We start from the raw sequence: 144,179 nt of genomic DNA on the forward strand, positions 1-144,179 counted from the left end.
GTTAACTACTTCTATCAACATATGATACATTGGGATTGTTGGGAATATTGATGACACTTCATTTGAAGGTTTGGTTATAAACTCCTTATACATCATTAAATAGTTATTTTAGCATTAGTACAATTATTATGAATTAAAAACCTTCAAATAAAGTTTTAGAAGAATATTTCCTCAGATTTTGTGGGAAATGTTAAATCTAAACTAATTCTCAACAACATTTTACACATTTAAAACAGGTTAATGGTAAACGAAGATGTAACATTGGTTCATGAAGACCAGGCTGAGTTCACTGTGTAAGAAAATAGATTGATTTGTCTGAATATGATGTTCATGTGTTCATCAAGCACTGAACAATTTTGTGTGCATGAATCAAATTTGCACACAAATATCCTGTTCAAATCAAAGCAGTTAAAACAGATATATTGTTTGACCTCTTGCATAGTGATCCCTGCATGCTATTCAATCTGGTGTTGTGGTTTTTTTAATTACAAAATAATCAAACAATTTAAACCAAACATGAATCAAACTATTTAAATGAATTTAAATAGTGCTTTAAAAACTAGACAACCAAAAGAGTCTGAACATAAACCAGGAAAGGGAGAACACGGGTGATTGGTTGTTCCTACAACCTCGAACCTCTAACCCCCCCTGACCATTGGTGGAGAGGGATGTGGCAAGCCTGTGATAGGCTAAAACCAGTTGAATCTCAGTTCCTTCTTTCAGGGTAACCCTGGCAACGACGGGGTACCAGGGCAGCCGGGTCTGCCTGGGAGAACTGTAAGTAATAAGACAGAAGGGTTGGAGTCACTTCCATTCCAATTCAGACACATCGGAAAGTGATTTGAAAATCAAATTCCAGAATTGTGAAAAACAATATCAATGAATACCAATGACACTTTCTGATTCAATAATTGGAATTCATTAGCTGAATTGTCTAAATTGAAATGGATTTGACCCCAATCCATGCCAGACAGAGGAGGCGGGGCTAGATGAGTGCTGCAGCTTTGTGATTGGACGGTGCAAGGAGGGAGGAGCCTGGTTGGGTTGTAGGTCTGTGTTGTGAGTGGAGCACTCTGGCAGAAGTTCATTGAGGATCTCTAGACTTTGGACATAACTATACAGTAGACACACCACGACTTAGTGGCAGCTAGAACAATGAACGCACTCAGCTCAAAGACTTTTAGTGTTGAAATGCACTTTCTGCATTTCAGAAAGACTTTTACCATTGATTTGTGCCTCAAAAGCATGCACGTACACACACACACACACACACACATTGTTGGTGTAGTTTCATAAATGCAGTGTGTGAGTGTGTGAGTATGTGAGTGCAGCCATTAGTTTGAGTCGAAGAGCTTTGCTGTACTCTGTTGTTCAGCCTTGTTATGCTGAGTACAGTAAGAGCCTGTAGATCTGCTGTTGAGAGGACTGCACTATGAGGTCTATTTTCCATATAGCTGGCATCCAGCTCAGCCCCCTGCCACATACACACACACACACACACACACACACATACACCCTCCCCACAATAATCAATCTAGCCACAGTGGAAACTTGGCTTCACAAACTCACACACACACACACACACACACACACACACGCTCACATTATACACACTCACTAAGTGGTCCAGTCCTAACATCAGTAGACAGACATACTGACCCACCAGCTCCTCTCTAGCCCCATGGCCCTGCCTGCATGTTATATGTCAATGGATTTAAATGCCTAAAACAGACTATTAAAAAGTTTCATTCTTAGATAAATTCTTAATTCCCTCTTATCTTAATCTTAGCTAATTAAAACATATCCTTAAAACCACAAAACATTATTAGAAACATAATTTAACAGACGAGTTTGTTGAATACAAATTAATCCATTTAAAAAGGATAAAAGAACAATTTAGCAAAAGTAAAGGATATTTAAATAGGAGTATATTGAAAGTATAAAGTAAATATCATTGACATATAATGATTCTTCTCTCTGAGACATCCTGTTAATGCACACAGCCTGAGTTTAACAAACCTAATGAGCTGCATCATGCTAGCTCAAATGAGCTCTTCTGGCTAATAACAACCGTTTGAACAAAGCCAACAGATTTTGAAACCAGGCTAAGTGCAATTCACAGGTTCTCTCACTGTACGACGGGCCCCACTGCTCAAATGTGGCAGTATTGTACTGTGAGTGGGTTTCCTGGTGTGATTGGAGTGGTAAGAATGTTTCAGACCACCCATGCAGGTAAATCAATCAACTTTCAAACTCCCAACAATGATCCCAATAAATGCCTGGATTTGAATACCAACGTGTTTTGAAAGACTTGCAAAACCTTGTGATTTTGAATGTTTTGTGTCTCCTTGGGCAAATCTTAAATGGCACCCTATTCCCTCTAGTGGCCTATGTGACTCTGGCCAAAAGTAATACACTACACAGGGAATTGAGTGCTATTTGGGACTTCAGAATGGATCGTTCATTAAATTTGGACTGTACTGCAGTTCAACACCATTTGCACTGCATCCAATGTGCAGAGGTCAACTGTACTTATAAATTGTAATTGTATTTCAACATTTTACTGTAGAAGGATGAAGTTACCCCTAGATGCTGATCTAAGATCAGTTTTACATTGGCAGCTCCCTAGTGGTTAAGGCTAGGAGTTGTGTAGGATAAACTGATTTTTGATCAGTTTCCAAGGGCAACATCTACTTGGAGCCTTTTTCCCCCCTCCCTCTCCTTTACATTTTACTCTCCTCTCCCCCTCTCACCCCCCTGCCCTTCCTCAGCATCTGAGGCTGCCTCAGGATGAGGACCCCAGTCGAGGAGATGGAAAGGTAAGACAGGAGGTAGAGAGGTGCACTCTGGGAAATATAGTTCTCTAGTACTGCTCTTGGATTTATATGCATGAGCTCTACTGATGTGATTATACATAACACAAACATGCATGAACTGTGTCCATGCAGTGTACATTGAGCTCACACACTTCATGTCGTCAAAGTGTGTGTGTCCTCTGCTGCAGAAGGTGTGTGAGGACTGCTCCAAGGGCTTGCCAGGGGTACCAGGCATGGCGGGCACCAAGGGAGAGAAAGGAGACGAGGGCAAGACTGGCATAGGCAATGCTTCCGACGGCTGTGAGAGGGTGAGAGGCTGGGGGTGAGGGGTGTATTGGTGGAGGGCATGGGGGAGAGTAGTGAGGGGTGCATGGGTGAGGTGGTTAGGGGGGCAAATATATTGTTGGCTGGTCAGAATGAGACTGTAGAATCATGGAAATTCTAATTGATTCTTCTGGGTTCATTGTATTTATTTATTTATTTATTTCACCTTTATGTAACCAGGTAGGCCAGTTGAGAACAAGTTCTCATTTACAACTGTGACCTGGCCAAGATAAAGCAGTGCGACAAAAACAACAACACATGGGATAGACAAACGTACAGTCAAAAACACAATAAATCTACATGATTTACATGATTCTGCATTGATTCATGAATCATAAGAATCAATAACACTGTCAGTTTTGGTTCTGATTTTGACCCAACCTATCCGAAGCTTTGCCTAGGCAGAGTCATAGTTCTGACCTACGACCTCTTTGTGTTTGTTACAGTGTTTCCTAAACCAAAGGCTGCAGAGTGAGGAGGCTGCACAGGCACCTGTACGTCCACACAGTCTTTAACTATCGAACTCTCACACTCACAGTCACACACAACACGCACGCACATTCACACGCACGCGCGCACACCACACACACACTGATTCATAGATTTATTTATCTTCTTTTCTATGTAGACCACCACCAACGCCGATGGAGCTAATGGAGGCTGCTCCGGACCAGGAACACCAGGCCACCCAGGAACACCAGGAACACCAGGATCACCTGGAATAAGGGGAGAGACGGTAAGTGTGTGTGTGTGTGTGTGTGTGTGTGTGTGTGTGTGTGTGTGTGTGTGTGTGTGTGTGTGTGTGTGTGTGTGTGTGTGTGTGTGTGTGTGTGTGTGTGTGTGTGTGTGTTTGTTTGTGAGTGTGGTGAAATATAGCAAGTTGCGTGTTGAATCTCTAACAGGAAGTGCCTTTCTGCCTACATTTCCCAGGGTCCTCAGGGGCAAAGGGGACAGGCTGGAGTACCAGGAAATATGGTGAGCTCAAAACCAGAGATTTTAAGGCATTATAACACTTCATAAGGCTATATAGAGACATTATAAGCCAGCACAACAGAGTCAAAGCATGGTGTCTGTAAGGAGAACAGGGTGGTCTATCATAGCTAGAGGCAGGAGTTTTACCTGACCATACCGTACTAGATCAGGAAAAACTCCTGTCCCAAAGCAGACTTTCTGAGCTCTTGTTCTGTCTTGACTGGTTTCTTCTTCCTCTAATGACTCTCCTACTGACTTTGTGCTTTACTGAATTTTAATTGACCACAGATGTTCTTCTGTTTATACAGTGACTGTTACACTGGAATGGCAAAGTCTATTTGTGAAGCACCTCTCTTTCTGTGCTGCATGTACACTACCTAAAGGCTACATTTCTGTCACTAGTACTTATTCCATGTCATTTTTTGGGCCATGTTCAACTACTTGAAAATGTGTCTTTCTTCATTTTCTTGGAAGGAATCACCAAATTGAACATGACTATGTAGCCTATTTGCCGCCTTGCTTTCACCTATCCCACTGTGTTAGATCAGTGCATACTTCCTGGAAGGCTGCGTCTCTAGTGTTGGACCATGGCCATCATGTTTACGTGGCCTGTGTTTCTTATAAAGCTTCATCAGTGAAGGATCATGCAGATTAAAGCGACTTCATGTTGATACTTGAAATGTGAGGTCATAGACCACTCTAGTGGTAGGTCTTAGAACTACATAGACCTTGAATTAAATCAGGCTGCTTCCCAAATATCCAACCTTCTCTCAAAGTTTGCACTTCCCATCGTGGATTTACCAATTGTGGAAACTCCCTCCAGCCAATGATTACACCAATCCAACGCTTTTAAATCAATAACAGGAAGTGTGCACACTTTTGGAGAAGGGAGGAGAGTAGAGATAGATGTGTTGCGGCTAAACAGACAGAGTTGGCTTAGATTGTTGAAAGCCTGTAAACTATATTTAGTCTCAATGTTTATTGAAAACATACATAGATTTACACAAATTTGAACTTGTTGTCTCTCAAATACATTGTTAGTTGTTGGTTAGCAAGCTTGTGAATTTTAGCCATATTAGCATAGACGTGACATCAGTCAAAACACCTAAAAAAAAAAGACCGTATCATTAACAAGATACAACGAGCTGAAACGAGCCACCTACGATTCCCCACATGACAGCTTTACAACGAGCTGAAACGAGCCACCTACGATTCCCCACATGACAGCTTTACAACGAGCTGAAACGAGCCACCTACGATTCCCCACATGACAGCTTTACAACGAGCTGAAACGGCCACCTACGATTCCCCACATGACAGCTTTACAACGAGCTGAAACGAGCCACCTACGATTCCCCACATGGCAGCTTCACAACGAGCCACCTACGATTCCCCACATGGCAGCTTCACAACGAGCTACCTACGATTCCCCACATGGCAGCTTCACAACGAGCTACCTACGATTCCCCACATGGCAGCTTCACAACGAGCCACCTACGATTCCCCACATGGCAGCTTCACAACGAGCCACCTACGATTCCCCACATGGCAGCTTCACAACGAGCCACCTACGATTCCCCACATGGCAGCTTCACAACGAGCTACCTACGATTCCCCACATGGCAGCTTCACAACGAGCTACCTACGATTCCCCACATGGCAGCTTCACAACGAGCCACCTACGATTCCCCACATGGCAGCTTCACAACGAGCCACCAACGATTCCCCACATGGCAGCTTCTTGTCATTGTAGCTAGCTATCTGACCGTTCAGAATCCTAACACCACACGGCCTCATCGATGCACGCTTATCATTTTGGTGAAGTTGTCAGCCAACTCGTCTATACAGCCAATTTCCACCATATCCATGAGTATCCCTTCTGCCGATTGGAGTAGTACCGTAACAGGCTAAGGGTCAGTGTTGCTGTTTACAATGCTGAGCTTAGAACAGTTGATTTAGTTGCATCATTGCCTGTTTCTCTACAGGGTCCTCCTGGTTTTCCTGGTCCTCAAGGCTCATCTGGACTTACTGTGAGTTTACTACATTTATATACTGTACTATACTGTGTGTGTTTGTCTCTCCATATCTTTCTTCTGCTTTGAAACTGGAAGAGATGGAGAACTGTTCTGGAAACGAATAAATCCCAAACTGAAAAATCAAATACAAATGTTTAGAACATCTTGGTGCCCCAAAAAAGCAGTACATAAATGAAAGGTGAAAACAAAACACAATCATTTCGGCCTCAGGCCATCGTCAGTGTAAATTGTCAGCACACACAGCTGTCTTCTATTTCAAGTATAATTTCATACTTTGAAACTCCATCAACATTGTGCGCGAGTGTTGAATCTCTTTAAATCAGCAGGAGGGGCTGCTCATAGTGATTTGGCTCTTCCATCTCTCCAGCTCTTTAATGAAAGTTATTTCAGATGAGGAAACCATTCTATTGTCTCGCCAGTTGTTCAATTATTTCCCCTGTCTAAGAGATGGAGAGTGGTAGTGCCATGCAGAGAACCCGCCAAACCCCCCTTATATCATTCCATTGTTTTAGCGAATGGAAGTCAGTAATGGTTGAACGGTGCGAGCCCAGCATGGAATCCATTTTGAAACGTTAAGCAGCGTTAATTCCAGGTGTGTGTGTGTGTGTGTGTGTGTGTGCGCGCGCGCGCGCGCGTCTCTTCTGCACTCCGCTTTGTATAATTTTCTCTGATTGAATAGTAGCAGCTGAGAAACATTTTTCATCGTAATGAAACTCAGCTACATTGATAAGACATTGAACGGAATCAATAACAGGGATTTGAATAGCTTTACGCTGTCAGTAGTCTTGTATATTAGAGGGGAGAGAGAGAGAGAACAGATATGGAGACAGAGAGGGGTAAGGAAGATAGAAAAGGGGACAGAAAGTGAGAGAGAAGAAGGATAACTAGAGAGAGAGGGTAATGCAGAGAGCCGTCGTCTGAAATACATTGACTGCATTATGAAAATCACTCCATAATGAATGAGTCCTCTGGCTGGTTTGGGGAGAGGGTTGCTGACTCTGAGGGTATCAGTATGGTTTGGTCATGGAACTACATCGCCTGCATTGAATCCTCATAGAGAGAGCAGCAGGTCACAGAACAAGAGAGAAAGTCACATTTAGAAGTTCTCAGTGGAACACTGGAAATGGAAAGAAGACTTCACTGTCTCCCTCATACTGTATTGACTGGTCTTGTGTGTGTGTGTGTGTGTAGGCCAGGGTAATGCTTTCTACCTCTGCAGTGTTTGTAAGTCGGAATAGAGATTTAATTTAGTGTTCTACTTTTCCTCTCTCCCAGGGAATATGAGTATATGTAACTACATTGCTTAGATGATGATGATACAGATACTGTAGCTCTCATTCTGAACTTATAGTCCTCATTTCGCCTTTCTTTTGTGATCTGTTTCTTTTCTCATTTCTTCACTTCTGTCTTTGTTCCCTCTCCTCATCTTTCCTTCCCTCTCTAATCTTCTGTCCTCCCTCTTCACCTCTCCCTCGCTCCTCACCTCTCCCTCGCTCCGTCCCTCCTCTCCTCACCTTTCTCCCTCTCTCCGTCCCTCCTCTCCTCACCTTTCTCCCTCTCTCATCACCTTTCTCCCTCTCTCCGTCCATCCTCTCTCCTCTCCAGGGTCAGCAGGGTGAGAGAGGAACAGCAGGACCACCAGGTGTGAAGGGTGAAACGGTGAGTCATGGCTACCCTCATCAATACATGTTAGATCAAGTTTGATTAGATACATTATTTATGCATCTTTATGGTGTCTCTCAGGGCCCTCCAGGGACTAATGGATACCCAGGTTCTATGGGACCACCTGGGCTTCCTGTAAGATACATCAACTTCCTGTTTCGTCACATTTATATGAATATTAATGAACATATTGAACATATTGATTGACTGACTGACTGATTTATTGACAGGGCCTGAAGGGCGAGAGAGGGACACCAGGCAGTGCGGGAACGAAGGGAGAATCGGTAAACATGAACAAACACAGTCGTTAAACACTTTACATGTGATGGGGGTTTCACCTCATTTGGATAGTCTAAGAAACATATGGTGTTTTAACAGACTATCTGTAGCAGGTGACATATCAGATAGTGAGTAGATAACTATGCATTTATTGGCTTCTATTTTATTACTACAGTGAGTGTGAGATGGTGTCCTAACCCAGTCCTCTCTCCTACAGGGTCCACCAGGCAACCCAGGATACCAGGGAAAGGCTGGAGTAGCGGTCCGTAACCTCATCCCCTTTATCCCTCGCCCCTATAACTTATCATCCATAACCTCATCCCCTTTATTCCTCATCCCTATAACTTATCATCCATCCCTTTATCCCTCGCCCCTATAATTTATCATCCATAACATCATCCCATTTATCCTTCGCCCCTATAATTTATAATCCATAACCTCATCCCCTTTATTCCTCGCCCCTATAATTTATCATCAGTAACCTCATCCCCTTTATCCCTCGCCTCTATAACTTATCATCCATAACCTCATCCCCTTTATTCCTCATCCCTATAACTTATCATCCATCCCTTTATCCCTCGCCCCTATAACTTATCATCCATAACATCCTCCCATTTATCCTTCGCCCCTATAATTTATAATCCATAACCTCATCCCCTTTATTCCTCGCCCCTATAATTTATCATCAGTAACCTCATCCCCTTTATCCCTCGCCCCTATAACTTATCATCCATAACCTCATCCCCTTTATTCCTCATCAGTATAACTTATCATCCATCCCTTTATCCCTCGCCCCTATAACTTATCATCCATAACATCATCCTATTTATCCTTCGCCCCTATAATTTATAATCCATAACCTCATCCCCTTTATTCCTCATCCCTATAACTTATCATCCATAACCTCATCCCCACTTCTTAATCCCTCATCCCTGTAATTTATCATCCATAACCTCATCCCCACATATTTATCCCTCGTCCCTATAACGTATCATCCATAAACTCATCCTTCACCCTCTTTACGGCTTGCACATAACCTCATCCATATCCCTGATCTTCATGACTTCATATCCTCTGGAGAATGTTCTGCTTTCAAGGTTTTGGTTGAAGTCTCTGTCCATGTTAAAATATTGCTGTCTGTTGGTCCAAAGGGACCCAAAGGAGAGGCTGGACTGGCAGGTTCCGATGGACCGAAGGGAGATCAGGTATAGTACAATGCAATATGCATTTTAAATATACATTTCAAATGGTGTGTTCAAAAAATATACTCTCAACACTCACACACACACACACACATACTGATGTGACCCCTCCACCTTTTTTAGGGCTCCCAAGGGCAACCAGGATTCCCAGGTACACCGGTGAGTAGAGTCAAGTCTACTTTATGACTCAGTTAGTTAAATATCTATTGGCATGTGACCGTAGCAACTGGAGGAAGGTTGTGGTCAACTGTTGTGTGGTCAACTAACAATGATGACTGTAAGGTACATTTGAACTTTGTAGGGCCCCCCTGGTCCCCCTGGGAAACAAGGAAGAGAAGGACCACCTGGACCCAAGGCTGACAAGGTAGACCAGCTTATCATACTACATTTTGTTCTGTTTCCTATATCTGTTTCTACTTAGTGATAGTGAGGATACTAGTAATGTGTATCTGTCTCTGTCTTTCTCTGTCTCTCTGTCTTTCTCTGTCTCTTCCTCTCTGTCTCTCTCTCTCTCTCTCTTTCAGGGTAATGATGGAGCACAAGGTCCGCAGGGCTCGTCTGGACCTCCAGGTTCTTCTGGGTCTCCTGGTTTGCAGGTGAGTGTTTCTGTGTGCATTATTACAATATATAGTGTGATTATTTTTTTCACGAACAATGAGTTTAACCTCTTGGGGCTAGGTGGGACGCTAGCGTGCCACCCGTGGTGCACTCCATCAACAGCAGGTGCATTTCAAGAGCGGCAAATTTGAATCCAAATAAATGTCAAAATTCAAATTTTTCAAAAATACAACTATGTTACACCATTTGAAAGATAAACATCTCCTTAATCTAACCACGTTTTACGATTTCAAAAAGGTTTTACGGCGAAAGCATAAATTTAGAGTATGTTAGGACAGTACATTTACAAGAGTTGTGTGTAATGTTTTGTCAAGTCAAAGACAGGGTCACCAAAACCATAAAACCAGCTAAAATGATACACTAACCTTTTACAATCTCCATCAGATGACACTCCTAGGACATTATGTTAGACAATGCATGCATTTTTAGTTCTATCAAGTTGATATTTATATCCAAAAACAGCGTTTTACTATGGCATTGATGTTGAGGAAATCGTTTCCCTCCAATAACCGGCAGTCAAGTCAGCGTCACAAATTAAATAATTAAAATTAGAAAACATTGGTAAAATATTATATTGTCATTTAAAGAATTATAGATTTACATCTTTTGAACGCAATCAACTTGCCAGATTTAAAAATAACCTTACTGGGAAATCACACTTTGCAATAATCTGAGCACTGTGCCCAGAAAAATACGCGTTGCGATACAGACTAGACGTCATGTTGGGGAGATCTAAAATCGAAAATACTATGTAAATAATCCATTACCTTTGATTCTCTTCATCAGATGTCACTTCCAGGTATCACAGGTCCATAACGAATGTAGTTTTGTTCAAAAAAGCTCATCATTTATGTCCAAAAATCTCCGTCTCGTTAGCACATGATGTAAGCCAGCCGGACTTCTCGTCATGAACGAGGGGAAAAAATATATTTCCGTTCGTTCAAACATGTCAAACGTTGTATAGCATAAATCATTAGGGCCTTTTTTAACCAGAACATGAATAATATTCAAGGTGGACGAATGCATAGTCTTTTATAACGTATTGGAACGAGGGTACCCAACATGAAGTAGCGCGCCAGGTGTCTAATGGGACATCACCGTTCCATGGCTCTTGTTCGGTCAGATCTCCCTCCAGAAGACTCAAAACACTTTGTAAAGGCTGGTGACATCTAGTGGAAGCAATAGGAAGTGCCAAAATATTCCTAAACCCCTGTGTTTTTCAATGGGATAGGTTTAAAGTCAATACAACACATCAGGTATCCACTTCCTGTCAGAAAATGTCTCAGGGTTTTGCCTGCCAAATGAGTTCTGTTATACTCACAGACACCATTCAAACAGTTTTGGAAACTTTAGAGTGTTTTCTATCCATATATAATAAGTATATGCATATTCTAGTTACTGGGTAGGATTAGTAACCAGATTAAATCGGGTAAATTTTTTTTATCCAGACGTGCAAATGCTGCCCCCTAGACCCAACAGGTTAAAGAATTCTCTTCCCTCTCTGCGTGTGTGTGTTGTGTGTGTGTGTGTGTGTGTGCCCCCCCAAAGGGACCTCCTGGATTTGAGGGATTGGACGGTAAAGATGGGAAACCAGGAATGAGGGTAAGAGGTAGTAGATATTATTGTTAGTTGATGTAAGTAGTTAAGTAGGATGACTTGAATTGACCTCTCCTCTCTATCCCACCTCCCCCTTCCTCTCTTTTCTCTCTCTCTCTCTCTCTCACTCTCACTCTCACTCTCTCAGGGTGAGCCAGGGATTCCAGGGACGGTAGGACCCAGAGGAATCCCGGTGAGTGCCCTTTCACCTTTACATGACCCCTACATACAGTTGAAGTCAGAAGTTTACATACACCTTAGCCAAATGCATTTAAACTTAGTTTTTCACAATTCCTGACATTTAATCCTTATAAAAATTCCTGTCTTATGTCAGTTAGGATCACCACTTTTATTTTAAGAATGTGAAATGTCAGAATAATAGTAGTAATTTATTTCAGCTTTTATTTCTTTCATCACATTCCCAGTGGGTCTGAAGTTTACATACACTCAATTAGTATTTGGTAGCATTGCCTTTAAATTGTTTAACTTGGGTCAAATGTTTTGGGTAGCCTTCCACAAGCTTCCCACAATAAGTTGGGTGAATTTTGGCCCATTCCTCCTGACAGAGCTGGTGCAACTGAGTCAAGTTTGTAGGCCTCCTTGCTCGCACACGCTTTTTCAGTTCTGCCCACAAATTTTCGATAGGATTGAGGTCAGGGCTTTGTGATGGCCACTCCAATACCTTTACTTTGTCGCCCTTAAGCCATTTTGCTACAACTTTGGAAGTATGCTTGGGGTCATTGTCCATTTGGAAGACCCATTTGCAATCAAGCTTTAACTTCCTGACTGATGTCTTGAGATGTTGCTTCACTATATCCACATAATTTTCCTACCTCATGATGCCAACTATTTTGTGAAGTGCACCAGTCCCTCCTGCAGCAAAGCACCCCCACAACATGATGCTGCACCCCCCCCCCCCCCCCGTGCTTCACGGTTGGAATGGTGTTCTTCGGCTTGCAAGCCTCCCCCTTTTTCCTCCAAACATAACGATGGTCATTATGGCCAAACAGTTCTATTTTTGTTTCATCAGACCAGAGGACATTTCTCCAAAAAGTACGATCTTTGTCCCCATGTGCAGTTGCAAACCGTATTCTGGCTTTTTTTATGGCGGTTTTGGAGCAGTGGCTTCTTCCTTCTTCCTTGCTGAGAGGCCTTTCAGGTTATGTCGATATAGGACTCATTTTACTGTGGATATAGATACTTTTGTACCTGTTTCCTCCAGCATCTTCACAGGGTCCTGTGCCCATAAAAAGCAGGACCTTGTCTCATATCCTTAGACAGACATCGCTGCTGTGACATCACACCACTTTCACGGTGTGCCCATACAAAGCAGGTTCCTTGTATCTGATCATCTATGATATTAAAATGTCTGTACTCACTACTGTAAGTCCCTCTAGATAAGAGTGTCAGCTAAATGACTCAAATGTAAATGTAGAAATCCATCAAACGTCTCCCACTGATCTCACCTCACATACCAGTATGCGTATGCATGTCCCTGGTCTTACTGTATGTGCCAATCAGCTGCCGATGTTATTGGTTTCTGCTCTGTTTTCCACAATGTTCTCTGTTTGGTATACTAGATAGACCTCATTACTTTTGCCTAGTTAAAAAGAAGGTGATCTAAACTGGCTCAGTTCAAAACAGCGTATAAGAGAAGCAGGCCTTTGTGTCAATCATTCTACGTTCTGTGATAACTCAGTGTTTCTGTGTGTGGGTGTTGACAGTGCAGGTGCTCAAATCAATGTGAGATTTCAAAGTGATCCATTTTGAAAGCTGTGTGTGAGATGTGATGTGTTGTTTTGAATGCTGTGTGTTGTGTTGAAAGCTGTGTGAAATGTGATGTGTGTTGTGTTGAAAGATGTGTGTGAGATGTGTTGAATGCTGTGTGTGAGATGTGTTGAATGCTGTGTGTGAGATGTGTTGAATGCTGTGTGTGAGATGTGTTGAATGCTGTGTGTGTGTTGTGTTGAATGCTGTGTGTGTGTTGTGTTGAATGCTGTGTGTGAGATGTGATGTGTGTGGTGTTGAAAGCTGTGAATGTGATGTGTTGTGTTGAAAGCTGTGATCGAGCGGAAGGCCCAAAAACTGTCAAAGACTCCAGCCACCCTAGTCATAGACTGTTCTCTCTGCTACCGCATGGCAAGTGGTACCGGAGCTCCAAGTCTAGGTCCAAGAGGCTTCTAAACAGCTTCTACCCCCAAGCCATAAGACTCCTGAACACCTAATCAAATGGCTACCTAGACTATTTGCATTGCCCCCCCCCCCCCCACCTCCTTTTACACCGCTGCTACTCTCTGTTGTTATCATCTATGCATAGTCACCTTAATAACTCTACCTTCATGTACATATTACCTCAACTAACCGGTTCCCCCAGCACACTGACTCTGTACCGGTAGCCCCCTGTATATAGTCTCGCTATTGTTATTTTACTGCTGCTCTTTAATTACTTGCTACTTTTATTTCTTATTCTTATTCGTATTTTTTAAACTGCATTGTTGGTTAGGGGCTTGTAAGTAAGCATTTCACTGTGTTGATTTGATTTGGATTTGATGTTGTGTTTATTGTTGATCTATCTGCACTCAGGGTTTCAAAGGGAAGCATGGACATGTTGGCTTCCCTGGACAGAAGGTGAGTCAACCACACACACCCTACTCTCTTCAGTGCGTCTGTTTGATGTCTGCTACCGTACAGTATACCAATACAGATTATTAGCCCGTTGTTATGGATGCTGGGTACTCCCTCACCCCTCTTTTCCCCCATGCTCTCTCTTCCTCTCCATCTTCCTCCTCTCTTCAGGGTGATGCTGGACCTGTAGGCCCACCGGGGACAGCTGGTAGACCAGGACTTGAAGTGAGTCAAACCAAACGTTTCATGCACCTGCTCAATTCATGTTGTTTGATGTTTGAATGATGTTCATATGAAATGAATGATGATGTTGTCACTATATGCCAATGAATTATGACTGTGTGTTGAGTCACATTGAAACGACCTTTAACTTTTTCAGGGTGATGCCGGAGCCCCAGGGCCTCAGGGTCGACCCGGTCCCCCAGGACAGCTTGTGAGTACATGACCTTTAACCTTTCACCTATATGACTCTTGGTTTATGTGGTTGTATAGAGTGTGTCTGTTAATAAGGTTTGTGTGTGTGAAAATGTAGCTACGGGGTTATGTTTTTTTGGTAGGGTTCTGCAGGAGCAGCGGGGCCCCCAGGACCGGCAGGCCCAGCAGGAGTGGTGAGAAGAAATATTATCATCATCAATATGTATTTTCTAATGTAGAAGGAACGGTTATCAAACCATTATCAAACCAGACGGTTATCAAACCATCTGCATCAAACCCTGGATTATCTGCATGATTAAATTCCGTGTTAGCGTTGTGTTATGTCAGAGTTATGTCTCAGGCAAGGTTAGTCATGACTCGTTCTCTGTTGTTTTTCTCTTCTCTCTCTCTCTCTCCCTCTTTCTCATTCTTTCCCTCTCTCTTTCTCTCTCCCTCATTCTCTCTTTCTCTCTCACTCATTCTCTCTTCCTCTTTCTTTCTCTTTCTCTCACTCATTCTCTCTCTCATCTCTCTCCCTCTCTTTCTCTCTCTCTCTCTTTCTCTCACTCTCTCTGTCTGTCTGTATCTCTCTCGCTCTCGCTCTCTATCTATCTTTCACTCTCTCTCTCACTCTCTAGGGTATAAAGGGGGAGAAAGGCCAGGCTGCAGACAGAGGGCTACCAGGGATGGTTGGCCCTGCTGGACCCCCCGGTCATCCAGGAATGATGGTCAGTACACACAATCCTATTGGTTTCAACAAGATACATATAGAAGATGATAGATATGCATTTCCTTGTTCCGTGTTGGTAGCATGGGGACGAGTTGAACCTTAATCACTGTTTTCTCTCCTTCTTCCTCGGTCTCTCAGGGAGAACCAGGCAGTGATGGAGCTGCGGGTAAAGACGTGAGTAACCCTTCTAATGTGGTGTTTGTCATGATGACAGAAACATGAATGTAGCTGTATTATATTTACAAACTTGTTCTCTCACTGATCATCTCCTGTTCTCAGGGATCACCTGGTCTGCCAGGAGACAATGGACAATGTGGTCAAAAGGTAAGCGTCACTGCTCTCCTGTGTGTGTGTGTGTGTGTGTGTGTGTGTGTGTGTGTGTGTGTGTGTGTGTGTGTGTGTGTGTGTGTGTGAGAGAGCGTGTGTGTGTGTTTGTCGGCAAAGACAAATTACCACCAGCAGCCACGCTATTAAACCACTGGTTACCTCAGATATGGCCTCCATAAAGGATTATGGGTAGTGTAGTCCAATGGCTGAGGGCTGTAGTGTTGGCAGGGTCGTGGTTGTGCACACACTCCGTTGGTTTTGGCTCATTCAGCAGACTCCCTAACCCAGACATGTATTATGCCCCAAATTGCATCCTATTCCCTATATAGTGCACTACTTTTGACCACAGAGCCCTGGGCCCCTTCATTTGACTGACCCCTTTTGGCATCATCCTCCATTTTCTACATTCACCTCAAATACCCTACTTTCCCTGGCAATACCTCATACTACATAGCCCTCTACACTAGATACAGTAGTTACCAATAGAGTTATTCTCTGTCCCCTGGATAATGCTATTAACTGCGGGCGCTACATGAGATGAGGCGATTTGTCATTGTGACAGGAAGGTATTGTCAGGGCTTTTAGCTGTAGTAGTACAAATTACAGAGGAGCTCTCCTCTCTTCTCCTTCTTCTCTCTCTTCTGTCATCGTTGGGGTCCAGTGTCCAGTGGTGATGTGTAAACATTAGCCCTTCATAAATGCCTGCTTTGTTCCACATCCATCACAGATGTCAGTCTGATGCTGTTTACAATATAGTGTGTAGGGTACTTACAGAGTGCATTTACTGACACAGGGAGGCTGTGGATGCCTCCCAAATGGCACCCTATTCCCTATGGGCCCTGGTCAAACTTAGTGCACAATATAGGGAATAGGGTGCCATTTGGGAGGAGGTAAGTGAGGAATACACTAAATACAGAGTAGGACTGTTACAATCTAAAGTAGACACTGTCCCCTTGTTGACTGGACTCTCCTTCAAGGGTCTGACAGGACTGTATAGGTTGAAACAGTTAGCAGTTGGATTGTTGAAGGAACATGGGTGTCAGTGTGCAGGAGTTTATTTATCTTTTCAACCTTCAATATTAAAATCTGTTGTCAGTGGTCCAACAGTGCTTCTCAGTGAATACCTCTCATCTCTTACCTCCCCCCTCTCTCTCTCTCTCTCTCTCTCTCTCTCTCTCTCTCTCTCTCTCTCTCTCTCTCTCTCTCTCAGGGTGAAGCAGGTACCCCAGGTCAGAGAGGCGCACCAGGGGAGCGAGGTCGCCCGGGACCCCCTGGCGGAGGTGGGTACTCCTCCAAGGCTGATGCCCCAATGATGGGCCAAGTGGGACCCAGGGGAGAGAGGGGCACCCCAGGCTCACCAGGCACTTCAGGTTCCCCCGGACCTCCAGGAATACCAGGCAACGATGTGAGACCTTAGTTACTGTGATGAATTGCATTGATTATGAATTGATTACTTTTCATGTTCTTGTTTGTTCCACAATGTTTGGTCAACAGACTAAAACTCAAAAGACCCAACACGGTTTTTAGCTATGAGAAGAGATGATTCATGTATTATTTGTGCAGTAGTTAGGTTCTCTTTCATACTGTATATCCTTCTATATCTCTCCACAGCCTGTGGTCAACTATGACAACATCAAGGACTTCATTCGCCAGCAGGTCATCAAGATCTTTGATGGTGAGAACCTCCTCTTCTTTTATTTTGTATTTATCACCCAGACACGGCAAAGATCTGTCTGTCCTTCCTAACTGAGCTGCATGAGAGAATGGGAACTTGTTTATTGATTAGGTTTATCATCTATGATTGTACTGTATCTTTCCCCCTACAGAGAGGATGGCCTACTTCATGTCTCGTATACCGCAGCCACAAGAGGAGTCATCTCCCGGTCGTCCTGGACCCCCAGGGAAGGATGGTAACCCAGGCAGAGATGGGACTCCAGGAGCCCCAGGTCAGCCAGGACAGATGGGTAGAGAGGGCCGCCATGGACCCTTGGGACCACAGGGTGAGTCTAGACACGTTTCATTCATGCTTTTGATTATTTTGTCATAAGGCTTAAATACCATGGTCATGATAAAGTCATAGGAGACCATAAACAGTTATGACAAGTGATGTCAACTTAGCGTAATTGACTTGACATAAAGGTTAGTTACTCTCTCAAGTAATGTCCTCTGTCGTGTCTGCAGGTCCACGAGGTCTAAAGGGAGAGAAAGGTGACAAGGGTGTAGGGGAGATGGGTGACAGTGGACCCCCAGGAGCACCAGGTAACACCAACTTCAGCCTGTCGAAATAATAATTTACATTTAATAAGTTATATATTTAAATTGCAACTGCTCTTTATAATGATTCATTTGTATCAAGTGCTTCAATGATGCCCTCTGTCCCTTCATCAATTATCTTACTCTCAGGTGTTCCAGGCCCCCCAGGTTATGGTAAGATGGGCCCCAGTGGCCCTGTGGGTCAGCAGGGGATCCCTGGAGTCTCAGGAACCCCTGGACAGCCGGGTCAGAAGGGCAGGGAGGGCCGGTGTAACCCCTCTGACTGTATGAGCCAACCAATAGAGTGGAACCCTAAGGGCCCTCCCATCAAGGGCCCCTACTAGAGAGAAAGTATTGGAGAGGAGGAGAGAGATTGAGAGATAGAAGAAACCAACCCAAAGACCAGAAGGGACTAGAGAAAGGAGAGGAGGGGAGAAGAGAGAACAGATCAAACAGAAGACCAGAGCTACCGTCCGATCAACAGAAATCATCCCAGGAGAACAAATGAATACTGAAGCACCAATAGTTGGTGTGGAGGACACATCCCTAATTCATCAAAGGGTTTGCCAGTTAGCTGTCCTCACCGCCTGTGTAGAAAATATATATGTGTAGGACCTTCCTCTAACTGAAGCCTTAGTACCGGCTGAAGTGGCTTCAATAAAGGAGATATTTGGACGCTGTGCTCTCCTCTCTTTCATATATTTTCCCAACTTTAGCTGCCAGCTCTTTCTATATGTTAGACATGTTTATTTTGACAATAACAGCAAGAGCATATCCAGCCTGAAAAATGACCTGCAAATTCTTCCTCATCTTCACTATCATCCTCATCTTCATTCTGATTATAAAATGTGCCCATTGGGAGTATTAGGCAGCTACCTTGTGATATTCTGCTTCGATCTAGCTTCTGTCTAGCCATAGAAACAACATTAATAGAACTGACATGGCACTCCCATTTCAAATTCCCATTCTCATCGTTCTATCTCTTTGTACATTTCGTTTGATTTCTATGCTTGAATATACTCCCTCATCACTTGAATGATACCTGATGCTTTAACAGATCTGTACGCTATATCCTCAAATCATGGCCTTATTAGAAGTTCTCACCTTCTCTTCCCTGTTTGCGTGAGAAGAACATAATGTACACCTCCCAAGAGTGCCTGTTTTGTACATATTTCTATTTATATGTAATAGCTTTTTATACCTTTTGGATTTGGCGTCAATATGGCTAACCATGTTTTCGCTATGGTCAACTGTCAGGAATCCACTACGAGTGTGGATTTTATAAGCTTTCAAAGTGGAGTTATTTGTTCATAAAAAATTGGAGAGAATTGGATTTCTATATGATGGTATAATTATACTTTGGAAGATATTTTCATGCTTGCCTTTGTATAAAGTACATGACATCATTTTCAAAACTGCCTCAACTGGCAAAACAATTTAATTTCTAGTTCTGTAGCAATTTATCAACAAGTCTCTTACATCATCAAGCTTATTTTTGATAACAGAGCAACTGTAAAGGGATCTTTTCTCGTCCAGCACACCACTGGTTACTGTAACTGAAATAACAGATCAACTGTAAAGGGATCATTTGCTCGTCAGGCACACCACTGGTTACTGTAACTGAAATAGGGTTGTAAAAATTCCCAGGGTTTTCAGAAATCCTTGTTTGGAAGAGGGCGGGGATAAGCAGAATATTCAGAATCCTCCAACCAGGATTAATGGAAAACCTGGGGATTTTGGGCAAGTTACCGTCATTTTGCCATGCTTAACGGAAATAGATGCTTTATGACCTCTAAGAGAAACAGGCAGAATTTTCATAGGAGAGGCTGTTTAGCATCTTCACCCAAACCTTCGCTGACATCACTGTGCCAATCAGCTTCTCCTCGTATCCATTACTGAGTACAACTTGTATGTCTCCTGCCTTGTATGTTGTGTTATTTTCAATGTTTGCAGTTTTACCTGTCATCTATACACTACAGGCCAGGGTGTCAGTAACCACTAGCTGTGTAAGGGATTTGTCACCATGTTAAGATTCATATGGATGTTCTGAGTTGTTATTGGAAGGGCCATGAGGTTTTCCTGATATTTTGACCTGTCCATAGTAGTTCCTGGTCAGGAAAACCTACTGACCCTAGTTATACTGAACAAAGCACCCCCATAGTTCTCCCCTCTTCAGTCCTAGCTTTCATAAACATCTTGTTGAAACGGCACCACTGTTCTCCTGCTACTCTCAGTGTATCTGTTGTGTGTTTTATGTTGGCATCACTTTTTATAAAGAGATTTTTTTTTTTATGAAAACCTTTCAGAAAAAGATAATAAAATGTTTTAAGCAGACGTGGTCTGGTCAGGATGTTGTTGTTGATTAACACACTTTACACATCAAAGTATAAAATGTGACTCCGTTTTACCATACTTACCATCGATGTCTTTTATTGGAATGCCTTTTCTTTGTTCTCTGAGTGAAAGCACACTAGGTACAAAACGTTAACTAGCGCTCCAATTAAATGATGTAGCTTTTCAAGTAAGCAGAGTGCTAGAGCGGCTTTTGTATGAACTCCAAGCCACCTGTAAGACTCATACTACTATGTGAATGAGTCCGAGTGGAGAACTTTTCAGGTAAGCCCTTCACAGAAGCTTAACTTCTGCAGCTTTGAGAGCATGACGTTGTATTACACACAGAAGGATAGGGCAGGATAAACTGCAGAGGATTCAGCAGAAATACAACTAAAGAAAGCCAGAAACTGAACTGGGTGTTTGGGGACACTCTAAATGGTATAGGCTTTATACCCAGAATACTTCGCCCTACAATAGTGAATGTCATTATCCTGTAGTCTAGGCAGTAAACTACATGCAGTTATGCAGCACTTAAATCTCACCTTTTCATATTTTCTTGGAAAACAGTTGGCAACCAATTTAAAGGGTGCATCACCAGCAATGACTAGACGAGTGTGGCACACAGACAGAGAAAGTCTAGACTCTATCCATTAACCCGTCTCTAAGCCCAATGGAATAAAGGCCATGTCATTTTTGTACAATCGTTTCTTTTCAGAGCTCCAACAGTTCCCACATGAGAGAGAAGAACATTCAGGTTTTTACAAAACGTTCTTCTTTATTGGTTTGGAATTGGTTGACCTGAACAACCAGGGAAAAAAATCTAACCTAAGTCTTTACAGATTAATCATATAAAGAACACCAAATAGAATCGCTTCTGTTAATGAAAAGAATCAGTCCTGTTTGTTGTTAGAATGTTGACATTGATTGACTCCATGGAAGTTAGTTGACAGTGGCATATAAATATTGATTTGTGTAACTGTTCTGTTTGGAAAAGCAGTCATTTGAACTTTTAAACTTTATTGCTGATTAGGTTCATTAACACAGGGGTTGTTTTGGTCGGTTCACATTCTAACCCATCCTCTTTTTTTTCTCTACATAAAATCAACACACATTTACAAAGATTTACAGCACTGAATTATGGGAGATAGATGGGAGTGCCCATCAGGATATGCTGTTGCCAGGCAACTACAGGAAGAGATCAAATCTACGGAAATCATTTGTTTCTAAATGAGGCGAAAGTAGACAGGGGTGGCACTGTACATGTGAGGCAAAAAAGGGGGTTTCACTATTTCACTCAAGCATACAGGTGACAGGTTTAGCAATACATCTTCCAAAGGTACGGTATGGAGTGTGGATTTTGATTTGAATATTTTATTGGTACCTTTGTGTACACTTGTACGGCACTTCTTGTTTGGTGGGGAGTGGAGGTGGGCATATGCTTGCATTATTTGCTTCAAAACATATATTTAAATATTAATATTTCAGATATAAATCAATACAATTTAAAGTGACCACGGTACAAAACAAAAACACCAATCATTGGACTCAAAGTATATCTCTGCTCCTCCCAGTCCAGGGGTTACGGCTGATGAGGACATCATCAATGATGTCACTGGATATGATATTCAGATGTCACTACGTCTCTCTCTCACTCTCTCTCCCTCTGTGGTGGGGGTGGGGCAGTTGGACGTGACAGACATTTACATCCGCCAATCCTTGACCAGAGATGATAAATTCAGAGGAATGTAATTGGCTGTGAGTGGCTGTCATCATGGTGATTTAAAGTGGGTGGGCGTGGTATGTGTTGCAAACAGAGTCTCTAAACAGTAGAACTGAAGGTCGTCAGTTTAGGGGTCAGGGGACAACACCACTCACGATCGTATTGCCCCCACTTCTCGCTCTCAATGGTATCCAATGAAGGAGAGTGGTCTCTCTCTTTCTATCTCCTCTATCCCTCCTCTCTCTCTTCTGTCTGTCTCTCTCTCTCCCTCCTGGTGTTGTGGGGCTCTTGATGGAGAGGTCATAGGTTAGACTCCGGGGCCCTTGACCCTGGCGGAGTCCTGTAGTCTGGGGGAGGTGTAGGCAGAGGCAGCTAGGCAGGCTGCAGCCTCACAGAACCCTGGAAGACCAGTGGGGCCCGCCTTACCGGGACGACCAGCCTCTCCTGCCGAGCCCTGGGGGCCTCGCTCGCCAGGCTTACCGTTTCGAGCCACACCGTCAATACCAGGAGGACCTGAGGAGGTAGAGGAGGAGAGAGAGGAAGAGATAGCCTTTTAATTTACTACATTCCTTTGAAGAGAGTTTAAGTTTTACACTGTAACCTCCTCAGGTAAGTTGGTACACCTTTTTAATAACTGGATAGGTGTGTAGAGGAAGGTCACTTCCTTCTAAGTGTGTGTGTGTGTGTGTGTGTGTGTGTGTGTGTGTGTGTGTGTGTGTGTGTGTGTGTGTGTGTGTGTGTGTGTGTGTGTGTGTGTGTGTGTGTGTGTGTGTGTGTGTTAGGAGAGTGCATGTGGTGCCTCACCTGGTATTCCAGGGGGTCCTGGCTGGCCAGGATGTGGTTTGCCAGAATTTCCTCGGTCTCCCTTTGCTCCTCTCTTTCCTGAACAAGAGAAAGATGGAGGGGTGGAGAGGGGTCAGTGATCTTTTCTAAGTTATATTACTTTTTGAGTGATCAGTGTCTCATTTTAACTGGAACGTCACCAATTTCAGTTTCTACCTTTCAGTCCGGTGTTGCCGATCTGTCCGGAGACTCCAAACATGCCAGGGATGCCACGGGCCCCGGTGAGGCCGTGTGGGCCCTGACCACCGGGAGCTCCTGGGGGTCCAGGAGGACCAGGGGGACCCATGACACCGGCTCCACCCAGTACGGCACGCTTAGCGCTCACCGCTACAGCCGCCAGACGCTCTGGATGAGGAGGACAGAGGATGTATATTAGCTATAGTACGTATACAGTCAATGTTTACCCAGATACGGTAGATTCAGTAGACCCAGCAGATTTATAATGTTGTGATCTCTTACCTTGCAGCATCTTCAGAACCACCTCAATGATGTGCTGGTCTGATGCATCCCGTCCCTGTAGAGGAGCAAGGAGAGGGAGAGAGAGAGGGAAAGATGGATGACAGGATGGCAAATGATGGATAGAGGAAAGGAAGGTAGAGGAGAGGAAAGAAAACATACCAACCAATCATCAATCAATAAGTCAGTCACTAGCATTCTCTAGTCAGTATAATCACACCACAATCTCACTAATCCCTTATTTTTTCCCCCGCTCGTTAGGACTCACTGCTGCCCCCACGATTCCTGGCATGCCTGGCAGTCCTCTCTCTCCGTTGAGGCCACGAGGCCCGGGCAGTCCTCCTGGTCCCTGGTCTCCTGGTTTACCTGAGTCTCCTGTTGGGCCGTTGAACCCTAGCTCTCCCCTCACTCCTTGCTGTGGAGGAAAGAGGAACAGATGAGATCCAAAGTGACAGCACTGTTTGATGCTAAGATAGCATTTGATTAGCATTGACTAGGTTCAACTAGTTTCAACTAACTTCGACTTACCTTTGACTAGCTTCAACTAGCTTCAACTAGTTCCAACTAGCTTTAACTGACATTGACTAGATTTGACAAGTAGCTTCGATTTGCTTCAACTAGTATTGAATAGTTTTGAATAGCTTCAACTAGCTTCGATTAGCTTCAACTAGTATTAACTTGTATTGAATATCTTCCACTAGCTTCGATTAGCTTCAACTAGCTTTGATTAGCTTTGACTATATTTGATTGGCTTCCATCTGCTATCGATGAGGTGTGATTGGATGTGACCCCAGTGATGTTCTTACCTGTCCTTTAGGTCCAGGCTCACCACCCAAACCCTGTCAGAGGACGAGAAAGAGAGAGACAGACATACAGACAGGTCAGTCCACTCCAGTCTGAAATGCTAACTGGGGCTCTACAGTTAGGAAGTTAGAATTTTCCCCTTAGATTCAATCATTCCTCTTCAAGAATATGAAGATATGATGCATTTTCTCCCCCATCTCATCGTGAAAAAGCCACTCACCTTCTCTCCTTTCTCCCCAGCCAAGCCTTCTACACCAGGATCCCCCTGAAAGATGAGAGAACGAGAAAGAACAAGTTAAATCAATTGATCATTGGCCAATGCCTATTGCTATAGCAGTCATTGTGGATACTTCAGCATGCGGCCACGCCATTGGTTTAAGTAACAGGCTTACTGCTACTCACAAAGTCTCCCTTCGCCCCAACTTTTCCTTGGAATCCCTGTGAAGACAGACATGTCCCACAGTAAATACATAATACATTATAATAAAGAGCAAATACAATATATTGATCTGGCCATGGATTGCAGGAGACACAGCGCACAGTAAGAAAGATGTCGTTTCATCTAAAGACATGGGAGATGATGACTCTAGTAGTATAATTTATATGGCTTAGGCTCTGTGCAAGAGAACGGCTGCAGGATTTGTGGTTCAACATTGCCACCACTGGGCCGTTTGGGTAACTGCATGATCACGTGTATGATTCGACTCAAATAAATCCCTATTGTGACTTCAATGTTCAACACAAACTAACACACGAATGCACTCGCACGGACACATACAAACAATATGTCTCGATACATACACCTCCGTAAACTTACAGATGCAAGAGCACACAAACGCATATATGTGTTTTACACACGTACACGTACAAACAAACACAAAACACACACCTTGTCCCCCTTAGTTCCTGAGATGCCTTGAGCCCCTGGAACACCCATGGGTCCTCTCATACCCTTGTTGCCCTGCAGAGACACAACAACACTTAGATTATATTCCTGCCGAGATGTGTGTCGACTTGTTGGTCAAGTAAAGACAACCACTGATTTAGACAAAACTGTATGTTTGTGCTGAGCTGTGCAGAAGTGACTTACCGCCTTGCCGACAATACCCTGTGGCCCTACAGCTCCCCTCTGGCCTCTGTCACCCTGAGGGAGAGAAGGGGAGAGGAGGAGAGAGAGAGGGATCAGAGAAAGACCAAGAAAGACAGAGAGAGAGAGAGAGAGAGAGAGAGAGAGAGAGAGAGAGAGAGAGAGAGAGAGAGAGAGAGAGAGAGAGTTATAGTGATGGTGACTTGTTGTAGTGATGGTGACTTGTTATAGTGATGGATTGTGGGAGAAGATACCTTAGGACCAGGAACACCCTCCATACCAGCTTCACCAGGAAGACCAGGTTCACCCTGACAAAGAAAGGAAGAGAGAGAGAGAGAGAGAGAGAGAGAGAGAGAGAGAGAGAGAGAGAGAGAAAGAAAAGGATGATTAGCACGTAGCGATTAGCACTTTTGTCTTATGAGCTCAACACAAACAGCCAGCCATTATGCTTGGCATGTAGACAGGCCTGGGCTCTAACTGGCTAACACAGCTAATGTTAACGCTAAGATGGATGGCTTTCCTGCATCTCTAACTACAGAAGGAGGAACAGTGGCCCCAGACAACACCTTCTCATTAGAGAGAGAGACAGAGAGAGAGCAAGAGAGAGAGAGAGAGAGAGAGAGAAAGAGAGCGAGAGAGTTAAGATCCTCATATCAGCAACAGCCACAATATAAATCTGCATTCTGGTGTGTGAAAAACAAACAAACAAACACATGAGCAAGTGAGGTGACCTACCTGAGGTCCTGGGGCACCAGACATTCCAACATGGCCTCTGGGACCAGGCTCTCCCTGAAGGGAAACAGAACAGGAAGTGGTTATCAGTTGAGGGAGTCTAAGCACATTAAATGTCCTTCCTCTTTTCTTTATTGTGGTGATGCAGAAGGACAATGAAAGGTGATGGTTGGTCATAGCCTTACCTTTCCTCCAGGTCCACCCTTGGTTCCGGGGCTGCCAGGCAAACCCTATCAGAGAGACAAGGTCAAAGAGAAGGTCAAAGGTCAAATAAAGGACTTCTAAGTGACCACTAATTCTATGTCTACTTTACAAGTGACTGTCTTCAAGCTTTTCAGTTGTGTTGGTGTCACAGCAGTGGCCAGACAGTGTGTGTGTGTGTGTGTGTGTGTGTGTGTGTGTGTGTGTGTGTGTGTGTGTGTGTGTGTGTGTGTGTGTGTGTGTGTGTGTGTGTGTGTGTGTGTGTGTGTGTGTGTGTGTGTGTGTGTGTGTGTGTGTGTGTGTGTGGCTACTGCCATCGCTGAGTAGATGATAATCAAAGTTTGCGACTGTGTTAAACTTTGATGGTGTGTATCATAGAACTCCCAAGCTCCATTACCTCTCTCTCTCTCTCACACACACACACACACACACACACACACACACACACACACACACACACACACACACACACACACACACACACACACACACACACACACACACACACACACACACACACACACACACACACAAACATTTGATTATGATGAATCACCCGACGGTGGAGAGATGCAGAAATTTCAAGGTGGTTTAAATTCCAAAAAGGCTCGAGTCTAAGGGTCAAGCTGGACGCTTGCCCAGAAAACACAGATAATTCCCAGCTCGTTTTTTTGTCTGTCTGTTTTTTCTGTTCTGTGCATGTGGGTGGTGACTTATGGAGGTGAGGAGACTCACCCTTTACCTGTTCTGGGTGACAATGAGGGGTTAGAGCTGGGTTTGTTTACATGGACTAACTGAGGTCAATCACTCTCTCTCTCTCTCTCTTTCCTTCTCACAATCATAACGATGGGCACACAAACACACACACATTAACACACACACAGCTGTTGGATACCAAACTTGCTACTCACTGCTGTTCCCTGGTGACCGGGACCACCAGGCCTCCCAGCCTGCCCTGGGGCACCCTGCAGAGAGAGGAAGAAGAGACTCATCATCATCATCATTATTATCATTATCATCATCACCATTATTAACATCACCATTATCCACATCACCTTTATCATCGCCATCATCACCATTATCATCATCACCATTATCATCATCACCATTTTCAACATGACCTTATCATCGTCATCATCACCATTATCGTCATCCCCATTACCATCACCGTCTTCATCATCACTATTATCATTGTCACCATTATCGTTATCCCCGCCATTATCGTCACCTCCATTATCATCATCATCACCACCATCATCATCACCACCCTTATCATCATCACCATTATCACCACCATTATGTCACCATTATCATCATCATTATTATTATGATCATCATTATCATCATCACCATATTCATCACCGCCACATCACCATTAATCCAAGTAAGATCCAGGGACAGCTACAGCTACAGCTACAGGTGCATAGATTACATCTACGCCAGGCCTTACCTTGATTCCAGGGATGCCAGGAGTGCCGTCCTTTCCATCAATACCAGGCAGACCCTGAAACACCAGACAGAAGTTACCTTAATACTGTACTGCTAACCATATCTCCAACACAGTTAATCGCTACGACACAGTAGACTGTGTTACATTGTAGTAATAGTAGATACCAGACTAGAATATTAAATAGACGGGTGAAGTCAGTGTGTTCACTCACGTTCTCTCCCTTCTTGCCAACGGCTCCCTGTGGGCCCTTGATACCTCGGCCACCCTGTAGAAAAGATTATTATCATAATCTTCATCAACATCATGTTCATTATCATCATCCTCATCCGTGTGAGTAAGTTAGACACTGATGAGAAGATGGATAGCTGGTAGATAAAACACTCACCAAATCTCCTTTCTTCCCAGCCTCTCCAGGTGGTCCCTGGGGTCCCTCCTCACCCTACCGGGGAGAGACAAACACTTCTGATCAGATTTATCAATTAAACCCATCAACTCATAATGGGAAATACCAGTTTCCAAGACCTAGATACTTACTGGGGGTCCAGGTTGGCCAACTGGTCCGTTGATGCCCTTGTAACCACGAGGTCCCTGCGAGATACAGGAAATGATAATGAGTCACTTCCTGCTCATTGGCATTTCAGGAAGTAGATTAATGGTCATTCATAGTAATAAATGGCTTGTATGTTTCGACTCTTATTTATATTTATGTATCTCCTTCAGTATCTATGTACATGCTAATGAGCACTAACATGCTAACCACTGTGATAAAAGGATAATTATCAGGTAGCGATTAGTACTTTTGACAAATATGAGATATACACAAACAGCCAGCCATTCTGCTTGGCAAGTAGCTGGGCCTGGGTGCTAACTTGGCTAACGCAGCTAATGCTAATATGGATGGCTCTCCTGGATCATTAACTATAGATGGAGGAACAGGGGCCCCAGACAACATCCAGAGAGAGAGAGAGAGTTTGGGATTCTCTCCATATGTCCCCATAGAAAGGGACCGATAGAATTTATTATGCAGATAGAAGCAAACAGGGGAAGGAGGAGAGGTGGAGGAGTGCAAAGTGTGGTGGATGGAGGGAGTGTGGTAAAGGAGGTAGAGAGGTGTGTTTTAACTTACCACCTCTCCCTTGGGGCCCATCATTCCAGGGTAACCCCTCAATCCCATAGGACCCTGACATGGAGAGAAAGAGAGTTGAAATAAAGGACATTGTGTCGATGTTGCATATGTAAAAGTGGCATCATATCTGTATTTCATTCTCACAACGTCTGGGCTCTGACCATATTGCTGTACTATAATGTGTTCATAACATTGTGTATCTATACATCACAGTGTTAGCTGTGCCACTAGAGATTCTGGGTTCGAGTCCAGGCTCTGTTGCAGCCAGTCGCGACCGGGAGACCTATGGGGCGGCGCACAATTGGCCCAGCGTCGTCTGGGTTAGGGGAGGGTTTGGCCGGCAGGGATGTCCTTGTCCCATCGCGCACTAGCGACTCCTGTGGCGGGCCGGGCGCAGTGCATGCTGACACGGTCGCCAGGTGTACGGTGTTTCCTCCGACACATTGGTGCGGCTGGCTTCCGGGTTGGATGTGCGTTGTATCAAGAAGCAGTGTGACTTGGTTGGGTTGTGTTTCGGAGGACGCATGGCTCTCGACCTTCGCCTCTCCTGAGTCCGTACGGGAGTTGTAGCGATGAGACAAGACTGTAACTACCAATTGGATACCACGAAATTGGGGAGAAAAAGGGGTGAAAAATATATATATAAAAAAAATAAACATTGTGTATGTAAGTTCAGTCATAGGTAGATGAAGGTCATTACCGGGGGTCCTGGGATTCCCTGTTCCCCAGAGACGCCGACCTCTCCCTTCGTACCCTGAGAGAGAGAGAGAGAGAGAGAGAGAGAGAGAGAGAGAGAGAGAGAGAGAGATAGAGAGAGAGAGAGGGAGAAGGAGAAGGAGAAGGAGAACGATAGAAATTAAAAGTGTGACAATAACATAACTCAAAGTGTTTCATGTATGTATTGGTGCCAGCTGATTATCTCTACCACATAACTCCTTAGTAAATAGAAGCAAACAGAAACCGGCCAGTAGAATGAAGTGTTCTCTGTGTGTGTTCATGTTAGTGCCTCTGACTCAGTCACTGAGCAGTGATCAGCAGTGCAGTGCCAGACTGAGACAGGCAGAGTGCAGATCAGGTGCTAAACCTTCCTACTCTGGAGAAGTGTCTCAGGTCCCACTGAGGGCTCATTAGCTCTGCTTAAAGCACCAGGCTGAGTAGGCCGCTCTAACTCCTACTCTCTTATCCACTCCACATGTACCTGGCTCTCAACCATCCCTTTCATCTGAGCTCGCTGCGTGCTGCCTGGCTGCCCGGGCCAGGCCTGACTAATCTCACCCAGATTAGTGCCAGTCATGTGCCTCAGGGGGCTTCATTAGCGCTAAACCTGCTCCTTCTACTGGTGTGTGTGTGTGTGTGTGTGTGTGTGTGTGTGTGTGTGTGTGTGTGTGTGTGTGTGTGTGTGTGTGTGTGTGTGTGTGTGTGTGTGTGTGTGTGTGTGTGTGTGTGTGTGTGTGTGTGTGTGTGTTTGTTACTGTGTGAAAAGACTGCTTTTTGCACCCCCAAATGATTGTAAGATATAAAGGACTACTCACCAGTTTCCCAATGCTACCAGGCTCTCCCAGCACACCAGCACGACCTTTGTGTCCCTAAAAGAGAATATTAAGTTAGTTTACTGTTATAACGTCCTTATCACAGTAATAGATGTCCATGCATACCCCACAAGACATGCCAAGTTCAGAACAGACTATTGGGGAGAAGCACAGTACTACATAGAGCCATGACTACATGGAACTCTATTCCACATCAGGTAACTGATGCAAGCAGTAGAATCAGATTTTAAAAAACAGATAAGAATACATCTTATGGAACAGTGGGGACTGTGAAGAGACACACGCAAAGGTACAGACACACACATACACACACAAAAGCTAGCACACGCACTCCTTGAAATATTGTTGTATGGTGATATTACATTTTGTATTGTTGATATGTAGTTGTGTAATAATGTTGTATTATGGACTGTTTTATCTTTTGTTTTATATGTAATGTTTGGACCCCAGGAAGAGTAGCTGCAGCCTTGGCAACAGCTAATGGGGATCCCTAATAAATACAAATAGATGTTTAAATCAATGAACTAGTTATTCAGCCAATAAATGACAGCGGCACTGACAGGAATACTGTACACAGAATACAGAATAACCTTATTTTGATTTTTGATGGGAAAATATCTTGTTTGTCTCCTGATGATGACTCACTTACCTTGACCCCCTGCAGTCCCTGGGGACCCTTAGGCCCTGCTGGACAGTTGATTGGACACTGTATAGAGAGAGAGAGAGAGAGAGAGAGAGAGAGAGAGAGAAAGAAAGAAAGAAAGAAAGAAAGAAAGAAAGAGGTGGTTAAGAGAGAGTTGGTTGAGAGAGAAAGAGAGGACGGAAGGTACACCAAAAGGGTCCATTTTTGCACCCAAAAAGGGTTCTACATGGAACCCAAAATGTTTTTTTCTAAGAGTCTATGGGGAGGAGGAAGAGTGAGGAGCACACCAAAGTCAAAAGTCTAAGTATAATTGAATCTCCTCGCCCGCCAAACGTGAACAAGGCAACACTACAGTATGAGGGAGCTGGTTATAGAGGAGCTGGTTCTAGGGGAGCTGGTTCTAGGGGAGCTGGTTATAGAGGAGCTGGTTCTAGAGGAGCTGGTTATAGGGGAGCTGGTTATAGGGGAGCTTGTTATAGGGAGCTGGTTATATGGGAGCTGGTTATAGGGGAGCTGGTTATAGGGGAGCTGGTTATAGGGGAGCTGGTTATAGGGGAGCTGGTTATAGAGGAGCTGGTTATAGGGGAGCTGGTTATAGGGGAGATGGTTATAGAGGAGCTGGTTATAGGGGAGCTGGTTATAGGGGAGATGGTTATAGGGGAGCTGGTTATAGGGGAGCTGGTTATAGAGGAGCTAGTTATAGGGGAGCTGGTTATAGCGGAGCTGGTTATAGAGGAGCTGGTTATAGAGGAGCTGGTTATAGGGGAGCTGGTAATAGGGGAGCTCTTTCGGTGTCAGATGAAAGGAGAGAGAGGGAGGGAAAGAGAGATCGACGGTTGGAGAGAGAGATAGTTTATGAGAGAAAGTGTGAATCTTCTGTGACAGGACCCCTCTCTAATGAGAGCGAGGGAAAAGGAGAAAAAAGTAGAGAGGAATTGATGAGGACTCTAGAGGACTCTAGTTCCTCCTGTCACTGGAGCTGACACTGCTACACCATCCCCTCCCCAATAACCAGCTCCCCTATAACCAGCTCCCCTATAACCAGCTCCTATAACCAGCTCCCCTATAACCAGCTCCCCTATGACCAGCTCACCTATAACCAGCTCCCCTATAACCAGCTCCCCTATAACCATCTCCCCTATAACCAGCTCCCCTATAACCAGCTCCCCTATAACCAGCTCCTCTATAACCAGCTCCTCTATAACCAGCTACCATATAACCAGCTCCTCTATAACCAGCTGCCCTACAACCAGCTCCCCTATATCCAGCTCCCCTATAACCAGCTCCTATAACCAGCTCCTCTATAACCAGCTCCCATATAACCAGCTCCTCTATAGCCATCTCCCCTATAACCAGCTCCCCTATAACCAGCTCCCCTATAACCAGCTCCTCTATAACCAGATCCCCTATAACAAACTCCCCTATAACCAAATCCCCTATAACAAGCTCCCCTATAACCAGCTCCCATATAACCAGCTCCTATATAACTATCTCCCCTATAACCAGCTCCCTTATAACCAGCTCCTCTATAACCAGCTCCCCTATAACCAGCTCCCCTATAACCAGCTCCTATATAACCAGCTCCCCTATAACCAGCTCCCATATAACCAGCTCCTATATAACCATCTCCCCTATAACCAGCTCCCCTATAACCAGCTCCTCTATAACCAGCTCCCCTATAACCAGCTCCCCTATAACCAGCTCCTATAAAACCAGCTCCCCTATAACCAGCTCCCCTATAACCAGCTCCCCTATAACCAGCTCCTCTATAACCAGCTCCCATATAACCAGCTCCCATATAACCAGCTCCTCTATAACCAGCTTCAATATAACCAGCTCCCCTATGACCAGCTTCTCTATAACCAGCTCCCCTATAACCAGCTCCTCTATAACCAGCTCCCCTATGACCAGCTCCTCTATAACCAGCTCCTCTATAACCATCTCCCATATAACCAGCTCCCCTATAACCATCTCCTCTATAACCAGCTCCCATATAACCAGCTCCCATATAACCAGCTCCTCTATAACCAGCTCCCCTATGACCAGCTCTCCTATAACCAGCTCCCATATAACCATCTCCCCTATAACCAGCTCCTCTATAACCAGCTCCCCTATAACCAGCTCCCATATAACCAGCTCCCATATAACCAGCTCCTCTATAACCAGCTCCCCTATGACCAGCTCCCCTATAACCAGCTCCCATATACCCAGCTCCTCTATAATCAGCTTCTCTATAACCAGCTCCTCTATAACCAGCTCCCCTATAACCAGCTCCTCTATAACCAGCTCCCATATAACCAGCTCCTCTATAATCAGCTCCTCTATACCAGCTCCCCTATAACCAGCTCCCATATAACCATCTCCCCTATAACCAGCTCCTCTATAACCAGCTCCCCTATAACCAGCTCCTCTATAACCAGCTCCTCTATAACCAGCTCCCATATAACCAGCTCCTCTATAATCAGCTCCTCTATAACCAGCTCCCCTATAACCAGCTCCCCTATAACCAGCTCCCTTATAACCAGCTCCTCTATAACCAGCTCCCATATAACCATCTCCCCTATAACCATCTCCTCTATAACCAGCTCCCCTATAACCAGCTCCTCTATAACCAGCTCCCCTATAACCAGCTCCCCTATAACCAGCTCCCCTATGACCAGCTCCTCTATAACCAGCTCCTCTATAACCAGATCCCCTATAACCAGCTCCTCTATAACCAGCTCCCCTATAACCAGCTCCTCTATAACCAGCTCCCCTATAACCAGCTCCTCTATAACCAGCTCCCCTTAGCAGCTCCTCTATAACCAGCTCCCATATAACCAGCTCCCATATAACCAGCTCCTCTATAACCAGCTCCAATATAACCAGCTCCCCTATGACCAGCTCCTCTATAACCAGCTCCCCTATAACCAGCTCCTCTATAACCAGCTCCCATATAACCAGCTCCCATATGACCAGCTCCTCTATAACCAGCTCCCCTATAACCAGCTCCCCTATGACCAGCTCCTCTATAACCAGCTCCTCTATAACCATCTCCCATATAACCATCTCCCCTATAACCATCTCCTCTATAACCAGCTCCCATATAACCAGCTCCCATATAACCAGCTCCTCTATAACCAGCTCCCCTATGACCAGCTCTCCTATAACCAGCTCCCATATAACCACCTCCCCTATAACCAGCTCCTCTATAACCAGCTCCCCTATAACCAGCTCCCATATAACCAGCTCCCATATAACCAGCTCCTCTATAACCAGCTCCCCTATGACCAGCTCCCCTATAACCAGCTCCCATATAACCAGCTCCTCTATAATCAGCTTCTCTATAACCAGCTCCTCTATAACCAGCTCCCCTATAACCAGCTCCTCTATAACCAGCTCCCATATAACCAGCTCCTCTATAATCAGCTCCTCTATACCAGCTCCCCTATAACCAGCTCCCATATAACCATCTCCCCTATAACCAGCTCCTCTATAACCAGCTCCCCTATAACCAGCTCCTCTATAACCAGCTCCTCTATAACCAGCTCCCATATAACCAGCTCCTCTATAATCAGCTCCTCTATAACCAGCTCCCCTATAACCAGCTCCCCTATAACCAGCTCCCCTATAACCAGCTCCTCTATAACCAGCTCCCATATAACCATCTCCCCTATAACCATCTCATCTATAACCAGCTCCCCTATAACCAGCTCCTCTATAACCAGCTCCCCTATAACCAGCTCCCCTATAACCAGCTCCCCTATGACCAGCTCCTCTATAACCAGCTCCTCTATAACCAGCTCCCCTATAACCAGCTCCTCTATAACCAGCTCCCCTATAACCAGCTCCTCTATAACCAGCTCCCCTATAACCAGCTCCTCTATAACCAGCTCCCCTTAGCAGCTCCCCTATAACCAGCTCCCCTATAACCAGCTCCCCTATAACCATCTCCTCTATAACCAGCTCCTCTATAACCAGCTCCCCTATAACCAGCTCCCATATAACCGCTCCTCTATAACCAGCTCCCCTATAACCAGCTCCTATATAACCATCTCCACTATAACCAGCTCCCCTATAACCATCTCCCTTATAACCAGCTCCTCTATAACCAGCTCCTCTATAACCAGCTCCCCTAGAACCAGCTCCTCTATAACCAGCTTCCCTATAACCAGCTCCCCTGTGACCAGCTCCTCTATAACCATCTCCCCTATAACCATCTCCTCTATAACCAGCTCCTCTATAACCAGCTCCCCTATAACCAGCTCCTCTATAATCAGCTCTCCTATAACCATCTCCTCTATAACCAGCTCCTCTATAACCAGCTCCCCTATAACCAGCTCCCATATAACCAGCTCCTATATAACCATCTCCCCTATAACCAGCTCCCCTATAACCATCTCCCTTATAACCAGCTCCTCTATAACCAGCTCCTCTATAACCAGCTCCCCTAGAACCAGCTCCTCTATAACCAGCTCCCCTATAACCAGCTCCCCTATGACCAGCTCCTCTATAACCAGCTCCCCTATAACCATATCCTCTATAACCAGCTCCTCTATAACCAGCTCCCCTATAACCAGCTCCTCTATAACCAGCTCCCCTATAACCAGCTCCCCTATGACCAGCTCCTCTATAACCAGCTCCCCTATAACCATCTCCTCTATAACCAGCTCCTCTATAACCAGCTCCCCTATAACCAGCTCCTCTATAATCAGCTCTCCTATAACCAGCTCCCCTATGTTGGGCACTCAGTATAGGACTTGGCTTAGGACTTGTACTTTTCTGTAGGGTTTAGTGCCACCAAACCAGAAAGCTCTCAGTCTATATACTGTATCAGAGGAAATACAAGCTATGACCAGATTGCCAGGAACTCTGTAATTGAGGATGGATCCTACATGCTTTGGGCTTGGAGTTTAGTAGAACAGATACAGTGGGGTAGAACAGATACAGTGGAGTAGAACAGATATAGTGGAGTAGAACAGATACAGTGGAGTAGAGCAGATACAGTGGGGTAGAACAGATACAGTGGAGTAGAACAGATACAGTGGAGTAGAACAGGTACAGTGGAGTAGAACAGATACAGTGGAGTAGAACAGATATAGTGGAGTAGAACAGATACAGTGGAGTAGAGCAGATACAGTGGAGTAGAGCAGATACAGTGGGGTAGAACAGATACAGTGGAGTAGAACAGATACAGTGGAGTAGAACAGGTACAGTGGAGTAGAACAGATACAGTGGAGTAGAACAGATACAGTGGAGTAGAGCAGATACAGTGGAGTAGAACAGGTACAGTGGAGTAGAACAGATACAGTGGAGTAGAACATATACAGTGGAGTAGAGCAGATACAGTGGAGTAGAACAGTTACATTGGAGTTGAACAGGTACAGTGGAGTAGAACAGATACAGTGGAGTAAAACAGATATAGTGGAGTAGAGCAGATACAGTGGGGTTGAACAGATACAGTGGGGTAGAACAGATACAGTGGAGTAGAACAGATACAGTGGAGTAGAGCAGATACAGTGGGGTTGAACAGATACAGTGGGGTAGAACAGATACAGTGGAGTACAACAGATACAGTGGAGTAGAACAGGTACAGTGGAGTAGAGCAGATACAGTGGGGTAGAACAGATACAGTGGGGTAGAACAGATTCAGTGGGGTAGAACAGATACAGTGGAGTACAGCAGATACCGTGGGGTAGAACAGATACAGTGGAGTAGAACAGATACAGTGGAGTAGAACAGATACAGTGGGGTAGAACAGATACAGTGGGGTAGAACAGATACAGTAGAGTAGAGCAGATACAGTGGAGTAGAGCAGATACAGTGGGGTAGAACAGATACAGTGGGGTAGAACAGATACAGTAGAGTAGAGCAGATACAGTGGAGTAGAGCAGGTACAGTGGAGTAGAACAGTTACATTGGAGTTGAACAGGTACAGTGGAGTAGAACAGATACAGTGGAGTAGAACAGATACAGTGGAGTAGAACAGATATAGTGGAGTAGAGCAGATACAGGTGGGTTGAACAGATACAGTGGGGTAGAACAGATACAGTGGAGTAGAACAGATACAGTGGAGTAGAGCAGATACAGTGGGGTTGAACAGATACAGTGGAGTAGAACAGATACAGTGGAGTAGAGCAGATACAGTGGGGTAGAACAGATACAGTGGAGTACAGCAGATACAGTGGGATTGAACAGATACAGTGGAGTAGAACAGATACAGTGGGGTAGAACAGATACAGTGGAGTAGAACAGATACAGTGGAGTAGAGCAGATACAGTGGGGTAGAACACATACAGTGGAGTAGAGCAGATACAGTGGGGTTGAACAGATACAGTGGAGTAGAACAGATACAGTGGAGTAGAGCAGATACAGTGGGGTAGAACACATACAGTGGAGTACAACAGATACAGTGGAGTAGAACAGATACAGTGGAGTACAGCAGATATAGTGGGGTAGAACAGATACAGTGGAGTAGAACAGATACAGTGGGGTAGAACAGATACAGTAGAGTAGAGCAGATACAGTGGAGTAGAGCAGGTACAGTGGAGTAGAACAGTTACATTGGAGTTGAACAGGTACAGTGGAGTAGAACAGGTACAGTGGAGTAGAACAGATACAGTGGGGTAGAACAGATACAGTGGAGTAGAGCAGATACAGTGGAGTAGAGCAGGTACAGTGGAGTAGAACAGTTACATTGGAGTTGAACAGGTACAGTGGAGTAGAACAGATACAGTGGGGTAGAACAGATACAGTGGAGTAGAGCAGATACAGTGGAGTAGAGCAGGTACAGTGGAGTAGAACAGTTACATTGGAGTTGAACAGGTACAGTGGAGTAGAACAGATACAGTGGAGTAGAACAGATACAAACAGAAAAGAGGAGGAGGTGTGGAGGGATCTTACCTGGAAGTCTGCGCTGCCCTCTTCTCCTCCCAAGAACTTCCCTGGAGGTCCCTAGAGAAAGAGAGAGTGACAACAATATATGTTTGTATAGAGAAATATGCAAAGAAGACGAAGACAGATGAGGTGAGCGAGAGAGAGAGAGAGAGAGAGAGAGAGAGTGAGAGAGAGAAAGAGAGAGAGAGAGAGAGAGAGAGAGAGAGAGAGAGAGAGAGAGAGAGAGAGAGAGAAAGAGGAAGACTAAGGAAATGTTTACAGTGCTGAGGCAGCTGTTCTGACTGTGTGTGTATACTTAGTTTCAGTACAACATGGCCCCCCTTAGCTGAGGTATGCAGGGAGCAGTGAGATGAGACAGGGGAGCCAGGTCTAATGGGACTTTATTTACTCTGCAACACCGGCAACTAAGACAAATAGACTCCCCATGGCTGGGAGCATCACTCTGTGAGGCTGCTCCCCACCTGAAATCACCCACTGTGTACATTGTAGAAGAACTGGGGAGCTAAGAGACACACACAGCTCTGTGTACAATTTTGCTTCATTGAGCTGCTCTGGGGAGTTTACTGGTACACTTACTGGTGAGAATGTACTGGGATTACTGGGTTATCTCTGGAACAATGGTTTCTTGCTTGTAACAAAACTTTTTTCTTTTGCGTTAAGTTATTGGTTTCTTACAAGTTGTATTTATTACTTATTACAGCCCACACCATCTTACTGGTTTCCTACAAGTTTTAAGTTACTGTTTTTTATTACTAGGTTGGTACTTGCTGGTTTGGCGGTTTGGTGGTAGGTGTGTACTTAGTGGATTTTACTTGTACTATATGTTTATTTACTGGTTTCTTGCTGGTTCTAGGTGTAAACTTACTGGTTTTCCTGGGGGTCCTGGAATTCCTGGAGGTCCAGGTGCTCCCAATATGCCCTGAGAGAAGAGGAAGCAAGAGGATGGTGGGAATGAAATGATGAAGATGAAGAGTAGCTAACAGATTCTGTAACGTATGTTATCTGACATAAGACAACAATGGTAAGGGTCTTACCTGAGATCCAGTCTGTCCAATTTTACCGGGAAGGCCGATTGGGCCCGGGGCTCCCTAAAGACAAAGAGGAAGAGAATCTTCATCCATTTGGCAGAAGAGGATACACTGCCAATGTAATTCAGTTCAGAATGTAATATGTAGTGTCTGACCAGTTCCAGAAGAGGATACACTGCCAATGTAATTCAGTTCAGAATGTAATATGTAGTGTCTGACTAGTTCCAGAAGAGGATACACTGCCAATGTAATTCAGTTCAGAATGTAATATGTAGTGTCTGACTAGTTCCAGAAGAGGATACACTGCCAATGTAATTCAGTTCAGAATGTAATATGTAGTGTCTGACTAGTTCCAGAAGAGGATACACTGCCAATGTAATTCAGTTCAGAATGTAATATGTAGTGTCTGACTAGTTATTTTTTTTGGAGGAAGTCTTTAATTATAGGGAGGGATATAATTAACAAATAGCTACTTACAGCCAGCCCAGGCAGTCCAGGTCCCTACAGAGAGAGAGAGAGAGAGAGAGAGAGAGAGAGAGAGAGAGAGAGAGAGGGGGGGGAAAGGGGAATGAGAGATTAGTTAAGTCTGTGATTAGATTAGTTAAGTCTTTGTAATCATATAATCACAAACAAATGTGCATAATAACTCATCTATGATTTGTTTCAACAATTATCGTATTTAAATTCAATTAAGAGCAGATGTGTCTACAGAGACAGAACACTAGACAGACAGTGTTCATCAATCTAACCCAGACGTAGAGAAAGCAATCAATGTGTGTTCAATGTTCAATGTGTCATAATAAGTAATGGAATTCATTTAATTCAATGCTTCATCCGAGCATATCACTAACTGACTCCACTCTGTCAATACAGTACAGTCTGTCTAGTAGTGTGTCAAATATAGCTACACAGCACCACCTAGTGTGCTTTACTGTAACTACATGTAGTATTCCTCAACCTGCCTTAACCACAGATCTAGGATCAGATTACCCTCACTCCAAAACATTAGAGGGATGAACAAATATCTGACCATGTATCAGAGGTCTTGGACCCACTGTACACGGCTGTTGGACGAGACTAGTTATAACATTGTAAATCAGTCAGCTGCTAACAGCTGTTATGCCTGTGTTATGTCGCCCCTATGACTAGGGTCTCCCCCATACCTCTGTAATCCTAGTTAGGTCATGTGGTCGGGTAAAACTCTGGGCCCTACTGATGATGGAGGGTTAGTTCCAGTGGATTTGTAGTGTTCAGGCTATATGTAGTCTGTACTGAACAGTGTTCAGGTTCTGTTGAGTCCGTTAGTACTTACAGTGGGTCCAGGTTCACCACCAGGCCCAGGCTGGCCCTGTAGAAAACAACAATAAACAACAACAACAACAACAACAACATGAGGGTTTATTCTCTCATAGTTTGCATCCAATGTAGACCCCCACCATGGTCCTTACCTTAGGTCCAGGGTTCCCGACAGGACCCCGATCTCCCTTTGCTCCAATCAAACCCTGGAGACGTAGAGAGATAGAGTGATGTGTTCAGTCAGTAAGGTCGGTGTGGATCACCAATAGAGTGTTATCATTGTTGTGGACTTCAATAATGAGGTTGTCGTAAATATAAGAATGGTTTGTATTCATTGTGTGCTCTAATAACACAGCACTGTAAGGTGACTTCTGTCTCTTCTAATGCTAAACTTTTATTGAACAGCCTGCTACTTTGTTCAGGACTCACCCCACAGTTCACAAACAAGTGCAGGGGCAGCACTTTGAAATTAATGTGTCAGATTGCACCTTAGTGCCTGCCAGAGCCTGGGGATTGTGACATATACTATACATGTGACCTGAATTCCCATTACAGCACTGAGACTATCAGTAGTCTGATTGGATTTGACACTTCCAGGTAATCAGCAGGAAAACTAGGATTGAGATTCCGGGCCGGATTACAGGGTAAATCCCTGTGGAATGTTTCTCAGCGTGTGACTGTGAGACCAGCAGAGTGTTTCCGTTACCTTATTTAGAGAGAAGCAGTTTCCTGAAAACAGACACCTTCATAACAACATAAAGCTCAGTCTAGCTAGGTTACAGTACATCAATGCATCAGGACATACAATGCTTTTCACTCCTACAGGTTTACACAAACACACACACGTTTTCTCCATTTTCTCTTTCTCACTCTCTTTCTCTCGCTCTCTTTCTCCCTCACAAATTCATCCATTTCTCTCTCTCTCTCTTTCTTTTTCCTTCACAAACTCATCAATTTTTTCTCTCTCTCTTTCTTTCTCTCGCTCTCTTTCTCCCTCACATTTTCTTTGTCTTGTTGTCAGTCTCTTACAGACACACTTAGCAGCTGATAGACAGGAGACTTACGTCAATGCCGTTCTCTCCTGGAGCTCCATCTGGACCAGGTTCACCTGGCTCCCCCTTCAAGCCCTGAGAACAGAGACACAGCCATAGTCAGGTATACACACACACACACATCAGAGATATTGTCAGTGTAAAGTGCACACACTCACACAAACACCATTGAACATGCATACAAACGCACGCACGCACGCACGCACGCACACACACACACACACACACACACACACACACACACACACACACACACACACACACACACACACACACACACACACACACACACACACACACACACACACATACAGTAACTTACTTGTGGGCCAGGAGGACCAGGAGGTCCTTTCTCCCCCTGGGAAGAGAGAGAGGAACAAGAAATAAAGACATGATATTAACAATTGGTATTGTATGTTCACTACTTTCCGAGATTGATGACATGGAAGTCAGTTTATGTAGATTACAAAGTCCTTGACATAGAAGTCCTTTATGACAGCCCCTTGTTGATCTGGAAGGATTGGTGAAACCTCCCCTGACCCAAACAGAAGACTATGGCTGTATCTCAATCTTGAACAGTGACTTCCTTACCTTATCTCCTTTCCTCAATCTGAACAGACTTTTCCTGTAAGTTCTGGACCAGTGAAAGATAATTCTTGGTAGGCACCCAAGTAACACTTTTTTATTACTCATTACTCCCACATTGATCAACTATTTACTAATCATAAGTAAAGTATTTTTGCAGTCCCTAATCTAAAGTGAGCGCTATTTAACCCTAACCTTTACATAACCCTAACCTAACCCTAAATGATGTGCAATTTTTTTGTAAATACCTTATAAATGGTTTATAACGGACCATTAAAATATAGTGTAACACACCCTCCATATTGCTTTCATCTAGCCAGTGTTTCAGATCAGGTATAAGAAAGATCAGATAAGGAGAGGACGCCACTTTAGACCACTGAGATGCATAGTATCTAGTAGTGACATCAACCTATTGCGTATACACGTATCCAGTTCCATACAGATCTGCAAGGGTCATTTTGTCACAGGTGGAGATGAGGGGGAAAGTGTTTTTTTTTAAGATCCAGCCATGATTGACAGCTCATGTTTGCTCCGCCCTCAATGTGGAGTGAGGGAACTTTCCAATCATGATAGGACTATTGCTGACACCTACCCTAGTCCACTCAGGTCTGCAAAGGAGAGTGAACAAGGGCAGATGAGAGGGAACAACCTTTTTGGAATGAAATGCAGCCGGCATCTACATTTGGACAGAATTGTGTTTCACCGCCCTCTTATTACAGCCCACCCTTTGGTGACACCACACATCATAGCAGATAAATATCTGACCCCAGAGCCCTCAAATGCTACTCCAAGTTCCAACCCACAAGAGGTGATCCATGTTCACATCAAACATCAACCTGCCAGTCCATAGCCTTCCATTAGTTAGATAGAGAATGAGCCGCTCTGTCCAAAACAGTGAGGGAATTGACATAATCCTAAACCATTATCTTTAACACTAGATCTACCTGGCTTTGGGGATGAAACAGCTCTTCAACTAATTGCATTGGATAAAAGCATGCCTAACTTGTAACATCAGAATCCCTTTGGATCATATAGGCCTCACCATTAGTTTCTTCCCTTGTCCACTCATGGTGTAATTCTGTATTCTCAACATGTTTTCAGAACATGGCTTTGTTTAGACTGAGAATACCTCAAAGGTATCACATTACCACGATATGATCCCAAACCTTTCCCTCGGGAAGGAGAGAAAGCCCCCAACTCAAAGACCTCTCTCGCTGCAGGAAACAGAGCTCTTTTGTGCTGCTGTGTTTTCATTCAGTCCGCCCTCTGGTGGTACAACCGCGGTACTACCTCAGATCGCTCCATTGGGTACAATGCCCGTCTTTGTGACAACCTGTTGGCTCAGGGCAAAGCGGAGGTAATACTCACATCAATGCCGTCGGACCCGGGGGTGCCAGAGGGCCCAGGCAGGCCGGGATTGCCCTGAGGTCCTGGAGGACCGCTCTGGAAAAAATGAAAACAAAATGGAGCGTTTAGAAGTGTGCAGAGGTTTTGTAGATAATTACCTGGCCTTAGAATGTATCACTTTTTGGTATTCATCCAATTGGATACATATTATTTTCATACTATAAAGAACATGTGAGATAACTGAAATGCAGTAAAACATTTCACACGTTTTGAGATTTTGTGTGTCATTTTATTGCAGGCCTTTTGATAATGGAGACATGACTAGTTTTGAACCAGGTGCTTTTTCAACCAATGTTTGGATAGTCCTAATTGATAAATGAGGCACAACAATGTCACATGAGACAATCACACATGATCAAGTGGGAATTAATAACTACAATTAAATGTTATATTTCATGTGAATACAATCCTAGAAACAAGACAAATGCATCATAAACTTGAAGTGAATGAATCACCTAGAAACATCACATTTTGATAAAGCATGTAAGGCCAATACAAATCCAATGCCACTGGTAGCCTACACTCTTCGAACCTAAAAGGGTTGTTCGGCTGTCCTCATAGGAGAACCCTTTGTGAACCCTATTTGGTTCCAGGTAGTACACCTTTTTGGTTCCATGTAGAACCCTTTCCACAGAGGTTCTACAAGGAACCGAAAAGGGTTCTACCTGGAACTAAAAAGGTTTCTACCTGGAGCCAAAAATGGTTCTCCCATGGGGACAGCTGAAGAACCCTGTTGGAATCCTTTTTTCTAAGACTGTATTTGGAATGATGTAAAAAAATGTAATAAAATTATCCAGAGCTCATGAGAAAAAATATGACTGATGAATGAGGTTATTTTTTTTCATATAGAAATTTAAAAAATCTCACATCCTGTAAGAAGTAAATTGCTTCCAAAATGGGTGTAAAACAAAAATATTTGTCACCAAGTAATTTAAGGTAGTAGGTAGGGGGAGGAAAGATGTTTACCAAGGCACTCCCCCCATCCCATCCCCTTCCTTTGGATATGCAGTTCCTTGAATCGATTTTTCAATCAGTCTCATCCAGTCACAACACAGAATTCTCATACTGTGTGGAGATGTATTCCAGAATTCTGCCAATCATTCAGAAAAAAGGTTGGGAATTCAATACAATGGTCTTGTTTGTTCAGACAGATCCACTGGTAACTTTCTGTTGGATATCACGTAGGTGTGATTTGGTGGAGGGCATCTTCAGGTCGGTCATTCTCTGTATGTATGTGTGTGTGTGTGTGTGTGTGTGTGTGTGTGTGTGTGTGTGTGTGTGTGTGTGTGTGTGTGTGTGTGTGTGTGTGTGTGTGTGTGTGTGTGTGTGTGTGTGTGTGTGTGTGTGTGTGTGTGTGTGTGTGTGTGTGTGTGTGTGTGTGTGTGTGTGTGTGTGTGTGTGTGTGTGTGTTTGAATAGGGGGCTTCGCAGTAAAGGCACATGGGTGTCTTGTATACACGGCCTGTGTGTGTGTGTGTGTGCGTGTGCGTGTGCGTGTGTGTGTGTGTGTGTGTGTGTGTGTGTGTGTGTGTGTGTGTGTGTGTGTGTGTGTGTGTGTGTGTGTGTGTGTGTGTGTGTGTGTGTGTGTGTGTGTGTGTGTGTGTGTGCGTCGGCGTGCTTGTGTGTGTCCAGACGAATTCCAGTGTAAGTGTCGCTCTCCCTTGATGACTCTGTCCTGAATCTCCTTTTTGACAAAAATGTGAATGGTTTTGTATCCCCTCCAACTGCTCTTCAGGAATAACCATCCATTTGAAAAAGGAGACCTTCTTCATCTGTATTCAGGTAGAAACGTCATCCACAGAATCAAGGAACATAGTCCATGGCAGGAAGATACAGTATATATGTATGTACAATGCCACATCACACAACACACACAAATACACACATTACACAACTGATCTTCATGCAGCTCTAGACTCATCATTACAACAATGTTATGACTATGATGAAACACTTAAGCCCTGAAACAAGATTGTGATCATTCACTCTTCTGAAACAACCCAATTCCAAAATGTATTTTTCTAAACACATCTAGCCAGTGTGACAACAAAACCATAGCAAGCACAGCGGTCCCCCCAGTAGTCCCCGTCTACCTTCACCACCAGTCCCTCTCTCCTGGGGACTTCAATCCCACCGTACCCCAGCCAAAAGCACCCCAGCCTGGGTACACCCCTAAGCTCCGCTGTCCACTCCACTCACCACTTGGGCCAGAGCCAGGCACAGAGTCTGCAGGACGACCCAGCTCTTCAACACAGCCGAGAGTCCAGTCATGATCCCTCTCTCCTATCCCTCTCTCTCTCCTCAGCACGAAATCCTCTCTTCTCTTGCTTTCTCCCGCTCTCCCCGTCTTCTCCTTCAAGCCGGGACAGAAACGGTAGGGAATCCAAAGGGGGATGGGGGCTATGTGCGCAGCCCCGAAAATTCCACCTAGTAAAAGTGGTGTAGAGGAATGGTTGGATGGAGGGAGAGATGGAATGAGAGAGAGGTGTAACGCAGCCCTACAGCCTGCCCCAGTGAACACAGGAGCTCCTGAAAGCCCCTCGCACACACACACATACATGGAGACACAAACACACACCAAGACACACACACACACTGAGAAACACTTGTACACACCGCTGCCTCATGAATAATGTATCCCCATAGACAGGTTCCCACAAGCTCATTGGACAAACAATGCTACTGCTCATGAATATGCACAAACACAGCCAGATTCCCACATGCTGATTGGACACAAATGCTATCTAGCTCCGCCCTGAGGAAGGGGAGTTCATGAGTGATTGAAACTTCAGTGGTATGCCCCAATCCTACAGTCAGTCGCCCCCTATCCCCTAGTTAGTTGTGTGGGTCTGACAAGATTGGATAGGTGTAAAGGTGTCTGCATGCATCCCATCCAAAACAGTTCGGAAGAGTTGCTGAATATATTATGATGACATTTTGTGATGTTTTTGTTGGTTTTGGTCTTCGTCAAGGGTTTTTTCCAAGGGTTCCGGTTTAGAAGTACAGTTTCTACTGCTCCTACAGTTTCGATTCGGGACTGACGCCCAGCCCAGAAAGACAATTTTCGTAGACGGCCACATAGAGAAGTCAGATTTGAAAATTCCTAATAAGACACTTCAGTCATCACCTTCGTGCACAAAACATCCATTGAATAATTCAAATAATTGTCGCTAAGGCAGATTATTTTCATCACAACATAACATTTTATATTCATCAAAATGTTTCTGGATGAGGTGTTGATGCACACTGAGTGCTAGTGCGCATGTGATGTTGGTCCATACAAATCAGATATAAACGGTCCATGAATTGGTGTATGCAAAAGTGAGTAGATTACCTTGAAAATAATGGTCGGACATCTTGGAACAAGTCTCCAGTTGATTTTATACCTAAGTGTTTTTTTAGGCTCTCCTTGCACGCAACATTTTTCCTCGAGGCAAGCCAAAGTTGGTAGCCGAAGTCTACGCCCCTTCGTTGGTGATTCGGCAAAAGTAGGGATTCTTCAATGAAGTATTTGTTGTCATTCAACAAGAGAAATACGGCACCAAACATGTTAGTTATATGTAGAATTGTGCGACTAAGATATCTTCAACAAAAACCACCTACTTTAGCCTTGTGACAACTTCCCTGCAGACCCCTTCACCAAACAGTATGACAAGTTCCTGAACTTATTCCACGCCAAAATCAAACAACATCTACTTCCAATGCCGAGTACTGCTGCTGACAACCTATCCTGGATGAACACCTTGGAAGGCCCAGGCTACACCACATGACTCTTTAACTTCACCCTCGCTACTGAGAACTTCATCACTGAGTTCATCCGCAAATCCAAATTATCCACCTGCTAACTTGACCCACTGCCCACCAGCCTTGTCAAAGCCTGCTTTCCATCTCTCCCCTCCTCACTGGCATAATCAACTCTTCCCTCACCTCTGGCATCGAACTCTCCACTCAAGATCACTGCTGTTATTCCTATCATTAAAGAGCTGAATGCTGTCCTGATGACCTGAACAATATGTGTCTCATCACAAACCTTCCTCTCCAAAATACTGGAGCGGGTTGTGGCCACTCAACTACAACACCATCTCAACTCCAATAACCTTCAGGAACCGTTCCAGTCTGGTTTCCCCTTCAAACACAGCACTGGTCAAAATCACAAGCAACTTCGTCCGTGCAGCTGACTCAGGGCTGCTATCCATCCTCATCCTCCTCGACCTGAGTGCAGCCTTCGATACCATCCAATCCTCATGGAACATCTGGCTGGTGTTGGTGTCACGGGTGTTGCACTCTCCTGATTTTCCTCCTACCTCACTGACCACCAACAGTTTGTGCAACTGAAAAATCACAGATCAGGGTGTGTGGCTTTCTCACAGGGTGTCCCCAGGGGTCAGTGTTGGGTCCACTCCTCTTCATCATATACCCCCTGGGAAAGATCATGCAACATTACAAAGTTCACTACCCCTGATATGCAGATGACACCCAGCTCTACCTCTCCACCAAACCCACCACTTCCCGCCCACCTCCCTTATCAGCTGCCTTCAAGATGTCCGGAGCTGGATGAGCATGAACCTCCTAAAACTCAACAGCAACAAAACAGAGATTATACTCATTAGCCTCAAATCCACTTTCTCCAAACAGCACAAACTCAGCACAACCGCATCACCATAGATGGTTTCCAAGTCCCTCTGTCAAAACAAGTCAAAAGCCTCGGTGGCATCCTGGACAGTACCCTCTCATTCGAACCCCACATAAAAACCATCACCAGGACAGACATTTTTTCACATCCGCAATATCTCCAGGTGCCGCCCCTCACTGTCACTCCAGCACCGAAACCCTCCCATTTGGACTATTGCAAAACTCTCCTCACTGGTATCCCTGCCAAACTCACCAATAGACTCCAAAGGTCCAGAACTCTGCTGATAGAATCCTAACCCGCACCAGATCAACTGAACACATCACACCAATCCCCATCAATCTACACTGGCTCCCTGTCAAGCTCCGTATTGACTTTAAGACACTCCTCCTCAGCTACAAAGCCCTACACAACCTGGTACCCACCTACCTCTCTGGAAAAAGAGAAATGCTTAGTAACAGGGACGTAAACAAATTTGTACCCAAAATTGTATTTCTGCTCATGAAACATGGGACCAACACGTTACATGTTGCGTTTATATTTTTGTTCAGTGAAGATAGAACCTTTTTTCTAAGAATGTAGGGAGGCAAGAAGATCATCAAGGACCTCAGCCACCCGAGTCACGCCCTGTTCACCCCGCTACCATCTAGAAGGCAGAGATTGAGAAACAGCTTCAATCTCCATGCCATCATACTGTTTTACACACTTTATATGTACAGTTGAAGTCGGAAGTTTACATACACTTAGGTTGGAGTCATTAAAACTTGTTTTCAACCACTCCACAAATTTCTTTTTAACAAACTATAGTTTTGGCAAGTTAGTTAGGACATCTACTTTGTGCAAGTAATTTTTCCAACAATTGTTTACAGAGAGATTATTTCACTTATAATTCACTGTATCACAATTCCAGTGGGTCAGAAGTTTACATACACTAAGTTGACGGTGCCTTTAAACAGCTTGGAAATTCCAGAAAATGATGTCATGGCTTTAGAAACTTCGGATGGGCTAATTGACATAATTTGAGTCAATTGGAAGTGTACCTGTGGATGTATTTCAAGGCCTACCTTCAAACTTAGTGCCTCTTTGATTGTCGTCATGGGAAAATCAAAAGAAATCAGCCAAGGCCTCAGAAAAAATGTTGTAGACCTCCACAAGTCTGGTTCACACTTGGGAGCTATTTCCAAACGCCTGAAGGTACCATGCTCATCTGTACAAACAATAGTACGCAAGTATAAACACCATGGGACCATGTAGCCGTCATACCGCTCAGGAAGGAGACGCGTTCTGTCTCCTAGAGATGAACATACTTTGGTGTGAAAAGTGCAAATCAATCCCAGAACAACAGCAAAGGATATTGTAAAGATGCTGGAGGAAACAGGTACAGTAAAACGAGTCCTATATCCACATTAAAACGAGTCCTATATAAACATAACCTGAAAGGCCTTTCAGCAAGGAAGAAGCCCTTGCTCCAAACCCGCCATAAAAAAGCCAGACTATGGTTTGCAACTGCATTTGGGGACAAAGATCGTACTTTTTGGAGAAATGTCCTCTGGTCTGATGAAACTGTTTGGCCATAATGACCATCGTTATGTTTGGAGGAAAAAGGGGGAGGCCTGCAAGCCGAAGAACACCATCCCAACCGTGAAGCACGGGGGTGGTAGCATCATGTTGTGGGGGTGCTTTGCTGCAGGAGGGACTGGTGCACCTCACAAAATAGATGGCATCATGAGGAGGAAAATTATGTGGATATATTGAAGCAACATCTCAAGACATCGGTCAGGAAGTTAAAGCTTGGTCGCAAATGAATCTTCCAAATGGGCAATGACCCCAAGCATACTTACAAAGTTGTGGCAAAATGGCTTAAGGGCGACAAAGTCAAGGTATTGGAGTGGCCATCACAAAGCCCTGACCTCAATCCTATAGATCATTTGTGGGCAGAACTGAAAAAGTGTGTGCGAGCAAGGAGGCCTACAAACCTGACTCAGTTACACCAGCTCTGTCAGGAGGAATGGGTGAAAATTCACCCAACTTATTGTGGGAAGCTTGTGGAAGGCTACCCGAACGTTTGACCCAAGTTTAACAATTTAAAGGAAATGCTACCAAATACTAATTGAGTGTATGTCAACTTCTGACCCACTGGGAATGTGATGAAAGAAATAAAAGCTGAAGTAAATCATTCTCTCTACTTTTATTCTGACATTTCCCATTCTTAAAATAAAGTGGTGATCCTAACTGACCCAAGACAGGGAGTTTTTACTAGGATTAAATGTCAGGAATTGTGAGAAAAACTGAGTTTAAATGTATTTGGCTAAAGTGTATGTAAATTTCCGACTTCAACCGTATATACTGTATTCTAGTCAAGGCTCATCCTATATAACTGCTGCTGTATACAACTTTTCTATTCATATACTGTCCACACTGTCTGTACATACCATATATATATATATATATATATACTGCTCAAAAAAATAAAGGGAACACTTAAACAACACATCCTAGATCTGAATGAAAGAAATAATCTTATTAAATACTTTTTTCTTTACATGGTTGAATGTGCTGACAACAAAATCACACAAAAATAATCAATGGAAATCCAATTTATCAACCCATGGAGGTCTGGATTTGGAGTCACACTCAAAATGAAAGTGGAAAACCACACTACAGGCTGATCCAACTTTGATGTAATGTCCTTAAAACAAGTCAAAATGAGGCTCAGTAGTGTGTGTGGCCTCCACGTGCCTGTATGACCTCCCTACAATGCCTGGGCATGCTCCTGATGAGGTGGCGGATGGTCTCCTGAGGGATCTCCTCCCAAACCTGGACTAAAGCATCCGCCAACTCCTGGACAATCTGTGGTGCAACGTGGCGTTGGTGGATGGAGCGAGACATGATGTCCCAGATGTGCTCAATTGGATTCAGGTCTGGGGAACGGGCGGGCCAGTCCATAGCATCAATGCCTTCCTCTTGCAGGAACTGCTGACACACTCCAGCCACATGAGGTCTAGCATTGTCTTGCATTAGGAGGAACCCAGGGCCAACCGCACCAGCATATAGTCTTTCAAGGGGTCTGAGGATCTCATCTCGGTACCTAATGGCAGTCAGGCTACCTCTGGCGAGCACATGGAGGGCTGTGCGGCCCCCCAAAGAAATGCCACCCCACACCATGACTGACCCACCGCCAAACCGGTCATGCTGGAGGATGTTGCAGGCAGCAGAACGTTCTCCACGGCATCTCCAGACTCTGTCACGTCTGTCACGTGCTCAGTGTGAACCTGCTTTCATCTGTGAAGAACACAGGGCGCCAGTGGCGAATTTGCCAATCTTGGTGTTCTCTGGCAAATGCCAAACGTCCTGCATGGTGTTGTGCTGTAAGCACAACCCCCACCTGTGGACGTCGGGCCCTCATACCACCCTCATGGAGTCTGTTTCTGACCGTTTGAGCAGACACATGCACATTTGTGGCCTGCTGGAGGTCATTTTGCAGGGCTCTGGCAGTGCTTCTCCTGCTCCTCCGTGCACAAAGGCGGAGGTAGCGGTCCTGCTGCTGGGTTGTTCCCCTCCGACGGCCTCCTCCACGTCTCCTGATGTACTGGCATGTCTCCTGGTAGCGCCTCCATGCTCTGGACACTACGCTGACAGACACAGCAAACCTTCTTGCCACAGCTCGCATTGATGTGCCATCCTGGATGAGCTGCACTACCTGAGCCACTTGTGTGGGTTGTAGACTCCGTCTCATGCTACCACTAGAGTGAAAGCACCGCCAGCATTCAAAAGTGACCAAAACATCAGTCAGGAAGCATAGGAACTGAGAAATGGTCTGTGGTCCCCACCTGCAGAACCACTCCTTTATTGGGGGTGTCTTGGTAATTGCCTATAATTTCCACCTGTTGTCTATTCCATTTGCACAACAGCATGTGAAATTTATTGTCAATCAGTGTTGCTTCCTAAGTGGACAGTTTGATTTCACAGAAGTGTGATTGACTTGGAGTTACATTGTGTTGTTTAAGTGTTCCCTTTATTTTTTGGAGCAGTGTATATATATACACTACCGTTCAAAAGTTTTGGGTCACTTACAAATAAATATTCTTGCTTTTGAAAGAAAAGCACATTATTCGTCCATTAAAATAACATCAAATTGATCAGAAATACAGTGTAGACATTGTTAATGTTGTAAATGACTATTGTAGCTGGAAACGGCTGATTTCCTGTGGAATATCTACGTAGGCGTACAGAGGCCCATTATCAGCAAACATCACTCCTGTGTTCCAATGGCACGTTGTGTTAGCTAATCCAAGTTTATAATTTTAAAAGGCTAATTGATCATTAGAAAACCCTTTTGCAATTATGTTAGCACAAAGTAAACATACTTTAAAGTACTACTTAAGTCGTTTTTTGGGGTATCTCAACTTTAATTTACTATTTATATTTTTGACAACTTTTACCTTTACTCCACTACATTCCTAAAGGAAATAATGTACTTTTTACTCCGTAATTTTTCCCTGACACCCAGAAGAACTCGTTACATTTTGAATGCTTAACAAGACAGGAGAATGGTCCAACTCACACAAGACCATGATGCTTGCCTACGGAGCCGTGAGGGGAATGGCACCTCCGTACCTTCAGGCTCTGATCAGTCCCTACACCCAAACGAGGGCACTGCGCTCATCCACCTCTGGCCTGCTGGCCCCCCCTACCTCTGAGGAAGCACAGTTCCCGCTCAGCCCAGTCAAAACTGTTCGCTGCTCTGGCACCCCTATGGTGGAACAAGCTCCCTCACGACGCCAGGACAGCGGAGTCAATCACCACCTTCCGGAGACACCTGAAACCCCACCTCTTTAAGGAATACCTAGGATAGGGTAAAGTAATCCTTCGAACCCCCCCCCCCCCCCCCCCCCCCTAAAAGATTTTGATGCACTATTGTAAAGTGGTTGTTCCACTGGATATCATAAAGTGAATGCACCAATTTGTAAGTCGCTCTGGATAAGAGCGTCTGCTAAATGACTTAAATGTAAATGTAAATGTAACATCCCTGGTCATCCCTACTGCCTCTGGTCTGGCAGACTCACTAAACACAAATGCTTAATTTGTAAATTATGTCTGAGTGTTGAAGTGTGCCTTGACTATCTGTAAAAAAAAATATACAAAAATGGTGGCGTTTGGATTGCATAATAGAAGTAATTTGAAATGATTTATACTTTTACTTTTGATACTTCAGTATATTTTTGCAATTACATCTAATTTTGATAATTAAGTATATTGAATACTTGTAGACTTTTACTGAAGTAGTATTTTACTGGGTGACTCACTTTTACTTGAGTCATTTTCTATTAATGTATCTTTACTCTTCCTCAAGTATGACAATTGGGTACTTTTTCCACCACTGCACTAATTTAACTCAAAGATGTTGTCTTCTTTACACTGAGAAAGGGAATGCTTGACAAAGGTATTGTAAAGATGACTCCAACTGTAATAGTTCCTGATTAAAAAATTTGACTGATAATCACATGAATTTCTTCTTCATTCATATGTTGCAGATATGCTATCACTTCTTACAGTTGACCTCCAGGAGGCGGTATGTTTCATGCTTTTGCATCTAGGTCTAGTCTGCTCTCTCTTGTGATGAAATGCTGCTCTCTGCTGGTCATTTCTAGTTCTTGCGGTTCATGTTCCAGAGTGGGTACTGAAGTTGCCAATGCATTCCTAATGGGGAGTAGTGCCTAATAGCCCTATCCAGTTGATGTCTATAACCATGGTACACAATTGTATTTTAAACAAGCATATTTTCTTTCCTCGCAAGAAAACTTAGAATTTAAAAAATACATTTCATAATCTGATGTAAACAAGAATTGATTTTTTAAAACAAGGTAATAATTTACGACCATTATGGATGAAACCCATTTGAGAGAGAGTAGTAAACATTTCAGAGAAAAGCAGCACCCATAATACGATAATATCACAAATGTACAGCTCAGGACAAATTTTTTATTTAAAGAAATAAAACAATTACATTAAGAAATGTGAGCAAGAATGCTCAGCAAAGACAATGCTTGATACAGTGGCTTGCGAAAGTATTCACCCCCTTGGCATTTTTGCTATTTTGTTGCCTTACAACCTGGAATTAAAGTACAACCTGGAATTAAAATATTTTAGGGGTTTGTATCATTTGATTTACACAACATGCCTACCACTTTGAAGATGCAAAATATTTTTTATTGTAAAATAAACAAGAAATAAGACAAAACAAAACTGGAGCATGCATAACTATTCACCCCCCCAAAGTCAATACTTTGTAGAGCCACCTTTTGCAGCAATTACAGCTGCAAGACTCTTGGGCTATGTCTCTATAAGCTTGGCACATCTAGCCACTGGGATTTTTGCCCATCCAAGGCAAAACTGCTCCAGCTCCTTCAAGTTGGATGGGTTCCGCTGGTGTACAGCAATCTTTAAGTCATACCACAGATTCTCAATTGGATTGAGGTCTGGGCTTTGACTAGGCCATTCCAAGACATTTAAATGTTTCCCCTTAAACCACTCGAGTGTTGCTTTACATGTATGCTTAGGGTCATTGTCCTGCTGGAATTTGAACCTCCGTGCCAGTCTCAAATCTCTGGAAGACAAACAGGTTTCCCTCAAGAATTTCCCTGTACTTAGCGCCATCTATCATTCCTTCAATTCTGATCAGTTTCCCAGTCCCTGCCGATGAAAAACATCCCCACAGCATGATGTTTCCACCACCATGCTTCACTGTGGGGATGATGTTCTCGGGTGATGAGAGCTGTTGGGTTTGCACCATACATAGCATTTTCCTTTATGGCCAAAAAGCTACATTTTAGTCCCGTCTGACCAGAGTACCATCTTCCATATGTTTGGAGAGTCTCCCCATGCCTTTTGGCGAACACTAAACATGTTTGCTTATTTTTTTCTTTAAGCAATGGCTTTTTTTATGGCCACTCTTCCGTAAAGCCCAACTCGGTGGAGTGTACGGCTTAAAGTGGTCCTATGGACAGATACTCCAATCTCCGCTGTGGAGCTTTGCAGCTCCTTCAGGGTTATCTTTGGTCTCTTTGTTGCCTCTCAGATTAATGCCCTCTTTGCCTGGTCCGTGACTATTGGTGGGCAGCCCTCTCTTGGCAGGTTTGTTGTGGTGCCATATTCTTAATTTTTTTAAAGAATGCATTTAATGGTGCTCTGTGGGATGTAAGATCTTATTTAGGGGCTTCATAGCAAAGGGGTGAATACATATGCACGCATCAATTTTTCATATTTTAAATATTTTTTATTTTTTATGTTAATTTCACTTTACCAATTTGAACTATGTTGTGTATGTCCATTACATGAAATCCCCCCCCAAAATAATTTAAATTACAGGTTTTCATGCAACAAAATAGGAAAAACTGCCCAGGGGGATGAATACTTTTGCAAGGCACTGTATCCCTTTCAAATGCATATTTTTGATTGAGTTCTTAACTTGAGATCCCTGCACTCAGATCCCTGCACTCAGATCCCTGCACTCAAAAGTTTTGCTGAGATTTCTCACACCAATATATGTATGATGCACAAGTTCATATTACACATCTATCTCAAGTTAGGATCAACCCTACGTGACTGAGAAAGATTCAGGCTTTTGCATTTAAACGGCTCTATTTTTACAATGTATCTGTTCAGAGTTTTCTGGTAAATTCCTCAACTGTAATTAAAAACACAACCACTTTCTTAGACAACAACATTTTCTAAAAGAGACATCAACATGGCAAGAATAAACTGAGTATACACATGTCTTAACACTAGAAAAAGTATAAAACATAAACAGGAAGACAAACTAATAAGAGTGGAGAATCCTCTCAATATGAGTCAGCCTCCTCCAAGATGTATGCTGTATGTTTGTTCGTGGTAGCATATGGTAGTGTATGGCAGTGTATCACAGGAGGCTGCTGAGGTGAGGAAGGCTCATAATAATGTCTTGAATGCGTATTGGAATGGCATCAAACACATGGAAACCATGTGTTTGATGTATTTGACACCATTCCAACTCTTCCACTCCAGCCATTACAACAAGCCCGTCCTCCCCATTTAAGGTGCCACTAACCTCCTGTGTATTGTGTGGTATTGTGTGGTGGTGTGTATGGTAGTTTGTGATAGCGTGTACGGTAGTGTGTGTGTGTGTATGGTAGTGTGTGATAGTGTGTGTGGTAGTGTGTGGTAGTGTGTATGGTAGTGTGTATGGTAATGTGTATTGTCATGTGCATGGTAGTGTGTGTGTGGTAATGTGTGGTAGTGTGTATGGTAGTGTGTGTGGTAGTGTGTATGGTAGTGTGTATGGTAGTGTGTGGCAGTGTGTATGGTAGTGTGTGTGGTAGTGTGTGTGTGTGTGTGGTAGTGTGTATGGTAGTGTGTGGCAGTGTGTATGGTAGTGTGTGTGGTAGTGTGTGTGGTAGTGTGTGTGGTAGTGTGTGTGTGTGTGGCAGTGTGTATGGTAGTGTGTGTGGTAGTGTGTGTGGTAGTGTGTATGGTAGTGTGTATGGTAATGTGTGTGTGGTAGTGTGTATTGTCATGTGCATGGTAGTGTGTGTGTGTGTGTGTGTGGTAATGTGTGGTAGTGTGTGTGGTAGTGTGTGTGGTAGTGTGTATGGTAGTGTGTGTGGTAGTGTGTATAGTAGTGTGTGTGTGTGTGGTAGTGTGTATGGTAGTGTGTGTGTGGTAGTGTGTATGGTAGTGTGTGTGGTAGTGTGAATAGTAGTGTGTGTGTGTGGTAGTGTGTGTGGTGGTGTACAGTAGAGTGTGTTGTAGTGTGTGTGGTAGTGTGTATGGTAGTGTATGGTAGTGTGTGTTGTAGTGTGTGTGGTAGTGTGTATGGTAGAGTATGGTAGTGTGGGTTGTAGTGTGTGTGGTAGTGTACAGTAGTGTGTGTTGTAGTGTGTGTGGTAGTGTGTATGGTAGTGTGTGTGGTAGTGTGTGTGGTAGTGTGTGTGGTAGTGTGTATGGTAGTGTGTATGGTAATGTGTGTGTGGTAGTGTGTATTGTCATGTGCATGGTAGTGTGTGTGTGTGTGTGTGGTAATGTGTGGTAGTGTGTATGGTAGTGTGTGTGGTAGTGTGTATGGTAGTGTGTGGCAGGGTGTATGGTAGTGTGTGTGGTAGTGTGTGTGTGTGTGGTAGTGTGTATGGTAGTGTGTGGCAGTGTGTATGGTAGTGTGTGTGGTAGTGTGTGTGGTAGTGTGTATGGTAGTGTGTGTGGCAGTGTGTATGGTAGTGTGTGGTAGTGTGTGTGGTAGTGTGTGTGGTAGTGTGTATGGTAGTTCGTATGGTAATGTGTGTGTGGTAGTGTGTATTGTCATGTGCATGGTAGTGTGTGTGTGTGTGTGTGTGTGTGTGTGTGTGTGTGTGTGTGTGTGTGTGTGTGTGTGTGTGTGTGTGTGTGTGTGTGTGTGTGTGTGTGTGTGTGTGTGGTAATGTGTGGTAGTGTGTGTGGTAGTGTGTGTGGTAGTGTGTATGGTAGTGTATGGTAGTGTGTGTGGTAGTGTGTATAGTAGTGTGTGTGTGTGGTAGTGTGTATGGTAGTGTGTGTGTGGTAGTGTGTATGGTAGTGTATGGTAGTGTGTGTGGTAGTGTGAATAGTAGTGTGTGTGTGTGTGTGGTAGTGTGTGTGGTGGTGTACAGTAGAGTGTGTTGTAGTGTGTGTGGTAGTGTGTATGGTAGTGTATGGTAATGTGTGTTGTAGTGTGTGTGGTAGTGTGTATGGTAGAGTATGGTAGTGTGGGTTGTAGTGTGTGTGGTAGTGTACAGTAGTGTGTGTTGTAGTGTGTGTGGTAGTGTGTATGGTAGTGTGTATGGTAGTGTGTGTGGTAGTGTGTGTGGTAGTGTGTATGGTAGTGTGTATGGTAATGTGTGTGTGGTAGTGTGTATTGTCATGTGCATGGTAGTGTGTGTGTGTGTGTGGTAATGTGTGGTAGTGTGTATGGTAGTGTGTGTGGTAGTGTGTATGGTAGTGTGTATGGTAGTGTGTGGCATTGTGTATGGTAGTGTGTGTGGTAGTGTGTGTGTGTGGTAGTGTGCATGGTAGTGTGTGGCAGTGTGTATGGTAGTGTGTGTGGTAGTGTGTGTGGTAGTGTGTGTGGTAGTGTGTGGTAGTGTGTATGGTAGTGTGTGTGGCAGTGTATATGGTAGTGTGTGGTAGTGTGTGTGGTAGTGTGTGTGGTAGTGTGTATGGTAATGTGTGTGTGGTAGTGTGTATTGTCATGTGCATGGTAGTGTGTGTGTGTGTGTGTGTGGTAATGTGTGGTAGTGTGTATGGTAGTGTGTGTGGTAGTGTGTATGGTAGTGTGTATGGTAGTGTGTGGCAGTGTGTATGGTAGTGTGTGTGGTAGTGTGTGTGTGTGGTAGTGTGTATGGTAGTGTGTGGCAGTGTGTATGGTAGTGTGTGTGGTAGTGTGTGTGGTAGTGTGTGTGGTAGTGTGTGGTAGTGTGTATGGTAGTGTGTGTGGCAGTGTGTATGGTAGTGTGTGGTAGTGTGTGTGGTAGTGTGTGTGGTAGTGTGTATGGTAGTGTGTATGGTAATGTGTGTGTGGTAGTGTGTATTGTCATGTGCATGGTAGTGTGTGTGTGTGTGTGTGTGGTAATGTGTGGCAGTGTGTATGGTAGTGTGTGTGGTAGTGTGTGTGTGGTAGTGTGTATGGTAATGTGTGGCAGTGTGTATGGTAGTGTGTGTGGTAGTGTGTGTGGTAGTGTGTGTGGTAGTGTGTGGTAGTGTGTATGGTAGTGTGTGTGGCAGTGTGTATGGTAATCTGTGTGGTAGTGTGTGGTAGTGTGTATGGTAGTGTGTATGGTAATGTGTGTGTGGTAGTGTGTATTGTCATGTGCATGGTAGTGTGTGTGTGTGTGTGGTAATGTGTGGTAGTGTGTGTGGTAGTGTGTGTGGTAGTGTGTATGGTAGTGTATGGTAGTGTGTGTGGTAGTGTGTATAGTAGTGTGTGTGTGTGTGGTAGTGTGTATGGTAGTGTGTGTGTGGTAGTGTGTATGGTAGTGTATGGTAGTGTGTGTGGTAGTGTGAATAGTAGTGTGTGTGTGTGTGTGGTAGTGTGTGTGGTGGTGTACAGTAGAGTGTGTTGTAGTGTGTGTGGTAGTGTATATGGTAGTGTATGGTAGTGTGTGTTGTAGTGTGTGTGGTAGTGTGTATGGTAGAGTATGGTAGTGTGGGTTGTAGTGTGTGTGGTAGTGTACAGTAGTGTGTGTTGTAGTGTGTGTGGTAGTGTGTATGGTAGTGTGTGTGGTAGTGTGTGTGGTAGTGTGTGTGGTAGTGTGTATGGTAGTGTGTATGGTAATGTGTGTGTGGTAGTGTGTATTGTCATGTGCATGGTAGTGTGTGTGTGTGTGTGTGGTAATGTGTGGTAGTGTGTATGGTAGTGTGTGTGGTAGTGTGTATGGTAGTGTGTATGGTAGTGTGTGGCAGTGTGTATGGTAGTGTGTGTGGTAGTGTGTGTGTGTGGTAGTGTGTATGGTAGTGTGTGGCAGTGTGTATGGTAGTGTGTGTGGTAGTGTGTGTGGTAGTTTGTGGTAGTGTGTATGGTAGTGTGTGTGGCAGTGTGTATGGTAGTGTGTGTTAGTGTGTGTGGTAGTGTGTATGGTAGTGTGTATGGTAATGTGTGTGTGGTAGTGTGTATTGTCATGTGCATGGTAGTGTGTGTGTGTGTGTGGTAATGTGTGGTAGTGTGTGTGGTAGTGTGTGTGGTAGTGTGTATAGTAGTGTGTGTGTGTGTGGTAGTGTGTATGGTAGTGTGTGTGTGGTAGTGTGTATGGTAGTGTATGGTAGTGTGTGTGGTAGTGTGAATAGTAGTGTGTGTGTGTGTGTGGTAGTGTGTGTGGTGGTGTACAGTAGAGTATGTTGTAGTGTGTGTGGTAGTGTGTATGGTAGTGTATGGTAGTGTGTGTTGTAGTGTGTGTGGTAGTGTGTATGGTAGAGTATGGTAGTGTGGGTTGTAGTGTGTGTGGTAGCGTACAGTAGTGTGTGTTGTAGTGTGTGTGGTAGTGTGTATGGTAGTGTATGGTAGTGTATGGTAGTGTGGGTTGTAGTGTGTGTGGTAGTGTACAGTAGAGTGTGCTGTATGTTTGTTTGTGTGTTAAGGTGTGTCCTTATGTGTGTCAGAAGAACATGTGTACCAGGAGTGGGAGTAAGGTAGTAGAGAATGACAGGTGTGTGTTAGAGAGGTGTGCATGTATAGGAAGGAAATGTGTGTGTGTGTGTGTGTGTGTGTGTGTGTGTGTGTGTGTGTGTGTGTGTGTGTGTGTGTGTGTGTGTGTGTGTGTGTGTGTGTGTGTGTGTGTGTGTGTGTGTGTGCGTGTACAGTATCATACGGTGTGTGTGCATGCCGTGTGTCTGTCTACGAAGTGGCATCCTTTAAGTAGGCTATCAGGTCCTCTCTCTCTTTCTTCTTCTTGATACCAGCAAAGATCATCTTGGTACCTGGGATGTACTTCTTAGGGTCCTCTAGATAGACCATTAGTGTCTTCTCCTCCCAGACTACACCTACAACAGATGAACAGAGAGAGAGAGAGAATGAGAGACAGTGAGAAACGTGGTTATGTAGGCATGTGTTTGTAATGAAGATGTGTACTTATATGTACAGCCAGTGTGTCAGTCAAATCAAATCAAATCAAATTGTATTGGTCACATACACATATTTCGCAGATGTTATTGCGGGTGTAGCATAATGGTTGTGTTCCTAGCTCCAACAGTGCAGTAGTATCTAACAATTCACAACAATACGCACATCTCAAAGTAAAGTCATGGAATTTAAAAATATATAAATATAAATAAAATATATAAATATTAGGACGAGCAATGTCGGAGTGAACTTGACTAGAATACAGTACATACATATTAATGAGTCAGTGTGTCAGTCCCCACAGTACGGCTTTCTGCGCAATTTTACTGTTCAGGTTTCAGTCCCCACAGTAAGGCTTAGTGTCCTATTTTACTGTTCAGATTTCAGTCCCCACAGTAAGGCTTAGTGTCCTATTTTACTGTTCAGATTTCAGTCCCCACAGTAAGGCTAACTGTCCTATTTTCCTGCTCAGGTTTCAGTTCCCACAGTAAGGCTTACTGTCCAATATTACTGTTCAGGTATCAAATGAAATCAAACTTTAGTTGTCACATCCGCCGAATACAACAGGTGTAGACCTTACTGTGAAATGCTTACTTGCTAGCCCTTAATAACCAACAATGCAGTTCAAGAAAGAGCTGTATCTGACAGTCTATCCTGCCTGTCCAGACATGTAGCTGTATCTGACAGTCTATCCTGCCTGTCCAGACATGTAGCTGTATCTGACAGTCTATCCTGCCTGTCCAGACATGTAGCTGTATCTGACAGTCTATCCTGCATGTCCAGACATGAAGCTGTATCTGACAGTATATCCTGCCTGTCCAAACATGAAGCTGTATCTGACAATCTATCCTGCCTGTCCAGACATGTAGCTGTATCTGACAATCTATCCTGCCTGTCCAGACATGTAGCTGTATCTGACAGTCTATCCTGCCTGTCCAAACATGAAGCTGTATCTGACAATCTATCCTGCCTGTCCAGACATGTAGCTGTATCTGACAGTCTATCCTGACTGTCTAGACATGTAGCTGTATCTGACAGTCTATCCTGCCTGTCCAGACATGTAACTCCATCTGACAGTCTATCCTGCATGTCCAGACATGTAACTCCATCTGAGTCTATCCTGCATGTTCAGACATGTAGCTCCATCTGACAGTATATCCTGCCTGTCCAGACATGTAGCTTAATCTGACAGTCTATCCTGGCTGTCCAGACATGTAGCTATATCTGACAGTCTATCCTGCCTGTCCAGACATGTAAATCCATCTGAGTCTATCCTGCCTGTTCAGACATGTAGCTCCATCTGACAGTCTATCATGCCTGTCCAGACATGCAGCTGTATCTGACAGTCTATCCTGCCTGTCCAGACATGTAGCTGTATCTGACAGTCTATCCTGCCTGTCCAGACATGTAGCTCCATCTGAGAGTCTATCCTGTCTGTCCAGACATGTAGCACCTTTTCTTAAAGTCTATCCTGCCTGTCCAGACATGTAGCTGTATCTGACAGTTTATCCTGCCTGTCCAGAAATGTAACTCCATCTGACAGTCTATCCTGCCTGTCCGGACATGTAGCTGTATCTGACAGTCTATCCTGCCTGTCCAGACATGAAGCTTAATCTGACAGTCTATCTGGCCTGTCCAGACATGTAGCTGTATCTGACAGTCTATCCTGCCTGTCCAGACATGTAGCTGAATCTGACAGTCTATCCTGCCTGTCCAGACATGTAGCTCCATCGGACAGTCTATCCTGCATGTCCAGACATGTAGCTCCATCTGACAGTCTATCCTGCCTGTCCAGACATGTAGCTTAATCTGACAGTCTATCCAAGCTGTACAGACATGTAGCTGTATCTGACAGTGTATCCTGCCTGTCCAGACATTTTACAACCATCTGACAGTCTATCCTGCCTGTCCAGACATTAATCTGTATCTGACAGTCTATCCTGCCTGTCCAGACATGTAGCTGTATCTGACAGTCTATCCTGCCTGTCCAGAAATGTAGCTGTATCTGACAGTCTATCCTGCCTGTCCAGACATGTAGCTGTATCTGACAGTCTGTCCTGCCAGTCCAGACATGAAGCTGTATCTGACAATCTATCCTGCTTGTCCAGACATGTATCTTAATTTAAAAGTCTATCCTGCCTGTCCAGACATGTAGCTGTATCTGACTGTCTATCCTGCCTGTCCAGACATGAAGCTGTATCTGACAGTCTATACTGCTTGTTCAGACATGTAGCTGAATCTGACAGTCTATCCTGCCTGTCCAAACATGAAGCTGTCCAGACATGTAACTCCATCTGAGTCTATCCTGCCTGTTCAGACATGTAGCTCCATCTGACATTCTATCCTGCCTGTCCAGATATGTAGCTGTATCTGACAGTCTATCTTGCCTGTCCAGACATGTAGCTATATCTGACAGTCTTTCCTTCCTGTCCAGACATGTAGCTTAATCTGACAGTCTATCCTGCCTGTCCAGACATGAAGCTTCATCGGACAGTCTATCCTGCCTGTCCAGACATGTAGCTCCATCTGAGAGTCTATCCTGCCTGTTCAGACATGTAGCTCCATCTGACATTCTATCCTGGCTCTCCAGACATGAAGCTTCTTCGGACAGTCTATCCTGCCTGTCCAGACATGTAGCTCCATCTGACAGTCTATCCTGCCTGTCCAGACATGTAGCTGTATCTGACAGTCTATCCTGGCTGTCAAGACATGTAGCTGTATCTGACAGTATATCCTGCCTGTCCAGACATGTAGCTGTATCTGACAGTCTATCCTGGCTCTCCAGAGATGTAACTGTATCTGAAATACTATCCTGCCTGTCCAGAAATGAAGCTGTATTTGACAGTCTATCCTGCTTGTCCAGTCATGTAGCTTAATCTGACAGTCTATCCTGCCTGTCCAGACATGTAGCTATATCTGACAGTCTATCCTGCCTGTCCAGACATGTAACTCCATCTGATTGTCTATCCTGCCTGTCCAGACATGTAGCTGTATCTGACAGTCTATCTGGCTGTCCAGACATGTAGCTGAATCTGACAGTATATTCATCCTGTCCAGACATATAGCTCTATCTGACAGTCTATCCTGCCTGTCCAGACATGTAGTTTAATCTGACAGTCTATCCGGCCTGTCCAGACATGTAGCTGTATCTGATAGTCTATACTGCCTGTCCAGAGCTGTAGCTGTATCTGAAAGACTATCCTGCCTGTCCAGAAATGAAGCTGTATCTGACAGATTATCCTGCTTGTCCAGTCATGTAGCTTAATATGACAGTCTATCCTGCCTGTCCAGACATGTAACTCCATCTGAGTCTATCCTGCCTGTTCAGACATGTAGCTCCATCTGACATTCTATCCTGGCTGTCCAGATATGTAGCTGTATCTGACAGTCTATCTTGCCTGTCCACACAACTAGCTATATCTGACAGTCTATCCTGCCTGTCCAGACATGTAACTCCATCTGATTGTCTATCCTGCCTGTCCAGACATGTAGCTGTATCTGACAGTCAATCCTGTCTGTCAAGACATGTAGCTGTATCTGACAGTCTATCTGCCTGTCCAGACATGTTACTGTATCTGAGAGTCTATCATGCCTGTCCAGACATGTAGCTTAATCTAACACTATATCCTGCCTGTCCAGACATGTAGCTGAATCTAACAGTCTATCCTTCCTGTCCAGACATATAGCTCTATCTGACAGTCTTTCCTTCCTGTCCAGACATGTAGCTTAATCTGACAGTCTATCCGGCCTGTCCAGACATGTAGCTGTATCTGACAGTCTATACTGCCTGTCCAGACATGTAGCTGAATCTGACAGTCTATCCTGCCTGTCCAGACATATAGTTTAATCTGACAGTCTATCCCAGTTGTCCAGACATGTAGCTGTATCTGACAGTCTATCCTGCCTGTCCAGACATGAAGCTTCATCGGACAGTCTATCCTGCCTGTCCAGACATGTAGCTCCATCTGACAGTCTATCCTGCCTGTCCAGACATGTAGCTGTATCTGACAGTCTATCCTGGCTCTCCAGACATGAAGCTTCTTCGGACAGTCTATCCTGCCTGTCCAGACATGTAGCTCCATCTGACAGTCTATCCTGCCTGTCCAGACATGTAGCTGTATCTGACAGTCTATCCTGGCTGTCAAGACATGTAGCTGTATCTGACAGTATATCCTGCCTGTCCAGACATGTAGCTGTATCTGACAGTCTATCCTGGCTCTCCAGAGATGTAACTGGATCTGAAATACTATCCTGCCTGTCCAGAAATGAAGCTGTATCTGACAGTCTATCCTGCTTGTCCAGTCATGTAGCTTAATCTGACAGTCTATCCTGCCTGTCCAGACATGTAGCTATATCTGACAGTCTATCCTGCCTGTCCAGACATGTAACTCCATCTGATTGTCTATCCTGCCTGTCCAGACATGTAGCTGTATCTGACAGTCTATCTGGCTGTCCAGACATGTAGCTGAATCTGACAGTATATTCATCCTGTCCAGACATATAGCTCTATCTGACAGTCTATCCTGCCTGTCCAGACATGTAGTTTAATCTGACAGTCTATCCGGCCTGTCCAGACATGTAGCTGTATCTGATAGTCTATACTGCCTGTCCAGAGCTGTAGCTGTATCTGAAAGACTATCCTGCCCGTCCAGAAATGAAGCTGTATCTGACAGATTATCCTGCTTGTCCAGTCATGTAGCTTAATATGACAGTATATCCTGCCTGTCCAGACATGTAACTCCATCTGAGTCTATCCTGCCTGTTCAGACATGAAGCTCCATCTGACATTCTATCCTGGCTGTCCAGATATGTAGCTGTATCTGACAGTCAATCCTGTCTGTCAAGACATGTAGCTGTATCTGACAGTCTATCTGGCTGTCCAGACATGTAGCTGTATCTGACAGTCTGTCTGTCTGTCCAGACATGTAGATGTATCTGACAGTCTATTCTGCCTGTCCAGACATGTTACTGTATCTGAGAGTCTATCATGCCTGTCCAGACATGTAGCTTAATCTAACAGTATATCCTGCCTGTCCAGACAAGTAGCTGTACCTGACAGTCTATCCTGCCTGTCCAGACATGTAGCTGAATCTAACAGTCTATCCTTCCTGTCCAGACATATAGCTCTATCTGACAGTCTTTCCTTCCTGTCCAGACATGTAGCTTAATCTGACAGTCTATCCGGCCTGTCCAGACATGTAGCTGTATCTGACAGTCTATACTGCCTGTCCAGACATGTAGCTGAATCTGACAGTCTATCCTGCCTGTCCAGACATATAGTTTAATCTGACAGTCTATCCCAGTTGTCCAGACATGTAGCTGTATCTGACAGTCTATCCTGCCTGTCCAGACATGAAGCTTCATCGGACAGTCTATCCTGCCTGTCCAGACATGTAGCTCCATCTGACAGTCTATCCTGCCTGTCCAGACATGTAGCTGTATCTGACAGTCTATCCTGGCTCTCCAGACATGAAGCTTCTTCGGACAGTCTATCCTGCCTGTCCAGACATGTAGCTCCATCTGACAGTCTATCCTGCCTGTCCAGACATGTAGCTGTATCTGACAGTCTATCCTGGCTGTCAAGACATGTAGCTGTATCTGACAGTATATCCTGCCTGTCCAGACATGTAGCTGTATCTGACAGTCTATCCTGGCTCTCCAGAGATGTAACTGGATCTGAAATACTATCCTGCCTGTCCAGAAATGAAGCTGTATCTGACAGTCTATCCTGCTTGTCCAGTCATGTAGCTTAATCTGACAGTCTATCCTGCCTGTCCAGACATGTAGCTATATCTGACAGTCTATCCTGCCTGTCCAGACATGTAACTCCATCTGATTGTCTATCCTGCCTGTCCAGACATGTAGCTGTATCTGACAGTCTATCTGGCTGTCCAGACATGTAGCTGAATCTGACAGTATATTCATCCTGTCCAGACATATAGCTCTATCTGACAGTCTATCCTGCCTGTCCAGACATGTAACTCCATCTGAGTCTATCCTGCCTGTTCAGACATGTAGCTCCATCTGACATTCTATCCTGGCTGTCCAGATATGTAGCTGTATCTGACAGTCTATCTTGCCTGTCCACACAACTAGCTATATCTGACAGTCTATCCTGCCTGTCCAGACATGTAACTCCATCTGATTGTCTATCCTGCCTGTCCAGACATGTAGCTGTATCTGACAGTCAATCCTGTCTGTCAAGACATGTAGCTGTATCTGACAGTCTATCTGCCTGTCCAGACATGTTACTGTATCTGAGAGTCTATCATGCCTGTCCAGACATGTAGCTTAATCTAACACTATATCCTGCCTGTCCAGACATGTAGCTGAATCTAACAGTCTATCCTTCCTGTCCAGACATATAGCTCTATCTGACAGTCTTTCCTTCCTGTCCAGACATGTAGCTTAATCTGACAGTCTATCCGGCCTGTCCAGACATGTAGCTGTATCTGACAGTCTATACTGCCTGTCCAGACATGTAGCTGAATCTGACAGTTTATCCTGCCTGTCCAGACATATAGTTTAATCTGACAGTCTATCCCAGTTGTCCAGACATGTAGCTGTATCTGACAGTCTATCCTGCCTGTCCAGACATGAAGCTTCATCGGACAGTCTATCCTGCCTGTCCAGACATGTAGCTCCATCTGACAGTCTATCCTGCCTGTCCAGACATGTAGCTGTATCTGACAGTCTATCCTGGCTCTCCAGACATGAAGCTTCTTCGGACAGTCTATCCTGCCTGTCCAGACATGTAGCTCCATCTGACAGTCTATCCTGCCTGTCCAGACATGTAGCTGTATCTGACAGTCTATCCTGGCTGTCAAGACATGTAGCTGTATCTGACAGTATATCCTGCCTGTCCAGACATGTAGCTGTATCTGACAGTCTATCCTGGCTCTCCAGAGATGTAACTGGATCTGAAATACTATCCTGCCTGTCCAGAAATGAAGCTGTATCTGACAGTCTATCCTGCTTGTCCAGTCATGTAGCTTAATCTGACAGTCTATCCTGCCTGTCCAGACATGTAGCTATATCTGACAGTCTATCCTGCCTGTCCAGACATGTAACTCCATCTGATTGTCTATCCTGCCTGTCCAGACATGTAGCTGTATCTGACAGTCTATCTGGCTGTCCAGACATGTAGCTGAATCTGACAGTATATTCATCCTGTCCAGACATATAGCTCTATCTGACAGTCTATCCTGCCTGTCCAGACATGTAGTTTAATCTGACAGTCTATCCGGCCTGTCCAGACATGTAGCTGTATCTGATAGTCTATACTGCCTGTCCAGAGCTGTAGCTGTATCTGAAAGACTATCCTGCCCGTCCAGAAATGAAGCTGTATCTGACAGATTATCCTGCTTGTCCAGTCATGTAGCTTAATATGACAGTATATCCTGCCTGTCCAGACATGTAACTCCATCTGAGTCTATCCTGCCTGTTCAGACATGTAGCTCCATCTGACATTCTATCCTGGCTGTCCAGATATGTAGCTGTATCTGACAGTCAATCCTGTCTGTCAAGACATGTAGCTGTATCTGACAGTCTATCTGGCTGTCCAGACATGTAGCTGTATCTGACAGTCTGTCTGTCTGTCCAGACATGTAGATGTATCTGACAGTCTATTCTGCCTGTCCAGACATGTTACTGTATCTGAGAGTCTATCATGCCTGTCCAGACATGTAGCTTAATCTAACAGTATATCCTGCCTGTCCAGACAAGTAGCTGTACCTGACAGTCTATCCTGCCTGTCCAGACATGTAGCTGAATCTAACAGTCTATCCTTCCTGTCCAGACATATAGCTCTATCTGACAGTCTTTCCTGCCTGTCCAGACATGTAGCTTAATCTGACAGTCTCTCCGGCCTGTGCAGACATGTAGCTGTATCTGACAGTCTATCCTGCCTGTCCAGACATATAGTTTAATCTGACAGTCTATCCTGGCTGTCCAGACATGTAGCTGTATCTGACAGTCTATCCTGCCTGTCCAAACATGTAGCTCCATCTGACAGTCTATCCTGGCTGTCCAGACATGTAGCTGTATCTGACAGTCTATCCTGCCTGTCCAGACATGAAGCTTCTTCGGACAGTCTATCCTGCCTGTCCAGACATGTAGCTCCATCTGACAGTCTATCCTGGCTCTCCAGAGATGTAGCTGTATCTGAAATACTATCCTGCCTGTCCAGAAATGAAGCTGTATCTGACAGTCTATCCTGCCTGTCCAGACATGTAGCTTAATCTGACACTCTATCCATGCTGTCCAGACATGTAGCTCCATCTGACAGTCTATCCTGGCTGTACAGAGATGTAGCTGTATCTTTCAGTCATTTCTGCCTGTCCAGACAAGTAGCTGTATCTGACAGTCTATCCTGCCTGTCCAGACATGTAGCTGTATCTGACAATCTATCTGTCAGTCCAGACATGTAGATGTATCTGACAGTCTATCCTGCCTGTCCAGACATGTAGCTCCATCTGACAGTCTATCCTGCCTGTCCAGACATGTAGCTTAATCTGACACTCTATCCATGCTGTCCAGACATGTAGCTCCATCTGACAGTCTATCCTGCCTGTCCAGACATGTAGCTATATCTGACAGTCTATCCTGCCTGTCCAGACATGTAACTCCATCTGATTGTCTATCCTGCCTGTCCAGACATGTAGCTGTATCTGACAATCAATCCTGCCTGTCAAGACATGTAGCTGTATCTGACAGTCTATCAGGCTGTCCAGACATGTAGCTGTATCTGACAGTCTGTCTGTCTGTCCAGACATGTAGATGTATCTGACAGTCTATTCTGCCTGTCCAGAAATGTTACTGTATCTGAGAGTCTATCATGCCTGTCCAGACATGTAGCTTAATCTAACAGTATATCCTGCCTGTCCAGACATGTAGCTGTACCTGACAGTCTATCCTGCCTGTCCAGAAATGTAACTCCATCTGACAGTCCATCCTGCCTGTCCAGACATGTAGCTCCATCTGACAGTCTATCCTGCCTGTCCAGACATGTAGCTATATCTGACAGTCTATCCTGCCTGTCCAGACATGTAACTCCATCTGATTGTCTATCCTGCCTGTCCAGACATGTAGCTGTATCTGCCAATCAATCCTGCCTGTCAAGACATGTAGCTGTATCTGACAGTCTATCAGGCTGTCCAGACATGTAGCTGTATCTGACAGTCTGTCTGTCTGTCTGTCCAGACATGTAGATGTATCTGACAGTCTATTCTGCCTGTCCAGAAATGTTACTGTATCTGAGAGTCTATCATGCCTGTCCAGACATGTAGCTTAATCTAACAGTATATCCTGCCTGTCCAGACATGTAGCTGTACCTGACAGTCTATCCTGCCTGTCCAGAAATGTAACTCCATCTGACAGTCCATCCTGCCTGTCCAGACATGTAGCTCCATCTGACAGTCTATCCTGCCTGTCCAGACATGTAGCTATATCTGACAGTCTATCCTGCCTGACCAGACATGTAACTCCATCTGATTGTCTATCCTGCCTGTCCAGACATGTAGCTGTATCTGCCAATCAATCCTGCCTGTCAAGACATGTAGCTGTATCTGACAGTCTATCAGGCTGTCCAGACATGTAGCTTAATCTAACACTATATCCTGCCTGTCCAGACATGTAGCTGAATCTAACAGTCTATCCTTCCTGTCCAGACATATAGCTCTATCTGACAGTCTTTCCTTCCTGTCCAGACATGTAGCTTAATCTGACAGTCTATCCAGCCTGTCCAGACATGTAGCTGTATCTGACAGTCTATACTGCCTGTCCAGACATGTAGCTGAATCTGACAGTTTATCCTGCCTGTCCAGACATATAGTTTAATCTGACAGTCTATCCCAGTTGTCCAGACATGTAGCTGTATCTGACAGTCTATCCTGCCTGTCCAGACATGAAGCTTCATCGGACAGTCTATCCTGCCTGTCCAGACATGTAGCTCCATCTGACAGTCTATCCTGCCTGTCCAGACATGTAGCTGTATCTGACAGTCTATCCTGGCTCTCCAGACATGAAGCTTCTTCGGACAGTCTATCCTGCCTGTCCAGACATGTAGCTCCATCTGACAGTCTATCCTGCCTGTCCAGACATGTAGCTGTATCTGACAGTCTATCCTGGCTGTCAAGACATGTAGCTGTATCTGACAGTATATCCTGCCTGTCCAGACATGTAGCTGTATCTGACAGTCTATCCTGGCTCTCCAGAGATGTAACTGGATCTGAAATACTATCCTGCCTGTCCAGAAATGAAGCTGTATCTGACAGTCTATCCTGCTTGTCCAGTCATGTAGCTTAATCTGACAGTCTATCCTGCCTGTCCAGACATGTAGCTATATCTGACAGTCTATCCTGCCTGTCCAGACATGTAACTCCATCTGATTGTCTATCCTGCCTGTCCAGACATGTAGCTGTATCTGACAGTCTATCTGGCTGTCCAGACATGTAGCTGAATCTGACAGTATATTCATCCTGTCCAGACACATAGCTCTATCTGACAGTCTATCCTGCCTGTCCAGACATGTAGTTTAATCTGACAGTCTATCCGGCCTGTCCAGACATGTAGCTGTATCTGATAGTCTATACTGCCTGTCCAGAGCTGTAGCTGTATCTGAAAGACTATCCTGCCCGTCCAGAAATGAAGCTGTATCTGACAGATTATCCTGCTTGTCCAGTCATGTAGCTTAATATGACAGTATATCCTGCCTGTCCAGACATGTAACTCCATCTGAGTCTATCCTGCCTGTTCAGACATGTAGCTCCATCTGACATTCTATCCTGGCTGTCCAGATATGTAGCTGTATCTGACAGTCAATCCTGTCTGTCAAGACATGTAGCTGTATCTGACAGTCTATCTGGCTGTCCAGACATGTAGCTGTATCTGACAGTCTGTCTGTCTGTCCAGACATGTAGATGTATCTGACAGTCTATTCTGCCTGTCCAGACATGTTACTGTATCTGAGAGTCTATCATGCCTGTCCAGACATGTAGCTTAATCTAACAGTATATCCTGCCTGTCCAGACAAGTAGCTGTACCTGACAGTCTATCCTGCCTGTCCAGACATGTAGCTGAATCTAACAGTCTATCCTTCCTGTCCAGACATATAGCTCTATCTGACAGTCTTTCCTGCCTGTCCAGACATGTAGCTTAATCTGACAGTCTCTCCGGCCTGTGCAGACATGTAGCTGTATCTGACAGTCTATCCTGCCTGTCCAGACATATAGTTTAATCTGACAGTCTATCCTGGCTGTCCAGACATGTAGCTGTATCTGACAGTCTATCCTGCCTGTCCAAACATGTAGCTCCATCTGACAGTCTATCCTGGCTGTCCAGACATGTAGCTGTATCTGACAGTCTATCCTGCCTGTCCAGACATGAAGCTTCTTCGGACAGTCTATCCTGCCTGTCCAGACATGTAGCTCCATCTGACAGTCTATCCTGGCTCTCCAGAGATGTAGCTGTATCTGAAATACTATCCTGCCTGTCCAGAAATGAAGCTGTATCTGACAGTCTATCCTGCCTGTCCAGACATGTAGCTTAATCTGACACTCTATCCATGCTGTCCAGACATGTAGCTCCATCTGACAGTCTATCCTGGCTGTACAGAGATGTAGCTGTATCTTTCAGTCATTTCTGCCTGTCCAGACAAGTAGCTGTATCTGACAGTCTATCCTGCCTGTCCAGACATGTAGCTGTATCTGACAATCTATCTGTCAGTCCAGACATGTAGATGTATCTGACAGTCTATCCTGCCTGTCCAGACATGTAGCTCCATCTGACAGTCTATCCTGCCTGTCCAGACATGTAGCTTAATCTGACACTCTATCCATGCTGTCCAGACATGTAGCTCCATCTGACAGTCTATCCTGCCTGTCCAGACATGTAGCTATATCTGACAGTCTATCCTGCCTGTCCAGACATGTAACTCCATCTGATTGTCTATCCTGCCTGTCCAGACATGTAGCTGTATCTGACAATCAATCCTGCCTGTCAAGACATGTAGCTGTATCTGACAGTCTATCAGGCTGTCCAGACATGTAGCTGTATCTGACAGTCTGTCTGTCTGTCCAGACATGTAGATGTATCTGACAGTCTATTCTGCCTGTCCAGAAATGTTACTGTATCTGAGAGTCTATCATGCCTGTCCAGACATGTAGCTTAATCTAACAGTATATCCTGCCTGTCCAGACATGTAGCTGTACCTGACAGTCTATCCTGCCTGTCCAGAAATGTAACTCCATCTGACAGTCCATCCTGCCTGTCCAGACATGTAGCTCCATCTGACAGTCTATCCTGCCTGTCCAGACATGTAGCTATATCTGACAGTCTATCCTGCCTGTCCAGACATGTAACTCCATCTGATTGTCTATCCTGCCTGTCCAGACATGTAGCTGTATCTGCCAATCAATCCTGCCTGTCAAGACATGTAGCTGTATCTGACAGTCTATCAGGCTGTCCAGACATGTAGCTGTATCTGACAGTCTGTCTGTCTGTCTGTCCAGACATGTAGATGTATCTGACAGTCTATTCTGCCTGTCCAGAAATGTTACTGTATCTGAGAGTCTATCATGCCTGTCCAGACATGTAGCTTAATCTAACAGTATATCCTGCCTGTCCAGACATGTAGCTGTACCTGACAGTCTATCCTGCCTGTCCAGAAATGTAACTCCATCTGACAGTCCATCCTGCCTGTCCAGACATGTAGCTCCATCTGACAGTCTATCCTGCCTGTCCAGACATGTAGCTATATCTGACAGTCTATCCTGCCTGACCAGACATGTAACTCCATCTGATTGTCTATCCTGCCTGTCCAGACATGTAGCTGTATCTGCCAATCAATCCTGCCTGTCAAGACATGTAGCTGTATCTGACAGTCTATCAGGCTGTCCAGACATGTAGCTGTATCTGACAGTCTGTCTGTCTGTCCAGACATGTAGATGTATCTGACAGTCTATTCTGCCTGTCCAGACATGTTACTGTATCTGAGAGTCTATCATGCCTGTCCAGACATGTAGCTTAATCTAACAGTATATCCTGCCTGTCCAGACATGTAGCTGTACCTGACAGTCTATCCTGCCTGTCCAGACATGTAGCTGTATCTGACAGTCTATCCAGCCTGTCTAGACATATAGCTGTATCTGACAGTCTATACTGCCTGTCCAGACATGTAGCTGAATCTGACAGTCTATCCTGCCTGTCCAGACATATAGTTTAATCTGAAAGTCTATCCTGGCTGTCCAGACATGTAGCTGTATCTGACAGTCTATCCTGCCTGTCCAGACATGTACCTCCATCTGACAGTCTATCCTGCCTGTCCAGACATGTAGCTTAATCTGACACTCTATCCATGCTGTCCAGACATGTAGCTGTATCTGACAGTCTATCTGGCCTGTCCAGACATGTAGCTGTATCTGAAAGTTTATCCTGACAGTCCAGAAATGTTGCTGTATCTGACAGTCTATCCTGCCTGTCCAGACATGTAGCTGTATCTGACAGTCTATCCTGCCTGTCCAGACATGTAACTCCATCTGAGTCTATCCTGCCTGTTCAGACATGTAGCTCCATCTGACAGTCTATCCTGCCTGTCCAGACATGTAGCTGTATCTGACAGTCTATCCTGGCTGTCAAGACATGTAGCTGTATCTGACAGTATATCCTGCCTGTCCAGACATGTAGCTGTATCTGACAGTCTATCCTGGCTCTACAGATATGTAGCTGTATCTCAAATACTATCCTGCCTGTCCAGAAATGAAGCTGTATCTGACAGTCTATCCTGCTTTCCAGTCATGTAGCTTATTCTGACAGTCTATCCTGCCTGTCCAGTTATGTAGCTGTATCTGACAGTCTATCCTGCCTGTCCAGACATGTGACTACATCTGACAGTCTATCCTGGCTGTCCAGACATGTTGCTGTATCTTTCAGTCAATCCTGCCTGTCCAGACATTTAGCTGTATCTGACAGTCTATCCATGCTGTCCAGACAAGTAGCTGTATCTGACAGTTTATCCTGACAGTCCAGACATGTAGAAGTATCTGACAGTCTATCCTGCCTGTCCAGACATGAAGCTTCATCGGACAGTCTATCCTGCCTGTCCAGACATGTAGCTCCATCTGAGAGTCTATCCTGCCTGTCCAGACATGTAACTCCATCTGACAGTCTTTCCTACCTATCCAGACATGTAGCTTAATCTGACAGTCTATCCGGCCTGTCCAGACATGTAGCTGTATCTGACAGTCTATACTGCCTGTCCAGACATGTAGCTGAATCTGACAGTCTATCCTGCCTGTCCAGACATATAGTTTAATCTGACAGTCTATCCCAGTTGTCCAGACATGTAGCTGTATCTGACAGTCTATCCTGCCTGTCCAGACATGAAGCTTCATCGGACAGTCTATCCTGCCTGTCCAGACATGTAGCTCCATCTGAGAGTCTATCCTGCCTGTTCAGACATGTAGCTCCATCTGACATTCTATCCTGGCTCTCCAGACATGAAGCTTCTTCGGACAGTCTATCCTGCCTGTCCAGACATGTAGCTCCATCTGACAGTCTATCCTGCCTGTCCAGACATGTAGCTGTATCTGACAGTCTATCCTGGCTGTCAAGACATGTAGCTGTATCTGACAGTATATCCTGCCTGTCCAGACATGTAGCTGTATCTGACAGTCTATCCTGGCTCTCCAGAGATGTAACTGTATCTGAAATACTATCCTGCCTGTCCAGAAATGAAGCTGTATCTGACAGTCTATCCTGCTTGTCCAGTCATGTAGCTTAATCTGACAGTCTATCCTGCCTGTCCAGACATGTAGCTATATCTGACAGTCTATCCTGCCTGTCCAGACATGTAACTCCATCTGATTGTCTATCCTGCCTGTCCAGACATGTAGCTGTATCTGACAGTCTATCTGGCTGTCCAGACATGTAGCTGAATCTGACAGTATATTCATCCTGTCCAGACATATAGCTCTATCTGACAGTCTATCCTGCCTGTCCAGACATGTAGTTTAATCTGACAGTCTATCCGGCCTGTCCAGACATGTAGCTGTATCTGATAGTCTATACTGCCTGTCCAGAGCTGTAGCTGTATCTGAAAGACTATCCTGCCTGTCCAGAAATGAAGCTGTATCTGACAGATTATCCTGCTTGTCCAGTCATGTAGCTTAATATGACAGTCTATCCTGCCTGTCCAGACATGTAACTCCATCTGAGTCTATCCTGCCTGTTCAGACATGTAGCTCCATCTGACATTCTATCCTGGCTGTCCAGATATGTAGCTGTATCTGACAGTCTATCTTGCCTGTCCACACAACTAGCTATATCTGACAGTCTATCCTGCCTGTCCAGACATGTAACTCCATCTGATTGTCTATCCTGCCTGTCCAGACATGTAGCTGTATCTGACAGTCAATCCTGTCTGTCAAGACATGTAGCTGTATCTGACAGTCTATCTGCCTGTCCAGACATGTTACTGTATCTGAGAGTCTATCATGCCTGTCCAGACATGTAGCTTAATCTAACACTATATCCTGCCTGTCCAGACATGTAGCTGAATCTAACAGTCTATCCTTCCTGTCCAGACATATAGCTCTATCTGACAGTCTTTCCTTCCTGTCCAGACATGTAGCTTAATCTGACAGTCTATCCGGCCTGTCCAGACATGTAGCTGTATCTGACAGTCTATACTGCCTGTCCAGACATGTAGCTGAATCTGACAGTCTATCCTGCCTGTCCAGACATATAGTTTAATCTGACAGTCTATCCCAGTTGTCCAGACATGTAGCTGTATCTGACAGTCTATACTGCCTGTCCAGACATGAAGCTTCATCGGACAGTCTATCCTGCCTGTCCAGACATGTAGCTCCATCTGACAGTCTATCCTGCCTGTCCAGACATGTAGCTGTATCTGACAGTCTATCCTGGCTCTCCAGACATGAAGCTTCTTCGGACAGTCTATCCTGCCTGTCCAGACATGTAGCTCCATCTGACAGTCTATCCTGCCTGTCCAGACATGTAGCTGTATCTGACAGTCTATCCTGGCTGTCAAGACATGTAGCTGTATCTGACAGTATATCCTGCCTGTCCAGACATGTAGCTGTATCTGACAGTCTATCCTGGCTCTCCAGAGATGTAACTGGATCTGAAATACTATCCTGCCTGTCCAGAAATGAAGCTGTATCTGACAGTCTATCCTGCTTGTCCAGTCATGTAGCTTAATCTGACAGTCTATCCTGCCTGTCCAGACATGTAGCTATATCTGACAGTCTATCCTGCCTGTCCAGACATGTAACTCCATCTGATTGTCTATCCTGCCTGTCCAGACATGTAGCTGTATCTGACAGTCTATCTGGCTGTCCAGACATGTAGCTGAATCTGACAGTATATTCATCCTGTCCAGACATATAGCTCTATCTGACAGTCTATCCTGCCTGTCCAGACATGTAGTTTAATCTGACAGTCTATCCGGCCTGTCCAGACATGTAGCTGTATCTGATAGTCTATACTGCCTGTCCAGAGCTGTAGCTGTATCTGAAAGACTATCCTGCCCCGTCCAGAAATGAAGCTGTATCTGACAGATTATCCTGCTTGTCCAGTCATGTAGCTTAATATGACAGTATATCCTGCCTGTCCAGACATGTAACTCCATCTGAGTCTATCCTGCCTGTTCAGACATGTAGCTCCATCTGACATTCTATCCTGGCTGTCCAGATATGTAGCTGTATCTGACAGTCTATCTTGCCTGTCCACACAACTAGCTATATCTGACAGTCTATCCTGCCTGTCCAGACATGTAACTCCATCTGATTGTCTATCCTGCCTGTCCAGACATGTAGCTGTATCTGACAGTCAATACTGTCTGTCAAGACATGTAGCTGTATCTGACAGTCTATCTGGCTGTCCAGACATGTAGCTGTATCTGACAGTCTGTCTGTCTGTCCAGACATGTAGATGTATCTGACAGTCTATTCTGCCTGTCCAGACATGTTACTGTATCTGAGAGTCTATCATGCCTGTCCAGACATGTAGCTTAATCTAACAGTATATCCTGCCTGTCCAGACAAGTAGCTGTACCTGACAGTCTATCCTGCCTGTCCAGACATGTAGCTGAATCTAACAGTCTATCCTTCCTGTCCAGACATATAGCTCTATCTGACAGTCTTTCCTGCCTGTCCAGACATGTAGCTTAATCTGACAGTCTCTCCGGCCTGTGCAGACATGTAGCTGTATCTGACAGTCTATCCTGCCTGTCCAGACATATAGTTTAATCTGACAGTCTATCCTGGCTGTCCAGACATGTAGCTGTATCTGACAGTCTATCCTGCCTGTCCAAACATGTAGCTCCATCTGACAGTCTATCCTGGCTGTCCAGACATGTAGCTGTATCTGACAGTCTATCCTGCCTGTCCAGACATGAAGCTTCTTCGGACAGTCTATCCTGCCTGTCCAGACATGTAGCTCCATCTGACAGTCTATCCTGGCTCTCCAGAGATGTAGCTGTATCTGAAATACTATCCTGCCTGTCCAGAAATGTAACTCCATCTGACAGTCCATCCTGCCTGTCCAGACATGTAGCTCCATCTGACAGTCTATCCTGCCTGTCCAGACATGTAGCTATATCTGACAGTCTATCCTGCCTGTCCAGACATGTAACTGTATCTGACAGTCTATCAGGCTGTCCAGACATGTAGCTGTATCTGACAGTCTGTCTGTCTGTCCAGACATGTAGATGTATCTGACAGTCTATTCTGCCTGTCCAGAAATGTTACTGTATCTGAGAGTCTATCATGCCTGTCCAGACATGTAGCTTAATCTAACAGTATATCCTGCCTGTCCAGACATGTAGCTGTACCTGACAGTCTATCCTGCCTGTCCAGAAATGTAACTCCATCTGACAGTCCATCCTGCCTGTCCAGACATGTAGCTCCATCTGACAGTCTATCCTGCCTGTCCAGACATGTAGCTATATCTGACAGTCTATCCTGCCTGTCCAGACATGTAACTCCATCTGATTGTCTATCCTGCCTGTCCAGACATGTAGCTGTATCTGACAATCAATCCTGCCTGTCAAGACATGTAGCTGTATCTGACAGTCCATCAGGCTGTCCAGACATGTAGCTGTATCTGACAGTCTGTCTGTCTGTCCAGACATGTAGATGTATCTGACAGTCTATTCTGCCTGTCCAGACATGTTACTGTATCTGAGAGTCTATCATGCCTGTCCAGACATGTAGCTTAATCTAACAGTATATCCTGCCTGTCCAGACATGTAGCTGTACCTGACAGTCTATCCTGCATGTCCAGACATGTAGCTGTATCTGACAGTCTATCCAGCCTGTCTAGACATATAGCTGTATCTGACAGTCTATACTGCCTGTCCAGACATGTAGCTGAATCTGACAGTCTATCCTGCCTGTCCAGACATATAGTTTAATCTGAAAGTCTATCCTGGCTGTCCAGACATGTAGCTGTATCTGACAGTCTATCCTGCCTGTCTAGACATGTAGCTGTATCTGACAGTCTATCCTGCCTGTCCAGACATGTAGCTGTATCTGACAGTCTATCCTGCCTGTCCAGACATGTAGCTTCATCTGACAGTCTATCCTGCCTGTCCAGACATGTAGCTGCATCTGACAGTCTATCCTGCCTGTCCAGACATGTAGCTCCATCTGACACTCTATCCTGCCTGTCCAGACATGTTGCTGTATCTGACAGTCTATCCTGCCTGTCCAGACATGAAGCTTCATCGGACAGTCTATCCTGCCTGTCCAGACATGTACCTCCATCTGACAGTCTATCCTGCCTGTCCAGACATGTAGCTTAATCTGACACTCTATCCATGCTGTCCAGACATGTAGCTGTATCTGACAGTCTATCTGGCCTGTCCAGACATGTAGCTGTATCTGAAAGTTTATCCTGACAGTCCAGAAATGTTGCTGTATCTGACAGTCTATCCTGCCTGTCCAGACATGTAGCTGTATCTGACAGTCTATCCTGCCTGTCCAGACATGTAACTCCATCTGAGTCTATCCTGCCTGTTCAGACATGTAGCTCCATCTGACAGTCTATCCTGCCTGTCCAGACATGTAGCTGTATCTGACAGTCTATCCTGGCTGTCAAGACATGTAGCTGTATCTGACAGTATATCCTGCCTGTCCAGACATGTAGCTGTATCTGACAGTCTATCCTGGCTCTACAGATATGTAGCTGTATCTCAAATACTATCCTGCCTGTCCAGAAATGAAGCTGTATCTGACAGTCTATCCTGCTTTCCAGTCATGTAGCTTATTCTGACAGTCTATCCTGCCTGTCCAGTTATGTAGCTGTATCTGACAGTCTATCCTGCCTGTCCAGACATGTGACTACATCTGACAGTCTATCCTGGCTGTCCAGACATGTTGCTGTATCTTTCAGTCAATCCTGCCTGTCCAGACATTTAGCTGTATCTGACAGTCTATCCATGCTGTCCAGACAAGTAGCTGTATCTGACAGTTTATCCTGACAGTCCAGACATGTAGAAGTATCTGACAGTCTATCCTGCCTGTCCAGACATGTAAGCTTCATCTGACAGTCTATCCTGCCTGTCCAGACATGTAGCTCCATCTGAGTCTATCCTGCCTGTCCAGACATGTAGCTCCATCTGACAGTCTATCCTACCTGTCCAGACATGTAGCTTTATCTGACAGTCTATCCAGCCTGTCCAGACATGTAGCTGTATCTGACAGTCTATACTGCCTGTCCAGACATGTAGCTGAATCTGACAGTCTATCCTGCCTGTCCAGACATATAGTTTAATCTGACAGTCTATCCCGGTTGTCCAGACATGTAGCTGTATCTGACAGTCTATCCTGCCTGTCCAGACATGTAGCTCCATCTGACAGTCTATCCTGCCTGTCCAGACATGTAGCTGCATCTGAGAGTCTATCCTGCCTGTCCGACATGTAGCTCCTCCTTCTGCCCCAGACATGAAGCTTCATCGGACAGTCTATCCTGCCTGTCCAGACATGTACCTCCATCTGACAGTCTATCCTGCCTGTCCAGACATGTAGCTTAATCTGACACTCTATCCTGGCTGTCCAGACATGTAGCTGTATCTGACAGTCTATCCGGCCTGTCCAGACATGTAGCTGTATCTGAAAGTCTATCCTGGCACTCCAGAGATGTTACTGTATCTGAAAGACTATCCTGCCTGTCCAGACATGAAGCTGTATCTGACAGTCTATCCTGCCTGTCCAGTCATGTAGCTTAATCTGACAGTCTATCCTGCCTGTCCAGACATGTAGCTATATCTGACAGTCTATCCTGCCTGTCCAGACATGTAACTCCATCTGATTGTCTATCCTGCCTGTCCAGACATGTAGCTGTATCTGACAGTCTATCTGGCTGTCCAGACATGTAGCTGAATCTGACAGTATATTCATCCTGTCCAGACATATAGCTCTATCTGACAGTCTATCCTGCCTGTCCAGACATGTAGTTTAATCTGACAGTCTATCCGGCCTGTCCAGACATGTAGCTGTATCTGATAGTCTATACTGCCTGTCCAGAGCTGTAGCTGTATCTGAAAGACTATCCTGCCTGTCCAGAAATGTAGCTGTATCTGACAGTTTATCCTGCTTGTCCAGTCATGTAGCTTAATATGACAGTCTATCCTGCCTGTCCAGACATGTAACTCCATCTGAGTCTATCCTGCCTGTTCAGACATGTAGCTCCATCTGACATTCTATCCTGCCTGTCCAGACATGTAGCTGTATCTGACAGTCTATCTTGCCTGTCCACACAACTAGCTATATCTGACAGTCTATCCTGCCTGTCCAGACATGTAACTCCATCTGATTGTCTATCCTGCCTGTCCAGACATGTAGCTGTATCTGACAGTCAATCCTGTCTGTCAAGACATGTAGCTGTATCTGACAGTCTATCTGCCTGTCCAGACATGTTACTGTATCTGAGAGTCTATCATGCCTGTCCAGACATGTAGCTTAATCTAACACTATATCCTGCCTGTCCAGACATGTAGCTGAATCTAACAGTCTATCCTTCCTGTCCAGACATATAGCTCTATCTGACAGTCTTTCCTTCCTGTCCAGACATGTAGCTTAATCTGACAGTCTATCCGGCCTGTCCAGACATGTAGCTGTATCTGACAGTCTATACTGCCTGTCCAGACATGTAGCTGAATCTGACAGTCTATCCTGCCTGTCCAGACATATAGTTTAATCTGACAGTCTATCCCAGTTGTCCAGACATGTAGCTGTATCTGACAGTCTATACTGCCTGTCCAGACATGAAGCTTCATCGGACAGTCTATCCTGCCTGTCCAGACATGTAGCTCCATCTGACAGTCTATCCTGCCTGTCCAGACATGTAGCTGTATCTGACAGTCTATCCTGGCTCTCCAGACATGAAGCTTCTTCGGACAGTCTATCCTGCCTGTCCAGACATGTAGCTCCATCTGACAGTCTATCCTGCCTGTCCAGACATGTAGCTGCATCTGACAGTCTATCCTGCCTGTCAAGACATGTAGCTGTATCTGACAGTCTATCCTGCCTGTCAAGACATGTAGCTGTATCTGACAGTCTATCCTGGCTCTCCAGAGATGTAGCTGTATCTGAAATACTATCCTGCCTGTCCAGAAATGAAGCTGTATCTGACAGTCTATCCTGCTTGTCCAGTCATGTAGCTTATTCTGACAGTCTATCCTGCCTGTCCAGACATGTGGCTACATCTGACAGTCTATCCTGACTGTCCAGACATGTAACTCCATCTGATTGTCTATCCTGCCTGTCCAGACATGTAGCTGTATCTGACAGTCTATCTGGCTGTCCAGACATGTAGCTGAATCTGACAGTATATTCATCCTGTCCAGACATATAGCTCTATCTGACAGTCTATCCTGCCTGTCCAGACATGTAGTTTAATCTGACAGTCTATCCGGCCTGTCCAGACATGTAGCTGTATCTGATAGTCTATACTGCCTGTCCAGAGCTGTAGCTGTATCTGAAAGACTATCCTGCCCCGTCCAGAAATGAAGCTGTATCTGACAGATTATCCTGCTTGTCCAGTCATGTAGCTTAATATGACAGTATATCCTGCCTGTCCAGACATGTAACTCCATCTGAGTCTATCCTGCCTGTTCAGACATGTAGCTCCATCTGACATTCTATCCTGGCTGTCCAGATATGTAGCTGTATCTGACAGTCTATCTTGCCTGTCCACACAACTAGCTATATCTGACAGTCTATCCTGCCTGTCCAGACATGTAACTCCATCTGATTGTCTATCCTGCCTGTCCAGACATGTAGCTGTATCTGACAGTCTATACTGTCTGTCAAGACATGTAGCTGTATCTGACACTCTATCCTGGCTGTCCAGACATGTAGCTGTATCTGACAGTCTATCTGTCCTGTCCAGACATGTAGATGTATCTGACAGTCTATTCTGCCTGTCCAGACATGTTACTGTATCTGAGAGTCTATCCTGCCTGTCCAGACATGTAGCTTAATCTAACAGTCTATCCTGCCTGTCCAGACAAGTAGCTGTACCTGAGTCTATCCTGCCTGTCCAGACATGTAGCTGAATCTAACAGTCTATCCTGCCTGTCCAGACATGTAGCTCTATCTGACAGTCTATCCTGCCTGTCAAGACATGTAGCTTAATCTGACAGTCTATCCGGCCTCTCCAGACATGTAGCTGTATCTGACAGTCTATCCTGCCTGTCCAGACATGAAGCTTTATCTGACAGTCTATCCTGCTTTCCAGTCATGTAGCTTATTCTGACAGTCTATCCTGCCTGTCCAGACATGTGACTCCATCTGACAGTCTATCCTGACAGTCCAGACATGTTGCTGTATCTTTCAGTCAATCCTGCCTGTCCAGACATGTAGCTGTATCTGACAGTCTATCCATGCTGTCCAGACAAGTAGCTGTATCTGACAGTTTATCCTGACAGTCCAGACATGTAGAAGTATCTGACAGTCTATCCTGCCTGTCCAGACATGTAACTCCATCTGACAGTCTATCCTGCCTGTCCAGACATGTAACTACATCTGAGTCTATCCTGCCTGTTCAGACATGTAGCTCCATCTGACAGTCTATCCTGCCTGTCCAGACATGTAGCTGTATCTGACAGTCTATCCTGGCTGTCCAGAGATGTAGCTGTATCTGAAAGACTCTCCTGCCAGTCCAGAAATGAAGCTGTATCTGACAGTTTATCCTGCTTGTCTAGACATGTAGCTGTACCTTACAGTCTATCCTGCCTGTCCAGAAATGTAACTCCATCTGACAGTCCATCCTGCCTGTCCAGACATATAGCTCTATCTGACAGTCTATCGGGCCTGTCCAGACATGTAGCTGAATCTGACAGTCTATCCTTCCTGTCCAGACATATAGCTCTATCTGACAGTCTCTCCTGCCTGTCCAGACATGTAGCTGTATCTGACAGTCTATCCGGCCTGTCTAGACATATAGCTGTATCTGACAGTCTATACTGCCTGTCCAGACATGTAGCTGAATCTGACAGTCTATCCTGCCTGTCCAGACATATAGTTTAATCTGACAGTCTATCCTGGCTGTCCAGACATGTAGCTGTATCTGACAGTCTATCCTGCCTGTCCAGACATGTAGCTCCATCTGACAGTCTATCCTGCCTGTCCAGACATGTAGCTGTATCTGACAGTCTATCCTGCCTGTCCAGACATGAAGCTTCTTCGGACAGTCTATCCTGCCTGTCCAGACATGTAGCTCCATCTGACAGTCTATCCTGCCTGTCCAGACATGTAGCTTAATCTGACACTCTATCCATGCTGTCCAGACATGTAGCTGTATCTGACAGTCTATCCTGCCTGTCCAGACATGTAACTCCATCTGACAGTCTATCCTGCCTGTCCAGACATGTAACAACATCTGAGTCTATCCTGCCTGTTCAGACATGTAGCTGTATCTGACAGTCTATCCTGGCTGTCAAGACATGTAGCTGTATCTGACAGTCTATCCTGCCAGTCAAGACATGTAGCTGTATCTGACAGACTATCCTCCCTGTCCAGACATGTTGCTGTATCTGACAGTCTACCCTGTCTGTCCAGACATGTAGCTTTATCTTTCAGTCAATTCTGCCTGTCCAGACATGTAGCTATATCTGACAGTCTATCCTGCCTGTCCAGACATGTAGCTGTATCTGACAATCTATCTGTCAGTCCAGACATGTAGATGTATCTGACAGTCTATCCTGCCTGTCCAGACATGTAACTCCATCTGACAGTCTATCCTGCCTGTCCAGACATGTAACTACATCTGAGTCTATCCTGCCTGTTCAGACATGTAGCTCCATCTGACAGTCTATACTGCCTTTCCAGACATGTAGCTGTATCTGACAGTCTATCCTGGCTGTCAAGACATGTAGCTGTATCTGACAATCTATCTGTCAGTCCAGACATGTAGATGTATCTGACAGTCTATCCTGCCTGTCCAGACATGTAGCTCCATCTGACAGTCTATCCTGCCTGTCCAGACATGTAGCTTAATCTGACACTCTATCCATGCTGTCCAGACATGTAGCTCCATCTGACAGTCTATCCTGCCTGTCCAGACATGTAGCTATATCTGACAGTCTATCCTGCCTGTCCAGACATGTAACTCCATCTGATTGTCTATCCTGCCTGTCCAGACATGTAGCTGTATCTGACAATCAATCCTGCCTGTCAAGACATGTAGCTGTATCTGACAGTCTATCAGGCTGTCCAGACATGTAGCTGTATCTGACAGTCTGTCTGTCTGTCCAGACATGTAGATGTATCTGACAGTCTATTCTGCCTGTCCAGACATGTTACTGTATCTTAGAGTCTATCATGCCTGTCCAGACATGTAGCTTAATCTAACAGTATATCCTGCCTGTCCAGACATGTAGCTGTACCTTACAGTCTATCCTGCCTGTCCAGAAATGTAACTCCATCTGACAGTCCATCCTGCCTGTCCAGACATATAGCTCTATCTGACAGTCTATCGGGCCTGTCCAGACATGTAGCTGAATCTGACAGTCTATCCTTCCTGTCCAGACATATAGCTCTATCTGACAGTCTCTCCTGCCTGTCCAGACATGTAGCTGTATCTGACAGTCTATCCGGCCTGTCTAGACATATAGCTGTATCTGACAGTCTATACTGCCTGTCCAGACATGTAGCTGAATCTGACAGTCTATCCTGCCTGTCCAGACATATAGTTTAATCTGACAGTCTATCCTGGCTGTCCAGACATGTAGCTGTATCTGACAGTCTATCCTGCCTGTCCAGACATGTAGCTCCATCTGACAGTCTATCCTGCCTGTCCAGACATGTAGCTGTATCTGACAGTCTATCCTGCCTGTCCAGACATGAAGCTTCTTCGGACAGTCTATCCTGCCTGTCCAGACATGTAGCTCCATCTGACAGTCTATCCTGCCTGTCCAGACATGTAGCTTAATCTGACACTCTATCCATGCTGTCCAGACATGTAGCTGTATCTGACAGTCTATCCTGCCTGTCCAGACATGTAACTCCATATGACAGTCTATCCTGCCTGTCCAGACATGTAACAACATCTGAGTCTATCCTGCCTGTTCAGACATGTAGCTGTATCTGACAGTCTATCCTGGCTGTCAAGACATGTAGCTGTATCTGACAGTCTATCCTGCCTGTCCAGACATGAAGCTGTATCTGACAGTCTATCCTGCTTGTCCAGACATGTAGCTGTATCTGACAGACTATCCTCCCTGTCCAGACATGTTGCTGTATCTGACAGTCTACCCTGTCTGTCCAGACATGTAGCTTTATCTTTCAGTCAATTCTGCCTGTCCAGACATGTAGCTATATCTGACAGTCTATCCTGCCTGTCCAGACATGTAGCTGTATCTGACAATCTATCTGTCAGTCCAGACATGTAGATGTATCTGACAGTCTATCCTGCCTGTCCAGACATGTAACTCCATCTGACAGTCTATCCTGCCTGTCCAGACATGTAACTACATCTGAGTCTATCCTGCCTGTTCAGACATGTAGCTCCATCTGACAGTCTATACTGCCTTTCCAGACATGTAGCTGTATCTGACAGTCTATCCTGGCTGTCAAGACATGTAGCTGTATCTGACAATCTATCTGTCAGTCCAGACATGTAGATGTATCTGACAGTCTATCCTGCCTGTCCAGACATGTAGCTCCATCTGACAGTCTATCCTGCCTGTCCAGACATGTAGCTTAATCTGAGTCTATCCTGCCTGTTCAGACATGTAGCTGTATCTGACATTCTATCCTGGCTCTCCAGAGATGTAGTTGTATCTGAAATACTATCCTGCCTGTCCAGAAATGAAGCTGTATCTGACAGTCTATCCTGCCTGTCCAGACATGTAGGTTAATCTGACACTCTATCCATGCTGTCCAGACATGTAGCTCCATCTGACATTCTATCCTGGCTCTCCAGAGATGTAGTTGTATCTGAAATACTATCCTGCCTGTCCAGAAATGAAGCTGTATCTGACAGTCTATCCTGCCTGTCCAGACATGTAGGTTAATCTGACACTCTATCCATGCTGTCCAGACATGTAGCTCCATCTGACAGTCTATCCTGGCTGTACAGAGATGTAGCTGTATCTTTCAGTCATTTCTGCCTGTCCAGACAAGTAGCTGTATCTGACAGTCTATCCTGCCTGTCCAGACATGTAGCTGTATCTGACAATCTATCTGTCAGTCCAGACATGTAGATGTATCTGACAGTCTATCCTGCCTGTCCAGACATGTAGCTCCATCTGACAGTCTATCCTGCCTGTCCAGACATGTAGCTTAATCTGACACTCTATCCATGCTGTCCAGACATGTAGCTCCATCTGACAGTCTATCCTGCCTGTCCAGACATGTAGCTATATCTGACAGTCTATCCTGCCTGTCCAGACATGTAACTCCATCTGATTGTCTATCCTGCCTGTCCAGACATGTAGCTGTATCTGACAATCAATCCTGCCTGTCAAGACATGTAGCTGTATCTGACAGTCTATCAGGCTGTCCAGACATGTAGCTGTATCTGACAGTCTGTCTGTCTGTCCAGACATGTAGATGTATCTGACAGTCTATTCTGCCTGTCCAGACATGTTACTGTATCTTAGAGTCTATCATGCCTGTCCAGACATGTAGCTTAATCTAACAGTATATCCTGCCTGTCCAGACATGTAGCTGTACCTTACAGTCTATCCTGCCTGTCCAGAAATGTAACTCCATCTGACAGTCCATCCTGCCTGTCCAGACATATAGCTCTATCTGACAGTCTATCGGGCCTGTCCAGACATGTAGCTGAATCTGACAGTCTATCCTTCCTGTCCAGACATATAGCTCTATCTGACAGTCTCTCCTGCCTGTCCAGACATGTAGCTGTATCTGACAGTCTATCCGGCCTGTCTAGACATATAGCTGTATCTGACAGTCTATACTGCCTGTCCAGACATGTAGCTGAATCTGACAGTCTATCCTGCCTGTCCAGACATATAGTTTAATCTGACAGTCTATCCTGGCTGTCCAGACATGTAGCTGTATCTGACAGTCTATCCTGCCTGTCCAGACATGTAGCTCCATCTGACAGTCTATCCTGCCTGTCCAGACATGTAGCTGTATCTGACAGTCTATCCTGCCTGTCCAGACATGAAGCTTCTTCGGACAGTCTATCCTGCCTGTCCAGACATGTAGCTCCATCTGACAGTCTATCCTGCCTGTCCAGACATGTAGCTTAATCTGACACTCTATCCATGCTGACCAGACATGTAGCTGTATCTGACAGTCTATCCTGCCTGTCCAGACATGTAACTCCATCTGACAGTCTATCCTGCCTGTCCAGACATGTAACAACATCTGAGTCTATCCTGCCTGTTCAGACATGTAGCTGTATCTGACAGTCTATCCTGGCTGTCAAGACATGTAGCTGTATCTGACAGTCTATCCTGCCAGTCAAGACATGTAGCTGTATCTGACAGACTATCCTCCCTGTCCAGACATGTTGCTGTATCTGACAGTCTACCCTGTCTGTCCAGACATGTAGCTTTATCTTTCAGTCAATTCTGCCTGTCCAGACATGTAGCTATATCTGACAGTCTATCCTGCCTGTCCAGACATGTAGCTGTATCTGACAATCTATCTGTCAGTCCAGACATGTAGATGTATCTGACAGTCTATCCTGCCTGTCCAGACATGTAACTCCATCTGACAGTCTATCCTGCCTGTCCAGACATGTAACTACATCTGAGTCTATCCTGCCTGTTCAGACATGTAGCTCCATCTGACAGTCTATACTGCCTTTCCAGACATGTAGCTGTATCTGACAGTCTATCCTGGCTGTCAAGACATGTAGCTGTATCTGACAATCTATCTGTCAGTCCAGACATGTAGATGTATCTGACAGTCTATCCTGCCTGTCCAGACATGTAGCTCCATCTGACAGTCTATCCTGCCTGTCCAGACATGTAGCTTAATCTGAGTCTATCCTGCCTGTTCAGACATGTAGCTGTATCTGACATTCTATCCTGGCTCTCCAGAGATGTAGTTGTATCTGAAATACTATCCTGCCTGTCCAGAAATGAAGCTGTATCTGACAGTCTATCCTGCCTGTCCAGACATGTAGGTTAATCTGACACTCTATCCATGCTGTCCAGACATGTAGCTCCATCTGACATTCTATCCTGGCTCTCCAGAGATGTAGTTGTATCTGAAATACTATCCTGCCTGTCCAGAAATGAAGCTGTATCTGACAGTCTATCCTGCCTGTCCAGACATGTAGGTTAATCTGACACTCTATCCATGCTGTCCAGACATGTAGCTCCATCTGACAGTCTATCCTGGCTGTACAGAGATGTAGCTGTATCTTTCAGTCATTTCTGCCTGTCCAGACAAGTAGCTGTATCTGACAGTCTATCCTGCCTGTCCAGACATGTAGCTGTATCTGACAATCTATCTGTCAGTCCAGACATGTAGATGTATCTGACAGTCTATCCTGCCTGTCCAGACATGTAGCTCCATCTGACAGTCTATCCTGCCTGTCCAGACATGTAGCTTAATCTGACACTCTATCCATGCTGTCCAGACATGTAGCTCCATCTGACAGTCTATCCTGCCTGTCCAGACATGTAGCTATATCTGACAGTCTATCCTGCCTGTCCAGACATGTAACTCCATCTGATTGTCTATCCTGCCTGTCCAGACATGTAGCTGTATCTGACAATCAATCCTGCCTGTCAAGACATGTAGCTGTATCTGACAGTCTATCAGGCTGTCCAGACATGTAGCTGTATCTGACAGTCTGTCTGTCTGTCCAGACATGTAGATGTATCTGACAGTCTATTCTGCCTGTCCAGACATGTTACTGTATCTTAGAGTCTATCATGCCTGTCCAGACATGTAGCTTAATCTAACAGTATATCCTGCCTGTCCAGACATGTAGCTGTACCTTACAGTCTATCCTGCCTGTCCAGAAATGTAACTCCATCTGACAGTCCATCCTGCCTGTCCAGACATATAGCTCTATCTGACAGTCTATCGGGCCTGTCCAGACATGTAGCTGAATCTGACAGTCTATCCTTCCTGTCCAGACATATAGCTCTATCTGACAGTCTCTCCTGCCTGTCCAGACATGTAGCTGTATCTGACAGTCTATCCGGCCTGTCTAGACATATAGCTGTATCTGACAGTCTATACTGCCTGTCCAGACATGTAGCTGAATCTGACAGTCTATCCTGCCTGTCCAGACATATAGTTTAATCTGACAGTCTATCCTGGCTGTCCAGACATGTAGCTGTATCTGACAGTCTATCCTGCCTGTCCAGACATGTAGCTCCATCTGACAGTCTATCCTGCCTGTCCAGACATGTAGCTGTATCTGACAGTCTATCCTGCCTGTCCAGACATGAAGCTTCTTCGGACAGTCTATCCTGCCTGTCCAGACATGTAGCTCCATCTGACAGTCTATCCTGCCTGTCCAGACATGTAGCTTAATCTGACACTCTATCCATGCTGTCCAGACATGTAGCTGTATCTGACAGTCTATCCTGCCTGTCCAGACATGTAACTCCATCTGACAGTCTATCCTGCCTGTCCAGACATGTAACAACATCTGAGTCTATCCTGCCTGTTCAGACATGTAGCTGTATCTGACAGTCTATCCTGGCTGTCAAGACATGTAGCTGTATCTGACAGTCTATCCTGCCAGTCAAGACATGTAGCTGTATCTGACAGACTATCCTCCCTGTCCAGACATGTTGCTGTATCTGACAGTCTACCCTGTCTGTCCAGACATGTAGCTTTATCTTTCAGTCAATTCTGCCTGTCCAGACATGTAGCTATATCTGACAGTCTATCCTGCCTGTCCAGACATGTAGCTGTATCTGACAATCTATCTGTCAGTCCAGACATGTAGATGTATCTGACAGTCTATCCTGCCTGTCCAGACATGTAACTCCATCTGACAGTCTATCCTGCCTGTCCAGACATGAAACTACATCTGAGTCTATCCTGCCTGTTCAGACATGTAGCTCCATCTGACAGTCTATACTGCCTTTCCAGACATGTAGCTGTATCTGACAGTCTATCCTGGCTGTCAAGACATGTAGCTGTATCTGACAATCTATCTGTCAGTCCAGACATGTAGATGTATCTGACAGTCTATCCTGCCTGTCCAGACATGTAGCTCCATCTGACAGTCTATCCTGCCTGTCCAGACATGTAGCTTAATCTGACACTCTATCCATGCTGTCCAGACATGTAGCTCCATCTGACAGTCTATCCTGCCTGTCCAGACATGTAGCTATATCTGACAGTCTATCCTGCCTGTCCAGACATGTAACTCCATCTGATTGTCTATCCTGCCTGTCCAGACATGTAGCTGTATCTGACAATCAATCCTGCCTGTCAAGACATGTAGCTGTATCTGACAGTCTATCAGGCTGTCCAGACATGTAGCTGTATCTGACAGTCTGTCTGTCTGTCCAGACATGTAGATGTATCTGACAGTCTATTCTGCCTGTCCAGACATGTTACTGTATCTTAGAGTCTATCATGCCTGTCCAGACATGTAGCTTAATCTAACAGTATATCCTGCCTGTCCAGACATGTAGCTGTACCTTACAGTCTATCCTGCCTGTCCAGAAATGTAACTCCATCTGACAGTCCATCCTGCCTGTCCAGACATATAGCTCTATCTGACAGTCTATCGGGCCTGTCCAGACATGTAGCTGAATCTGACAGTCTATCCTTCCTGTCCAGACATATAGCTCTATCTGACAGTCTCTCCTGCCTGTCCAGACATGTAGCTGTATCTGACAGTCTATCCGGCCTGTCTAGACATATAGCTGTATCTGACAGTCTATACTGCCTGTCCAGACATGTAGCTGAATCTGACAGTCTATCCTGCCTGTCCAGACATATAGTTTAATCTGACAGTCTATCCTGGCTGTCCAGACATGTAGCTGTATCTGACAGTCTATCCTGCCTGTCCAGACATGTAGCTCCATCTGACAGTCTATCCTGCCTGTCCAGACATGTAGCTGTATCTGACAGTCTATCCTGCCTGTCCAGACATGAAGCTTCTTCGGACAGTCTATCCTGCCTGTCCAGACATGTAGCTCCATCTGACAGTCTATCCTGCCTGTCCAGACATGTAGCTTAATCTGACACTCTATCCATGCTGTCCAGACATGTAGCTGTATCTGACAGTCTATCCTGCCTGTCCAGACATGTAACTCCATCTGACAGTCTATCCTGCCTGTCCAGACATGTAACAACATCTGAGTCTATCCTGCCTGTTCAGACATGTAGCTGTATCTGACAGACTATCCTGGCTGTCAAGACATGTAGCTGTATCTGACAGTCTATCCTGCCTGTCCAGACATGTAGCTGTATCTGACAGTCTATCCTGCCAGTCCAGACATGAAGCTGTATCTGACAGTCTATCCTGCTTGTCCAGACATGTAGCTGTATCTGACAGACTATCCTCCCTGTCCAGACATGTTGCTGTATCTGACAGTCTACCCTGTCTGTCCAGACATGTAGCTTTATCTTTCAGTCAATTCTGCCTGTCCAGACATGTAGCTATATCTGACAGTCTATCCTGCCTGTCCAGACATGTAGCTGTATCTGACAATCTATCTGTCAGTCCAGACATGTAGATGTATCTGACAGTCTATCCTGCCTGTCCAGACATGTAACTCCATCTGACAGTCTATCCTGCCTGTCCAGACATGTAACTACATCTGAGTCTATCCTGCCTGTTCAGACATGTAGCTCCATCTGACAGTCTATACTGCCTTTCCAGACATGTAGCTGTATCTGACAGTCTATCCTGGCTGTCAAGACATGTAGCTGTATCTGACAATCTATCTGTCAGTCCAGACATGTAGATGTATCTGACAGTCTATCCTGCCTGTCCAGACATGTAGCTCCATCTGACAGTCTATCCTGCCTGTCCAGACATGTAGCTTAATCTGAGTCTATCCTGCCTGTTCAGACATGTAGCTGTATCTGACAGTCTATCCTGCCTGTCCAGAAATGTTACTGTATCTGAGAGTCTATCATGCCTGTCCAGACATGTAGCTTAATCTAACAGTATATCCTGCCTGTCCAGACATGTAGCTGTACCTGACAGTCTATCCTGCCTGTCCAGAAATGTAACTCCATCTGACAGTCCATCCTGCCTGTCCAGACATGTAGCTCCATCTGACAGTCTATCCTGCCTGTCCAGACATGTAGCTATATCTGACAGTCTATCCTGCCTGTCCAGACATGTAACTCCATCTGATTGTCTATCCTGCCTGTCCAGACATGTAGCTGTATCTGACAATCAATCCTGCCTGTCAAGACATGTAGCTGTATCTGACAGTCCATCAGGCTGTCCAGACATGTAGCTGTATCTGACAGTCTGTCTGTCTGTCCAGACATGTAGATGTATCTGACAGTCTATTCTGCCTGTCCAGACATGTTACTGTATCTGAGAGTCTATCATGCCTGTCCAGACATGTAGCTTAATCTAACAGTATATCCTGCCTGTCCAGACATGTAGCTGTACCTGACAGTCTATCCTGCCTGTCCAGACATGTAGCTGTATCTGACAGTCTATCCAGCCTGTCTAGACATATAGCTGTATCTGACAGTCTATACTGCCTGTCCAGACATGTAGCTGAATCTGACAGTCTATCCTGCCTGTCCAGACATATAGTTTAATCTGAAAGTCTATCCTGGCTGTCCAGACATGTAGCTGTATCTGACAGTCTATCCTGCCTGTCTAGACATGTAGCTCCATCTGACAGTCTATCCTGCCTGTCCAGACATGTAGCTGTATCTGACAGTCTATCCTGCCTGTCCAGACATGAAGCTTCATCGGACAGTCTATCCTGCCTGTCCAGACATGTACCTCCATCTGACAGTCTATCCTGCCTGTCCAGACATGTAGCTTAATCTGACACTATATCCATGCTGTCCAGACATGTTGCTGTATCTGACAGTCTATCTGGCCTGTCCAGACATGTAGCTGTATCTGAAAGTTTATCCTGACAGTCCAGAAATGTTGCTGTATCTGACAGTCTATCCTGCCTGTCCAGACATGTAGCTGTATCTGACAGTCTATCCTGCCTGTCCAGACATGTAACTCCATCTGAGTCTATCCTGCCTGTTCAGACATGTAGCTCCATCTGACAGTCTATCCTGCCTGTCCAGACATGTAGCTGTATCTGACAGTCTATCCTGGCTGTCAAGACATGTAGCTGTATCTGACAGTATATCCTGCCTGTCCAGACATGTAGCTGTATCTGACAGTCTATCCTGGCTCTACAGATATGTAGCTGTATCTCAAATACTATCCTGCCTGTCCAGAAATGAAGCTGTATCTGACAGTCTATCCTGCTTTCCAGTCATGTAGCTTATTCTGACAGTCTATCCTGCCTGTCCAGTTATGTAGCTGTATCTGACAGTCTATCCTGCCTGTCCAGACATGTGACTACATCTGACAGTCTATCCTGGCTGTCCAGACATGTTGCTGTATCTTTCAGTCAATCCTGCCTGTCCAGACATTTAGCTGTATCTGACAGTCTATCCATGCTGTCCAGACAAGTAGCTGTATCTGACAGTTTATCCTGACAGTCCAGACATGTAGAAGTATCTGACAGTCTATCCTGCCTGTCCAGACATGTAACTCCATCTGACAGTCTATCCTGCCTGTCCAGACATGTAACTACATCTGAGTCTATCCTGCCTGTTCAGACATGTAGCTCCATCTGACAGTCTATCCTGCCTGTCCAGACATGTAGCTGTATCTGACAGTCTATCCAGCCTGTCTAGACATATAGCTGTATCTGACAGTCTATACTGCCTGTCCAGACATGTAGCTGAATCTGACAGTCTATCCTGCCTGTCCAGACATATAGTTTAATCTGACAGTCTATCCTGGCTGTCCAGACATGTAGCTGTATCTGACAGTCTATCCTGCCTGTCCAGACATGTAGCTCCATCTGACAGTCTATCCTGCCTGTCCAGACATGTAGCTGTATCTGACAGTCTATCCTGCATGTCCAGACATGAAGCTTCATCGGACAGTCTATCCTGCCTGTCCAGACATGTACCTCCATCTGACAGTCTATCCTGCCTGTCCAGACATGTAGCTTAATCTGACACTCTATCCATGCTGTCCAGACATGTAGCTGTATCTGACAGTCTATCTGGCCTGTCCAGACATGTAGCTGTATCTGAAAGTTTATCCTGACAGTCCAGAAATGTTGCTGTATCTGACAGTCTATCCTGCCTGTCCAGACATGTAGCTGTATCTGACAGTCTATCCTGCCTGTCCAGACATGTAACTCCATCTGAGTCTATCCTGCCTGTTCAGACATGTAGCTCCATCTGACAGTCTATCCTGCCTGTCCAGACATGTAGCGGTATCTGACAGTCTATCCTGGCTGTCAAGACATGTAGCTGTATCTGACAGTCTATCCTGGCTCTCCAGATATGTAGCTGTATCTGAAATACTATCCTGCCTGTCCAGAAATGAAGCTGTATCTGACAGTCTATCCTGCTTTCCAGTCATGTAGCTTATTCTGACAGTCTATCCTGCCTGTCCAGACATGTGACTACATCTGACAGTCTATCCTGACAGTCCAGACATGTTGCTGTATCTTTCAGTCAATCCTGCCTGTCCAGACATGTAGCTGTATCTGACAGTCTATCCATGCTGTCCAGACAAGTAGCTGTATCTGACAGTTTATCCTGACAGTCCAGACATGTAGAAGTATCTGACAGTCTATCCTGCCTGTCCAGACATGTAACTCCATCTGACAGTCTATCCTGCCTGTCCAGACATGTAACTACATCTGAGTCTATCCTGCCTGTTCAGACATGTAGCTCCATCTGACAGTCTATCCTGCCTGTCCAGACATGTAGCTGTATCTGACAGTCTATCCTGGCTGTCCAGAGATGTAGCTGTATCTGAAAGACTCTCCTGCCAGTCCAGAAATGAAGCTGTATCTGACAGTTTATCCTGCTTGTCTAGACATGTAGCTGTACCTTACAGTCTATCCTGCCTGTCCAGAAATGTAACTCCATCTGACAGTCCATCCTGCCTGTCCAGACATATAGCTCTATCTGACAGTCTATCGGGCCTGTCCAGACATGTAGCTGAATCTGACAGTCTATCCTTCCTGTCCAGACATATAGCTCTATCTGACAGTCTCTCCTGCCTGTCCAGACATGTAGCTGTATCTGACAGTCTATCCGGCCTGTCTAGACATATAGCTGTATCTGACAGTCTATACTGCCTGTCCAGACATGTAGCTGAATCTGACAGTCTATCCTGCCTGTCCAGACATATAGTTTAATCTGACAGTCTATCCTGGCTGTCCAGACATGTAGCTGTATCTGACAGTCTATCCTGCCTGTCCAGACATGTAGCTCCATCTGACAGTCTATCCTGCCTGTCCAGACATGTAGCTGTATCTGACAGTCTATCCTGCCTGTCCAGACATGAAGCTTCTTCGGACAGTCTATCCTGCCTGTCCAGACATGTAGCTCCATCTGACAGTCTATCCTGCCTGTCCAGACATGTAGCTTAATCTGACACTCTATCCATGCTGTCCAGACATGTAGCTGTATCTGACAGTCTATCCTGCCTGTCCAGACATGTAACTCCATCTGACAGTCTATCCTGCCTGTCCAGACATGTAACAACATCTGAGTCTATCCTGCCTGTTCAGACATGTAGCTGTATCTGACAGTCTATCCTGGCTGTCAAGACATGTAGCTGTATCTGACAGTCTATCCTGCCAGTCAAGACATGTAGCTGTATCTGACAGACTATCCTCCCTGTCCAGACATGTTGCTGTATCTGACAGTCTACCCTGTCTGTCCAGACATGTAGCTTTATCTTTCAGTCAATTCTGCCTGTCCAGACATGTAGCTATATCTGACAGTCTATCCTGCCTGTCCAGACATGTAGCTGTATCTGACAATCTATCTGTCAGTCCAGACATGTAGATGTATCTGACAGTCTATCCTGCCTGTCCAGACATGTAACTCCATCTGACAGTCTATCCTGCCTGTCCAGACATGTAACTACATCTGAGTCTATCCTGCCTGTTCAGACATGTAGCTCCATCTGACAGTCTATACTGCCTTTCCAGACATGTAGCTGTATCTGACAGTCTATCCTGGCTGTCAAGACATGTAGCTGTATCTGACAATCTATCTGTCAGTCCAGACATGTAGATGTATCTGACAGTCTATCCTGCCTGTCCAGACATGTAGCTCCATCTGACAGTCTATCCTGCCTGTCCAGACATGTAGCTTAATCTGACACTCTATCCATGCTGTCCAGACATGTAGCTCCATCTGACAGTCTATCCTGCCTGTCCAGACATGTAGCTATATCTGACAGTCTATCCTGCCTGTCCAGACATGTAACTCCATCTGATTGTCTATCCTGCCTGTCCAGACATGTAGCTGTATCTGACAATCAATCCTGCCTGTCAAGACATGTAGCTGTATCTGACAGTCTATCAGGCTGTCCAGACATGTAGCTGTATCTGACAGTCTGTCTGTCTGTCCAGACATGTAGATGTATCTGACAGTCTATTCTGCCTGTCCAGACATGTTACTGTATCTTAGAGTCTATCATGCCTGTCCAGACATGTAGCTTAATCTAACAGTATATCCTGCCTGTCCAGACATGTAGCTGTACCTTACAGTCTATCCTGCCTGTCCAGAAATGTAACTCCATCTGACAGTCCATCCTGCCTGTCCAGACATATAGCTCTATCTGACAGTCTATCGGGCCTGTCCAGACATGTAGCTGAATCTGACAGTCTATCCTTCCTGTCCAGACATATAGCTCTATCTGACAGTCTCTCCTGCCTGTCCAGACATGTAGCTGTATCTGACAGTCTATCCGGCCTGTCTAGACATATAGCTGTATCTGACAGTCTATACTGCCTGTCCAGACATGTAGCTGAATCTGACAGTCTATCCTGCCTGTCCAGACATATAGTTTAATCTGACAGTCTATCCTGGCTGTCCAGACATGTAGCTGTATCTGACAGTCTATCCTGCCTGTCCAGACATGTAGCTCCATCTGACAGTCTACCCTGCCTGTCCAGACATGTAGCTGTATCTGACAGTCTATCCTGCCTGTCCAGACATGAAGCTTCTTCGGACAGTCTATCCTGCCTGTCCAGACATGTAGCTCCATCTGACAGTCTATCCTGCCTGTCCAGACATGTAGCTTAATCTGACACTCTATCCATGCTGTCCAGACATGTAGCTGTATCTGACAGTCTATCCTGCCTGTCCAGACATGTAACTCCATATGACAGTCTATCCTGCCTGTCCAGACATGTAACAACATCTGAGTCTATCCTGCCTGTTCAGACATGTAGCTGTATCTGACAGTCTATCCTGGCTGTCAAGACATGTAGCTGTATCTGACAGTCTATCCTGCCTGTCCAGACATGAAGCTGTATCTGACAGTCTATCCTGCTTGTCCAGACATGTAGCTGTATCTGACAGACTATCCTCCCTGTCCAGACATGTTGCTGTATCTGACAGTCTACCCTGTCTGTCCAGACATGTAGCTTTATCTTTCAGTCAATTCTGCCTGTCCAGACATGTAGCTATATCTGACAGTCTATCCTGCCTGTCCAGACATGTAGCTGTATCTGACAATCTATCTGTCAGTCCAGACATGTAGATGTATCTGACAGTCTATCCTGCCTGTCCAGACATGTAACTCCATCTGACAGTCTATCCTGCCTGTCCAGACATGTAACTACATCTGAGTCTATCCTGCCTGTTCAGACATGTAGCTCCATCTGACAGTCTATACTGCCTTTCCAGACATGTAGCTGTATCTGACAGTCTATCCTGGCTGTCAAGACATGTAGCTGTATCTGACAATCTATCTGTCAGTCCAGACATGTAGATGTATCTGACAGTCTATCCTGCCTGTCCAGACATGTAGCTCCATCTGACAGTCTATCCTGCCTGTCCAGACATGTAGCTTAATCTGAGTCTATCCTGCCTGTTCAGACATGTAGCTGTATCTGACATTCTATCCTGGCTCTCCAGAGATGTAGTTGTATCTGAAATACTATCCTGCCTGTCCAGAAATGAAGCTGTATCTGACAGTCTATCCTGCCTGTCCAGACATGTAGGTTAATCTGACACTCTATCCATGCTGTCCAGACATGTAGCTCCATCTGACATTCTATCCTGGCTCTCCAGAGATGTAGTTGTATCTGAAATACTATCCTGCCTGTCCAGAAATGAAGCTGTATCTGACAGTCTATCCTGCCTGTCCAGACATGTAGGTTAATCTGACACTCTATCCATGCTGTCCAGACATGTAGCTCCATCTGACAGTCTATCCTGGCTGTACAGAGATGTAGCTGTATCTTTCAGTCATTTCTGCCTGTCCAGACAAGTAGCTGTATCTGACAGTCTATCCTGCCTGTCCAGACATGTAGCTGTATCTGACAATCTATCTGTCAGTCCAGACATGTAGATGTATCTGACAGTCTATCCTGCCTGTCCAGACATGTAGCTCCATCTGACAGTCTATCCTGCCTGTCCAGACATGTAGCTTAATCTGACACTCTATCCATGCTGTCCAGACATGTAGCTCCATCTGACAGTCTATCCTGCCTGTCCAGACATGTAGCTATATCTGACAGTCTATCCTGCCTGTCCAGACATGTAACTCCATCTGATTGTCTATCCTGCCTGTCCAGACATGTAGCTGTATCTGACAATCAATCCTGCCTGTCAAGACATGTAGCTGTATCTGACAGTCTATCAGGCTGTCCAGACATGTAGCTGTATCTGACAGTCTGTCTGTCTGTCCAGACATGTAGATGTATCTGACAGTCTATTCTGCCTGTCCAGACATGTTACTGTATCTTAGAGTCTATCATGCCTGTCCAGACATGTAGCTTAATCTAACAGTATATCCTGCCTGTCCAGACATGTAGCTGTACCTTACAGTCTATCCTGCCTGTCCAGAAATGTAACTCCATCTGACAGTCCATCCTGCCTGTCCAGACATATAGCTCTATCTGACAGTCTATCGGGCCTGTCCAGACATGTAGCTGAATCTGACAGTCTATCCTTCCTGTCCAGACATATAGCTCTATCTGACAGTCTCTCCTGCCTGTCCAGACATGTAGCTGTATCTGACAGTCTATCCGGCCTGTCTAGACATATAGCTGTATCTGACAGTCTATACTGCCTGTCCAGACATGTAGCTGAATCTGACAGTCTATCCTGCCTGTCCAGACATATAGTTTAATCTGACAGTCTATCCTGGCTGTCCAGACATGTAGCTGTATCTGACAGTCTATCCTGCCTGTCCAGACATGTAGCTCCATCTGACAGTCTATCCTGCCTGTCCAGACATGTAGCTGTATCTGACAGTCTATCCTGCCTGTCCAGACATGAAGCTTCTTCGGACAGTCTATCCTGCCTGTCCAGACATGTAGCTCCATCTGACAGTCTATCCTGCCTGTCCAGACATGTAGCTTAATCTGACACTCTATCCATGCTGTCCAGACATGTAGCTGTATCTGACAGTCTATCCTGCCTGTCCAGACATGTAACTCCATCTGACAGTCTATCCTGCCTGTCCAGACATGTAACAACATCTGAGTCTATCCTGCCTGTTCAGACATGTAGCTGTATCTGACAGTCTATCCTGGCTGTCAAGACATGTAGCTGTATCTGACAGTCTATCCTGCCAGTCAAGACATGTAGCTGTATCTGACAGACTATCCTCCCTGTCCAGACATGTTGCTGTATCTGACAGTCTACCCTGTCTGTCCAGACATGTAGCTTTATCTTTCAGTCAATTCTGCCTGTCCAGACATGTAGCTATATCTGACAGTCTATCCTGCCTGTCCAGACATGTAGCTGTATCTGACAATCTATCTGTCAGTCCAGACATGTAGATGTATCTGACAGTCTATCCTGCCTGTCCAGACATGTAACTCCATCTGACAGTCTATCCTGCCTGTCCAGACATGTAACTACATCTGAGTCTATCCTGCCTGTTCAGACATGTAGCTCCATCTGACAGTCTATACTGCCTTTCCAGACATGTAGCTGTATCTGACAGTCTATCCTGGCTGTCAAGACATGTAGCTGTATCTGACAATCTATCTGTCAGTCCAGACATGTAGATGTATCTGACAGTCTATCCTGCCTGTCCAGACATGTAGCTCCATCTGACAGTCTATCCTGCCTGTCCAGACATGTAGCTTAATCTGACACTCTATCCATGCTGTCCAGACATGTAGCTCCATCTGACAGTCTATCCTGCCTGTCCAGACATGTAGCTATATCTGACAGTCTATCCTGCCTGTCCAGACATGTAACTCCATCTGATTGTCTATCCTGCCTGTCCAGACATGTAGCTGTATCTGACAATCAATCCTGCCTGTCAAGACATGTAGCTGTATCTGACAGTCTATCAGGCTGTCCAGACATGTAGCTGTATCTGACAGTCTGTCTGTCTGTCCAGACATGTAGATGTATCTGACAGTCTATTCTGCCTGTCCAGACATGTTACTGTATCTTAGAGTCTATCATGCCTGTCCAGACATGTAGCTTAATCTAACAGTATATCCTGCCTGTCCAGACATGTAGCTGTACCTTACAGTCTATCCTGCCTGTCCAGAAATGTAACTCCATCTGACAGTCCATCCTGCCTGTCCAGACATATAGCTCTATCTGACAGTCTATCGGGCCTGTCCAGACATGTAGCTGAATCTGACAGTCTATCCTTCCTGTCCAGACATATAGCTCTATCTGACAGTCTCTCCTGCCTGTCCAGACATGTAGCTGTATCTGACAGTCTATCCGGCCTGTCTAGACATATAGCTGTATCTGACAGTCTATACTGCCTGTCCAGACATGTAGCTGAATCTGACAGTCTATCCTGCCTGTCCAGACATATAGTTTAATCTGACAGTCTATCCTGGCTGTCCAGACATGTAGCTGTATCTGACAGTCTATCCTGCCTGTCCAGACATGTAGCTCCATCTGACAGTCTATCCTGCCTGTCCAGACATGTAGCTGTATCTGACAGTCTATCCTGCCTGTCCAGACATGAAGCTTCTTCGGACAGTCTATCCTGCCTGTCCAGACATGTAGCTCCATCTGACAGTCTATCCTGCCTGTCCAGACATGTAGCTTAATCTGACACTCTATCCATGCTGTCCAGACATGTAGCTGTATCTGACAGTCTATCCTGCCTGTCCAGACATGTAACTCCATCTGACAGTCTATCCTGCCTGTCCAGACATGTAACAACATCTGAGTCTATCCTGCCTGTTCAGACATGTAGCTGTATCTGACAGTCTATCCTGGCTGTCAAGACATGTAGCTGTATCTGACAGTCTATCCTGCCTGTCCAGACATGTAGCTGTATCTGACAGTCTATCCTGCCAGTCCAGACATGAAGCTGTATCTGACAGTCTATCCTGCTTGTCCAGACATGTAGCTGTATCTGACAGACTATCCTCCCTGTCCAGACATGTTGCTGTATCTGACAGTCTACCCTGTCTGTCCAGACATGTAGCTTTATCTTTCAGTCAATTCTGCCTGTCCAGACATGTAGCTACATCTGACAGTCTATCCTGCCTGTCCAGACATGTAGCTGTATCTGACAATCTATCTGTCAGTCCAGACATGTAGATGTATCTGACAGTCTATCCTGCCTGTCCAGACATGTAACTCCATCTGACAGTCTATCCTGCCTGTCCAGACATGTAACTACATCTGAGTCTATCCTGCCTGTTCAGACATGTAGCTCCATCTGACAGTCTATACTGCCTTTCCAGACATGTAGCTGTATCTGACAGTCTATCCTGGCTGTCAAGACATGTAGCTGTATCTGACAATCTATCTGTCAGTCCAGACATGTAGATGTATCTGACAGTCTATCCTGCCTGTCCAGACATGTAGCTCCATCTGACAGTCTATCCTGCCTGTCCAGACATGTAGCTTAATCTGAGTCTATCCTGCCTGTTCAGACATGTAGCTGTATCTGACAGTCTATCCTGCCTGTCCAGACATGTAGCTTAATCTGAAACTCTATCCATGCTGTCCAGACATGTAGCTGTATCTGACAGTCTATCCTGCCTGTCCAGACATGTAACTCCATCTGACAGTCTATCCTGCCTGTCCAGACATGTAACAACATCTGAGTCTATCCTGCCTGTTCAGACATGTAGCTGTATCTGACAGTCTATCCTGGCTGTCAAGACATGTAGCTGTATCTGACAGTCTATCCTGCCAGTCAAGACATGTAGCTGTATCTGACAGACTATCCTCCCTGTCCAGACATGTTGCTGTATCTGACAGTCTACCCTGTCTGTCCAGACATGTAGCTTTATCTTTCAGTCAATTCTGCCTGTCCAGACATGTAGCTATATCTGACAGTCTATCCTGCCTGTCCAGACATGTAGCTGTATCTGACAATCTATCTGTCAGTCCAGACATGTAGATGTATCTGACAGTCTATCCTGCCTGTCCAGACATGTAACTCCATCTGACAGTCTATCCTGCCTGTCCAGACATGTAACTACATCTGAGTCTATCCTGCCTGTTCAGACATGTAGCTCCATCTGACAGTCTATACTGCCTTTCCAGACATGTAGCTGTATCTGACAGTCTATCCTGGCTGTCAAGACATGTAGCTGTATCTGACAATCTATCTGTCAGTCCAGACATGTAGATGTATCTGACAGTCTATCCTGCCTGTCCAGACATGTAGCTCCATCTGACAGTCTATCCTGCCTGTCCAGACATGTAGCTTAATCTGAGTCTATCCTGCCTGTTCAGACATGTAGCTGTATCTGACATTCTATCCTGGCTCTCCAGAGATGTAGTTGTATCTGAAATACTATCCTGCCTGTCCAGAAATGAAGCTGTATCTGACAGTCTATCCTGCCTGTCCAGACATGTAGGTTAATCTGACACTCTATCCATGCTGTCCAGACATGTAGCTCCATCTGACATTCTATCCTGGCTCTCCAGAGATGTAGTTGTATCTGAAATACTATCCTGCCTGTCCAGAAATGAAGCTGTATCTGACAGTCTATCCTGCCTGTCCAGACATGTAGGTTAATCTGACACTCTATCCATGCTGTCCAGACATGTAGCTCCATCTGACAGTCTATCCTGGCTGTACAGAGATGTAGCTGTATCTTTCAGTCATTTCTGCCTGTCCAGACAAGTAGCTGTATCTGACAGTCTATCCTGCCTGTCCAGACATGTAGCTGTATCTGACAATCTATCTGTCAGTCCAGACATGTAGATGTATCTGACAGTCTATCCTGCCTGTCCAGACATGTAGCTCCATCTGACAGTCTATCCTGCCTGTCCAGACATGTAGCTTAATCTGACACTCTATCCATGCTGTCCAGACATGTAGCTCCATCTGACAGTCTATCCTGCCTGTCCAGACATGTAGCTATATCTGACAGTCTATCCTGCCTGTCCAGACATGTAACTCCATCTGATTGTCTATCCTGCCTGTCCAGACATGTAGCTGTATCTGACAATCAATCCTGCCTGTCAAGACATGTAGCTGTATCTGACAGTCTATCAGGCTGTCCAGACATGTAGCTGTATCTGACAGTCTGTCTGTCTGTCCAGACATGTAGATGTATCTGACAGTCTATTCTGCCTGTCCAGACATGTTACTGTATCTTAGAGTCTATCATGCCTGTCCAGACATGTAGCTTAATCTAACAGTATATCCTGCCTGTCCAGACATGTAGCTGTACCTTACAGTCTATCCTGCCTGTCCAGAAATGTAACTCCATCTGACAGTCCATCCTGCCTGTCCAGACATATAGCTCTATCTGACAGTCTATCGGGCCTGTCCAGACATGTAGCTGAATCTGACAGTCTATCCTTCCTGTCCAGACATATAGCTCTATCTGACAGTCTCTCCTGCCTGTCCAGACATGTAGCTGTATCTGACAGTCTATCCGGCCTGTCTAGACATATAGCTGTATCTGACAGTCTATACTGCCTGTCCAGACATGTAGCTGAATCTGACAGTCTATCCTGCCTGTCCAGACATATAGTTTAATCTGACAGTCTATCCTGGCTGTCCAGACATGTAGCTGTATCTGACAGTCTATCCTGCCTGTCCAGACATGTAGCTCCATCTGACAGTCTATCCTGCCTGTCCAGACATGTAGCTGTATCTGACAGTCTATCCTGCCTGTCCAGACATGAAGCTTCTTCGGACAGTCTATCCTGCCTGTCCAGACATGTAGCTCCATCTGACAGTCTATCCTGCCTGTCCAGACATGTAGCTTAATCTGACACTCTATCCATGCTGTCCAGACATGTAGCTGTATCTGACAGTCTATCCTGCCTGTCCAGACATGTAACTCCATCTGACAGTCTATCCTGCCTGTCCAGACATGTAACAACATCTGAGTCTATCCTGCCTGTTCAGACATGTAGCTGTATCTGACAGTCTATCCTGGCTGTCAAGACATGTAGCTGTATCTGACAGTCTATCCTGCCAGTCAAGACATGTAGCTGTATCTGACAGACTATCCTCCCTGTCCAGACATGTTGCTGTATCTGACAGTCTACCCTGTCTGTCCAGACATGTAGCTTTATCTTTCAGTCAATTCTGCCTGTCCAGACATGTAGCTATATCTGACAGTCTATCCTGCCTGTCCAGACATGTAGCTGTATCTGACAATCTATCTGTCAGTCCAGACATGTAGATGTATCTGACAGTCTATCCTGCCTGTCCAGACATGTAACTCCATCTGACAGTCTATCCTGCCTGTCCAGACATGTAACTACATCTGAGTCTATCCTGCCTGTTCAGACATGTAGCTCCATCTGACAGTCTATACTGCCTTTCCAGACATGTAGCTGTATCTGACAGTCTATCCTGGCTGTCAAGACATGTAGCTGTATCTGACAATCTATCTGTCAGTCCAGACATGTAGATGTATCTGACAGTCTATCCTGCCTGTCCAGACATGTAGCTCCATCTGACAGTCTATCCTGCCTGTCCAGACATGTAGCTTAATCTGACACTCTATCCATGCTGTCCAGACATGTAGCTCCATCTGACAGTCTATCCTGCCTGTCCAGACATGTAGCTATATCTGACAGTCTATCCTGCCTGTCCAGACATGTAACTCCATCTGATTGTCTATCCTGCCTGTCCAGACATGTAGCTGTATCTGACAATCAATCCTGCCTGTCAAGACATGTAGCTGTATCTGACAGTCTATCAGGCTGTCCAGACATGTAGCTGTATCTGACAGTCTGTCTGTCTGTCCAGACATGTAGATGTATCTGACAGTCTATTCTGCCTGTCCAGACATGTTACTGTATCTTAGAGTCTATCATGCCTGTCCAGACATGTAGCTTAATCTAACAGTATATCCTGCCTGTCCAGACATGTAGCTGTACCTTACAGTCTATCCTGCCTGTCCAGAAATGTAACTCCATCTGACAGTCCATCCTGCCTGTCCAGACATATAGCTCTATCTGACAGTCTATCGGGCCTGTCCAGACATGTAGCTGAATCTGACAGTCTATCCTTCCTGTCCAGACATATAGCTCTATCTGACAGTCTCTCCTGCCTGTCCAGACATGTAGCTGTATCTGACAGTCTATCCGGCCTGTCTAGACATATAGCTGTATCTGACAGTCTATACTGCCTGTCCAGACATGTAGCTGAATCTGACAGTCTATCCTGCCTGTCCAGACATATAGTTTAATCTGACAGTCTATCCTGGCTGTCCAGACATGTAGCTGTATCTGACAGTCTATCCTGCCTGTCCAGACATGTAGCTCCATCTGACAGTCTATCCTGCCTGTCCAGACATGTAGCTGTATCTGACAGTCTATCCTGCCTGTCCAGACATGAAGCTTCTTCGGACAGTCTATCCTGCCTGTCCAGACATGTAGCTCCATCTGACAGTCTATCCTGCCTGTCCAGACATGTAGCTTAATCTGACACTCTATCCATGCTGTCCAGACATGTAGCTGTATCTGACAGTCTATCCTGCCTGTCCAGACATGTAACTCCATCTGACAGTCTATCCTGCCTGTCCAGACATGTAACAACATCTGAGTCTATCCTGCCTGTTCAGACATGTAGCTGTATCTGACAGTCTATCCTGGCTGTCAAGACATGTAGCTGTATCTGACAGTCTATCCTGCCTGTCCAGACATGTAGCTGTATCTGACAGTCTATCCTGCCAGTCCAGACATGAAGCTGTATCTGACAGTCTATCCTGCTTGTCCAGACATGTAGCTGTATCTGACAGACTATCCTCCCTGTCCAGACATGTTGCTGTATCTGACAGTCTACCCTGTCTGTCCAGACATGTAGCTTTATCTTTCAGTCAATTCTGCCTGTCCAGACATGTAGCTACATCTGACAGTCTATCCTGCCTGTCCAGACATGTAGCTGTATCTGACAATCTATCTGTCAGTCCAGACATGTAGATGTATCTGACAGTCTATCCTGCCTGTCCAGACATGTAACTCCATCTGACAGTCTATCCTGCCTGTCCAGACATGTAACTACATCTGAGTCTATCCTGCCTGTTCAGACATGTAGCTCCATCTGACAGTCTATACTGCCTTTCCAGACATGTAGCTGTATCTGACAGTCTATCCTGGCTGTCAAGACATGTAGCTGTATCTGACAATCTATCTGTCAGTCCAGACATGTAGATGTATCTGACAGTCTATCCTGCCTGTCCAGACATGTAGCTCCATCTGACAGTCTATCCTGCCTGTCCAGACATGTAGCTTAATCTGAGTCTATCCTGCCTGTTCAGACATGTAGCTGTATCTGACAGTCTATCCTGCCTGTCCAGACATGTAGCTTAATCTGAAACTCTATCCATGCTGTCCAGACATGTAGCTGTATCTGACAGTCTATCCTGCCTGTCCAGACATGTAACTCCATCTGACAGTCTATCCTGCCTGTCCAGACATGTAACAACATCTGAGTCTATCCTGCCTGTTCAGACATGTAGCTGTATCTGACAGTCTATCCTGGCTGTCAAGACATGTAGCTGTATCTGACAGTCTATCCTGCCAGTCAAGACATGTAGCTGTATCTGACAGACTATCCTCCCTGTCCAGACATGTTGCTGTATCTGACAGTCTACCCTGTCTGTCCAGACATGTAGCTTTATCTTTCAGTCAATTCTGCCTGTCCAGACATGTAGCTATATCTGACAGTCTATCCTGCCTGTCCAGACATGTAGCTGTATCTGACAATCTATCTGTCAGTCCAGACATGTAGATGTATCTGACAGTCTATCCTGCCTGTCCAGACATGTAACTCCATCTGACAGTCTATCCTGCCTGTCCAGACATGTAACTACATCTGAGTCTATCCTGCCTGTTCAGACATGTAGCTCCATCTGACAGTCTATACTGCCTTTCCAGACATGTAGCTGTATCTGACAGTCTATCCTGGCTGTCAAGACATGTAGCTGTATCTGACAATCTATCTGTCAGTCCAGACATGTAGATGTATCTGACAGTCTATCCTGCCTGTCCAGACATGTAGCTCCATCTGACAGTCTATCCTGCCTGTCCAGACATGTAGCTTAATCTGACACTCTATCCATGCTGTCCAGACATGTAGCTCCATCTGACAGTCTATCCTGCCTGTCCAGACATGTAGCTATATCTGACAGTCTATCCTGCCTGTCCAGACATGTAACTCCATCTGATTGTCTATCCTGCCTGTCCAGACATGTAGCTGTATCTGACAATCAATCCTGCCTGTCAAGACATGTAGCTGTATCTGACAGTCTATCAGGCTGTCCAGACATGTAGCTGTATCTGACAGTCTGTCTGTCTGTCCAGACATGTAGATGTATCTGACAGTCTATTCTGCCTGTCCAGACATGTTACTGTATCTTAGAGTCTATCATGCCTGTCCAGACATGTAGCTTAATCTAACAGTATATCCTGCCTGTCCAGACATGTAGCTGTACCTTACAGTCTATCCTGCCTGTCCAGAAATGTAACTCCATCTGACAGTCCATCCTGCCTGTCCAGACATATAGCTCTATCTGACAGTCTATCGGGCCTGTCCAGACATGTAGCTGAATCTGACAGTCTATCCTTCCTGTCCAGACATATAGCTCTATCTGACAGTCTCTCCTGCCTGTCCAGACATGTAGCTGTATCTGACAGTCTATCCGGCCTGTCTAGACATATAGCTGTATCTGACAGTCTATACTGCCTGTCCAGACATGTAGCTGAATCTGACAGTCTATCCTGCCTGTCCAGATATATAGTTTAATCTGACAGTCTATCCTGGCTGTCCAGACATGTAGCTGTATCTGACAGTCTATCCTGCCTGTCCAGACATGTAGCTCCATCTGACAGTCTATCCTGCCTGTCCAGACATGTAGCTGTATCTGACAGTCTATCCTGCCTGTCCAGACATGAAGCTTCTTCGGACAGTCTATCCTGCCTGTCCAGACATGTAGCTCCATCTGACAGTCTATCCTGCCTGTCCAGACATGTAGCTTAATCTGACACTCTATCCATGCTGTCCAGACATGTAGCTGTATCTGACAGTCTATCCTGCCTGTCCAGACATGTAACTCCATCTGACAGTCTATCCTGCCTGTCCAGACATGTAACAACATCTGAGTCTATCCTGCCTGTTCAGACATGTAGCTGTATCTGACAGTCTATCCTGGCTGTCAAGACATGTAGCTGTATCTGACAGTCTATCCTGCCTGTCCAGACATGTAGCTGTATCTGACAGTCTATCCTGCCAGTCCAGACATGAAGCTGTATCTGACAGTCTATCCTGCTTGTCCAGACATGTAGCTGTATCTGACAGACTATCCTCCCTGTCCAGACATGTTGCTGTATCTGACAGTCTACCCTGTCTGTCCAGACATGTAGCTTTATCTTTCAGTCAATTCTGCCTGTCCAGACATGTAGCTATATCTGACAGTCTATCCTGCCTGTCCAGACATGTAGCTGTATCTGACAATCTATCTGTCAGTCCAGACATGTAGATGTATCTGACAGTCTATCCTGCCTGTCCAGACATGTAACTCCATCTGACAGTCTATCCTGCCTGTCCAGACATGTAACTACATCTGAGTCTATCCTGCCTGTTCAGACATGTAGCTCCATCTGACAGTCTATACTGCCTTTCCAGACATGTAGCTGTATCTGACAGTCTATCCTGGCTGTCAAGACATGTAGCTGTATCTGACAATCTATCTGTCAGTCCAGACATGTAGATGTATCTGACAGTCTATCCTGCCTGTCCAGACATGTAGCTCCATCTGACAGTCTATCCTGCCTGTCCAGACATGTAGCTTAATCTGACACTCTATCCATGCTGTCCAGACATGTAGCTCCATCTGACAGTCTATCCTGCCTGTCCAGACATGTAGCTATATCTGACAGTCTATCCTGCCTGTCCAGACATGTAACTCCATCTGATTGTCTATCCTGCCTGTCCAGACATGTAGCTGTATCTGACAATCAATCCTGCCTGTCAAGACATGTAGCTGTATCTGACAGTCTATCAGGCTGTCCAGACATGTAGCTGTATCTGACAGTCTGTCTGTCTGTCCAGACATGTAGATGTATCTGACAGTCTATTCTGCCTGTCCAGACATGTTACTGTATCTTAGAGTCTATCATGCCTGTCCAGACATGTAGCTTAATCTAACAGTATATCCTGCCTGTCCAGACATGTAGCTGTACCTTACAGTCTATCCTGCCTGTCCAGAAATGTAACTCCATCTGACAGTCCATCCTGCCTGTCCAGACATATAGCTCTATCTGACAGTCTATCGGGCCTGTCCAGACATGTAGCTGAATCTGACAGTCTATCCTTCCTGTCCAGACATATAGCTCTATCTGACAGTCTCTCCTGCCTGTCCAGACATGTAGCTGTATCTGACAGTCCATCCGGCCTGTCTAGACATATAGCTCTATCTGACAGTCTATACGGCCTGTCCAGACATGTAGCTGAATCTGACAGTCTATCCTGCCTGTCCAGACATATAGTTTAATCTGACAGTCTCTCCTGCCTGTCCAGACATGTAGCTGTATCTGACAGTCTATCCGGCCTGTCCAGACATGTAGCTCCATCTGACAGTCTATACTGCCTGTCCAGACATGTAGCTGTATCTGACAGTCTATCCTGCCTGTCCAGACATAAAGCTTATTCGGACAGTCTATCCTGCCTGTCCAGACATGTAGCTGTATCTGACAGTCTATCCTGCCTGTCCAGACATGTAGCTCCATCTGACAGTCTATCCATGCTGTCCAGACATGTAGCTGTATCTGACAGTCTATCCTGCCTGTCCAGACATGTAACTCCATCTGACAGTCTATCCTGCCTGTCCAGACATGTAACAACATCTGAGTCTATCCTGCCTGTTCAGACATGTAGCTGTATCTGACAGTCTATCCTGGCTGTCAAGACATGTAGCTGTATCTGACAGTCTATCCTGCCTGTCCAGACATGTAGCTGTATCTGACAGTCTATCCTGCCAGTCCAGATATGAAGCTGTATCTGACAGTCTATCCTGCTTGTCCAGACATGTAGCTGTATCTGACAGACTATCCTCCCTGTCCAGACATGTTGCTGTATCTGACAGTCTACCCTGTCTGTCCAGACATGTAGCTGTATCTTTCAGTCAATTCTGCCTGTCCAGACATGTAGCTATATCTGACAGTCTATCCTGCCTGTCCAGACATGTAGCTGTATCTGACAATCTATCTGTCAGTCCAGACATGTAGATGTATCTGACAGTCTATCCTGCCTGTCCAGACATGTAACTCCATCTGACAGTCTATCCTGCCTGTCCAGACATGTAACTACATCTGAGTCTATCCTGCCTGTTCAGACATGTAGCTCCATCTGACAGTCTATACTGCCTTTCCAGACATGTAGCTGTATCTGACAGTCTATCCTGGCTGTCAAGACATGTAGCTGTATCTGACAGTCTACCCTGCCTTTCCAGACATGTAGCTGTATCTGACAGTCTATCCTGGCTGTCCAGAGATGTAGCTGTATTTGACAGTCTATCCTGCCTGTCCAGACATGAAGCTGTATCTGACAGTCTATCCTGCTTGTCCAGACATGTAGCTTAATCTGACAGTCTATCCTGCCTGTCCAGTTATGTAGCTGTATCTGACAGTCTATCCTGCCTGTCCAGACATGTGACTCCATCTTACAGTCTATCCTACCTGTCCAGACATGTTGCTGTATCTGACAGTCTATCCTGTCTGTCCAGACATGTAGCTGTATCTTTCAGACAATTCTGCCTGTCCAGACATGTAGCTGTATCTGACAGTCTATCCTGCCTGTCCAGACATGTAGCTGTATCTGACAATCTATCTGTCTGTCCAGACATGTAGATGTATCTGACAGTCTATCCTGCCTGTCCAGACATGTAACTCCATCTGACAGTCTATCCCTCCTGTCCAGACATGTAACTCCATCTGAGTCTATCCTGCCTGTTCAGACATGTAGCTCCATCTGACAGTCTATCCTGCCTGTCCAGACATGTAGCTTTATCTGACAGTCTATCCTGGCTGTCAAGACATGTAGCTGACTGCCTATCCTGCCTGTCCAGACATGTAGCTCCATCTGACAGTCTATCCTGCCTGTCCAGACATGTTGCTCCATCTGACAGTCTATCCTGCCTGTCCAGATATGTAGCTGTATCTGACAGTCTATCCTGCCTGTCCAGACATGTAGCTGTATCTGACAGTCTATCCTGCCTGTCCAGACATGTGACTCCATCTGATTGTCTATCCTGCCTGTCCAGACATGTTGCTGTATCTGACAGTCAATCCTGCTTGTCAAGATATGTAGCTGTATCTGACAGTCTATCTGGCTCTCCAGACATGTAGCTGTATCTGACAGTCTATCCTGCCTGTCCAGACATGTGACTCCATCTGACAGTCTATCCAGCCTGTCCAGACATGTAGCTGTATCTGACAGTCAATCCTGCCTGTCAGGATATGTAGCTGTATCTGACAGTCTATCTGGCTCTCCAGACATGTAGATGTATCTGACATTCTATTCTGCCTGTCCAGACATGTAACTGTATCTGACAGTCTATCATGCCTGTCCAGACATGTAGCTTAATCTGACAGTCTATCCTGCCTGTCCAGACATGTAGCTGGATCTGACAGTCTATCCTGCCTGTATAGACATGTAGCTTAATCTGAAAGTCTATCCTGCCTGTCCAGACATGTAGCTGTATCTGACAGTCTATCCTGGCTGTCCAGACATGTAGCTGTATCTGACAGTCTATCCTGCCTGTCCAGACATGTAGCTGTATCTGACAGTCTATCCTGCCTGTCCAGACATGTAGCTCCATCTGACAGTCTATCCTGCCTGTCCAGACATGTAGGTCTATCTGACTGTCAGACTGTAAGACATAATGGAAATGTACCAGTGCTCCACTTTAATGACATCACACACTGCTACTGTACATTTCTGAATACTTCATTGGTATCCACTACATGAGATATGGTCAAACCATTCTTCTTATGATTATCTTATGATAGAGAGAAAGTGTCATCCATACAGATTTGCTAGATATGAAAATTGACACTGACACACACACGCAATCACGCACGCACACACACACACACACACACACACACACACACACACACACACACACACACACACACACACACACACACACACACACACACACACACACACACACACACACACACACACACACACACCACACACACACACACAGAGTGACCCTTACCCTTGTTGGTGTTGGCCTGTGTGTAGGAGTATCCAGGTGACTGTCCTGTCTTCCGGCCAAACAGGCCCCAGAGGTTAGGTCCCACCTTGTGTCGTCCCCCCTCATCCACCGTGTGGCACTGGGAACACTTCTGGACAAAAGCCTTCTTCCCTTTCTCTGTGTCCCCCATTGCAACTTGCTCTCTGTCCTGGACAGAAGAAGAACTCTGCTGTCTGCCTAAATAAAACAAAGGTTGAGTAGCAATTATGGAAACAAGCTACATTTAGTGTAGTTACTGTGTAGTTACATGTATCCTCATGACACCAATATATAACCTATATTATGCATGTCAGGATATGTGTCCTCGATTACTATTGACATGTCCCATTTCTCCAAATGATGTCACTATATTTTGTGTGCGGTACATTTTCGCCCCTTGCACAGTGAAGAACCAAGTTATTAACCAGCCTGGTCTAATAGACTAGACGTATCATAGTAAATGTAAATCCAAATTACTCAAATGAGTATGATATGTTATGTTTGGTATGGTTACATAAGACAGAAGGTTACTTAACCCTTGTGTAGTCTTAACATTCTGTATACTCCCCTTGTGCTAAGGATAATGACCCGCCTTCTCTAAACCCCCAAAATAAAGCAGCTTAACTGAATTTTAAACCCAAAATATATTTTGCATGAAGACACTTGTTTTTATTACAACACACCTGTAATAATTGATTTCTTTACTGAAGTAGAGGTTTATTATTATTATTGCTAAAGGTACTCCATAGGTGTAAACATACATTTTTTAGCATGAGAAAGCACTTGTATAGCCTAAGAAAGTAGCAGAAATGTGCAGAAAGTAGTTTTGAATGCATTTTACTGAAGGAAAACAATAACAGTCTTGAACATTTTTGGCAACATAGTGATAAATTCTTACAGTTGAAGATGGAAGTTTAAATATAACTTAGCCAAATACATTTAAAACTCAGTTTTCACAATCCCTGACATTTCATCCTAGTAAAAATTCCCTGTCTTGGGTCAGTTAGGTTCACCACTTTATTTTAAGAATGTGAAATGTCAGAATAATAGTAGAGAGAATGATATATTTCCGCTTTTATTTCATTCATCACATTCCCAGTGGGTCAAAAGTTTACATACACTCAATTAGTATTTGGTAGCATTGCCTTTAAATTGATTAGCTTGAGTCATTTTGGGTAACCTTACACAAGCTTCCCACAATGAGTTGGGTGAATTGTGCCCCATTCCTCCTGACAGAGCTGGTGTAACTGAATCAGGTTTGTAGGCCTCCTTACTCGCACACACTTTTTCAGTTCTGCGCACCAATTTTCTATAGGTTGAGGTCAGAGCTTTGTGACGGCCACTCCAATACCTTGACTTTGATGTCCTTAAGCCATTTTCTCTTGAGATGTTGCTTCAATATGTCCACATAATTTTCCTCCTCATGATGCCATCTATTTTGTGAAGTGCACCAGTCCCTCCTGCAGCAAAGCACCCCCACAACATAATGCTGCCACCCCCATGCTTCACGGTTGGGATGATGTTTTTCGGCTTGCAAGCCTCCCACTTTTTCCTACAAACATAACGATGGTCATTATGGCCATCATTATGGCCAAACAGTTCTATTTTTGTTTCATCAGACCAGAGGACATTTCTCCAAAAAATACAATATTTTTCCTTATGTGCAGTTGCAAACCGTAGTCTGGCTTTTGGAGCAGTGACTTCTTACTTGCTGAGCGGCCTTTCAGGTTATGTCGAAATAGGACTCGTTTTACTGTGGATATAGATACTTTTGAACCTGTTTCCTCCAACATCTTCACAGGGTCCTTTGCTGTTGTTCTGGGATTGATTTGCACTTTTCACACCAAAGTATGTCCATCTCTAGGAGACAGAACGAGTCTCCTTCCTGAGCGGTATGACGGCTGCGTGGTCCCATGGTGTTTATACTTGCGTTCTATTGTTTGTACAGATGAGCATGGTACCTTCAGGCATTTGAAATTGCTTCCAACGATGAACCAGACTTGTGGAGGTCTGCAATTGTTTTTCTGAGGTCTTGGCTGATTTCTTTTGATTTTCCCATGATGTCAAGCAAAGACGCACTAAGTTTGAAGGTAGGCCTTGAAATACCTCCACAGGTACACCTCCAATTGACTCAAATTATGTCAATTAGCCTATCAGAAGCTTCTAAAGCCATGACATCTTTTTCTGGAATTTTCCAAGCTGTGTAAATGCACAGTCAACTTAGTGTATGTAAACTTCTGACCCACTGGAATTGTGATACAGTGAATTATAAGTGAAATAATCTGTCTGTAAACAATTGTTGGAAAAATTACATGTGTCATGCACAAAGTAGATGTCCTAACCGACTTGCCAAAGCTATAGTTTCCTTAGAAGAAATTTGTGGAGTGCTGGAAAATGAGTTTTAATGACTCCAACCTAAGTGTATGTAAACTTACTTCAACTGTATATACTGTACAATGAGGAATTCAACTGCAAAATACTAGTCTTTTCACATTTTTTAACCATTGCCCACACCCACAAGGTGTGTAAACAACTACAATAAACAAGAATAAAATAAGATAATATATACAAAACAAAAACATGAAGAACATAAATCAATCAACTCTAATTAGCACATGTAGGATAATATGCAAGTGTGTGTGCATGGACTTTGCAGATATATTTCTCACATGTGTAGCACACAGTATTTGTTTTACAGTTCTTCTTTGGGGGGCAAAATTGGCAGCTCCTTCCCTTGCCTGTCCCAGCTGCAGCCTCAGGTGGATCAGGACAAGATTCAGACCCCTGAACAGCTTTCACAAGCGCTGCAGAGGCTGCTGTGCGGGGGAGGCGCTCCGTTCTTTGAATGTGTGGGGTTACAAGTGCATTTCCCAGCTGCTCCAGGAACACCCTCCTCTTGTTCCGCTTATCAGGCATCTAGGTAGGGTTGATCTTGTTCCATATCACAAAGGCATTGTATGAGGACACATCAATGATGTTAAGGAAGATGACCAGGAGCTGGCGGGCAGTCATCCTCCTGCAGCTGTAAGTTCCAATTACCTTGTCTTGGTTGTCCACGCCTCCTTTGTTGTGGTTGTGGTCCAGGATGATGGCTTGCTTCCTGTCCTCACGATCACTGATCTCAGTCATTTTGTGTGCTCAGGAGGACGACATTCTTGTTCCTCTTTGAGAGGTAAGAAACTAGAGTGGGGGTGGGGGTGAAGGCAAACTTTGATGAGAAGGCCTCTCTCCCCCTTGTTGCGAGGAGTGCAGGGGGGGAGCTCAGTCGTGTTCTTTCTAACTGTGCCAACCATGGTGGACTTCCTCTTCAGGAGCTGCTGGCTGAGTTCTATCAGTAGCACACATAATCTCAATTTCTCATTTTGTGTGTGTGTGTGTGTGTGTGTGTGTGTGTGTGTGTGTGTGTGTGTGTGTGTGTGTGTGTGTGTGTGTGTGTGTGTGTGTGTGTGTGTGTGTGTGTGTGTGTGTGTGTGTGTGTCTGTGTCTGTGTCTGTGTCTGTGTCTGTGTCTGTGTCTGTGTGTCTTTGTGGTTTTTGAGGTGTGTAAATTATTTTATAACTGCCGGGTCAAAAACTACCCTAAGATAATCTTTGTACCCTGGTGGTGTACAGCTTTCATGGAAATATGAACAAAGGTAATGTTTCACTTTTTCTAATGTTGTGGTCACTCTAGGAAAAGTAATCAAACTTCAAGTTGAAAAAATATCATTTAGGGGTTTTTCTCTGCTGTTAAACATAGTGGCGGGTCATTTTTGACCCGTAAGACAACACAAGGGTTAAGGCAAAAACGAAAGGAGGGTGGTTAGTCGGATGGATAGGTTGGCATATAATGAGAATATCTAGCATGCGTGTTCGAATCTCAACACGGACAACTTTTGCATCTTAGATAATTAGCAACTTTATAACTACTTACTACTTTAATCTACTTTGCAATTGCTTAGCATGTTAGCAAACCCTTCCCCTAACCCTAACCTTAACTCTTCAACCTAACTCCTAACCTTAACCCTAACCTTAACCCCTAACCCTAATTAGATGCTCATCAATGTTTCTTAAATGTTGAAGTTGTTGCAAATGTCAAATTTCAAAGTGTTTAAGGTTAAGTTTAAGTAAAATGTTTAATGCTAGGGTTAAGTTCAGGCATTAATGCTGACATATTTAATTTCCACAATGGCGTAGCAGTTCAGACGTCCTTTACCCTCCTCTTGTCGTGTCCCGTGTATATATATATTTACATATTTTTCTTCGCATTATCTTTTTACATTTATTTCTTCTAAAACTCAACCTCAAAGCACTCTCCTGCAACCCACCTCACCAATTTAAAAAAGAAAGTATTATTTACCTCAAATCCGAAATCCACAACAGAAGCTAGCCAGAGGTTAGCCATTTTCACTGGCTAACGTTGGAGTTCAGCTAGCCACGGTTAGCTGTCCTCAGCTATCCATTAGCTCGAAAAGCTATCGGCAGTTTTTGTACAGCGCGACTCAGACCAGAGCATACCGGACCTATTCTCTCTCCTTTCCCCGATTTCTACCGCAGGCTCTGGACATTTACACCTGGATCTTGCAGCAATCTAGCTGCTACCTGAGTGACTATTGGCAACGTCGGTCCCGGAATTAACACACATTATCCCGGAGCTAGCAAGCTGAAGAGTTCCGTCAGCCACTCGTGGGTTTTTCCTGAGCTAGCCAGCTGAAGTGTCCCCTGGGCTACAATCACCTATCCTGACCCGTTTTACTGCCGATGCGGATCCCCATCGGGCCCTCACGACTGGACCACCAACGTTATCTGCCCGAGGGAGTTATCCAACTGGCCCCTCCGTCGCGACGTAACCTGATCGCCCATCTGCGGCCCACTAATCATTAATCGTTAGCTGTCTTATCGGCTGCGATCTGAATAGGTCTATCGGACACTTTTCTTGGGCCACTATAACTAACTATTTTGCCAACTTGGACTGGTCCCCCCTTCCACACGGAACCCCACTAACCCACAGACGGAAACGCACGAGGTGGCTAAAAACAGACCTCCCTCCATCTTCCACCAGCTTGCTACCTATGGCCCGGCTAGCTGTCTGAATCTCACTGGACCCTTTGATCACTCGGCTAAGCATGCCTCTCCTCAATGTCAATATGCAATGTCCATTGCTGTTCTGGTTAGTGTTTATTGGCTTATTTCACTGTAGAGCCTCTAGCCCTGCTCATTATACCTTATCCAACCTCTCAGTTCCTCCACCCACACATGCTATGACATCTTCTGGTTTCAATGATGTTTCTAGAGACAATATCTCTCTCATCATCACTAAATGCCTAGGTTTACCTCCTCTGTATTCACATCCCAACAATACCTTTGTCTGTACATTATACCTTGAAGCTATTTTATCGCCCCCAGAAACCTGCTCCTTTTTCTCTCTATTCTGGACGTCACAGAAGACCAATTCTTATAGCTTTTAGCCGTACCCTTATACTCATTCTTCTCTGCTCCTCTGGGGATGTAGAGGTGAATCCAGGCCCTGCAGTGCCTGGATTCCACTCCTACTCCCCAGGCGCTCTCTTTTGATGACTTCTGTAACCGTAATAGCCTTGGTTTCATGCATGTTAACATTAGAAGCCTCCTCCCTAAGTTTGTTTTATTCACTGCTTTAGCACACTCTGCCAACCCGGATGTCCTAGCTGTGTCTGAATCTTGGCTTAGGAAGTCCACCAAAAACTCTGAAATCTTCATCCCTAACTACAACGTTTTCAGACAAGATAGAACGACCAAAGGGGGTGGTGTTGCAATCTACTGCAGAGATAGCCTGCAGAGCTCTGTCCTGCTATCCAGGTCTGTACCCAAACAATTTGAACTTCTACTTTTAAAAATCCACCTCTCCAAAAACAAGTCTCTCACCGTCGCCGCCTGCTATAGACCCCCCCTCGGCCCCTAGCTGTGCTCTGGACACCATATGTGAACTGATTGCCCCCCATCTATCTTCAGAGCTCGTGCTACTAGGTGACCTAAACTGGGACATGCTTAACACCCCAGCCATCCTACAATCCAAGCTTGATGCCCTCAATCTCACACAAATTATTAATGAACCCACCAGGTACAAGCCCAAAGCCGCAAACACTGGCACCCTCATAGATATCATCCTAACCAACGTGCCCTCTAAATACACCTCTGCTGTTTTCAACCAAGATCTCAGCGATCACTGCCTCATTGCCTGCACCCGTAATGGTTCAGAGGTCAAACGCCCTCCACTCATCACTGTCAAACGCTCCCTGAAACATTTCAACGAGCAAGCCTTTCTAATCTTCCTGGCCCTGGTATCCTGGAAAGATTTTGACCTCATCCCGTCAGTAGAGGATGCCTGGTTATTTTTTTTAAATGCCTTCCTCACCATCTTAAATAAGCATGCCCCTTTCAAGAAATTTAGAACCAGGAACAGATATAGCCCTTGGTTCTCCCCAGACCTGACTGCCCTTAACCAACACAAAAATATCCTGTGGCGTTCTGCATTAGCATCGAACTGCCCCCGCGATATGCAACTTTTCAGAGAAGTTAGAAACCAATACACACAGGCAGTTAGAAACGCCAAGGCTAGCTTTTTCAAACAGAAATTTGCTTCCTGCAACTCAAACTCTAAAAAGTTCTGGGACACTGTAAAGTTCATTGAGAATAAGAACACCTCCTCCCAACTGCCCACTGCACTGAGGATAGGAAACTCTGTCACCACCGATAAGCCCACTATAATTGAGAATTTCAATAAGCATTTTTCTACGGCTGGCCATGCTTTCCACCTAACTACCCCTACTGCATTCAACAGCACTGCACCCCCCACAGCTACTCGCCCAAGCCTCCCCCATTTCTCCTTCTCCCAAATCCATTCAGCTGATGTTCTGAAAGAGCTGCAAAATCTGGACCCCTACAAATCAGCTGGGCTTGACAATCTGGACCCTTTCTTTCTAAAATTATCTGCCGAAATTATTGCAACCCCTGTTACTAGCCTGTTCAACCTCTCTTTCGTGTCGTCTGAGATTCCCATAGATTGGAAAGCAGCTGCTGTCATCCCCCTCTTCAAAGGAGGTGACACTCTTGACCCAAATTGCTACAGACCTATATCCATCCTACCCTGCCTTTCTAAGGTCTTCGAAAGCCAAGTCAACAAACAGATTACCGACCATTTCGAATCCCACCGCACCCTCTCCGCTATGCAATCTGGTTTCAGAGCTGGTCATGGGTGCACCTCAGCCACGCTCAAGGTCCTAAACGACATCGTAACCGCCATCGAAAAGAAACAATACTGTGCTGCCGTATTCATTGACCTGGCCAAAGCTTTTGACTCTGTTAATCACCACATCCTTATCGGCAGACTCAGTAGCCTTGGTTTCTCAAACGATTGCGTCGCCTGGTTCACCAACTACTTCTCTGATAGAGTTCAGTGTGTCAAATCGGAGGGCCTGCTGTCCGGACCTCTGGCAGTCTCTATGGGGGTACCACAGGGTTAAATTCTTGGGCCAACTCTTTTCTCTGTATACATCAATGATGTCGCTCTTGCTGCTGGTGAATCTCTGATCCACCTCTACGCAGACGACACCATTCTGTATACTTCTGGCCCATCTTTGGACACTGTGTTAACAACCCTCCAGACGAGCTTCAATGCCATACAACTCTCCTTCCGTGGTCTCCAACTGCTCCTAAATACAAGTAAAACTAAATGCATGCTCTTCAACCGATCGCTGCCTGCACCTGCCCGCCTGTCCAGCATCACTTCTCTGGACGGTTCTGACTTAGAATTTGTGGATAACTACAAATACCTAGGTGTCTGGTTAGACTGTAAACTCTCCTTCCAGACTCACATCAATCATCTCCAATCCAAAGTTAAATCTAGAATTGACTTCCTATTTCGCAACAAAGCATCCTTCACTCATGCTGCCAAACATACCCTTGTAAAACTGACCATCCTACCAATCCTCGACTTCGGCGATGTCATTTACAAAATAGCCTCCAATACCCTACTCAACAAGCTGGATGCAGTCTATCACAGTGCCATCCGTTTTGTCACCAAAGCCCCATATACTACCCACCACTGCGACCTGTACGCTCTCGTTGGCTGGCCTTCGCTTCATAGTCGTCGCCAAACACATTGGCTCCAGGTCATCTACAAGACCCTGCTAGGTAAAGTCCCCCCTTATCTCCGCTCACTGGTCACCATAGCAGCACCCACCTGTAGCACGCGCTCCAGCAGGTATATCTCTCTGGTCACCCCTAAAGCCAACTCCTCCTTTGGTCGTCTCTCCTTCCAGTTCTCTGCTGCCAATGACTGGAACGAACTACAAAAATCTCTGAAACTGGAAACACTTATCTCCCTCACTAGCTTTAAGCACCAGCTATCAGAGCAGCTCCCAGATCACTGCACCTGTACATAGCCCATCTATAATTTAGCCCAAACTACTACCTCTTCCCCTACTGTATTTATTTATTTTATTTATTATTTTGCTCCTTTGCACCATATTATTTATATTTTAACTTTGAACTTTCTTCAAATTATAATTCTACCATTCTACCATTACTTGCTATACTTTATTTACTTTGCCACCATGGCCTTTTTTGCCTTTACCTCCCTTATCTCACATCATTTGCTCACATTGTATATAGTCTTATTTTTGTCTACTGTATCATTGATTGTATGTTGTTTTACTCCATGTGTAACTCTGTGTTTTTGTATGTTGTCGAACTGCTATGCTTTATCTTGGCCAGGTCGCAATTGTAAATGAGAACTTGTTCTCAACTTGCCTACCTGGTTAAATAAAGGTGAAATAAAAAAAATATTAAGGTTAGGCATTAACTCCAAATGGTTAAGGTAAAGGTTAAGGTTTTGGAAAGGCTTAAAACATACATCTCAAAAACAACTTTCTATCGCTGGATTCAAACTAGAAACCCTTGGAATCAGAGGCAGATGCTTATGCCCTAGCAAACTGAAACTTATATGAAGGAGCAGCATCCCCCCAACATCCTCCCACATAAACGGACATTGAAAACTGACTTGTATCCTGGGTGACCATACGAAACATAACATATCACACTAAATGGAGTATCTCTTATTTAGTTACAGAATAATATGAAATGCTCTGAGACCAAGTTGAGTTAACGCCCACCTCAGGTAGGAAAATACCCAGTACATTTAATCCGGATAAAATATAATCAGTCTATTTAGAAATAGTTCATAAAATAACCATACATGGTCTCACAAATGTTGTATCCAGAGAACTACATAGATATTCACAAAATGTTGTTTCGGTTTCGACTGAAGGCTACAAAAACAGAGAAAATAGGAAACACCTACAATTGATAGTTGTTGGTTTGTTTTGAGGAGCACAAACTCCAAAATACAAATGAATAGATAAAAGTTGTCTAAATGGATTTATTAAGAGGTAAAGGCAACAAACAGCAGCTCACCTGTTGAAAGATGAAAGTGTGTCTGATTCTCAGGTAAATTACCACACCTTTAAAAAGTGTGTCAGAAACTTGACACAGTGCATATTCCATACCTTCTCGTGGCTACGCCCCAAGATAAACCATTAGGATTGGAAAGTAGAGCTGTCAAACACAACTTTCTCAAATTTCACGATGATCCCTGTTGAATAAGCCATGAATCACCATGCTGAAAAAAACATATTTTAGAAGTGCGTCGATTGAGCAATATCTTGGAAGCGATGCCAGCTATGCGAGTCACACCCATTTCCTATGGTAAGCCTATTAAACCTATTGAATAACTGAAACAGTTGTAGGAATAATAGACTCTAAGCAGCTTGTGTGAAACAATGGAAAACTAAGATATAGCAGGCAGAAAAGGGACTAGAAATTGGTAGCTAATAATGTTTGCAACCAGATGTTTATTTTGTTGACAGTAAAACAAATGAACTAATCTTTGTTTCTTGTACTTTGTAAGGTATCTCTCTTCATTTAGCAGGAAACCTCACAGCTAGATGTTTGGGATGTGTGTTGTGTTGTGTTGTGTTGTGTGTGTGTGTGTGTGTGTGTGTGTGTGTGTGTGTGTGTGTGTGTGTGTGTGTGTGTGTGTGTGTGTGTGTGTGTGTGTGTGTGTGTGTGTGTGTGTGTGTGAATTATACATTAGCCTCAGTTATGGAAGTAGAACAACTGTCGCCTGCCAGTGACATGGCTGTGTGGAAAACCACACTACAGGCTGATCCAACTTTGATGTAATGTCCTTAAAACAAGTCAAAATGAGGCTCAGTAGTGTGTGTGGTCTCCACGTGCCTGTATGACCTCCCTACAACGCCTGGGCATGCTCCTGATGAGGTGGCGGATGGTCTCCTGAGGGATCTCCTCCCAGACCTGGACTAAAGCATCCGCCAACTCCTGGACAGTCTGTCGTGCAACGTGGCGTTGGTGGATGGAGTGAGACATGATGTCCCAGATGTGCTCAATTGGATTCAGGTCTGGGGAACGGGCGGGCCAGTCCATAGCATCAATGCCTTCCTCTTGCAGGAACTGCTGACACACTCCAGCCACATGAGGTCTAGCATTGTCTTGCATTAGGAGGAACCCAGGGCCAACCGCACCAGCATATGGTCTCACAAGGGGTCTGAAGATCTCATCTCGGTACCTAATGGCAGTCAGGCTACCCCTGGCGAGCACATGGAGGGCTGTACGGCCCCCCAAAGAAATGCCACCCCACACCATGACTGACCCACCGCCAAACCGGTCATGCTGGAGGATGTTGCAGGCAGCAGAACGTTCTCCACGGCGTCTCCAGACTCTGTCACGTCTGTCACGTGCTCAGTGTGAACCTGCTTTCATCTGTGAAGAGCACAGGGCGCCAGTGGTGAATTTGCCAATCTTGGTGTTCTCTGGAAAATGCCAAACGTCCTGCACGGTATTGGGCTGTAAGCACAACCCCCACCTGTGGACGTCGGGCCCTCATACCACCCTCATGGAGTCTGTTTCTGACCATTTGAGCAGACACATGCACATTTGTGGCCTGCTGGAGGTCATTTTGCAGGGCTCTGGCAGTGCTCCTCCTGCTCCTCCTTGCACAAAGGCGGAGGTAGTGGTCCTGCTGCTGGGTTGTTGCCCTCCTACGGCCTCCTCCACGTCTCCTGATGTACTGGCCTGTCTCCTGGTAGCGCCTCCATGCTCTGGACACTACGCTGACAGACACAGCAAACCTTCTTGCCACAGCTCGCATTGATGTGCCATCCTGGATGAGCTGCACTACCTGAGCCACTTGTGTGGGTTGCAGACTCCGTCTCATGCTACCACTAGAGTGAAAGCACCGCCAGCATTCAAAAGTGACCAAAACATCAGCCAGGAAGCATAGGAACTGAGAAGTGGTCTGTGGTCACCACCTGCAGAACCACTCCTTTATTGGGGGTGTCTTGCTAATTGCGTATAATTTCCACCTGTTGTCTATTCCATTTGCCCCACAGCATGTGAAATGTATTGTCAATCAGTGTTGCTTCCTAAGTGGACAGTTTGATTTCACAGAAGTGTGATTGACTTGGAGTTGCATTGTGTTGTTTAAGTGTTCCCTTTATTTTTTTGAGCAGTATATTTTACCTCAGACAATCTGGTAGTAAGGTTGCTAGGTAGTACGCCAAGCATCTTATGTTAACTAGCAAATGGCTAGCATTTATGGCTAGTGAAGTTGCTAGATAGCAAGTTAGCATAAACTAGTGCTAACTGGGCTAGTCATTTTCTAGTAGGGGAATTGGGCGAGTTGACCCCAACACACTCATCCAACATATTACTACTTTACTAAAAAAGTATCTACATTTTCTCTCTAAACAAGTGGATTATTTATCTTAAGACTTTCCTACTTGTATATTTAAAAAATATATAGAGATCTAAGTTCTTTGGAATATATCTACAACTTCAACATTTCAAAAAATGTGATCAATTTACCACAAAATCATTTTGTTGAAATATCTCCAGAAAGTGTTGGGAAAATAATGTGGTGACATGTTGTGATCTTTATGTAAATTACAAGGGGGGGGGGGGGGGGCTACCCCAGGGAGCTAGTTACCCCTACTACCCTAACTATAAAGCTCCACTCCACATGTGATTCTAAATCCATGGCAATATGTTGGCACATGAGAATTATTAGAATATGCAGTGCCTGAAAAAGGACCCAATTGTCAAACTTCAGTAAAAGTAACGATAACTTAATAGAAAATGACTTAAATAAAAGTGAAAGTCACCCAGTAAAATACAGTAAAAGTGAATTGGACCATTGTCCTGCTAAGCATTCAAAAATGTAAGGAGTACTTTTGGGTGTCAGGGAAAATGTATGGAGTAAAAAGTACATTATTTTCTTAAGGAATGTAGTGGAGTGAAAGTAAAAGTTGTCAAAAATATAAATAGTAAAGTAAAGTACAGATATCCCCCAAAAACGACTTTAGTAGTTCTTTAAAGTATTTTTACTTGGGTACTTTACACCACTGTATACATATTGGGCTCTATTCAATCCCCATCGCAGCGTTATTGTGCAAAATAATAAGCAGCATCATCTGGATATGTATCCAACAAAAGTTCAACATTCACCTTCTGCTACCATTTCTGTTAAGCCGTCTACGCAGACAGTTTGACACATACGTTCGATAAATCCAACATATGCATCAAACAAAACGCACTGCAACTGCCTCTGCAACGCAATGCTGCAAGGCAAATGCAGCGTTTCATTTATTCTGGTGTACCAAAATGCAATGACGGTGTGATCGAAGTGCTGGCGGAGACTGTATTCACATTAAACATTGGCTAAATCAGAAATTACCTTCACATTTCTATCTTGGAATCTGTAATGCTTCAGTTTTACAGATTTACTACAGTCCCTTTAAAAAAAATGTATTTGAGTACATATTTGAGTATTTGAGTCATATATCAATATTGATTGACTATAGGTTGTTATTGATTGATTCTAGGTTTGTTGTATTTTATAAGAACTCAGGTAGGATATTTCCTCTGTAGCCATAGTGGAAGTGTCCCTTGCGAGTGTCTCAGTGTATTCTGGGACCAGGAAACGGGGGTGTCTCACTTCGCTCTGCCGGGGACTTCCCAGCCTGTGTGGAGGAAGCCTACAATGTGCACTCTTCATCTGAGGCAAAACTTCTGAATGTGAACTCCAGAGACCTTGCTAGCTACAATGTATACTCCTCTGGATACGCTGCTGCAGTACACCCTTTACAGTAACAGGTTGAGCAAAAACTGGTTGAATCAACAGTGTTTCCACGCCATTAAAAAAAAATCTATGTGATTACATTGAATCAATGTGGAAAACTGATTGCCATTGCAGAAAATCATCAATGTAAAATAATTTTGTCGTTTTTTTCACCTAACTTTTATCCTAAATCCAATGGCATGGTGAAGTGTTTTGTTGATTTCATGTTGAATTCACGTTAGTTGACAAATCAAAACTAGACGTTGAACTGACATCTGTGCCCAGTGGGAAGTGATATGACCCCTCACTCACATGGTCTAGCTATTACACTAACCTATCTATCATTAGCTAAGTACTGTGCTTGACTTGGATTGAAATAGATGCCAGTACTCATTTTGGGTGCCGGTACTGTTTATATTTAGTTGCAGGAGCTGCACGTCAAGCACTGACTGTGTACCTGTTTTTTTCTCCAGATATTACATTATCTATTTAAGTACTATGTATAACTTTTTCTTCCAATTCCGAGGAGGGGGAGGGAGCTCTCACGTGAGGTCGCCGTCTCATAAGGACGGTTCAGTGAATCCCTTGAGACCCCCTCTGTCGCTCTCTTTGCCTTGACAAACTCCCTGTAGCCTGGCCAACAATGAGCTCACTTTAATATTTCCCCAAATCTTTTTTAATTGTATTGCCTACATCGCTTCACGATGTTGATCATGGTGAATATAATGTATGACACCATTCCCACCAGAGCTCCATTATTTCATCAGATGGTAAAGATAGGCCTGGGTGTAATGGATTAGGTCATCACATTAGCTACACTACATGACCAAAAGTATGTGGACACCTGCTTGTCAAAAATCTAATTCCTAAATAATGTGCATTAATATGGAGTTGGTCCCCCCTTTTCTGCTATAACAGCCTCCACTCTTTTGGGAAGGCTTTGCACTAGATGTTGGAACATTGCTGTGGGGACTTGCTTCCATTCAGCCACAAGAGCATTAGTGAGGTCGGGCACTGATGTTGGGCGATTAGGCCTGGCTCACAGTTGCCGTTCCAATTAATCCCAAAGATGTTCGATAGGGTTGAGGTCAGTGCTCTGCGCAGGCCAGTCAAGTTCTTCCACATCTCGACAAACCATTTATGTATGGACCTGTCTTTGTGCATGAGGGCATTGCTGAAACAGGAATGGGCCTTCCCCAAACTGTTTCCACAAAGTTGGAAGCATGGAATCGTCTAGAATGACATTGTATGCTGTAGCATTAAGATTTCCCTTCACTGGAACTAAGGGGCCTAGCCCGAACCATGAAAAACAGCCCCAGACCATTATTCCTCCTCCACCAAACTTTACAGTTGTCACTATGCATTGCGGCAGGTAGCGTTCTCCTGGCATCCGCCTAACCCAGATTCGTCCGTCGGACTGCCAGATGGTGAAGTGTGATTCATCACACCAGAGAACGCGTTTCTACTGCTCTAGAGTCATAGCATCAAGCTTTACACCACTCCAGCCAACACTTGGTATGGCGCATGGTGATCTTAGGCTTGTGTGTGGCTGACAAACAGTTATGGTGCTGACATTGCTTCCAAAGACAGTTTGGAACTCGGTAGTGAGTGTTGCAACCGAGGACAGACGATTTTATGCGCTACGCGCTTCAGCACTCGCCTGTCCTGTTCTGTGAGCTTGTGTGGCCTATCACTTCGCGGCACAGTTTCTGTTGCTCCTAGATGTTTCCACTTCACAATAACAGCACTTACAGTTGACTGGGGCAGCTCTAGCAGGGCAGAAATTTGAACAACTCACTTGTTGGAATGGTGGCATCCTACGATGGTGCCACGTTGAAAGTCACTGAGCTCTTCAGTAAAACCCTTCTACTGCCAATGTTTGTCTATGGAGATTGCATGGCTGTGTGCTCGATTTTATACACCTACCTGAAATAGCCAAATCCAGTAATTTGAAGGGGTGTCCATATACTTTTGTATATACACAGTGTAGTGTATATCGATATACTACATGTATGATGTATTGTTGTTTGATAGGCTACATTGCTGTTTCAAGAAGTGGAACTTTGAGAAGTTGACATTCGGTAGACCACATTCAGGACCTGTCCGTGGTGCTGAAATGATTCAAACAAATGACATCCAAATCAGCGGTATAATCGGTATAGTCATTTTAATTTGTGCTTTACATGATTAAGTAACAATATGGCACCAATTGAACAATATTCATACATTACATAGGCTATTGGATAAATATGAGGAAAAGCCACAAGCCACGTTGTGGAAACAGCACGCTCTTCTGTGGAGTCAGAGGTCATTTAAAGTTCAGAAGAGTAAATCCAACTTTGACCTCTTTACAATATGTTACAAATTTGCAAAATGTATATGTTATAAATTCCAATTTGTTGTTGCTAACTTTAGCTAGGGGTTAGAGTCTCTTCTTCCTCTGAGCCAAAATCATAATATAATAGTCTTGATGCCGGAGGAATGAAAACATATTTACATTTTGAAATCATAGGCTTATAGAAAAGTAATATTGCCCCATCCGAAAGTCAATATTGTATCTAATCTTTTTTCCTTAGGTTACTATTTTTTATAGTCAGTCATCATACCTTATGTTAAACATGCAACAAAAACACCATTATGCAACATGGTCTCAAAGCATTTTGTATTATTCTGAGACACTCCATTTAGTATGATATGTTATGTTTCATATGGTATGTATTCATTTGTGGATGTCCATCATCCATTTCGTATCATATGTTACGAATTTCAATTCGTACAATATGTTACGAATTTGCAAAATGTAAAATATGTCACGAATTTGCAAAACGTATGAAATGTTACGAATTCCAAGTTGTTGTGGCTAATGTTAGCTAGGGATGGCTAGGTGGCTAATATTAACATTAGCTAAATGGCTAACGTTTTCAATATGTTATGAATTGCAATTCGTACAATATATTGTGAATTTGCAAAACGTACAATATGTTACAAATTTGCAAAGTGTATGATATGTTATGAATTCCAATTTGTTGTCGCTAAATTTAGCTAGGGGTTAGAGTTAGGTGTTAAGGTTAGGGTTAAGGTTAGGAGTTAGGTTAAAGGGTTAAGGTTGGGGTTAGGGAAAGGGAAAGGGATAGCTAAAAGGGTTCAGGTTAAGGTTAGGATTAAGGGAAGGGTAAACTAACATGCTAAGTAGTTGCAAAGTAAGTGAAAAGTAGTTAGTAGATTTATGCTTACTATGTTATGTCTAGTCTATGAGCCCAGTCTGCATTATGTGTAAATGTAGGCCTACCTAATGTTTCCATTTGGCACGGGTTCGGACATGTGTGAGTAAAAGGCCATGGCTCGGAAAGGATACCTGTGGTAGAACTCATTCCTGCCAAACCTCGGTGGCAAGGTGGCAGAGGGCACTGTCCCGATCCGGGGACATTCAATACATGAGGTCATAAACGTTGCACCAGACCCCTGTGCTCTTCCAAACCGTTGTGGTAAATTGAGGGTGGATTTGGGTGAGTGCGTGTCCTCAGGTTGGGAGTTCCGGCCGAAGCGCAGTGGGAGGTTGGCGTGAAGGTGTAAAGGTTTAACCGGTGGCGGGTAGAGTCGGACCATGGTAGGTGCTGAGCTGACTTTTCCGCTGGTTGGGACTACGTTGATTTTGAAATCATCCACCTCGAGACTCCGTAATATTTCATTGTTCGTCTGAAAAGCAAAACGCAGAAAAACCCATGAAATATTTCACCCCTTCAGTTATTTGAGTGTGTATAAAATATAGAAATAATTATAAAAAATAATATTTTACATGTGGTCATTAAGGCCAGATTGCGTTTTAGTTCATGGTGTGCATCATTGTCAGACTGATAGCTTATCAGAACAGGATAGAGCACATAAGAAAGACATAGGCTAGCCTTTTCTGTCCATTATAAAGAATTCATTTAAATTAGTAGAACCTTTAAGATGGTCATATGAAGGATCATTTAGTTATTTCATTTAGAATTTTAGGGCCCCAATAAGTATCACCCAAAAATATTTTTTGAAGTATTTGATGAAACATTTAATTTGATCTTACCACTATTAGCCCATAGAAATGTATTGAATAATAGATTCATACATGGCAAAACAGATGGTCAAAAAATTAATCAAAAGGGAGTATGTTTTGAAGTGTCTGTCCTATATCTGAGAGATACAGTACAAGAAAGATCAGATTTATTAAAACATTTTAATTGACCAATATTTAACCCCTTTTTCTGGGCACTAAATTTCAGTATATTATATGTCTCCTGGTCTGACAAACATCGCTGTAGCTGTGCCACCTTCCACTGCAGATGCGGAAGGACGACATAGGTGGATGCATTGGATTGAAACGCAGTCCATGCAAACAGATATCTCTAGCTTTACGGACTGATTTACAATTTTTATTTTGTTATGCTAATTATGCTAGTTTTCTCTGCTTTTATTACTTACTTTATGCTTCTTGTAAGTGCTCATTCATCACTATGAGCTGCAATTATTTACCAATTGCTCTAAATAAAGTTTACTTCGAAAATAATAATTATTAAGATGCACTATGCAGAAATCGCTCCGCCATTTCCTGGTTTCTAAAACTCTAATAGTTTACCTAACTTCAGTTTATGTGACAAAACAAGCTATTATAGTGTAGATAATCATTGTAACATCTAAACCGCTGGGAAATATATTTTCCATAACCACTAATGTTGTGTTTTCAGCTGTTTGAAGCTGGTGTACAAAACCAAATGTAAAAAATGCAAAAACGAAACTTAAGAATGGAAGCATAGAAATAGTACACATAGAACATATCCACCTCTTCTTAGACTTGCTTTCACTATAACGCACATTTCTATGTGAATTTGGTCTGGTTGCTAAAAAGTTATTGTCACTTTAAATAGCAATAATATAGGCTATCAAATAGCCATCTCTTAGAATGCCTACTTTATTTTCTAATTGACATAAAGATGTATTTCGCTACATTTTATCTATTTTTTTCAAGACCCCTATAGCCAACACTACTACTTTAGAGATCATTTTGGGTGTAGGTTTATGCTTACCTGAGGATGCTGTCGCTGTCTGGTGGTGTGTCTGTTGTTGTCGTCGGTCATGGACATTCTGTACACCCCAGAGTCAGAGGCCATCACCCCTTGGAACTCCACACATCCCAAAATAACCAAGGTGAATATCACCATCATCCTAGTCGCAGTGGCAGGAAGCATCTTGTCTCTGTGGAACACTGAGTACAACACTTATAGCCTCTCTCCCTGACCGTCACCTGCTCTTAAAGGGTGCAGAAACACGCACGCACACGCGCACGCACACGCACACACACACACACACACACACACACACACACACACCATTCACCAACCAGAATCATGAATGAACGTATTGCCCACCCCGGAATTTCCTAATTTGGCCCACGTACAAAACATATTACATACACACAAATTCCCAATACACCACAGAACCATACATGAGCCCATATGAGCGGATGCTCATTAAGCCCTCACACATTAGACACACATACAATTACATAACCGGAATGAACCAGTCATTGAACAGTGTCCCATCTGCCATGCTGGACATGTGTATACACACACACACACACACACACACACACACACACACACACACACACACACACACACACACACACACACACACACACACACACACACACACACACACACTAAAATGCATGAGAAGAGTATTTGTGACAGGTGAGCATTCATTTACTAATTAGTAGAGCTTCTTTGTGGTCATGGTAACAGAGAGCCTTGCAAGGAACATTGGAGGAAACGTCCTCTTCTGAACTCATCATTTCCTGTGTGTAAGGTTTGGAACCATATAATTAGGAATTAGAATGCTAACAATTTAATAGGATCTCTAAGGCCTCTGAAGCTAAGCAGGGTTGGTCCTGGTTGTTATCTGGATGGGAGACCAGATGCTGCTGGAAGTGGTGCTGGAGGACCAGTAGAATAATATCCCAATGCCCCAGGGCAGAGATTGGAGACATTGCCCTATGTAGGGTGCCGTTCTTTGGATGGGACGTTAAACTGATGTCCTGACTCTCCGTGGTCACTAAAGATCCCATGGCACTTATCGTAGCCTAGCGGTTAAGTAACCGAAAGGTCGCAGGTATGAATCCCCGAGCCAGCTAGGTGAAAAATCTGGCGATCTGCCCTTGAGCAAGGCACTTAACCCTAATTGTTCCTGTAAGTCGCTCTGGATGAGATCGTCTTCTAAACGATGTAAATGTAAGATGACCTGATTGTATTGCCGTGGTTGTGTACGGTCCTTCACATGGTGTGATAAATTATTAGTCAGTGAATACCTCAGTCATCCAATCACAGAGACATTCTAAGAACCGGTGTGTTTCTGTGTTCTGTGTAAGGTGTTCTGTGTAAGGTGTTCTGTGTAAGGTGTTCTGTGTAAGGTGTTCTGTGTAAGGTGTAAGGTGTTCTGTGTTCTGTGTAAGGTGTTCTGTGTTCTGTGTTCTGTGTTCTGTGTAAGGTGTTCTGTATTCTGTGTAAGGTGTTCTGTGTTCTGTGTTCTGTGTAAGGATTCTGTGTTCTGTGTAAGGTGTTCTGTGTTCTGTGTTCTGTGTAAGGATTCTGTGTTCTGTGTAAGGTGTTCTGTGTTCTGTGTAAGGATTCTGTGTTCTGTGTAAGGGGTTCTGTGTTCTGTGTAAGGTGTTCTGTGTTCTGTGTAAGGATTCTGTGTTCTGTATAAGGTGTTCTGTGTTCTGGGTAAGGATTCTGTGTTCTGTGTAAGGTGTTCTGTGTTCTGTGTTCTGTGTAAGGTGTTCTGTGTACTATGTTCCGTGTAAGGATTCTGTGATCTGTGTAAGGTGTTCTGTGTTCTGTGTAAGGTGTTCTGTGTAAGGTGTAAGGTGTTCTGTGTTCTGTGTAAGGTGTTCTGTGTTCTGTGTAAGGTGTTCTGTGTTCTGTGTAAGGTGTTCTGTGTAAGGTGTTCTGTGTTCTGTGTTCTGTGTAAGGATTCTGTGTTCTGTGTAAGGATTCTGTGTTCTCTGTAAGGTGTTCTGTGTCCTGTGTTCTGTGTAAGGTGTTCTGTGTTCTGTGTAAGGTGTTCTGTGTTCTGTGTTCTGTGTAAGGATTCTGTGTTCTGTGTAAGGATTCTGTGTTCTGTGTAAGGTGTTCTGTGTCCTGTGTTCTGTGTAAGGTGTTCTGTGTTCTGTGTAAGGTGTTCTGTGTTCTGTGTAAGGTGTTCTGTGTAAGGTGTAAGGTGTTCTGTGTAAGGTGTTCTGTGTTTACATTACATTTACATTTAAGTCATTTAGCTTACAAAATGGTGCATTCACCTTATGATATCCAGTGGAACAACCACTTTACAATAGTGCATCTAAATCTTTTAAGGGGGGGGGTTAGAAGGATTACTTTATCCTATCCTAGGTATTCCTTAAAGAGGTGGGGTTTCAGGTGTCTCCGGAAGGTGGTGATTGACTCCGCTGTCCTGGCGTCGTGAGGGAGCTTGTTCCACCATTGGGGTGCCAGAGCAGCGAACAGTTTTGACTGGGCTGAGCGGGAACTGTTCTTCCTCAGAGGTAGGGGGGCCAGCAGGCCAGTGGTGGATGAACGCAGTGCCCTTGTTTGGGTGTAGGGCCTGATCAGAGCCTGAAGGTATGGAGGTGCCGTTCCCTTCACAGCTCCGTAGGCAATCACCATGGTCTTGTAGCGGATGCGAGCTTCAACTGGAAGCCAGTGGAGAGAGCGGAGGAGCGGGGTGACGTGAGAGAACTTGGGAAGGTTGAACACCAGACGGGCTGCGGCGTTCTGGATGAGTTGTAGGGGTTTAATGGCACAGGCAGGGAGCCCAGCCAACAGCGAGTTGCAGTAATCCAGACGGGAGATGACAAGTGCCTGGATTAGGACCTGCGCCGCTTCCTGTGTGAGGCAGGGTCGTACTCTGCGAATGTTGTAGAGCATGAACCTACAGGATCGGGTCACCGCCTTGATGTTAGTGGAGAACGACAGGGTGTTGTCCAGGATCACGCCAAGGTTCTTAGCACTCTGGGAGGAGGACACAAGGGAGTTGTCAACCGTGATGGCGAGATCATGGAACGGGCAGTCCTTCCCCGGGAGGAAGAGCAGCTCCGTCTTGCCGAGGTTCAGCTTGAGCTGGTGATCCGTCATCCACACTGATATGTCTGACAGACATGCAGAGATGCGATTCGCCGCCTGGTTATCAGAAGGGGGAAAGGAGAAGATTAATTGTGTGTCGTCTACATAGCAATGATAGGAGAGACCATGTGAGGATATGACAGAGCCAAGTGACTTGGTGTATAGCGAGAATAGGAGAGGGCCTTGAACAGAGCCTTGGGGGACACCAGTGGTGAGAGCGCATGGTGCGGAGACAGATTCTCGCCACGCCACCTGGTAGGAGCGACCTGTCAGGTAGGACGCAATCCAAGCGTGGGCCGCGCCGGAGATGCCCAACTCGGAGAGGGTGGAGAGGAGGATCTGATGGTTCACAGTATCAAAGGCAGCAGATAGGTCTAGAAGGATGAGAGCAGAGGAGAGAGAGTTAGCTTTAGCAGTGCGGAGAGCCTCCGTGACACAGAGAAGAGCAGTCTCAGTTGAATGCCCAGTCTTGAAACCTGACTGATTAGGATCAAGAAGGTCATTCTGAGAGAGATAGCAGGAGAGCTGGCCAAGGACGGCACGTTCAAGAGTTTTGGAGAGAAAAGAAAGAAGGGATACTGGTCTGTAGTTGTTGACATCGGAGGGATCGAGTGTAGGTTTTTTTCAGAAGGGGTGCAACTCTCGCTCTCTTGAAGACGGAAGGGACGTAGCCAGCGGTCAAGGATGAGTTGATGAGCGAGGTGAGGAAGGGGAGAAGGTCTCCGGAAATGGTCTGGAGAAGAGAGGAGGGGATAGGGTCAAGTGGGCAGGTTGTTGGGCGGCCGGCCGTCACAAGACGCGAGATTTAATCTGGAGAGAGAGGGGAGAAAGAGGTCAAAGCACAGGGTAGGGCAGTGTGAGCAGGACCAGCGGTGTCGTTTGACTTAGCAAACGAGGATCGGATATCGTCAACCTTCTTTTCAAAATGGTTGACGAAGTCATCCGCAGAGAGGGAGGAGGGGGGGAGGGGGAGGAGGATTCAGGAGGGAGGAGAAGGTAGCAAAGAGCTTCCTAGGGTTAGAGGCAGATGCTTGGAATTTAGAGTGGTAGAAAGTGGCTTTAGCAGCAGAGACAGAAGAGGAGAATGTAGAGAGTAGTGAGTGAAAGGATGCCAGGTCCGCAGGGGAGGCGAGTTTTCCTCCATTTCCGCTCGGCTGCCCGGAGCCTTGTTCTGTGAGCTCGTAGTGAGTCGTCGAGCCACGGAGCAGGAGGGGAGGACCGAGCCGGCCTGGAGTATAGGGGACAGAGAAAATCAAAGGATGCAGAAAGGGAGGAGAGGAGGGTTGAGGAGGCAGAATCAGGAGATAGGTTGGAGAAGGTTTGAGCAGAGGGAAGAGATGATAGGATGGAAGAGGAGAGAGTAGCGGGAGAGAGAGAGCGAGGGTTGGGACGGCGCAATACCATCCGAGTAGGGGCAGAGTGAGAAGTGTTGGATGAGAGCAAGAGGGAAAAGGATACAAGGTAGTGGTCAGAGATTTGGAGAGGAGTTGCAATGAGATTAGTGGAAGAACAGCATCTAGTAAAGATGAGGTCAAGCGTATTGCCTGCCTTGTGAGTAGGGGAGAAAGGTGAGAGGGTGAGGTCAAAAGAGGAGAGGAGTGGAAAGAAGGAGGCAGAGAGGAATGAGTCAAAGGTAGACGTGGGGAGGTTAAAGTCACCCAGAACTGTGAGAGGTGAGCCATCCTCAGGAAAGGAACTTATCAAGGCGTCAAGCTCATTGATGAACTCTCCAAGGGAACCTGGAGGGCAATAAATGATAAGGATGTTAAGCTTGAAAGGGCTGGTAACTGTGACAGCATGGAATTCAAATGAGGAGATAGACAGATGGGTCAGGGGAGAAAGAGAGAATGTCCACTTGGGAGAGATGAGGATTCCAGTGCCACCACCCCGCTGGCCAGATGCTCTCGGGGTATGCGAGAACACGTGGGCAGACGAAGAGAGAGCAGTAGGAGTAGCAGTGTTATCTGTGGTAATCCATGTTTCCGTCAGCGCCAGGAAGTCTAGGGACTGGAGGGTAGCATAGGCTGAGATGAACTCAGCCTTGTTGGCTGCAGACCGGCAGTTCCAGAGGCTGCCGGAGACCTGGAACTCCACGTGGGTCGTGCGCGCTGGGACCACCAGGTTAGAGTGGCAGCGGCCACGCGGTGTGGAGCGTTTGTATGGCCTGTGCAGAGAGGAGAGAACAGGGATAGACAGACACATAGTTGACAAGCTACAGAAGTGTTGTTTCTTGTATTATTGTCTCCTGTGTCTTTAGAGAACTGTTTCACTTTGATATCCTTTTTCTTCTGTCCTGATTTTCTCTTTCTTTTCTTCTGTTAACTAGATATTCTTTGTTATTCTTCGTTAGCTAGCTAGCTTCTTCCAAAAGAGTCCCTAGCAACTGCTTAGCAACTGGTAAACAATTCAGCTTGCTAAGATAACTACAATTTTATGAAAAATAGTTATTTATTATTGTGTTCTGTGTACGGTGTTCTGTGTTCTGTGTAAGGTGTTCTGTGTTCTGTGTAAGGTGTTCTGTGTTCTGTGTAAGGTGTTCTGTGTAAGGTGTAAGGTGTTCTGTGTAAGGTGTAAGGTGTTCTGTGTTCTGTGTAAGGTGTAAGGTGTAAGGTGTAAGGTGTTCTGTGTAAGGTGTTCTGTGTAAGGTGTTCTGTGTTCTGTGTAAGGTGTACATGAGCATTTGTGACTTCTTATTGTTCAATTAACTCAAGGTTATATTTGACACTTGGGTCACTCATGATGACAGGGGAGGAAATTTGCATCTCATTTCAGTTTTTATTTTATTTTTGGGAAAAAAAGTCAAACTTCCTGTGTATTTCAGTTATTAGTTGATAGAGACAAGAATGTGACTTGTTAATAGTCGGGAAAAGCAGGCGACAATTATCAACACTATGCTTGTAATTAATGCCTGTCTATAGCATTCTTTCCCTGTGTATTGTGGTGCTGTAGAGGGCTCATCTGGAAAATATATCTGTCTCAGCACTGACTCCCTGTCAAAACAAAGGTTAAATAAAACATTCTGATCTTTTGCCACTAATTGGTCTTTCGACCAATTATATCAGATATTTTGTCAATAATTGGCCTGCCTGCCATAGCCTATTACTACTCATCTGTTAATGAAAATAGTGTGGTGTCCAACAAGCTCTCAGTCTCACAGCAGAATTAGATGTTCATCCATGTTTCTCAAACATCACATTTCAAAGTTGTTCCAAACTTCAAATTTTTTTAGTGTTTAAGGTTAAATTTAGGCATTAACTCAGAAATATTAAGGTTAGGCATTAACTTGACATGCAACCTTCTGCATCAGAGGCAGATGCTTACGCCCATCTGCCATCCCTGTCCACAACACCCTGGCAAAACCGAAACCTACTCAAAGGTAACATGGCTCACTGTTGCCCATAGTGGACGGTTTCTACGTCATCTCCTGACCTCCTCAGACATGGATGGACGTCTAATCCTGACTTGTATCACAGGTGACCTGTTTGGTGGTGTAGCCTGCATCTAGGTAACAGCTAGTGGAATGCAGTAAAATATTCCTGTGGGAAAATAAGGTAATTGTGAGAGGGATTGATAGGTCAACAACACTTTAATTAACTATTCAGCGAATAACATCTTCACCGTCATGACGTCTGTCATTCCACATTCTGATTATGAGTGAAAGTGGTTTTGTTTGAATTAATTATTTACTCACTAGGTTTGTATTTTCATGGAGGTGACACTGAATGAGAGAAATGTTAATTAGTTAATTACAATCGAAAGGGAAATATTTATTTGATCCAAATGTCACAACCTGACATTATTAACACCCCCTTCTCTCTCTCTCTCTCTTCTTCTGTCTCGCTCTCTCTCTTCTGTCTCTCTCTCTCTCTTCTTCTGTCTCTCTCTCTCTTCTGTCTCTCTCTCTCTCTCTCTCTCTCTTCTTCTGTCTCTCTCTCTCTCTTCTTCTGTCTCTCTCTCTCTTCTTCTGTTTCTCTCTCTGTCTCTCTCTCTTCTTCTGTCTCTCTCTTCTTCTGTCTCTCTCTCTCTGTCTCTCTCTGTCTCTATTCTTCTGTCTCTCTCTCTGTCTCTCTCTCGTTCTGTCTCGATCTCGCTGTCTCTCTCTCTCTCTCTCTTCTTCTGTCTCGATCTCTCTGTCTCTCTCTCTCTCTTCTTCTGTCTCGATCTCTCTGTCTCTCTCTCTCCTTCTGTCTCTCTCTCTCTCTGTCTCTCTCTCTTCTTCTGTCTCGAGCTCTCTGTCTCTCTCTCTCTCTCTTCTTCTGTCTCGATCTCTCTCTCTCTCTCTCTGCTTCTGTCTCGGTCTCTCTCTCCTATTCCTCTGTCTTGGTCTCTCTGTCTCTCTCTTTGTCTCTCTCTCTCTCTCTCTCTCTCTCTGTCACTCTCTCTTCTCTCTCTCTCTCTCTCTCTCTCTATTGCGCTCTTTCCCTCTCTCTTCTCTCTCTCCCCCTCTCTAGCTGACCCCAGTTCTTACACACAGACATGGGTCAGGATTTACATGTCTCTCTAAGTTACACTCAGACAGATATCCCCCCTATATCCATCCTTCTCTTTCTTGTCCCTCTACAGTAACTATCCCTCTCTTCTTCTCCACTCATCTCTTCTTCTCCCTTTATTATTAGCAGAAGACGGTGAGAATCGTTGCGAGAAGGAGATTGAGAAAGGCCGAGTCAGAGAAAGGGAGTATATGAGAAACAGACATAAAGAAGAAATTAGATAGCAAGAGGAGACAAACGATGGAAGAAGAAAGATAGTGAGAGAGAAAGATAGGAGAGAAAGAAGGAGTGAAAAAGGGATTAGATGGGTAGACCGCGGGAACATGTCGGTCTGTCTGTCTGGTACATGTCCGACGGCGTTCCCAGAATTCTGGCAGTGCATAGGTAGGGACACTGATGAATGGGAATGTGGCTTAATCCCCCAGGGAGTAGATTTATGGTTTTATCATATCCTCCTCCTCTCTCACTGAGACATGTGGCTGGGTCATTATAATGGTGGACAGTTTGAGAACATGACACACACACACATACACACACACTGTTCACCCTCAGATTATGATCTTTAAAATCCCTGTATGCAGCACCCCCCCATCGTAACTTCTGATTTATACATATCATCCGATCTCTATGCTCTGTGATCCCACTCAGGTCACTGACTCCCTGGAGCAGGTAGTCACCAGTCAGCAGATTCACCACATCTAAAAGCCAATTAGATTTCTGTGGCCTTGATACTCTGACTCAACCCAATGGTTCATAAACAAGTAGATATGTTTCCATGGTTGCTGGGTTCATGAGCAGTGGAAGAAGTATAACTGTGTGGTATGTACTGCTTGGACCGTTCAAAATCAAAAGGTTTCTGATGTTGAATATTGATGTTCAGTTGGGTGAGGAGAAGACTGAAGGACTCAAGGGTTCAGGTTTGATTTCAGTCAAAGCGTTCAAGCTTCTATCAGCTGTTGGGGCTATGGGAAGACATGATGAAAAGTGGTGTAAGTGATCTCTTAATGTCAGGGATATATTCTTGTAAGTTATCTCTTCTTTTCAGGGATATATACTTGTATGTGATCTCTTCTTGTCAGGAATATATTATTGTATGTGATCTCTTCTTTTCAGGGATAATTCTTGTAAATGATGTCTTGTCAGGAATATATTATTGTATGTGATCTCTTCTTTTCAGGGATAATTCTTGTAAATCATGTATTGTCAGGGATATATACTTGTAAGTGATCTCTTCTTATCAGGGATATATTCTTGTAAGTGATTCTTCATGGTGTCTTTTGTGCCTTTCACTTGTTTTCACCTCTTAGTGATCCCTTCCCGCTCCCGTAAACGGGATTGATTTGACAACACTCAGTGAAATTGAAGGTACGGAGGTGCCGTTCCCCTCACAGCTCCATAGGCAAGCACCATGGTCTTGTAGCAGATGCGAGCTTCAACTGGAAGCCAGTGGAGTGTGCGGAGGAGCGGGGTGACGTGAGAGAACTTGGGAAGGTTGAACACCAGACGGGCATCGGCGTTCTGGATAGGACTTCACGTTACACAATACATGTATGTTTTGTTCGATAAAGTTCATATTTATATCCAAAAATCTCAGTTTACATTGGCGCGTTGTGTTCAGTAATGTTTTGCCTACAAAACATCCGGTGATTTTGCAGAGAGCCACATCAATTTACAGAAATACTCATAAATGTTCATGAAAATACAAGTGTTATACATAGGATTAAAGATAAACTTCTCCTTAAGTGTTTGAGTGGTAGGGTGGGGATACTGTGCTAATTTTTTTCTGGCCAGCAGATGGCATACTTCAACACATCAATGACTTAAATATTCCACTCCCAGGCAACCCAGTTGATGAGAAATTGATGATACAATAATAGAAAATTCCCACATTTTTGAAAACAATAACAAAATGTGTTGACATTGACTTTCTGAGTATTTGTAATTCATAGACCATTTAATTTTGTGTTGGGCACAGAATAAAAGGAAAATAATAACATGATGTGAGGAAAGGGTCTCATTTCAAAGACGTAACAGCCACACGATGGTGCTCAAACACATCTCTTAGCTCTCACCATGTTTTTACTTCTGAGCATGAGGGAGGAGCCTCTATAAAGAACTTGATTAACACGAGGGAGTGGTTATGAAGCTGGAGGGAGGACCTTGGTCATGTGGGTGTTGTGTAGTAGGCCATTGGCTAGAAGGTATTGTCGAATCAGAATCTTTCCTCGGCCAGCTCCCTTCAGCAAATGGCTGCAGAGCAGGAGAGTTAATTGGGGAACAGGGAGAACAGGAAATTGAGAAAATGAGGCATGATGAGAGAATGGAGGGATGGGGGGAGGAGGAGGAGGAGGATATTTTTAGATGTGTATGTTCAAACAAATGAGCCATGATGAGAGGATGGAAGGATGAGGGAGGATATTTTTGTATGTGTATGTTCAAATGCATGTTTTGACTTTTGTACACAAAAAACATGTGTCCACTACAAACTGATGTGCCCACCACAACAATTTCATTTTGTCCACAGATACATTATGCAACATGGGGCGTTCAAGTGGGCATAGATACACACCTGGCAGGAGACAGCTGTGGACACTGGGCTAAACGGGTAAAACAAGCAGAAACGTAGTGAAACAGAGAGTGGTATAGCCCGCACCAAAGAAAGGGTGAGCAATATACACAACAGACGACAGGATGTGAAGAAAGAAAGAAATCGCAAGAGAAACAGAAGACAGAGCTGTGCAGAGAAAGAGAGAAAACAAGAGAGGGTGAGAAACAGACTTTTCCCTCCACACTCTCTATTGACCCCTGACCCTGCTCTCAGTTGCACAGCCAGTGTGGCTGCTGGTCAGAGGGGGCAAAGGTCACGCTGAGGGGAGGGAAGAGGGGAGCGAGTGAGCGGGCGAGGTTAGGAGTATATGACCCCTCACCCACTACTCTGAGACTAAACTACTCTGAGACTAAACGAGAGAGAGAGATTGATGGAAAGAGATGGTATGCCTTATCCTAAACAGAAGTCCAATCATATACAACGGGTAGATTGGAATTCCTATTTTTAGAACCTATACTCCGAGTCGATACTCACAAAATAATAAGGAATTCCCCTTGACCATGCTCACTAATTGGGGAAAACCAACATTATTTCCTATTGACCTCCATTGTAAAAGAGCCAACTTCGTCGCCAATTTTTTGTTATACAGAAATAACAAAACATGCTGAAAAGCTGCTGTGTTGTTCAACATACATGTAACCAGGTCACAAATCCCAACCTATGGTTCACAATGCTCCCACATAGGGAAATAGAGCCTGTGAGAAGAGCCATGTGGCTACAGGCTATTCGGCGTGGGAGAGTTGGAAATGTGGGGACCCGATGTCCAAGTAGGATACACATAGCTATGTGTGTGGAAAACATTTTATCACAGGTAAGACATTTCACTTTTTTAGAGTCCGTTTGTATCTCCACTCACTACTTGTAGCTGTATAGTCTGTTTGTTTTTGTTGTTGGTCTTGGCTATCTTAATCTTTATGTCGGTAGCTAGCTAGCTAGCTCACGTGGCTGCTAGCACCATCATGAATAGGGTCATGAAGGAAGCCCTACAATATTACATTTTTCTGAATAGTGAGAAAGTTTGGGAGCAGGCAATTTTGAAAAATAATCTTTTAAATGTAGTTTTGTAATTGACTAAACAAGCAGACATTGGCCATATACACCCCCCCCCTCGGGCCTTATAAGGCACCATGTGCTGCGGACAAGGGCTGTTCTTAGGCACAACGCATCACAGAGTGCCTGGATACAGCCCTTAGCTGTGGTATATTGGCCATATAACACAAACCCCCGAGGTGCCTTATTGCTATTACAGTGCATTCGGAAAGTATTCAGAGCCCTTGACCTTTTCTACATTTTGTTACGTTACAGCTTTATTCTAAAATTGATTAAATCGTTTTTTTCCCTCATCAATCTAAACACAATAACCCATAATGACAAAGCAAAAACTGTTTTTTAGACATTTTTGCAAATGTATTAATAATAAAAAACTGAAATATCCCATTTACGTAAATATTCAGACCCTTTACTCAGTACTTTGTTGAAGCACCTTTGGCAGCAACTACAGCCTTGAGTCTTCTTGGGTATGACGCTACAAGCTTGGGAGTTTCTCCCATTCTTCTCTGCAGATCCTCTCTAGCTCTGTCAGGTTGGATGGGGAGTCTCCCTGTCCCTGCCACTGAAAAACATCTCCACAGCATGATGCTGCCACCACCATGCTTCACCGTAGGGATGGTGCCAGGCTTCCTCCAGAAGTGACGCTTGGCATTCAGGCCAAGGAGTTCAATCTTGGTTTCATCATTGTCCTTCTGGAAGGTTCTCCAATCTCCACAGAGGAACTCTGGAGCTCTTAGGTTCTTAGGTTTGTCACCTCCCTGACCAAGGCCCTTCTCCCCTGATTGCTCTGTTTGGCCGGGCAGCCAGCTCTAGAAAGTCTTGGTGGTTCCAAACGTCTTCTATTTAAGAATTATGGAGACCAGTGTGTTTTTGTGGACCTTCAATGCTGCAGAAATGTTTTGGTACCCTTCCCCAGATCTGTGCCTCTACACAATCCTGTCTCGGAACCCTACGAACAATTCCTTCGACCTCATGGCTTGGTTTTTTCTCTGACATGCACTGTCAACTGTGGGACCTCATATAGACAGGTGTGTGACTTTTCAAATCATGTCCAATCAGTTGAATTTACCAAAGGTGTACTCCAATCAAGTTGTAGAAACATCTCAAGGAT

General features: G+C 44.8%; 3 protein-coding genes across 8 annotated transcripts in view; 1 reads left to right on the plus strand and 2 right to left on the minus strand.

The window, feature by feature from the left end:
- LOC106588839 (collagen alpha-1(XVI) chain-like) overlaps positions 1–20,188 on the plus strand; it is a 117,280-nt gene extending 97,092 nt beyond the window's left edge. For 3 of the 6 annotated variants that reach the window (XM_014178315.2, XM_014178312.2, XM_014178313.2), the window contains 29 exons: positions 724–777; positions 2,772–2,819; positions 3,005–3,124; positions 3,587–3,634; positions 3,769–3,876; positions 4,071–4,115; positions 6,098–6,142; positions 7,754–7,807; positions 7,892–7,945; positions 8,041–8,094; positions 8,307–8,351; positions 9,241–9,294; positions 9,415–9,450; positions 9,593–9,655; positions 9,816–9,887; positions 11,458–11,511; positions 11,654–11,698; positions 14,089–14,133; positions 14,302–14,355; positions 14,510–14,563; positions 14,688–14,738; positions 15,183–15,272; positions 15,413–15,448; positions 15,554–15,598; positions 16,812–17,006; positions 17,213–17,276; positions 17,428–17,601; positions 17,783–17,860; positions 18,005–20,188. In XM_014178315.2, the coding sequence (XP_014033790.1) occupies positions 724–777; positions 2,772–2,819; positions 3,005–3,124; positions 3,587–3,634; positions 3,769–3,876; positions 4,071–4,115; positions 6,098–6,142; positions 7,754–7,807; positions 7,892–7,945; positions 8,041–8,094; positions 8,307–8,351; positions 9,241–9,294; positions 9,415–9,450; positions 9,593–9,655; positions 9,816–9,887; positions 11,458–11,511; positions 11,654–11,698; positions 14,089–14,133; positions 14,302–14,355; positions 14,510–14,563; positions 14,688–14,738; positions 15,183–15,272; positions 15,413–15,448; positions 15,554–15,598; positions 16,812–17,006; positions 17,213–17,276; positions 17,428–17,601; positions 17,783–17,860; positions 18,005–18,198 (2,079 nt within the window). In that variant the 3' untranslated portion in view covers positions 18,199–20,188. The remainder of the gene's footprint in view (positions 1–723; positions 778–2,771; positions 2,820–3,004; positions 3,125–3,586; positions 3,635–3,768; positions 3,877–4,070; positions 4,116–6,097; positions 6,143–7,753; positions 7,808–7,891; positions 7,946–8,040; positions 8,095–8,306; positions 8,352–9,240; positions 9,295–9,414; positions 9,451–9,592; positions 9,656–9,815; positions 9,888–11,457; positions 11,512–11,653; positions 11,699–14,088; positions 14,134–14,301; positions 14,356–14,509; positions 14,564–14,687; positions 14,739–15,182; positions 15,273–15,412; positions 15,449–15,553; positions 15,599–16,811; positions 17,007–17,212; positions 17,277–17,427; positions 17,602–17,782; positions 17,861–18,004) is intronic. The other 3 variants (XM_045709603.1, XM_045709604.1, XM_014178314.2) reach the window with 3 other exon arrangements.
- Positions 20,189–21,188: 1,000 nt separating this feature from the next.
- On the minus strand, positions 21,189–45,594 carry LOC106588834 (collagen alpha-2(IX) chain). Its single transcript, XM_045709605.1, has 32 exons — positions 45,243–45,594; positions 43,006–43,080; positions 41,375–41,410; positions 41,065–41,127; positions 40,153–40,206; positions 40,017–40,052; positions 39,182–39,205; positions 38,711–38,764; positions 38,542–38,595; positions 37,683–37,733; positions 30,807–30,863; positions 30,140–30,193; positions 29,308–29,361; positions 28,608–28,661; positions 28,016–28,069; positions 27,867–27,920; positions 27,693–27,746; positions 27,482–27,535; positions 26,943–26,996; positions 26,016–26,060; positions 25,834–25,887; positions 25,353–25,406; positions 25,102–25,155; positions 24,901–24,972; positions 24,414–24,449; positions 24,232–24,276; positions 24,014–24,046; positions 23,476–23,622; positions 23,211–23,265; positions 22,908–23,096; positions 22,713–22,790; positions 21,189–22,421 (listed from the first exon to the last, which is right to left on the minus strand). Exons 1-32 carry the CDS (start codon positions 45,312–45,314, stop codon positions 22,216–22,218), a joined length of 2,076 nt encoding a protein of 691 aa, XP_045565561.1. The 5' UTR covers positions 45,315–45,594; the 3' UTR covers positions 21,189–22,215.
- Positions 45,595–59,935: 14,341 nt separating this feature from the next.
- On the minus strand, positions 59,936–113,815 carry LOC106588840 (cytochrome c iso-1/iso-2). Its single transcript, XM_014178316.2, has 2 exons — positions 113,604–113,815; positions 59,936–60,192 (listed from the first exon to the last, which is right to left on the minus strand). The coding sequence occupies exons 1-2, from the start codon at positions 113,770–113,772 to the stop codon at positions 60,047–60,049; spliced, it is 315 nt and encodes a 104-aa protein (XP_014033791.1). The 5' UTR covers positions 113,773–113,815; the 3' UTR covers positions 59,936–60,046.
- Between the last annotated feature and the right edge of the window lie 30,364 nt (positions 113,816–144,179).

This window comes from Salmo salar, chromosome ssa27 (assembly GCF_905237065.1).
Source record: "Salmo salar chromosome ssa27, Ssal_v3.1, whole genome shotgun sequence".
Lineage (NCBI taxonomy): Eukaryota > Metazoa > Chordata > Actinopteri > Salmoniformes > Salmonidae > Salmo > Salmo salar.

Bases quoted from the DNA above. Each gene is read 5' to 3' on its own strand.
- LOC106588834 (XM_045709605.1), bottom strand. From the start codon at position 45,314: ATGACTGGACTCTCGGCTGTGTTGAAGAGCTGGGTCGTCCTGCAGACT. The intron at 30,194-30,806 runs GTAAGTGAGTCA...ATTCTCTTTTAG, and splicing joins AGGGACTGCAGGGGGTCAAG to GGACACAAAGGTCGTGCTGG. The intron at 23,623-24,013 runs GTAAGAACATCA...TTTCCTCCACAG, and splicing joins AGCCTGGACCTAAAGGACAG to CAAGGAGTGAGGGGAGAGCT.
- LOC106588840 (XM_014178316.2), bottom strand. From the start codon at position 113,772: ATGGGGGACACAGAGAAAGGGAAGAAGGCTTTTGTCCAGAAGTGTTCC. The intron at 60,193-113,603 runs GTAAGGGTCACT...CATCTGTTGTAG, and splicing joins ACAGGCCAACACCAACAAGG to GTGTAGTCTGGGAGGAGAAG.